At 53.6% G+C, this 117,627-nt stretch overlaps 5 protein-coding genes across 8 annotated transcripts; all 5 read left to right on the top strand.

Moving 5' to 3' along the window:
• The first annotated feature begins 49,438 nt into the window (after window positions 1-49,438).
• SDR39U1 (short chain dehydrogenase/reductase family 39U member 1) lies at window positions 49,439-54,960 on the top strand. 3 transcript variants are annotated; one of them, XM_073310126.2, is made up of 6 exons: window positions 49,439-49,512; window positions 49,934-50,040; window positions 51,637-51,719; window positions 52,491-52,612; window positions 53,490-53,566; window positions 54,026-54,960. In XM_073310126.2, the coding sequence occupies exons 1-6, from the start codon at window positions 49,497-49,499 to the stop codon at window positions 54,458-54,460; spliced, it is 840 nt and encodes a 279-aa protein (XP_073166227.2). In that variant the 5' UTR covers window positions 49,439-49,496; the 3' UTR covers window positions 54,461-54,960. The 3 variants fall into 3 exon arrangements, with proteins under 3 accessions (XP_073166227.2, XP_073166226.2, XP_073166228.2); XM_073310125.2 differs by having other exon boundaries at window positions 53,490-53,633; XM_073310127.2 differs by lacking the exon at window positions 53,490-53,566.
• A 27,411-nt stretch (window positions 54,961-82,371) lies between these two features.
• On the top strand, window positions 82,372-82,806 carry LOC140896892 (ribonuclease). Its single transcript, XM_073308978.1, has one exon. It carries the CDS (start codon window positions 82,372-82,374, stop codon window positions 82,804-82,806), a length of 435 nt encoding a protein of 144 aa, XP_073165079.1.
• Window positions 82,807-86,420: 3,614 nt separating this feature from the next.
• LOC140897219 (ribonuclease) lies at window positions 86,421-86,846 on the top strand. Its single transcript, XM_073309615.1, has one exon. The coding sequence runs from the start codon at window positions 86,421-86,423 to the stop codon at window positions 86,844-86,846; it is 426 nt and encodes a 141-aa protein (XP_073165716.1).
• Window positions 86,847-93,754: 6,908 nt separating this feature from the next.
• METTL17 (methyltransferase like 17) lies at window positions 93,755-103,822 on the top strand. Of its 2 annotated transcripts, XM_073310123.1 has the most exons (14): window positions 93,755-93,846; window positions 97,596-97,749; window positions 98,187-98,336; window positions 98,534-98,630; window positions 99,257-99,338; window positions 100,286-100,359; window positions 100,443-100,537; window positions 101,104-101,177; window positions 101,561-101,668; window positions 101,994-102,062; window positions 102,397-102,447; window positions 102,652-102,744; window positions 102,937-103,121; window positions 103,449-103,822. In XM_073310123.1, the coding sequence occupies exons 1-14, from the start codon at window positions 93,775-93,777 to the stop codon at window positions 103,534-103,536; spliced, it is 1,392 nt and encodes a 463-aa protein (XP_073166224.1). In that variant the 5' UTR covers window positions 93,755-93,774; the 3' UTR covers window positions 103,537-103,822. The 2 variants fall into 2 exon arrangements, with proteins under 2 accessions (XP_073166224.1, XP_073166225.1); XM_073310124.1 differs by lacking the exon at window positions 102,937-103,121.
• Window positions 103,823-106,409: 2,587 nt separating this feature from the next.
• Window positions 106,410-110,909, top strand: SLC39A2 (solute carrier family 39 member 2). Its single transcript, XM_073309280.2, has 4 exons — window positions 106,410-106,909; window positions 108,041-108,171; window positions 109,341-109,409; window positions 109,979-110,909. The coding sequence occupies exons 1-4, from the start codon at window positions 106,795-106,797 to the stop codon at window positions 110,621-110,623; spliced, it is 960 nt and encodes a 319-aa protein (XP_073165381.1). The 5' UTR covers window positions 106,410-106,794; the 3' UTR covers window positions 110,624-110,909.
• The last annotated feature ends 6,718 nt before the right edge of the window (window positions 110,910-117,627 follow it).

Here is a 117,627-nt window from a genome sequence, read left to right as displayed (position 1 = left end):
GGGGGTTTGGTGGGCAGGGTTTGGGGCTGGAACAGGGAGAGTGAAAGGGGCAGGGGAGAGATGGGGTTAATGGGGGCAGGGAGGAGTGAGGTGGGGGGGACAGGGGGCAGGTGGGGAGCATGGATGGGTCTGGAGGAAATGGTGGAGGCTAAGGGACAGGATCAATCCAGAGTCACACCTGAGCAAAGTGGTATCCAGGCTGGATTCTGGTCTCAGCTCCCTCAAGGCCAATCCAGAGTCACACCTGACTGCAATGGAATCGGGGCCGGTTCCGATTCCCATCTGCTGTCAATGCAGCGTCCCCCCTACACCCCTTACCTTCAGCAGCAGGAGGTCATTGGCGTGTGGCTCAGGGGTGCAGGCTGGATGGCGACTCCCCCAACGCCCTTGGATCTGTGGCAGCTCCATTCCTGCCGGTCGGCCTTGCGGGAACCGAGAATGCCGGGCAGAGACTCGTAGGGGTGCCATGTGGGAGGGGAGCACAGCCCCCCATTCCAGGCCCTCTCCCCACCCTGCTACCCGTCCCCCATCTGCCCCCCTTCCCCATGAGGGCGTGTTTGCCCCACACTAGCCCTGAACTTAGGGGTGAAGATGGGCCCAGAAGAGGACAATTAACCTGCAGAGCTGCTGCTGATGCGGGACCCAGGGACTGATAAACATTAATTGCTGGTGAAGCCCTGCTGGGGGAGGAGCTGGGACAGGATTATAAAGAGAGGAAGTTCTCAGACCCTCTGGGAGCAGGAGCTTGAGCTGTGGGAGAAGGGTCAAGCGCAGAGGTGTTGCATGGGACGAAAGCCTGAGAAAGCAGGATAGGAAGAAGCCCAGGGTAACAGCAGCAAGGAGCAGGCCTGGGCAGACCTTGGCTGCTGGTTATAGGGTCCCTGGGCTGGATCCCAGTGTGGATGGAGGGTGGGCAGGATGTAGCACTGAACGGTTGGAGGTACCATGTGGAAGGGGGGACGTAGCCGGTGGGCTGACCTGGGAAGAGAGACCACCGCAGTGATGGGAGGGGGCACCATATGAGAGAAAGCTGCAGTTCTGAGCCTGGCCAGGAGGAGGCGCTCTTGCAGTGAGTGAAACCTGTCACAGTCCCATTCTCGCCCCGGGGCTCTGCGCTGATCCAGGCAGGCGTACGCTCAGCTACAACAGTGGTTCTCACAAGGGTACACATACCTCTGGGGGTACGCAGAGGCAGAGGTGAAAGTGGGCTGGTAAGGGCTGGTACGGCATACCAGTAAGAAATGGCTGCCAGTACGGGCCTGCACACAGCCGATGTTAAAGTGCTGCCGCGGCAGCGGTTTAACGTCGCTGCCCCTTCCCCCACCCTCAGCTGCTGAGAGTGGGGGCAAAAGGGGCAGCTTCCCCGGGGCCTGGCAATTTGAAAGGGCCCAGGGCTCCCAGCTGGCACCACTGCAGCAGCGGGCAGAGCCCTGGGACTTTTAAATCACCGCCAAACCCCGGGCCACGTGGGCCAGGCAGCATGGAAGGGCTGGATGGGGGAAGCTGACCCCCAGCCCCGCCCCTTGATCCCAAGGCCCCGCCCCTTCCACCTGAGGCTCTGCCCCTTCTGGGGCCCAGCGCCAGGCCCCTGTACCAGTAAGATTTTTATGTTACTTTGACCCCTGCGCATAGGTCTTGCAGGGGGTATATCAACTCATTTAGATATTTGCCCAGTTTTATCACAGGCTACATAAAAAGCACTAGCAGAGTCAGTACAAACTAAAATTTCAAATGGACAATGACTTGTTTATACTTCTGTATAGAGTAGACACTGAAATGCAAGTACCATATTCATATTCCAATTGATTTGTTTTATAATTATATGGTAAAATGACGAGGAGTCCTTGTGGCACATTTATTTGGGCATAAACTTTCGTGGGCTAAAACCCACTTCATCAGATAGATAGTCGTTCTTTACATAGAATGGTAAAAGGAGAAAGGCAGCAATTTTTCCATAATAGAGGGCTGTGACACTTTTGTATTTTTATGTCTGATTTTGTAAGCAAGCAGTTTTGAAGTGAGGTGAAACCTGGGAGTACGCAAGACAAATCAGACTCCTGAAAGGGGTACAGTATTCGGGAAAGGTTGAAAGCCACTGAGTTACAGGATGCTCTGGGCATGGCCAATTGCCTCTGCGAATTGGTGTCTCGCCCCCGCCTTTCACCCACTTTTCCATCCGCTCCATGCCCATCCTCTCTCTGTCTTTTGGCATCACACTATACCCTATTCTCTTCTTACGCTGTGCACATCCCCGTGGTGTCTGACGCCTTCTGGCCAGGCTTTAAGGGACCTGACTGCACGTTTCTCCCCTGGGGTGTGTTTGGGAGACTGCCAGTCCCCGGTTATTCAGAGCAGGGCTCTCCCACCCCCATCATGGAGCTAGGGGACAGCCTGTGGGGGTCTCACTGAATCTCACCTTATCCACAGTGGAATGGCTTCAAACAGGAAACTGGTTAGTGGAGCAGGGGGCTGGACCCTGAGTTTCCCCCTCCCAGGTGGGTGCACTAACTACTGGGCAGCAGAGTAATTCTCGCTCGTTTAGGCCCAGTGACTGTGTAATTATTTTTACATAATGGAGCAGCGTCAACAGGAGAGACTGAACCCCTTCCATCCCCCCCAAATACCCCTTCCATCCCCCCCCCAAATAGCTCAGTGGGTCCGGCCGGAAACTTTCTATTTTCTGATGAAAAGTGAATTTATTGGAGGAAATACAGACACGTCCCCTCAATTTTGATGAGTTGAAACTTTTTTTCAATGCCCTGAAGAAAGATGGGATGGAGAAGTTTTGACCCACCCTACCTGGGAGTTTGCTGTCTGCCTGTATCTCTTTAACCAGAGTCAGTTCTTACGGCGGAGCTGGGCTTTCCAGCCAGAGGTGGGGGGTGGTCCTGCCTGCTGTCGTGTCCCCTCTGCTTCAGGTCTGGGGTGTCCCATGTAAATTAGCAAGTTCCACTAAGAAAATACTTGGATTTCCTGTCACTGATTCCTCCTGTCAAAGGAGAGTTGAGTTTAGTTAGAACAAGGCGCCAGATCTTGGGAACATCCTAGGGACCTTAAGGGTCTTTGAAACCCCTTCTCCTCCCTGGCATCGCACTATGGCATGAGAATTGCCCATAATGCAGTGGGGCCTGCTCCAGAAATGCTGGCATACCTTCCCCAAAGGACAACGGCCAACATCTGTCCTCCTACCTGCAGCATCTACGGACTGATAGATTCCAAGGCATGGGGCTTGGGCACTCAGCCCTGGGCAGTGACTCTGGTGGGCCCTGAGTGGGGGCGGGGAGGGCCTCTGGTGAGCCCTGAGCTGTCCTGTTTTTACTTAAGGAAATCTAGTCACCCTACCCAGAGCAGATCTTTCAGAAAAGCATCCAATCTCAATTTTAAAATTGCCTGTGACGGACAATCCACCCCGACACTTGATAACTTGCTCAAATGGATAATTACTCTCTCTGTTAAAAGTTTACATCTTATTTCCAGTCTGAATTTGTCTAGCTTCAGCAGAGGGCGGGGGTGGGAAGGGGCGGCTATACTGTATAATGGACACTAGGGGGCAACAGAGGGTGGGGGTGGGGAAGGGGTGGCTATGCTGTATAATGGATACTAGGGGGCAGCAGAGGGTGGGGGTGGGAAGGGGCGGCTATACTGTATCATGGGCACTAGGGGGCAGCAGAGGGTGGGGGTAGCAGAGGGTGGGGATGGGGAAGGGGCGGCTATGCTGTATCATGGGCACTAGGGGGCAGCAGAGGGTGGGGGCGGGAAAGGGGCGGCTATACTGTATCATGGGCACTAGGGGGCAGCAGAGTGTGGGGGTGGGGAAGGAGCGGCTATACTGTATAACGGGCACTAGGGGCAGCAGAGGGTGGGGATGGGGAAGGGGCGGCTATACTGTATAATGGGCACTAGGGGCAGCAGAGGGTGGGGGTGGGGAAGGGGCGGCTATACTGCAAAATGGGCACTAGGGGGCAGCAGAGGGTGGGGGTGGGAAACGGGCGGCTATACTGTATAACGAGCACTGGGGGCAGCAGAGGGTGGGGGCGGGGAAGGGGCGGCTATACTGTATAACGGGCACTAGGGGAAGCGGAGGGCGGGGGGAGGGGTGACTATATTGTATAATGGGCACTACGGGCAGCAGGGGTTCCCTGTTGGGGTAGGTCACTTGCACTGGTGGGGGCTGTGTGGGTTTATTACGCCGTGTGTCACCCCTTGTGCTGAGCTCTTTGGCCCCAGCTGAGGCTTCAGAGCTGCTCCCCCCTTCCGTCCCGGTGGGTGGGGGGCAGCCCAGCCGCGGTGCGGGCCAGCTGGGTTTGGATCCTGCGCCGAGGCGTAGGTGCTGCGTTCAGGGTTTTGTTGTGGTGCAGGGGCAGCTGGACGCAGGCCAGGCGGATCTCGGAGATCCGGTCTGTTTCCGTGTAGCCACAGTGCCAGTGGCCGTTTGGAGGCTGCTGATGGCATTCAGTGAGGCTAAAGCGCTGCTTGCTGTCGCAGTAGTTGTCTCGGTAGCGTGTCCCTCTGTGGTCGCAGATGTCTTTGACGTCAGGTGGGTGGGCGGGATGAAGGTGATTTTTTGTTTGCAGATCATATTGCGCTCTTTCATCATGTAGTTGCAATAGGTCTGGCTGTAGGTATTGGTGGTCTTGGGGTTGTCAACGTGCTTCTCCATGAACTCAGCGAAGGAACTGGCCGGCGTGACAAAGACCGTGTCTGTCTCTGGATCCACCTGCCGTGGGGATAGGGGCTGATGGATGGAGACAGCGCGGGGTGGGGATCTGTCTCCTCCATGGAACCTCCTGGGCCTGAACCCTTCCCCCTCCCAGCCCATTCTACCCCTAAAGCCCTGCTCCACTAATCACCCCCACTGTGATCACAGCCCAGGTTGTGCCGGGCGCTGCACGTATCCAGAGGGGAACACTTACACTCGACATGGGCAAAGCAGAAGGAGAAAGGTTTCTTATCCCCTTGTTACAGATGGGGAAACCGAGGCACAGAGATTCACACTGAGCTATTCAACTCCCACGGAGATGCTCGAGTCCCATGGGAATACACCAGGGTTTGACCTCGAGACTCTTCTAGGGGCGTTGAAAATCCAATCCTAAGAGACAGAACAAAACCCAGGTCCCCTAATCCCCAATGGAGAGCCTTGGCCTCAACCCCAGCCTGCCACTAAGTGTCAGTTTGACTAGTTTGGCAATTATGGCCAAGACGTTTGTGGGCTGGAAGCTCCCTTACCCTGCCCAGGTCGCACACCTCCCCCTCTGCAGGGCTCCACGGGCAGGGACTTACCCAGAGTCAGAGTGGGTGGCTGGTGGCACAAAGTCCTCTGGGATCAGCCCCCCCACCCCCAATCCATTCCATTCTGTGCCCCTGAAAGGGTCATGTAGGGCTTGGTGTGGGACTGAGCTTCCCGTCCCCCGCTGGTCTCCCCTGGCAGACACCCCCCGCCTGAGAGAGTTAGGCTTGCGGGAGGTTAGGGGTCTAGCAGACAGCAAGGTTAGCTACCCTTTTGGTGATGCCGGCTGCGGCCTCAGTATCCTCAGCGACGGCTGTGGTGGGACCCGCTGGCCTGTGGCTAAGGGGGAACCATCCCTTGCTGTTACTGCGCCTCTGTCTCAGGGGATTTCTGCTGGGACCAGCTGCTCTCAGACCTCCCCACTTCAGGGCACCCAGCTGGGTCTGGGGAGCTGCTGGTGCCCTATCTGAGCCTCCTGTCCTTAGGAAGGGCCCCTCACGTGTGACTGAGCTGCTCGGCCTGGCTCGGTGCGTTCAAACTGCTCCCCGGTGGACTGATGCCCCCCGCCCCCCGACTCACCGGCAGGAGCCCCGAGAGGCCGGAGAACTGCCATGGGGAGCAGCAGCAGCGTCTGCCTAGGGACAGGGAGGTTGCTCCTGACGCAGCTCCAGGGTGTTTATAGACCTCACTGGGGGGCAGGAAACCTCAGGGTCACATAGGCCCTCTCTGTGGGGAGCTGGTGTCAAGCAGGGGCCCTTGGGTGTCCTGGACCTGTGGTGAGTGGATCTGGTGTCTTCAAACCAACCCCCTCCCCCAACTCCTCCAACTAACATACATAAGATGCAGCTTTAATAGAAGGTTAAAATGATTTTTAATGGTTTGTGTGCCATTGCAGACTGAGGTTTCTGTATACCAAACCCTGAACCGTGTCCAACATTGAACAGTTTTAAACAGTGGTAGAGGTCATGTTAACACTTCACTCTTCGGGCCCACTTATTCAATCTAAATTAGTACAACAGACCAAAGGACAATGATCTCACTTGGAAAATTGGAAAAACTGTCATTGTTTCCTTTAATAGAGGAAGATAAGGCAACAGGGGATGGATGACTTGATTACCTGTTCTGTTCATTCCCTTTGGGGCATCTGGCATTGGCCACTGTCGGAAGGCAGGATACTGAACTAGATGGAGCTTTTGTTTGACCTAGTCTGGCCATTCTTATGTTCTTATCCATTAACCTAAAAATGGGAAAGCAGCTGGAGAGTATATTACTGGAGAGATACTTAATCAAGTGATGAAATAGCTCTCTGGACTTTTCCTGGGGTTTCTGTCTGGAATATAGAATGAAGTAGTGAACCTACCAAGTGGAAAGAGACCTGATAGTAAAATTGCCAAAGAAGGGTGGCTTAATAACTGGACAGGTATCATTATTCTCAGTGCTTGCAAAAAATCATGTGCAACATCATCCTGGAACATATTAAGAAACAGATCTCCAGCTTAGAGACGGAAGCAGGTTTTAGACCTCTGAACCATATCTCAGACCTATTTTAGAAGAAATCCTGGAGTGGGCAGATGTGACGGGTTTGGTCACAGAGACCCCCTTGGGACTGTCGTCTGATGTGCTGAATTTACCTCTGAGCCTGTTTTCCCTGCCAGCTTGGGACTCCAGAACCCTGCCTTGTTGAGCCAGACATGCTAGCCTGCTGCAACACAGACCCAGGTCTGGGCCACGCCCCCAAAGCTGCAGACTTTAACCAAAAACTGCTCAGCAGGTCAGCTATCTCCAGCACCCAGACACCCAGCTCCCAATGGGATCCAAACCCCAAAGAAATCCTTTTTACTCTGTATAAAGCTTATACAGGGTAAACTCATGAATTGTCTGCCCTCTATAACACTGATAGAGAGGTATGCAGAGCTGTTTGCTCCCTCAGGTATTAATTAGTTACTCTAAGTTAATTAATAAAGTGATTTTTATTAAGTATAAAAAGTAGGATTTAAGTTGTTTCAAGTACTAACAGGCAGAACAAAGTAAGTCGTCAAGGAGAATAAAGCAAAAACACGCAAGTCTAAACCTAATACATTAAGAAACTGATTACAGGAAAAATTTCACCATCAGAGATGTTTCAATAAGCTTGTTTCACAGACTAGACTCCTTCCTAGTCTGGGCCCGATACTTTCCCCTCATACAGTTCTTGTTAGTTCCAGCAGCCATCTTAGGTGGGCCGGTTTTGTTCAATATCTTCATAAATGATCTGGAGGATGGTGTGGATTGCACTCTCAGCAAATTTGCGGATGATACTAAACTGGGAGGAGTGGTAGATACGCTGGAGGGGAGGGATAGGATACAGAGGGACCTAGACAAATTGGAGGATTGGGCCAAAAGAAATCTGATGAGGTTCAGTAAGGATAAGTGCAGGGTCCTGCATTTAGGACGGAAGAACCCAATGCACAGCTACAGACTAGGGACCGAATGGCTAGGCAGCAGTTCTGCGGAAAAGGACCTAGGGGTGACGGTGGACGAGAAGCTGGATATGAGTCAGCAGTGTGCCCTTGTTGCCAAGAAGGCCAATGGCATTTTGGGATGTATAAGTAGGGGCATAGCCAGCAGATCGAGGGACGTGATCGTTCCCCTCTATTCGACATTGGTGAGGCCTCATCTGGAGTACTGTGTCCAGTTTTGGGCCCCACACTTCAAGAAGGATGTGGATAAATTGGAGAGAGTCCAGCGAAGGGCAACAAAAATGATTAGGGGACTGGAACACATGAGTTATGAGGAGAGGCTGAGGGAGCTGGGATTGTTTAGCCTGCAGAAGAGAAGAATGAGGGGGGATTTGATAGCTGCTTTCAACTACCTGAAAGGGGGTTCCAAAGAGGATGGCTCTAGACTGTTCTCAATGGTAGCAGATGACAGAACGAGGAGTAATGGTCTCAAGTTGCAGTGGGGGAGGTTTAGATTGGATATTAGGAAAAACTTTTTCACTAAGAGGGTGGTGAAACACTGGAATGCGTTACCTAGGGAGGTGGTAGAATCTCCTTCCTTAGAGGTTTTTAAGGTCAGGCTTGACAAAGCCCTGGCTGGGATGATTTAACTGGGAATTGGTCCTGCTTCGAGCAGGGGGTTGGACTAGATGACCTTCTGGGGTCCCTTCCAACCCTGATATTCTATGATTCTATGATTCTATGATAAGACGAGCTCCCTGTGGGGAAAGGTCTCCCCTCTGCAGCTGTGCACAGCTGGGAGTGGCTCCCTTTGAGCCAGCACACCTGCAGCAGAGCTGTGCTCTGGGTGGAGCTTGCAGGGACTCCCCCCCACCCCCGCTTCATCAGCATGGGTGGGTGCGAGTGTAGCTAACACTGAGTCATCACAGACCCAGCTCTCTGGCCAGGCTGCTCTCCTCCTCCTCTCACCTGCATGTTAGAGCAGAGAAGGGAGCAGTACCCTGCTGTGGCCTCAGCCAGAGGGCAGCCATTGGTGGATTCCCAGCAAGGGGATGTTTTAGATTTTTGTACCTTGGGTTTTATTCAGGGCAGGGCTACAAATCAGGGAGTGAAATTAACCAGCAGGGGCCGGGGATTGGGGGTGTAGCAAGAAACAAGGATCTGAGCAGGGGGCATTTGGGTAATTCCTCAGGACACAAACTAACTCCCGACTCAGCATAGCCCTGTGATGTTGTCCAGGGTACAGTCTGGACTGATGGACAGAGGTGTCCCCTCAATTCTCCAATGTGGGGTGCCTTTTACACTGCTTCACTGTGAGAGCAACCACTCCTGGTCTGTTCACACACAGCCTCCCCTCTATATGATATATACTATATATTGTATATACTATACACAGCCTCCCATCTAAATCACTCCCATCTATACTGTATGAATGCTATAGGCAGCCACACATGAGTTACACAACAGGGTAACACCTGCAAACTCCCAGTCCCAGACTTTCCCCCAGAAATATGTGTCTTGTACTGCCCAGTTCCCCCCTGGGCAATACAAACTCATAGAAAGTCTGTCATTTTATTAATAGAAAATGATATAAACAAATCCTGTTACTCCAAATGGAGCTCCCCAAACACTTCAATCCAAACACATTGTTTAGTTAAAACAAAAAAACCCACAAATTTATTATCAATAAAAATATAGACTGTAAGTGGGAAAAGATTTTTAGGGAAAGAACAAGTTAAAAATTACTTAGACACGTTAGATTTCTTCAAGTCACCAGGGCCTGATGAAATGCATCCTTGAATACTCAAGGAGCTGACTGAGGAGATATCTGAGCCATTAGCGATGATCTTTGAAAAGTCATGGAAGACAAGAGAGATTCCAGGGGACTGGAAAAGGGCAAATATAGTGCCAATCTATAAAAAAGGAAATAAGGACAACCCAGGGAATTACAGACCAGTCAGCTTAACTTCAGTACCTGGAAAGATAATGGAGCAAATAATTAAGCAATCAGTTTGCAAACATCAAGAGAATAATAAGGTGATAAGTAACCGTCAGCATGGATTTGTCAAGAACAAATCATGTCAAACCAACCTAATAGCTTTCATTCACAGGGTAACAAGCCTTGTGGATAGTGGGGAAGCGGTAGATGTGGTATATCTTGATTTTAGTAAGGCTTTTGGTACTGCCTTGCATGACCGTCTCATAAACAAACTAGGAAAATGCAACCTAGATAGAGCTACTATAAAGTGGGTGCATAACTGGTTGGAAAACAATTCCCAGAGAGTAGTTATCAGTGGTTCACAGTCAAGCTGGAAGGGCCTAACGAGTGGGGTCCCACAGGGATCAGTTCTGAGTCCGACGATGTTCAATATCTTCATCAATCATTTAGATAATGTTATAGAGAGTACACTTAAAAAGACACAAGCGGGGAGGGGTTGTAAGTGCTTTGGAGGACAGGACTAAATTAAAAATGATCTGGACAAACTGGAGAAATTGTCTGAAGTAAATAGGATGAAATTCAATAAGGACAAATGCAAAGTACTCCACTTAGGAAGGAACAATCAGTTGCACACATACAAAATGGGAAATGCCTCCTAGGAAGGAGTACTGTGGAAAGGGATCTGGGGGACCACAAGCAAAATATGAGTCAACAGTGTAATGCTATTGCAAAAAAGCAAACATCATTCTGGGATGTATTAGCAGGAGTGTTGTAAGCAAGACATGAGATGTAATTATTTTGCTCTACTCTGCGCTGATTAAGCCTCAAGTGGAGTATTGTGTCCTGTTCTAGATGGCACATTTCAGGAAAGATGCGGACAAATTGGAGAAAGTCCAGAGAAGAGCAACAAAAATTATTAAAGGTCTAGAAAATGTGAGCTATGAGGGAAGATTGAAATAATTGAGTTTGTTTAGTCTGGAGAAGAGAGGACTGAGTGGGGACATGATAATAATTTTCAAGTACATAAAAGGTTGTTACAAGGAGGAGGAAGAAGAATTGTTCTTCTTAACCTCTGAGGACAGGACAAGAAGCAATGGGCTTAAATTGCAGCAAGGGAGGTTTAGTTTGGACATTAGGAAAAACTTACTAACTGTCGGGGTGGTTAAGCACTGGAATAAATTGCCTAGGGAGGCTGTGGAATCTCCGTCATTGGAGGTTTTTAAGAGCAGGTTGGACAAAAACCTGTCAGGGATGGTCTAGGTCAGTGTTTTTCAAAGTACGGGAATGTCAGGCACTGGGTCACCTTGCTGATTCAAATTATAACAAACATTGCCACACAGCAGCTCTAAAGGGCCGCTGCAGGGACCTGGAGAGGAGAGAGGTAGGGGGTGGGCAGGAACTGGGGATGGGAGCAAGTTGGGGCTTGCAGGACTGCTGCGGGCCTCTCCCCCGCACCCGGATCTCGCTGCTGCCAGCAGGGAGAGAGGGACCCTTCCCTGGAGCTCCATGCAGAGGGAGAGAGCCTGAAGCTAACTGCTGCCGGCGGGGAGAAGGCTGGGGGGAGTCCTCTGGCCCCAGCCCTGGGGCAGCTTGCCTGCAGCCCAAACTCCTCATCCCTGGCCCCACCCCAGAGCCCATACCCCCAGCCAGAGCCCTCACCCCCCACATCCCAACCCTCTGCTCCAGCCCTGAGCCCCCTCCTGCACCCTGAACCCCTCATCAGCAGCTCCACCCTAGAGCCCTCACCCCCAGACAGAGCCCTCATCCTCACAACCCACTCTCTGCTCTACTCTGGGCCACCTCCCACACTCCTTACCATAGGCTTACTAAGGCTAGTGTCTAGTGTTAATTATGTAAAGTGGGTTAACCTGGAATGCATTGAAATATTATGAATTTATGAAAACTCTACTCAAAAGATATAGTTATGTTGGATCACGGACATCAACAGTTTTCTTCAACTGGGTCACAAGGAAAAAAGTTTGAAAACCACTGGTCTAGATAATACTTAGTCCTGCCATGGGGGCAGGGATTGGACTAGCTGACCTCTCGAGGTGATTACAGGTAATGATGCATAAAAGTCAGACTTGGTTACAAGAAAATAAAAGTGAAACACAACTAATGCCTAACTTCACAAGCTAAGTGAATTCAAAGCAAAGGCCTCCCTCACCACACATTACCACTGTCTTACTGTTTCAATTTGTTTCAGTCAGGATCTCTCCCCAGTCCAATGCTACTTCCTTTGTTCTTCAGGTGTTGTCGATGCTGTGGGTAAAGAACAAGGGAGAAATAATCTGGGTGTCTGCTCTCCCTTCTTATGGTTTATTCTTGTCTTTGAGAACCATCTGCAGCTGAGGTTCAAGAGACAGAAAGTCTGTGTGGACAGGAAGCCCGAGCTGTTTCTTTGTCAAGATGTAGATTTTTCCCCCCACACCCTCTTTCCCGCCAAAGAATGGCCACTTAACAAGGTGATGGTCCACTTGACTTTGTTGGCACTTGGCTGGGGCTTCAGCTTTCCTTTTGTCTCAAAGAAACTGGTTTGTGGCTGTTCTCCAGACTCTGAACACGTCTTAGGCCTTGTCTACACAACAGATTTTTCTCGACAAAACTCATATTGATGATTAAAAAGCACTATAATTACATCGCTATTGCATCTTCACACTACGCGCCCTCTGTCGGCAGAGCATGTCCAAACTTTGTGCTCTCGCATCGACAGAGAGCAGTGCACTCTGGGTAGCTATCCCACTGTGCTACTCGCCACCTTCGGCAGCTAGGACATGTGGAAAGGCAGAGTGTATCACAGTGCATCGTGGATGCAGGCTTGATGTCCCATGATGCATTATTTTCTGCCCCAGCACTCAATGGTTTTCTGACTGCTTTTCGTGGCATTTTTAATGGCCCCAGTTTACTGTGCACCTGACATATATGTGAAAGGATGGACCCTGCACTGCTCTCTACTCTTGTGGTCACTGTCATTAACACAGGGCAGATGGTCATGTAATACATCATGAGCGCCCAATCGGAACAGGAATCGGAGTTGCCTGACCTGCTGTGTGTCATGGAAAGAAAACCATAGATTATTTTTGGCATTCACAGAGCAGCTGCACACGGTGAACTGTCACTTTGGGGCTCTGGAAAGAAGCCCTGAGTGGTGGGATCACATCATTATGTAGGTCTGGGATGATAAGCAGTGGCTGCAGAAAGTCACCTTCCTGGAACTGTGTGCGGACCTCACCCCAGCATTGTGGCTCAAGGACACCAAAATGAGAGCTGCCCTCTTCGTGGAGAAGTGCATTGCAATCACAGTGTGGAAGCTGGCAACTCCAGACTGCTACCAGTCAGTGGTTAATTAGTTTGGAGTTGGGAAGTTGACCACTGGGGCAGCATTAATGCAAGTGAGTAGGGCCATTAATTGTATCCTGCTACGAAGGACTGTGACTCTTAGCAGTGTGCATGAAATAGTGGATGGCTTTGCAGAAATGGGATTCCCTAACTGCGGCGGGGCGATAGATGGCACATATCCCAGTTTTGGCCCCGGAGCATCTTGTGACGGAGTACATCAGTAGAAAGGGGTACTGCTCTATGGTGTTGCAGGTGGCTTTTGGATCACCAAGGTCGTTTCACTGACATCAATGTGGGGTGGTGCATGACGCATGTGTCTTCAGGAACATTGGCCTGTATAGAAAGTTGCAGGCAGGGACTTTCTTTCCAGACCAGAAGATTCCAGTGGGGGATGCTGAAATGCTCACAGTGATCCTTGGGGCCCCAGTGCACTCCTTACTCCCATGGCTCATGAAGCCTTACATGGGACACCTGGACAGCAGTAAGGAGTGCTTCAGCAATAGGCTGAATAGGTGCAGAATTACTGTTGAATGTGGAATGCATCTGATGAAGTGAGCTGTAGCTCACGAAAGCTTATGCTCAAATAAATGTGTTAGTCTCCAAGGTGCCACAAGTCCTCCTTTTCTTTTTGTTGAATGTGTGTTTGGCAGTTTAAAAGGGCACTGGCGCTGCCTTTATGGCAGGTTAGATCTAAGTGAGGAAAACATTCCAATGGTCATAGCTGACTGCTGCACTCTCCATAATCTTTGCGAGGCTAAGGGTGAAAGGTTAGCTCAGGGTGGAGTGCTGAGGCAGATTGCCTGGCTGCTGATTTTAAGGGCTATTATGGGGGACAGTTCGAATCTGGGAGGCTTTGAGGCAACATTTTGAGAATGAGAACCTGCAATATGTATTTCTAAACAGCAATCTGTCATGCTTCCTTAATCGGAATTTTGTTTGTTTGCCTGACACTTGTGGCGACTCCTGAGCGGGATTAGCAGTATGCAAATGATTAAACTGCATGTATATGCTTTACTACCAGCTGCAACCATTACATGTGGGACACAAATAAGAACTGGTTATCTTTCAGAGTGCTTGTTGCTACTAAACACCAATCAACACACACACGAGTCTTGATAGGAACGGAGGTGGCAGTGTTGGGCGTTGGAGGCTATCACAGGTGCGCAGAAGTCTAGCTATCATTTTGGAAGCTGTCAGAAGGGGTAGAGTGAACGGGATACCCTCATGTTCTAGAAAGTTAAAAGGAATGTGTGGAAGGAGTTTGGGGACAGCAGGGAAAGCAATTCTGTATCGGCTGCAAGGGGAGTGGGGGCGGGCATGCACCAGTTCTGACTGTTGTGTGATTAGAGACTTCAGCATCTCTTTTCTCCTCCATGACTTTTATTATCTGCTCATGGGTCATTTGAACTCACTCCTGACTCTCCTTTTTGTCCCACCTTTCCATTTCTCTCCACTCCCTGCATTCTCTTTTTTTCCGTCTAAGAGGATTCGAGCACCTCTTGGAACATGTCCTCCTTCCAATGCTTCCTTATCTAGCGGAGGTGCTCCTCCAGTGTGTAGGGCTTTCCCGTTAAAGCCACATTGGCCGAAGCACAAGAAACAATACATAGAAGCATACATCAACAGTATTGAATCATTAAAATAAAATACACCTCTTGTAACATACCAATCACTTTCTCACTGACCCTTGGCAAGCACACATCTCGGAGAACTCCCTAAACATGGCGTTCAAGCTGGGGCAAAGAGTATAGGTGATGTTTCAAGGGGATCAGTGCAGGCAACTAGGGACAATATTGTAAATTCTGCCACCATTTTCCATAGGCAGGGGTTATGGAAGCCGATATCTCACTCCTGACGGTAAGCAAGGATGCAAGGATGCATCTACTGCACACGTGCGGCTTCAGACCCAGGCCCTATGCTGCTCGCCTGTGTGACCCTTTGGTCCCTGCACAAGTGATTGCTGAGGGGCGAGGGAAAGTTTCCCACAATGGGGGAAGGAGCAACACAACCCGGCCACGGAACGTTTCCTAGAGAGCTCTCTGGAGGGTTCCCGTGAAATCTTGCTGTGCATTAACACACTGTGCTGCAGTACTCCTTAGCTGCACAGGGTAATTCGCAGCACCCGTAAACACAGCTGGTCTTGTACATTTCTATCCCTTCTACGCTATACAGAGTAAAGGAAAGCTGAACGTCATATAACTGGGCAGCATCAACTCCAAAAGATCACTGACCAGGGGTCTCCTCTCCTGTTTCTTGCTTGCCAGAGTGGGGCTGCTGGGACTGACTAGACACCTCCAGAGTGGCGAACAGTTCCTGACTTACCGCCGCACCGGACGACCCTGCCATGGGCTCCGCATCATCATCCAACTCCACCTCCTTGTCCACGACTTTGTACTTGGGGTTACGTCCACTGCCTCCAGCTCCGCCGAAGTATCCACAAGGCTCTTAGCGGTGGAGGTGGGATAGCCACCAAGAATGGTCACAGGTCTTCGGTGCAGCACTGGAGTGGCAATTTGCCTCCTTTGCCTTCTGGTATGCCTGCCTCAGCTCCTTTATATTCGCTCGGCACTGCACCATGTCCTGTTCGTAGCCCTTATCACACAAGCCACGAGAAATCTGCCCATAGGTATCGAAGTTCCTATGGCTGGAGCACAGCTGGGACTGCACAGCCTTCTCTCCCCATATACTCAGAAGATCCAACAGCTCTGCAGAGCTCCAAGTGGGAGAGCATTTGCCACGTAGAGCCGTCATGGTCAGCTGGGAAAATCTCATATGAGCTCTCCATGCCAAGCAAACAGGAAGTGGAATTTCAAAAATTCATGGGGCTTTAAAGGGGGAAGGGGGTGGATGCTTGCTTACCTAGTAGCAAAGCAGCAGAGTCCGAACTGCTGACCAGAGCGGTCAGGATGGGCATTGTGGGACGCCTCCTGGAGGCTATTTACATGGCCAAACCAAGCGTGGTGTCTACACTGACACTTTGTCGATAAAACTTGGGCTCAAAAATCTCTATGCCTCTCGTCGAGTTGGTTTTATTTTGTCACCAAAACAGGTGAGTTTTTTCTGCAAAAGTAGCACTGTACTGTGTACACCTCCACTGTTTCATTGGGAAAAGCTGCCTTTTGCTGCCAAAATTGTGTACACAAGGCCTTAACAACACCATACAAGTGAACCTCATAACTTTACATAGAATATCAGGGTTGGAAGGGACCCCAGGAGGTCATCTAGTCCAACCCCCTGCTCAAAGCAGGACCAATCCCCAATTTTTGCCCCAGATCCCTAAATGGCCCCCTCAAGGATTGAACTCACAACCCTGGGTTTAGCAGGCCAATGTTCAAACAACTGAGTTATCCCTCCCACAATGCTGCCACCTGTATTTTACCAGGATCATAGTGATCAGCAAATTATGATTTTTTTCAAATGATACCTCACAAGGCACACTTTGTACGAAATTTATCATAGACCTGTAAAGGGGGTGAACACAGGGATTGAAGCCCGGACAAGCACTGCCCGGGGAACCCCACCGTAATCGGGTTTAACCAGAAATGTTCACATCGAACGGCTTCCTTTTGGAAACAGCGACTTTGACTACACTACAATTTTCATTGCGCCAATGTTGATTCTGATTTCGATTTTAAGTCAAAATGTTGCTTTGAAACCCAGCCCTCTGAGACGTCCCCGACAACTTGTCACAGACAGTCGGACATTTCTGTGATGCGGAGATGCCCAGGCAGGTACATTACCCCTGTGTCCGACCCTCTCTTCAATAGTTCAGCAAAGGATGGGTGGTGCAGGTGCTTTTCTTTTTTTTCCTGAAAACACCAGCTCCTGAAGTCACACGATCAGGTGTAAATTTTTAGCACTGAGGGTAATTAACCACTGGGACAACTTGTGGCTGGTGGATTCACCATCCCTGCCGAGTTTTAAATCAAGACCAGATATTTTCCTAAAAGCTCTGCTCTGGTTCAGCCAGGAGTGAATTCAGGGCACTCTCATGACCTGTGTTATACAGGAGATCAGAGGAGATGATCACAGGGGCCCCTTCACAACTTGGTATCTATAAATAAAGTGTGAATCTCACCCTTCTTTGTTTTTTAAAAAGGAAGGTTTAGTTCTTGTGGTTGCAGAGCAGAGGTGGAAACATTAATGATTACAAACCCCTGAAGTCAGGTCAAAAGACCCCGATGTTCAGTATTTTTAGCAATCTCTGGATTTTTAAGCTAGTCTGTGATTCTGTGGGGCCGGACTCAGGATTTTTGACCGTTTGAGGCCAACAGACGTGTCCACCCCAGGTGTCGACCAGCGAATGATTTCAGATCACCTGCCTCTCAGCTCCAGCATGGGTCGGTTCCTGGCCAGTGCATCCCCACTTCTTCTTGTGCCAACACCGTCCTCAGCTTCCATAGCTTTCTGGAGTCCGTCCCCCCCAATATGACTAGAGCCCCCCAGATTACCTCCCAGGCTGTGTTAGGCCCAACAAGCCCAGCTCCTTCCATACCTCCTCCAGGGTGGGCTCTCCGTGCCCCCTCCCCCCAGGTGTCCTACCAGCCCTTCCCTGCCCTGCCCCAGTCTCAATCCCTCTGTCTGGCACACACAGTGAGGCCCCTTCTGGGAAGCTGGGGAAGGCAGCTCCCAAAGAGGGACAGGAGGAGCTTGCTGAGGTCTCAGCCCTGGTTTCACAGGCTGGGCAGGTGGAGGCCAGCGTCCCATTTCCCCAGGAGGCCTGGTGACAGGAGTGTGTGGGAGCCCCAAAGCTAGGGACAGTGGCTGGGCTTGGCCCCCACCCGGCTGGCTCAGAAGCACGTGAGGCCCAGCCTTTGGGTGTGCATGGGACAGCCTGGCGCCTGCCAGTGAGGCTGGGTCAGGTGGAATTGGGCCAGGGCCTCTGCCTGCAGAGACCCAGCCAGGGGGTAGCAAATGGAGAGACTGAGCCCTGCAGAAAGCCAGGGGTGCACATAGAGGCCTGGGGTGAGGGGGGATGTGGCAGCCGGCTGGGACCCTCAGACATTTCTGAGACACATGAGTGGGAGCTGCTTGTGTCTCACCTTCAGCATTTGGGGAGAAGGCTGCCCATGGGGTGAGGCCTGGCCCACAGCTGGGGCGACAGCATGCACGGCTGGGATGCTGCACAGCTGAAGCGACACACAGCTGTGGCAATGCACAGCTGGGGCCATGCCATGCACAGCCCGGGGCAAGGCACAGCTGGGGCAAGGCACAGCTGGGGCTATGGCATGCACAGCTGGGTGATGCACACCGACAGCCAGGCTTGTCTAGAGCTGAGCTCAGGAGCTCTGCAGCTCATGGGACTCTCCCACCCCTGTGCTGGCTTGCTGCTGAGTGTGGCCAACACCTCCAACCCAGGTGAGACATCAGCCCCTTGGCTCCCTGACGTGAGGAGAAGAGGGGGGTGGCTGGAGATGCAGACGGGGGGTGCGGGAGGTTATGCAGAGTGACTGAGCTCAGGTTCTCAGTGCGCAGATTCTGGGCCTCAGCTGAGATGCTGCAGCATAAATGGAGCTTTTGTTCCCATGGTGTGATCGCACTGAACCCACCAGCCCCCCGCCCTGGGGTGGATTGGAGCTGACGCTTCCTAGAGGAAAAACAATGAGGATTCCTTGTGGCACCTTAGAGACTAACAAATTTATTTGTGCATAAGCTTTCGTGGGCTAAAACCCACTTCATCAGATGCATGGAGCGAAAAATACAGTAGGCAGTATGTATATTACAGCACATGAAAAGATGGGAGTTGCCTTAACAAGTGCGGGGGGATCAGTGTAACGAGGTCAATTCAATCAGGGTGGATGTGGCCCATTCTCAACAGTTGACAAGACGGGGTGAGTATCAACAGAGGGAAAATTACTTTTTGTTGTGAACCAGCCACTCCCAGTCTTTATTCAGGCCAAATTTTATGGTGTCCAGTTTGCAAATTAAGTTCTGCAGTTTCTCGTTGAAGTCTGTTTTTGTTGAAGAATGGTGGCCATTTTTAAGTCTGTTATTGAGTGTCCAGGGAGATTGAAGTGCTCTCCTACTGGTTTTTGAATGTTACAATTCTTAATGTCTGATTTGTGTCCATTTATTCTTTTGCATAGAGACTGTCCGGTTTGGCCAATGTACATGGCAGAGGGGCATTGCTGGCACATGATGGCATATATCACATTGGTAGATGTGCAGGTGAATGAGCCCCTGATGGTGTGGCTGATGTGGTTAGGTCCTATGATGGTATCCCTTGAATAGATATGCAGACAGAGTTGGCAACAGGGTTTGTTGCAGGAATTGGTTCCTGGGTTAGTGTTTTTGTTGTGTGGTGTGTGGTTACTGGTGAGTATTTGCTTTAGGTTGGGGTGGGCTGTCTGTAAGTAAGGACTGGCCTGTCTCCCAAGGTCTGTGAGAGTGAGGGATTGTTCTTCAGGATAGGTTGTAGATCCTTAATGATAAGCTGGAGAGGTTTTAGTTGGGGGCTGTAGGTGACGGCTAGTGGCGTTCTGTTACTTTCTTTGTTGGGTCTGAGCTGTAGTATGTGACTTTGGGGTACCCTTCTGGCTCTGTCAATCTGTTTCAACCTCTTCTCTGCAACTGCAAGGCTAAACCTTCCTCTTTCAAGAAAGAAAGAAAGAAAGAAAGAAAAAGGTAGGTAGGTAGGTGAGATTCTCATATTATTTATAGATTCCAAGGTATGTGATCATCTCGTCTGATCTCCTGCACGATACAGGTCATGAGAGTGCCTTGAATTCACCCCGGTTGAAATTGAGCACAGCTTTTAGGAAAATATCCGGTCTTGATTTAAAACTTGGCAGGGATGGAGAATTCACCACGACCCATGTCAAACTGTTTGTGACACGTTCTCGGGGACATCTCACAGGGATGGGTTTCAAAGCAACATTTTGACTTAAAATCGAAAAACTTTGTCAAAATCAACACTGATTTGAATCCACCAGGACCCTTGTAAGTTGTCCCAGTGGTTAATTACCCTCGGTGCTAAAAATTTACACCTGATCGTGTGACTTCAGGAGCTGGCATTTTCAGAAAAAAAGCACCCGGACGCCAACTCCCTTGATGAAATATTGAAGAGATGATCAGACAAAAGGGGTAACATACCTGCCTGGGCCTCTCTGAGTCAGAAATGTCAAACTGTCTGTGACAAGCTGTCGGGGACATCTCAGGGTTTCAAAGCAACATTTTGACTTAAAATTGAAAACTTTATGAAAATCGACATTAGCTCATTGAAAATAGCAACTTCAACTAAACCACAGTTCCCAAAAGGAAGCTGTTTGATGTGCAGGTTTCTGATCATACTCAGTTACTGTGGGGTTCCCCAGGTAGTGGAGAATCAGACTTAGTCAGGGCTTGTGACAATCTGTACCCTTAGGTTCACGCCTTTTACAGGACTGTGCTAAATTTCATACAAAGTATGCCTGGCGAGGTATCATTTGTAAACTCATAATTTGCTGATCATTATGGTCCTTGTAAAATATGTGTGGCTACACTGTATGCAAAGTTGTAAGATTCCTATGTATGGTGTTACTAAGACATGTTCCAAGTCTGGGGAACAACAGCCACAAACCAGTTCCTCAGAGACAAAAGGAAAGCCCACACCTCAGTCAGGTGCCAGCAAAATCAAGTGGACCCTGACCTGGTTAAGTGGCCATTCTTTGGCCACCGCCCACTAGAGGACGACGCCCAGATGGCACAATACACAGCTGGGGCTATGCACACCTGCAGTCATGCCTGTCTAGAGCCGAACTTGGGTAGCTCGGGCCAGCTGGTGGGACCCCCCGGGGAGCAGCTCTGGACTCTGAGTCCTCCTCACACACAGTGCTGGGCGCTCCTGGGCCCTCCCATCTCTGGGGCAGGGCCCGCTGTTTGCAGTGCACATGGGAGCCATGCACATCTGGAGCTGTGCACATCTGGAGCCGTGCATGCCTGGAGCTGACTTGGAGAAAGCCCGTGCTCTGCATCTTGCCAGTCCGTGAGCACAGTGGGGTATTTCCTCTGTCCTGGTGTCTCACCCCTCTAGTGGTGAACGTGGCTAAGGCTGACTCATCTCAGATCCAGGGAATGGAGGTAGCACAGGGGCCAAAACCCTGCACTAACCTCGATGGTGTTTACACCCCAGCTGAATTTGACCCCATTGTCTCCATGCCTCTCATCCTCTGGTTCCTAGTAGAAGTTGGCTCAATGACTTTAGTGTTGGTCGAGTTAGTCCGAGGAGACAACAGCCACATCTGGGGGGACTTCAAAGCATGGTTGATATGACCCAGCGTTGTCCATCCCCAGACTTGCTGTGATAGAATGGACCCCAGTGTCCACACCCCTCATGCTACTGTAATAATCCTTGAACGCAGGATGCCTGGTAAGGTATCATCTGAAAACACAGAATTTCTCCCCAACCCCAGCAAGCAGGAGGGCACCCAGCAGCTGGGCAGAGCATGGGGCAGGATCCCCCAGCTGGACTGGGAGCAGTAGGGACACGCTTACACCATCCAGCTGCTGTCGCTGGCATGAGCTCCTCAGTGTAACAGCTGAGCTCTGTGGTCCGGGGGCTTGAAGAGGATCTCAGGTCTGGGTGGATGAGCCTCTCCCCACCCATCACCCTCTGCCCCTGTTACTGTCACCTACCGGCTGGTGTCCTCTGGGATCCAGACTGGCTCCATGAAATATCATCCGCAGGCATCTTTAATTCCCTCCTGGGCCTTGTCACCCAGACAGGGGAGCCCCAGCCGCGCAGGGGTTAAACACTTCTGTGCCAGCTGCCCCTAGCTCAGGCAGGGGGAAAAATAAGTCCCTGGGACCCAGCTGCTCCGTATTCACCTGCCTTTGCCGGCAGCGGGGCTGGGGAAATGGGGCACAGAGCCTTTCCCCTCTGGTGTGTGCAGGCCCAGATCCGGCGCCAGACTGGGCGGCTGGCTGGCTCCGGGGACTGGGGATGGGACACAGGGCTTTTCCCCTCTAGGAAGCATCAGTTCCAATGTGCCCCAGGGCGGGGGTCTGGCCGACTCAGAGAGATCAGACCATGGGAACAAAAGGTATCGGTTTATGCTGCAGTGTCTCAGTAGAGGCCTGAAATCCGGGCGCCCAGCCCTGTGCTCAGTCACCCACTGTAAACCCCTCTCTGCATCTCCAGTACCCCGCACCGTTCCCCTCATGTCAGGGAGCCAAGGGGCTGATGACTCACCTGGGCTGGAGATGTTGGCCACATTTAGCAGCAAGCCAGCGCGGGGGAGGGAGACTCCCATGGGCTGCAGAGCTCCCGGAGCTCGGCTCTAGACAGGCCTAGCGGCAGGCATGCATGGCCCCAGCTGTGCATGCCACAGCTCCAGCTGTGGGCCATGCCTTGTCCCATGCGTGGCCTTCTCCCCAGCACGTTGAGAGGGGTATAGAAACGTGGGGCTCGAAGGGACCTCAAGAAGTCATGAAGCCCAGCCCCTTGCACTGAGGCAGGACGAAGCAAACCTACATCATCCCAGACAGGTGTTTGTCCAACTTCTTCTTAAAAACCTCCAACGACGGGGATTCCACAACCTCCCTTAGGAGCCGGTTCCAGAGCTTAACTACCCCGAGAGTTAGAAAGACTTTCCTAATATCTATCCTGAATCTCCCTTGCTGCAGATTAAGCCCATTATTTCTTGTCCTGCCTTTAGGGGACATGGGGGACAATTGATCCCCATCCTCTTTAGAACAGCCCTGCACAGATTTGCAGGCTGGTATCAGGTCCCGCTCTGGCGTCTTTTCTCAAGACTAAACATGCCCAGTTTTTTTAACCTTCTCTCATAGGGCAGGTTTTCTAACCCTTTGATCATTTATGTTGCTCTCCTCTGGCCTCTCTCCAGTTTATCCACAGCTTTCTGTAGAGGAGGGCAGAAGAAACGATCCATCAGTCCCGTCTGGCTGTTATTTCTCTGGTTCTCCGAACCTCTCTGCAGCAGCAAGATAAACACCTTTCCACCTTCACAGTATTTCTTTCTCTTTCTTCAGGGCAGTGCTGTTAAACAGAGTCTGCCTCCTAATCGTGTAACCAATGCCCCAAGGTTTGCTCACTGTTTGGGAGGCAGGAGCCCTAAGTTCTGTCAGTTACACTGCGTGTTATTGCACTCCTAGGTCTGATGGACCCCAGCTGGAGCCCTGGCCCATTGACTCCAGCAGAGCTCCGGCCAATTGACTCCAGCTGGGGACCTGGCCCATGGGCTTGGGATGGGGAGGGAAATGGGGCCCAAGGCCTTTCCCCTCTAGGGGGCGCTGGCTCTGATCCAGCCACAGGCTGTGGTTGAGAATCACATATATCAGTCTCCCAGCTTTCTCACATACATCAGTCTCCCAGGCAAGGGCTTTCTCAGAAACGTTGCTATCACAAATACAGGGGTGTCTGATCTGAGTCATCCCCAGGCCCTGCTCACGCGAGTGGTGAGAGACGCTTGAGAAAGACCAAAGGGCCGAGTTCCCACCTGCAGCTGAGATGAGACAGGGTTAACCACAGCCTCCACTACCACAGAACCTGGGGAGGGGCGGGGGACAGCTGAGACTCTAGTATTAGCAGGTTTCTCTCCTCCCACAGCCCAGTTCCAGATGTGTCCACATGTGCCCAGAGGTGCCTGTTGCCAGAAGCTGCAGAGCTCCAGGTGCTGAGCATCCCCAGATGTTGCCCAGCTGTGGTGAGGATGTGACTGAGCCAGGCCCGGCCCTTTCCCCCACCTGCTCAGCAGTGCCTCCAGAGAGCTACCCAGCAGCTGAGTCTGGCCCTGAGGTTTCCTGTCCACAGCCCAAGCCGTGGCTATAAGACCCCCAGGGCTGAGTCAGACGCACTTTCCCTGATCCACTACTGACAATGCTGCTGCTGCTGCTCCTGCTGCCCACAGCCTCCCTCTTGCCACTCAGGGCTCAAACTGGTGACTGCTGGGGGGAATGGTGACCCCAACCCCATGGGGAGCTCATCAGGGCATCCCCAGTCCAGGCACAGCTGTTCCCCAGAAGGGTGAGGTCCCCTGAGGTCAGGACTCTTCCCTGGCACTCTAGGCACAGAAGCCCCACAGGACATCAAGGGCACCACATGGCCCTGGGGTGTAGTGAAGACAGGCCATCTATGCGGGGTGCAGGAGGAGTGGGGGCAGCTGGGTAAGGGGGGAGACCCCTTTATCTGGGACCAGCAGGGGGACATAAGAACAGCCATAATGGGTCAAATCAAAGGTCCAACTAGCCCAGTATTCTGTCTTCTGACAGTGGTCAATGCCAAGTGCCCCAGAGGAAATAAACACAACAGGTAATCATCAAGGGATCCATCTCCTGTTACCCATTCCCAGCTTCTGGCACACAGAGGCTAGGAGCATCATCCCTGCCTATCCTGGCTAATACCCATTGATGGACCTATCCTCCAGGAACTTATCTAGTTCTTTTTTGAATCCTGTTCTAGTCTTGGCCTTCACAAGAGCCTCTGGTAAGGAGTTCCACAGATTGACTGTGCGTGGTGTGAAGAAATACTTCCTTTTGTTTGTTTCATTATTAATTAATGAAATTAATTAATAGTGAAACAAACAAAAGGAAGTATTTCTTACTATTAATTTCATTTGGTGGCCCCTAGTTCTTGTGTTATGAGGAGTAAATAATACTTCCTTAATTACTTTCTCCACACCAGTCATGATTTTATAGATCTGTATCATATCCCCCCTTAGTTGTCTCTTTTCCAAGCTGAAAAGTCCCAGTCTTATTAATCTCTCCTCATACGGAAGCTGTTCCATACCCCTAATCATTTTTGTTGCCCTTTTCTGACCCTTTTCCAATTCCAATATATCTTTTTTGAGATGTGGCGACCACATCTGCACACAGTATTTAAGATGTAAGCGTACCATGGATTTATATAGAGGAAATATGATATTTCTCCCTTATTATCTATCCCTTTCTTAATGGTTCCCAACATTTGGTTAGCTGCGGACTGGGTGACATCACCGCAGACTTGCCCAAAGAAGCTGCGGGTGAGGGTACCCGCTGTGGCCGAGGGCACCTCTGCTCCTACAGGGCAGGGTCAATCAGCCACCATGACAAACATATTGGCCCCTAGCATGTGAGATGCCTTGCAGATCTATCCCCATACACACCCCATCTGTCTGTCATATAGACACACAGACAGGTGTGTATCTATCCATCCCCAAAGACACCCGTCTGTCTGTCTGTCTATCTATCTATCACAGAATATAACCCTGTGTCCACTATTGTAGTAATCTTTGTACACCGCACACCTTGTGAGGTATCATCTGAAAATGCATAAGTCGCTGCTCATTATTGTCCTAGTTAAATATGTGTGGCAACATTAAAGTAAAGTTATAAGGTTCCACTCTCTGGTATTACTAAAACATGTGGCCAAACTAGAGAGAAAGCCAGGTGTAAACAAGCCTGATGGGCCATCAGGTGCTAAGTGGCCATTCTTTGGCAGGAAAGTGGGCAGGGGCAAAAAAATCTCCATTTTAGCAAAGGAATAGAATGGAGTTCCCATCCACAGAGAAGGCCTGTTACCCTGTTCCCAGCTCCTCTCTCTCTCTCTCTGTCCCTCCATTGACTGCATGAGATGGGACAAAGGAAGCAGCTATTAAACAGAAGGGGTCCTGGCCTAAGAAGTTTGGCCAGTAATACTACTGAGAGCACATGGTGAGAAAATCTTTGCTTTGAATTTAACCTAGTTTGTTAAGTTAGGCACCAACTGTGTTTGATCTTTGTTCTTGTAACCATTCCTGACCTTTATGCCTCATGACTCGGACTCCCTTGAAATCTCTCTCTGGGTAGTTAATGAACTTGGTTTATTGTTTTATCTGATCCAGTGTGTTGGAACTGAAGAGCCTGGGAAACTCTACTTGGGGCAATGGGATATCTGCATATCGTTTCTACTAATAAAATGACTGACTTTATATAATTGGTACTGTCCAGGAGAGGGCTGGGCTGTAGAGGACATTTCTGGGGGGAAATCTCAGACTGGGGCTGCGTTGGGGTCACCCTGCAGCATACCCATGGCTGGGAAGAGACAAGGTCTGGCTGGCTCGCTGGCAGCATCTACACAGACACAGCTGGGAGTGACTTAAACCTGGAGGCTGTTTGTGAGCAGCCCAGACTGGAGGCTGTGAGCAGCAAGGTATTGCAAAAGGCACCCCACTTAGAGGGCAGGGGTGACACAGCTACTCATTGGTCTGGATTGCACACAGGGTATGTCACACTCCCCCAGTCCCTGGCTTCATCTCCCTCGCTGACATGCAATAAAGGGTGTATGACACAGGGCTCAACAGGTCTGATTGTGTCCAGCAGAGGGCAGCGATGACTCAGACACCAGCCTGGTCATGGCAATGCAAACCCCCCTCTCCACTAACTCTTGCTGGGGTGGGGGTTGCTCTTCCAGGGCGGATTATCAGAGGGAACATATCCTGGCCACACTCCAGACCCTACATGGCCTACCTGGAGGTGAGAATGGGCCAGGTGAACACACAGATGTGCAGAGGGCTTTGGTGAAGAAAGATTTTGTCCTAATGGCTGCTCACTGTAGCTGTATTGCAGGGTAAGCGGGGACAGGGAATGAGACCCAGCCCTGTGGGGTGGTGCCCCAGGAGGCCATAGAGCTCTCAGTTCCCAGATTTCAGGGAGGAGAGATCAGGATAGGGACTGGGACACAGGGTGGCAGGGCAGGGACCTCACCCCTTGGGGGCCCCACGGCTCCCAGCACCAGTGGGGAAAGACTGGGACACGAAATGGGAGCCAGGCATCCAGGACAGCAATAAAGGGCCCTCACCCCTAGGGTGCCCCACAACTGCCAGCTCCTGTGGGGAGAGGCTGGGACAGGGACTGACCCAGGCATCCAGGATGGCAGTGTAGGCCCCTCACCCTAGGGGGGCCCACAGCTCTGAGCTGCCAAAGCTGGGAAAGACCGGGACAGGGAAATGGACCCAAGTGTCCTCGCAGCTCCCAGCCGGGTCAGTCGCCTTCCTCCTTAATGGCACTTTATTCCCCATTTAATAGCAACATCACAGTCATCCTCGGAGCCCACAATGTCCACGAGCCGGAGGAAACCCAGCAACTCCTGCGTGTGCGACGCATCATCCCCCACCCAGAATTCACCAGGGACCCCTTCACCAACGACCTCCTGCTTCTGCAGGTACCGGGAGTCCCACCCTGGGCTTTGACGCAGACAGCTGCAATGCAAGGGTGCCCTCTAGGGATGCTGAATGTTGCCCACACTGACAGGACAGGGGCTGTATCCTGGACAGCAGCGACTCTGGAAGGGACTTCGGGGTCATAGTGGAAATCAGCCCAGCACAAGGCTGGATCTAAGCAGGCAGATGCTGTCCTTGGGTGTGTAAACCGAGAAATAGCGAGTAGGACCAGGGAGGTGTGGTCCCCTCAGGATATGGCCATGGGGAGACCATGACTGGAGCCTGTGGCCAGCTCTGGTGTCCACACCTCACACAGCACGTTGGCAAATTGGAACAAGCTCCAGGAACAGACTGAGATCTGGAGATGCGGCCTAAGAGGGAGAGCTCCAAGGAGATCGATCTCCTGAGGTTACTGTAGGGGAGAAAAGGACTCGACCACAGGCTGTAGGATTCTCCATGGGGAAGGCCTTCTGAGGGTAGGGGGCTCTTCAGCCTCGCTGTCCTAGGTAGCACTAGACCGGCTGAACAGGAGCTGATGCCAGACAAATTTGGGCTAGAAATCCGGCTCGGGTTTGTATCGGGAGGGAAATAACCATTGGAACAACTGAGCTAGAGATGTGATGGATTCTCCATCCCTTGTAGTCCTTACGCTGAGGTGGGACGTCTCTTCCCATTAGCCTCACCTTAGCTCAACCGGATCGTACGGGCTGGATGTTGGTCCAGTCCAGCGCCCTCTGCCTGCCACTAGTCCAGGTCTGGTGCTTCCTACCAGCCGACCTTTCCGGTTCAGTCCCCCGCGGAGTCACTTCCAGTCCCTGCTATCCTCTGGCCTGCTTCTACCATCTCCTGTTGCATCTCCTCCACGCTGCTGTTCCCTCTCCAGTCCTAGCTCTTCCTGCACCCTCTCGGGCCCCCCACAGCCTTCCCTGCCTGAGCTGGAGGGGCAGCTGCTCCCCTGACTAACTCCTTCCTGGGCGTCCCGGAGTGGGTCCTTAAGGGAGGTTTTCACACTGACCCCCAGCCAAGCAGCCAGGCTGATCCCAAACCCTTTCTCTCCCCCCGTCGTAGCTGGAGAAGGTGGAGGTGACGGAAGAGGTGAAGCCGCTCAACTTGCCCTCGGCTCATTCCACCCCAAAGGCGGAGGAGAAGTGCCTGGTAGCCGGATAGGGGCTCACTAGCCCGAATTCCATTGTGCCCCCTAGTACCCTACATGAGGTGCAAGAGCAGGTGCTGGCTAAGGACACGTGCATCATGTATTATCCTGGCTACAAGCACGCCAGCATGCTGTGTGCAGGGACCCCTTTCCAGAGGGGATCGGCTTACATGGTAAATATCCATCCCACCCTCGTGAGCCCGCCAGTCCCCGCCCTGGTGCCAGATGGGAGCCAAGGCCTCCTAGAGGGGAAAGGTCTCTTGTCTCATTCCCCACCCCTGAGCCAGCCAGTGCCCTGCCCTGGGGTTGGATCAGAGATAGCGCCCCCTAGAGGGGACAGGCCCCGTGTCCCATTCCTCCTTCTGGTCAGTCTCAGCGTTTTCTTTCCTATCACATGACCGCAAGTATTTTGGTGACTGATTTATCCTCTAACACTCCTCCTTTCTCTCCTGTGTTTGAAGGGGGATTCCGGGGGGCCCCTGGTGTGTAACAGGGTACCCCAGGGCATTGTCTCCTATGGACGAGTGAACGGTTCTCCACCTGCGAGCTACAGACGGCTTGCTAAATTCATCCCGTGGATTAGGTGACAGATGCGCTTGTTCCAGCAGTAATGAAGACACACACCAAGAGAGAAGCACAGTGCCCATGGACCTCACGCCTCTGTTTGAAACAGAGTTCTCCACATAGTCTTTCTTAGGGTTTTAGACTGCTGCCCATTACCATAATATCTAGGCGCTATATTATTAACGTTAAACTGGAAAGTGGCAGTGGCTGCCTTCAAGCAGGTCTCTGACATATTGTTAGGCTTGGAAGGATTCAATTTTTGTTGGCAAATGTCGGTAAACATCAATTTAGCTGCTCCCACACAAACTGATGGAAAAATACATCCATTGAAAATCATCAAAATTTACAGCTAGGGAAAGTAAGGAAAATACTGCTTGAGAACGGCTCTGTTTGATTTCAGGATATGTACTTTGTATATTTTGACATGTGATGTTGACCATTTGTGCTTTAACCATTATAAAGTGTTGACTTTGTGAATCTAAACATCTGCTCTCATGAAATAACTATTGTCGGGCAGCCCCCCATTGTCTGTCATCCCCACAATTTCCTGCAACTGTGAAAATGTAAATCAATAAAAATGGAGAAAAAATGCTTAAAATAAACATAGTTATTATCTGCTGAAACACGAAACAAATACAAATTAAATTTTGCCAAGCCTACCTGTGGACAATCACAGGCCTGGTTGAAGTCAATGGATGTGCAAAGCAGTCTTCTTTCAGCCTCAGTGGAAGGAGCAATTAAATGCTGCTTTATGTAGTGATTGCTGGAAACAATAGAAGCCACTGCCGCAGGCCTTGCGCTGCACAGCAAGGCCTGAGAAGCACTAAATCAGGGAGAATAAGAGGGGGTTTCCCAGTGACTGATTGCAAACACAACAGCTGTGGGGTTTGATTGGCTGCAGCTGTATGCATGAGAGACAGAAAGCAGAAGACAGCCAGAGGAGTCATGGTGAGCATGAGCCTGAGAGAAAGCCAACAGAGACAGAACTCCTTCAGGCATAGGAGCACAGAAAAGGCAGGAGCAAAGCAACTGTCAGCTGCTGTTTGTTCCTCCTGTGTTCAGGGAAACAGGACGTGTGGACATTCTTAGTAATTAAACAGGACTGAACAAAAGAAGGGAGCTGACTTATATCATCCCGCTCTCTCCTCATGGCAGCTAGGCAAGGCCTCAAATATTGTCCAGTTTCAGAGTAGCAGCCGTGTTAGTCTGTATCCGCAAAAAGAAAAGGAGTACTTCTGGCACCTTAGAGACTAACCAATTTATTTGAGCATAAGCTTTCGTGAGCTACAGCTCACTTCATCGGATGCATGTAGTGGAAAATACAGTGGGGAGATTTATATACACAGAGAACATGAAACAATGGGTGTTACCATACACACTGTAAGGAGAGTGATCAGGTGAGGTGAGCTGTTACCAGCAGGAGGGCGAGAGGGGTGGAAACCTTTTGTAGTGATAATCAAGGTGGGCCATTCCAGCAGTTGACAAGAACATGTGAGGAACAGTGTTGGGGCGGGTGGAAATAAACATGGGGAAATAGTTTTAATTTGTGTAATGACCCATCCACTCCCAGTCTCTATTCAAGCCTAAGTTAATTGTATCCAGTTTGCAATTTAATTCCAATTCAGCAGTCTCTCCACGGCTACAACGCTGCTGTTACTCCACCTCAGTGAGTGGAATAATGTTTGCTGCGCCCCCGCTGGAGCGCTGCAGCGCCAGGGTGGACACCCTGGTCTGTTATTGCGCTCTGATCGGCCTCAAGAAGTGTCCCACAATGCCTGTGCTAGCCACTCTGGGCATCAGTTTGAACTCTACTGCCCTGCCCTCAGGTGACCAACCATCAGACCCGCCCTTTAAATTCTCTAGGAATTTTGAAAATCCCTTTCCTGTTTGCTCAGCCAGGCGTGGAGTGCTCTCCGCGAATCCTTCCAGGTGACCATGCCTCCACATGCCAGGTGAGCCCCAGAATGGAGCAATGGAGAGGTGCTGGACCTCATCAGTGTTTGTAGGGAGGAAGCTGCGCTCCAGCCATAGGAATTACGATACCTTCGGGCAGATATCAAGGGACATGATGGAAAGGGGCCATGACCAGGACACACTGCAGTGCAGGGCTGAAGTGAAGGAGCTGTGGAATGCCTACCGCAAAGCCTGCGAGGCAAACCACCACTCCAGTGCTGCTCCTGGGACCTGCCGTTTCTACAAAGAGCTGGACGCGATACTTGGGGGCGACCCCACCTCCACTCCAGGGACCACCCATGGACACTTCAGAGCCCAGCGCAACAAGGCAGGAGGAGGAGGAGCAGCAGCAGCAAAGCGGGAGCGAGGGTGCTGAGGAGGAGGAAGACACCCTGGAATCCCTAGATGTATGCAGCCAGGAGGAAGGTAGCCAGTCACGGCGGGCAGTGCTTGGGGAAGGACAAACACCAGAGGAGGTTCCCGGTAAGCGGCTTTTATTTTGGGAAGGAAGTTATTTGGTGCGGGCTCTTGGAGCTATTGTGTAGACTGTGCTTGCCCTTAAGTACGGGGGAATCATTGCTCTATCTGGTGTGAATAGTGCTGCCTCTGTTAAGGGTTGCATTTTGCCTTTAGAGGTGCAACCTTGAGATCTCAGCCGTCCATGTTATCACCAGCCGAAAGACTCCAAAGAATCAGGAAGAGGCCAGGTAGAAGCAAGGAAGACATCTTTCATGAAGTAATGCAGCATTCAAGTAATGAAAATCAAGAAGTGCAGGAGTGGTGGGAGAGTGAAAGGAGGCTTCACCAGCAGAATGCGGATCACCAGCACCAAAACATGGAGCGGCTGCTAAGCATCATGGAGCACCAAGTGGACTCGATACAGGCGCTCGTAGCAATGCAAGCGGAGCGCTGCCGCGCCCGCCCCACCCTGCAGGCCTTGTCCCAAAACTCTTTCCCTTGTGCCCCCATGTCACCTCCAACCCACTTTCCCCAACATCTGGGTTCTTATCGACACCAGCTGCCTCCAACACCTGTAGCTTCACCACCCAGCCCTGAAAACTACGACCCTTACTCACTGCACTCAACCCCCATCACCATGCAGTATGGCCATCCTGAAGTGCAGCACTCATTGCACAGCTCTCCAGACAGGACATATGCAAATCTGTGGTTGTACCATTCCCCACCCCACCTCCTTGCCCTTTGTGTTTCCCAAGCAGTTGTGATTCTTTTCACTAAATGCATTTTCTTTTCATTAAATGGATTTTTTTGCTTTGAAAACATTCTTTATTATTGCATAAAGTAAAAGATACCTTAGCCCAGGAAAGAAACAGGGACTGCAAGTCAGTGTATCATATGTAGCAAACACAGATTCCTACTAACATTGGAACCACTGTACTTCACTCCCGTGCAGGGCACCAGACATTACTGGTGGCTTTCAGCCTCAGATTGCTCCCTCAAGGCATCCCTAATCCTTACAGCCCTGCGCTGGGCCCCTCTAATAGCCCTGCTCTCTGACTGTTCAAATTCAGCCTCCAGGTGTTGAACCTCCGAGTTCCATGCCTGAGTGAATCTTTCACCCTTCCCTTCACAAATGTTATGGAGGGTACAGCACACGGATATAACTGTGGGGATGCTGTTATCGGCCAGGTCCAGCTTCCCATACAGAGAGCGCCAGCGGCCCTTTAAATGGCCAAAAGCACATTCCACTGTCATTCTGCACCAGCTCAGCCTGTTGTTGAACCGCTGCTTGCTGCTGTCAAGGCTCCCTATGTAGGGTTTCATGAGCAATGGCATTAAAGGGTAAGTGGGGTCTCCAAGGATCACAATGGGCATTTCGACTTCCCCTACAGTGATCTTCTGGTCTGGGAAAAAAGTCCCGGCTTGCAGCTTCCTGAACAGGGCAGTGTTCGGAAAGATGTGTGCATTATGCACCTTTCCGGGCCAGCCTGCGTTAATATCAATGAAACACCCACGGTGATATACAAGCGCCTGGAGAACCATCAAGAAATACCCCTTCCGATTAACATACTCGGAGGCTAGGTGGGCTGGTGCCAGAATTGGAATATGTGTGCCATCTATCGCCCCTCTGCAGTTAGGGAAACCCATTTGTGCAAAGCCAGCCAAAATGTCATGCACGTTACCCAGAGTCACAGTTCTTCTAAGCAGGATGCGATTAATGGCCCTGCAAACTTGCATCAACACAATTCCAACGGTCGACTTTCCCCACTCCAAACTGGTTAACGACTGATCGGTAGTTGTCTGGAGTTGCGAGCTTCCAGATTGCAATAGCCACCCATTTCTCCACCGGCAGGGCAGCTCTCAATCTTGTGTCCTTGCACTGCAGGGTGGGGGTGAGCTCCTCACACAGTCCAATGAAAGTGACTTTTCTCATCCGAAAGTTCTGCAGCCACTGCTCGTCATCCCAGACTTGCATGACGATGTGATCCCACCACTCAGTGCTTGTTTCCCAAGCCCAAAAGCGGCGTTCCACGGTGGTGAGCATGTCTGTGAATGCCACAAGCAATCGCGTGTCGCATGCATTACTCGAATCGATATCATCATTGGAGCCCTCACTGTCACTTTGGATCATGAGAAATACTCAATTGCCAAACGTGATGTGCTGGCGAGACTCATCAGCATGCTCCTCAGCAGTTTGGGCTCCATTCCTGCAGACCGAAAGGGAAGACAGAGCGCGCAGTACAAAAAACATTGAAATATGGCCCCAAATGTGGACGGAAGCAAAGTGAATGCTGGGATGCAAACCGATGCATCATGGGGTGTTGGGACAGGACCCAGAATACCCCGCACTCCCCGCCCCCTTCCCACAAGCCACAGCACCAGCATGGGAAGAGGTGCTCTGTGGGACAGCTGCCCATAATGCACAGCTCCCAATACTGCTGCAAGTGCTGCAAATGTGGCCATGCCAGTGCGCTGTCAGCTGTCAGTGTGAACACACTGCAGCACTTTCCCTACTGCGCTTTACGAAGGCGGGTTTAACTCACATCTCTGTACATCCGTAAGTGTAGCCATGCCCTTAGTAACAACATACAGAGGAATCTTATAACTTTGCATACAATGTAGCCACACATATATAACTAGGAACATAATGATCAGCAAATTATGAGTTTTCAAATGATACCTTGCCAGGCATACTTTGTATGAAATTTATCATAGTCATGTAAAAGGGGTGAACCCAGGGGTATAGACTGTCATGGCCTTGACTAAACCTGATTCTCCACTGCCCAGGAAACCCCACAGTAAGCAGGTCTGATCAGAAACCTGCACATCAAACAGCTTCCTTTTGGGAACTGTGGTTTAGTCAAAGCTGCTATTTTCAATGAGCTAATGTCGATTTTGATATTGGGCCTGAAGCAACAGCCAGCAACCATTGATTTTATTTTTTGCAAGTGCACATGGGTGCAAGTGCCCCCCCTTTGGACTGACACCCCACCCTTGCAGCTGTATACCCCTTTCCCCTTGCTGCCCTTTGCCCCAGCCCCTCAGCAGCTTCAGTTTGTTTGCCTGCCCCACCCTTTTCCCTCTGCAGTTTGTTTGCCTGTTTGCCCCCGCCGCAGCCTCTGAAACTAGCCCCTTGGTTTCCCTGCCCTACCTCCAGCCTCGTTATTCCCCCCCACCCCGCTGCAAATCCCCTGCCCTGAGTAGCCCCTTGCTTCATGCACCCATGCCCCCCTCCCATGTGGTTGTGCCCCTCCCCTGTTTCAGTTGAAACCCTGTTTCTTCCCCCAATGCTATTATAGCCACTCTCCCCTAGTGCAGCTAGAGGAGCCGGTATTCCATCCTGTGTCGGTGACTGAACCGCCTGCAAGTCTTTGAAACCCACCCCCCCATCCAGCCCTCCCCTCCCAGCGCCCTCCTCCCCTGCCTGCAGCCTAGCAGGGAGGAGAGGTCGCCCTGTTTCTCCCTCCCTACCACCCCTCTGGTGTTTGTCCTCCATCCGCGCTCGTTATGGTGGGGGACAAGGAGGGGGGAACCCTCAGGCAGTCCCCACTGCCCCTCCTCACCTGCCCCCCCATCGTCGCCTGTGGCTCCCACCTCGACTGCCGCTGCCAAACCACCTGCTACCACCCCCACTTGGGCACTGGCAACGGCGGGCAACGAGGTGAACTCCACTGCTGCCATGTCCCTCGCCCCCTCCGACTCGGTTTGTGTGGGGTGGGGCCCAGCCGGTGGGAAAGGCCAGGGAAAAAAGAAGGGTAAAGGCCCCGCCAAAAAGGCAAGGCCCTTCATGGTAGGAGCTGCCCCCTCTGCCGCGGCCCTGCTACTAGCTGAGGCATCCCTCCCTGTTGCTCCCTCCACCAGCTCTGTGGGTGCCCCTCTCCCGGCCCCCAGGGCATACGCCCAGGTAGAGCGGCTCCCCCACCCGCTGCTAAGTCATCTCCTCTGGCCACCACCTCCCCTTCCATCTCTGGCAGCCGGGGTCCCTTCCCCACCTTGACCAGGAAGCACGGCGTCCGTTGCTTCCCAGTGCCTGCCATGCCCCACGTGGAGACCTACGTGCAGGTATTAGTGAGGGTGGTGGGGCCCACCGCCATCGTGGCGGCCTCCAAAATGTACGAGAAGGATGTCTTCTTCCTGGCATCAGAGGCTGCCTCCCAGGAGGTGGTGGAGAAGGGCCTGACAGTGGGGGGCATGTTCGTCCCCCTGGAGCCGCTGGAGGAGCTGGGCCTGAGCAGCTGGAGGTCCTGACCTCTGTCCCTCCATTCCTCACTAATGCCATCCTGTTACCTTGCCTCTCTACCCTGGGGAAACCCATCTCCATTATCAGCCCTCTCCTGCTAGGCTGCAAAGACCCTACCCTCTGTCACATCCTCTTGTTCCACGGGCAGGTGCAGCTTCAACCGCCGCTGGCGGCGCGTGACGGAGAGGTGCTCGAGGGGTCCTTCCTGATCCCATGCGCTGCGAGAGGAGCTGCGGGAGTTTGTCGAAGATGTCCGTGGGTCCTGCAACAAGGTGCAGCTCGCTCTCCAGCGATGGGGGGATTTTCATTAAACCCTCCAGGCTGTGAGGTCCCTCTTGTGGGAGGGTAAAGGGACTGGGAGGCAGGCCGCTTTGGCCTACCAGTGGGCCCATGGCTTCCGTGACTCTTTGATCACTTACGGGGTAGGTCACAGTTTGCTGCGGGGCCCAACGGGGGCCATGTGTGTTCCTGCCAGTGAGGATCCCGCCCTGCCCTCGCCATGGCACCCATCATCTTCGCAACATTGAACACCTGGGGCTCTAGGATGGGTCTCCGTAGGTGCCAGGTGCTCTCCTTCCTTCGGGACAGGGTACTCTGATTTTCCTGCAGGAGACCCATACGAATCTAGCCGCCCAAGACAGCTGGCAGCTGGAGTGGGGGGACAGGGTCTATTTTAGTCACCACACAGTTTGTACAGCTGGAGTGGTGACCCTGTTCTCCCACGACCTTCGGCCCGAGGTGCTGGGGGTCGCCGAGGCTGTGCCGGGCTACCTGCTGCACCTCCGGGTCTGTATGGAGGCGCTCATGGTCAACCTCATCAACGTTTATGCCCTGACATCGGGCCCAGAGCAGCTGCGATTCTATCAGCAGGCGTCCGCCTTTCTCAGCTCTTTGGATCCTCACGAGTGGCTGCTCCTGGGCGGGGATTTTAACACCACCCTCAAGGAGCGGGACAGCTCGGGGACCAAGCAGTGTCTGGCTGCCGTGGACATCCTCCAGGAGATAGTCGAACATCACTCCCTGGTGGACGTCTGGCATGACCACCACCCGGATGACATCTCGATGTTCACCTTTGTCCGGGTGGAGGCCCATCGGTTGCGCCACTCCCGGTTGGACCGCATTTACTTATCACGCTGTCACCGTTCATGGGCCCACTGCTCCAGCATCCGGCCAGCCCCGTTCTCAGATCACCACCTTGCTACCGTGACGGCCTCTCTCTGCACAGAGAGGCCAAGGCCGGTCTATTGGCACTTTAATAACAGCTTGTTGGAGGATGTGGGCTTTGTGGCATCCTTCCTGGAGTTCTGGCTGGCTTCACGAGGGCAGAGGCGTGCCTTTCCCTTGGCGCAGAGGTGGTGGGACCTGGGGAAGGTGCGTGCCCAGCTTTTCTGCTGCGACGACACCTGGGGCGCCGGCTGATGGAGGGATGCAAAATGGAGCAGTTGGAATGGGAGGCCTTAGAGCTGGAGAGGCATCTGGCCGCCAGCCCCGAGGATCCTTCCCTCTGCGGAGCGTGCTGGGAGAAGCGGGAAGAGCTCTGGGCCCTCAAGGACAATTGGGCCTGGGGTGCCTTTGTTCGATCCCTCATCCACCTCCTTCGGGAGATGGATCGCGGCTCCCACTTCTTCTACGCCGTGGAGAAAAGTGAGGGGGCCAAGAAGCACATGACCTGCCTCCTGGCAGAGGATGGCACCCCCCTCACGATTCTGGCAGAGATGTGCGGGAGGGCCAGGGCGTTCTATGCGGGCCTTTTCTCCCCGGAGCCGACCGATCCTGACGCTTGCAGAGTGCTCTGGGATGGACTCCCGATGGTCAGCATGGGTGACCGGGACTGGCTAGAGCTGCCTCTCATTCTGACCAAATTCTTGGAAGCCCTCCATCGCATGCCCACCAATAAATCCCTGGGCATGGACAGGCTGACCGTGGAGTTCTACTGCGTGTTCTGGGACGTCCTCAGCCCGGACCTTGTCACTGTCTGGGCCGAGTCCTTGGAAAGCGGGGTTCTCCCCCTGTCGTGCAGGCGAGCTGTGCTCGCCTTGCTTCCAAAGAAAGGGGACCCCCGCAACCTTCGGAATTGGTGTCCCATCTCGCTCCTCAGCACAGACTACAAAATTGTAGCAAAGGTGATCTCACTGTGGCTGGGGTCCATGCTGGCGGACGTGGTCCACCCCAACCAGACCTACACCGTCCCAGGCTGTACCATCTTTGACAATCTGTATCTGGTCTGGGATCTCTTGGAGCTTGGGTGTAGTGATAGTCTGTCGTTCACCCTTCTGTTCTTGGATCAGGAGAAGGCATTCGACAGGGTGGACCACGGGTATCTCCTGGGCACTCTGTGAGTGTTCTGCTTCAGACTGCAGTTTGTGGGCTTTCTCCAGATGCTGTACGCCTCTGCGGAGTGTCTAGTCAGGCTCAACAGGACCCTGACCCAGCTGGTCAGCTTCCGGTGGGGAGTACGGCAGGGGTGCCCCCTCTCGGGCCAGCTGTATGGTCTGGCAATCGAGCCCTTCCTCTGTCTCTTCCATAGGAGGTTGACGGGGTTGGTGCTGCGAGAGCCAGAGCTGCAGCTGGTCCTGTTGGCGTACGCCAACGACATGCTCCTTGTGGTCCAGGACCCGGGTGACTTGGTGTGGGTGGAGGCTTGCCAGACCATGTAATCCGTAGCCTCCTCTGCCCGGGTCAACTGGGTCAAGAGCTCGGCCTGGTGGTCGTGGATGGGTGGCAGGCGAGCTCCTTCCCACCCTTGATTCAGACCATTCAATGGAGCACGGGTCAGCTGCTCTATCTTGGCATTTACCTTTCTGCCACGCATCCATCTCCACTGGAGAACTGGCAAGGTGTAGAGGAGAGGGTGGCAGAGTGGCTCTGGAGATGGACAGGACTACTCCGGTGCCTCTCCCTCCGAGCTACCTCTCCCTCTGAGGGAGGGCACTGGTGCTCAATCAGCTAGTCCTGTCCATGCTCTGGCACTGTCTCAACACCCTGGTCCCAGCCCCAGGCTTCCTGGCCAACATCCGGACATTGGTTCTGAAGTTCTTCTGGCCAGGACTGCACTGGGTCTCTGCAGGGGTCCTCCACCTGCCCTTGGAGGAGGGAGGACAGGGCCTGAAGTGCCTGCGCACTCAGGTCCACATCTTCCGCGTCCAGGCCCTGCAGACTGCTCCTTTATGGCGCAGGTAGTCCGGCGTGGAGCCTGCCTGCGCCGCTTCCGAGGGCTCCTATATGACCAGCAGCTCTTTTATCTCCATCCGAGGGGGTCTTCCACAAGACCTCTCCGGGCTGCCGGTCTTCTACCAGGACCTCCTACGGACCTGGAAATTGATTTTGGCCACAAGATCCATGACAGCTGCTGAGGGGGTGGATCTCCTTGCGGAGCCACTGCTACACAACCCCCAGCTCTGTGTGCAGGTGGCAGAGTCTCCCTTAGTGCGCTAAAGGTTGGTCCTGGGAGAAGTCACCAGAGACGCAGACCTCCTGGACTCTGACCAGGGAGACTGGCTGGATCCCCTGACACTTGCTCAGCGCATGGGGCTCTCCAGACCTCGTACTCCCAGGCGTGTACTTTAGGAGGTGAGGGCTGGTTTACCACCCACTGCTCGGGTTTTCCTCTACTGTGTCCTGTGAGAGGGTATGACCCGCCCACCTGATACCCCAGGTCCTCCAGACCTTTTCATTGGGCCCCTGTCCCGTGGACCTGCCCGGCCATCCCACCCCTTTACCGCGAGCCGGCTGCACGACTTGCAGCCAGTTTGGTTCCAGACCGCTCCAAGGAAACATCTTTACACGCTCATGTTCCACACGCTTCATGTCCTCACCCTTGCTTCCCACCCTGGCACGAAGTGACGGGACATCTTGACACCTCTGGAGGGTGAGGAGCCCCGGTGGACCAGCCTATACTCCACTCCGGTCCTGAGGCCTGCCAAGGACATCAGCTGGCGGCTCCTTCACGGAGCCGTGAGCACGGGCGTGTACTTGGCACAGTTTACCCCTATCCCAGACACCTGCCGCTTTTGCAGTGTGAGGGAGACCCTGGCGCATGTGTACCTGGATTGCACCAGGTTGCATCCCCTATTTTGGCTCCTCTTGGATCTGTTCTTACATTTTTGGTTGCACTTTTCCCCTCACCTGTTCATATACGCACTCCCTATCCATGGCCCCACAAAGTCGCGGGACTTCCTTGTCAGCCTCCTCCTGGCCCTGGCCAAAATGGTCATCTACAAAACCAGGGAGAGGAGGTTGGCCAATGGAGTCTCCTGTGACTGTGGGGCCTATTTCCACTCCTCAGTCCATTCTCGCATCCGGGCAGAGTTCCTCTGGGTGCCATCCGCTGGCTCCCTTGACACCTTTGAGGAGCAGTGGGCGCTGTCCGAGGTTCTCTGCTCGGTGTCCCCATCAGGTTCCCTTTGTTTAGCCCTGTGACCTCACTCTCATTTCTGTTTTATCTTTAGTTGTCCCCCACACTTATTTGGAATCCTGGACCTGTGGATCCTCCCCTTAGGCTGGGGGAAGGTCCTTTAGTAGTGGGCAGACAGAAGCCCACTCACCTCCTGGATCCCAACAGGACTACTTTTCTATAGCCATCTGGCCTTGCCCAATCACAATTGAAGTGGCCCCTGTGATCATCTCCTCTGATCTCCTGTATAACACAGGTCATGGGAGTGCCCTGAATTCACTCCTGGTTGAACCAAAGCAGAGCTTTCAGGGAAATACCTGGTCTTGATTTAAAACTTGGCAGGGATGGTGAATCCATCAGGACCCTTGATAAGTTGTCCCAGTGGTTAATTACCCTCGGTGCTAAAAATTTACACCTGATGGTGTGACTTCAGGAGCTGGTGTTTTCAGAAAAAAAAAAAGCACTTGTACCCTGTACCACCCCTCCTTTGCTGAACTATTGAAGAGAGGGTTGGACACAGGGGTAATGTACCTGCCTGGGCACCTCCGCATCACAGAAATGTCCGACTGTCTGTGACAAGTTGTCGGGGACGTCTCAGAGGGCTGGGTTTCAAAGCAACATTTTGACTTAAAATGGAAAAACATTCTCAAAATCAACATTGGCGCATTGAAAATTGTAGTTTAGTCAAAGTTGCTGCTTCCAAAAGGAAGCCATTCGATGTGAACATTTCTGATCAGACCTGATTACTGTGGGGTTCCCTGGGCAGTGCTTGTCCGGGCTTGTGACAGTCTGTAACCCTATGTTCACCCCTTTTACAGGTCTACGATAAATTTTGTAAAATGTGTGCTTTGTTAAGGAAGTATGGGATGGATGAATGCACTATAAGGTGGGTAGAAAGCTGGCTAGATTGTCGGGCTCAACGGGTAGTGATCAATGGCTCCATGTCTAGTTGGCAGCCGGTATCAAGTGGAGTGCCCCAAGGGTCGGTCCTGGGACCGGTTTTGTTCAAAATCTTCATAAATGATCTGGAGGATGGTGTGGATTGCACTCTCAGCAAATTTGCGGATGATACTAAACTGGGAGGAGTGGTAGATACGCTGGAGGGGAGGGATAGGATACAGAAGAACCTAGACAAATTGGAGGATTGGGCCAAAAGAAATCTGATGAGGTTCAATAAGGATAAGTGCAGGGTCCTGCACTTAGGACGGAAGAACCCAATGCACAGCTACAGACTAGGGACCGAATGGCTAGGCAGCAGTTCTGCGGAAAAGGACCTAGGGGTGACAGTGGACGAGAAGCTGGATATGAGTCAGCAGTGTGCCCTTGTTGCCAAGAAGGCCAATGGCATTTTGGGATGTATAAGTAGGGGCATAGCGAGCAGATCGAGGGATGTGATCGTTCCCCTCTATTCGACATTGGTGAGGCCTCATCTGGAGTACTGTGTCCAGTTTTGGGCCCCACACTTCAAGAAGGATGTGGATAAACTGGAGAGAGTCCAGCGAAGGGCAACAAAAATGATTAGGGGACTGGAACACATGAGTTATGAGGAGAGGCTGAGGGAGCTGGGATTGTTTAGCCTGCAGAAGAGAAGAATGAGGGGGGATTTGATAGCTGCTTTCAACTACCTGAAAGGGGGTTCCAAAGAGGATGGCTCTAGACTGTTCTCAATGGTAGCAGATGACAGAACGAGGAGTAATGGTCTCAAGTTGCAGTGGGGGAGGTTTAGATTGGATATTAGGAAAAACTTTTTCACTAAGAGGGTGGTGAAACACTGGAATGCGTTACCTAGGGAGGTGGTAGAATCTCCTTCCTTAGAGGTTTTTAAGGTCAGGCTTGACAAAGCCCTGCCTGGGATGATTTAACTGGGAATTGGTCCTGCTTCGAGCAGGGGGTTGGACTAGATGACCTCCAGGGGTCCCTTCCAACCCTGATATTCTATGATTCTATGATTCTATGATTTGAAAAAAATCATAATTTGCTGATCATTATGGTCCTGGTAAAATAGAGGTGGCACTGTTGTATGTAAAGTTATAAGATTCATCTGTATGGTGTTAAGGCCTTGTGTACACAGTTTTGTCAGCAAAAGGCAGCTTTTCCCAACAAAACAGTGGAGGTGTACACACTACAATGCTACTTTTGCAGACAAAACTCTCTTGTTTTGGTGACAAAATAAAACCACCTTGACGAGAGACGTAGAGATTTTTGAGCCAAAGTTTTATCAACAAAGTGTCAGTATAGACACCACGCTTGGTTTGGCCATGTAAATAGCCTCCAGGAGGTGTCCCACAATGTCCATCCTGACCGCTCTGGTGAGCAGTTCAGACTCCGCTGCCTTGCCGCCAGGTAAGCAAGCATCCACCCCCTTCCCCCTTTAAAGCCCCATGAATTTTTGACATTCCACTTCCCTTTTTCTCAGCATGGAGAGCTCATATGACATTTTCCCAGCTGACCATGGTGGCTCTGCATGGCAAACACTCTCCCTCTTGGACCACTGTGGAGCTATTGGATCTTCTGAGTATATGGGGAGAGAAGGCTGTGCAGTCCCAGCGGTGCTCCAGCCGTAGGAACTTCGATACCTATGGGCAGATGTCAAGGTTCCTCCCCCACTCTGAACTCTAGGGTACAGATGTGGGGACCAGCATGAAAACCTCCTAAGCTTACTTTTACCAGCTTAGGTTAAAACTTCCCCAAGGTACAAATTAATTTTATCCTTTGCCCTTGGAATATCCACTGCCACCACCAAACCCTAACTGGGTTTACTGGGAAAGGTAGTTTGGACACATCTTTCCCCCCAAAATCCTCCCAACCCTTGCACCCCACTTCCTGGGAAAGGTTTGGTAAAAATCCTCACCAATTTGCATAGGTGACCACAGACCCAAATCCTTTGATCTGAGAACAATGAAAAAGCATTCAGTTTTCTTACAAGAAGACTTTTAATAGAAGTAGAAGTAAATAGAAGTAAAGGAATCACCTCTGTAAAATCAGGATGGTAGATACCTTACAGGGTAATTAGATTCAAAACATAGAGAATCCCTCTAGGCAAAACCTTAAGTTACAAAAAAGACACACAGACAGGAATTGTCATTCTATTCAGCACAGTTCTTTTCTCAGCCATTTAAAGAAATCATAATCTAACACATATCTAGCTAGATTACTTACTAAAAGTTCTAAGACTCCATTCCTGTTCTATCCCCGGCAAAAGCAGCATACCGACAGACACAGACCCTTTGTTTCTCTCCCTCCTCCCAGCTTTTGAAAGTATCTTGTCTCCTCATTGGTCATTTTGGTCAGGTGCCAGCGAGGTTACCTTTAGCTTCTTAACCCTTTACAGGTGAGAGGATTTTTCCTCTGGCCAGGAGGGTTCAGGGGGTTTTATTTTTAAGGGGTTTACCTTTCCCTTTATATTTAAGACAGCAGATTTCTCGTGGCTTGTGTGATAAGGGCTACGAACAGGACATGGTGCAGCGCTGAGCGAAGATAAAGGAGCTGAGGCAGGCATACCAGAAGGCAAGGGTCACTGCACCAAAGAATCATAGAATATCAGGGTTGGAAGGGACCTCAGGAGGACATCTAGTCCAACCCCCTGCTCAAAGCAGGACCGATCCCCAATTAAATCATCCCAGCCAGGGCTTTGTCAAGCCTGACCTTAAAAACTTCTAAGGAAGGAGATTCCACCACCTCCCTAGGTAACGCATTCCAGTGTTTCACCACCCTCCTAGTGAAAAAGTTTTTCCTTATATCCAACCTAAATCTCCCCCACTGCAACTTGAGACCATTGCTCCTTGTTCTGTCATCTGCTACCACTGAGAACAGTCTAGAGCCATCCTCTTTGGAACCCCCTTTCAACTACCTGAAAGGAGCTATCAAATCCCCCCTCATTCTTCTCTTCCATAGACTAAACATCCCCAGTTCCCTCAGCCTCTCCTCATAAGTCATGTGTTCCAGTCCCCTAATCATTTTTGTTGCCCTCCGCTGGACTCTTTCCAATTTTTCCACATCCTTCTTGTAATGTGGGGCCCAAAACTGGACACAGTACTCCAGATGAGGCCTCACCAGTGTCGAATAGAGGGGAACGATCACGTCCCTTGATCTGCTGGCTATGCCCCTACTTATACATCCCAAAATGCCATTGGCCTTCTTGGCAACAAGGGCACACTGTTGACTCATATCCAGCTTCTCGTCCACTGTAACCCCTAGGTCCTTTTCTGCAGAACTGCTGCCTAGCCATTCGGTCCCTAGTCTGTAGCTGTGCATTGGATTCTTCCGTCCCAAGTGCAGGACTCTGCACTTGTCCTTGTTGAACCTCATCAGATTTATTTTGGCCCAATCCTCCAATTTGTCTAGGTCCCTCTGTATCCTATCCCTACCCTCCAGCATATCTACCACTCCTCCCAGTTTACTGTCATCTGCAAACTTGCTGAGGGTGTAATCCACACCATCCTCCAGATCATTAAGGAAGATATTGAACAAAACCGGCAGCAGGACCGACCCTTGGGGCACTCTACTTGATATCGGCTGCCAACTAGACATGGAGCCATTGATCACTACCTGTTGAGCCTGACAATCTAGCCAGCTTTCTCTCCACCTTATAGTCCATTCATCCAGCCCATACTTCTTTAACTTGCTGGCAAGAATACTGTGGGAGACAGTGCCAAAAGCTTTGCTAAAGTCAAGGAATAACACGTCCACTGCTTTCCCTTCATGCACAGAGCCAGTTATCTTGTCATAGAAGGCAATTAGATTAGTCAGGCATGACTTACCCTTGGTGAATGCATGCTGACTGTTCCTGATCACTTTCCTCTCCTCTAAGTGCTTCAGAATTGATTCCTTGAGGACCTGCTCCATGATTTTTCCAGGGACTGAGTGAGGCTGACTGGCCTGTAGTTCCCAGGATCCTCATTCTTCCCTTTTTTAAAGGTGGGCACTACATTAGCCTTTTTCCAGTCATCCGGGACTTCCCCCGATCGCCATGAGTTTTCAAAGATAATGGCCAATGGCTCTGCAATCACATCCACCAACTCCTTTAGCACTCTCGGATGCAGCGCATCCGGCCCCATGGACTTGTGCTTGTCCAGCTTTTCTAAATAGTCCCAAACCACTTCTTTCTCCACAGAGGGCTGGTCACCTCCTCCCCATGCTGTGCTGCCCAGTGCAGTAGTCTGGGACCTGACCTTGTTCGTGAAGACAGAGGCAAAAAAAGCATTGAATACATTAGCTTTTTCCACATCCTCTGTCACTAGGTTGCCTCCCTCATTCAATAAGGGGCCCACACTTTCCTTGACTTTCTTCTTCTTGACTTTCTTGACTTTCTTCTTCTTGCTAAAATACCTGAAGAAACCCTTCTTGTTACTCTTAACATCTCTTGCTAGCTGCAACTCCAGGTGTGATTTGGCCGTCCTGATTTCACTCCTGCATCCCCGAGCAATTTTTTTATACTCTTCCCTGGTCATTTGTCCAATCTTCCACTTCTTGTAAGCTTCTTTTTTGCGTTCAAGATCAGCAAGGATTTCACTGTTAAGCCAAGCTGGTTGCTTGCCATATTTACTATTCTTTCTACACATCAGGATGGTTTGTCCCTGTAACCTCAATAGGGATTCTTTAAAATACAGCCAGCTCTCCTGGACTCCTTTCCCCCTCATGTTATTCTCCCAGGGGATCCTGCCCATCAGTTCCTGGAAGGAGTCAAAGTCTGCTTTTCTGAAGTCCAGGGTCCATATTCTGCTGTTCTCCTTTCTTCCCTGTGTCAGGATCCTGAACTCGACTATCTCATGGTCACTGCCTCCCAGGTTCCCATCCACTTTAGTTTCCCCTACTAATTGGACTTGTTACATTCAGAGATGGGAGCAGGATGAATCAGTGAGTGCCCAGCTCTGACAAAAGTGCCGGGTATGGGTGGGGCTGGCTTGCTGCATCTTGAATTCCCCCCTGCCTGCTTTCATTGTAATGTTCCCTCCTCTTCTCTCTGTAGGGTTACTCTGGGGGCCCACTGGAGTGCAAGGGGGTCGCCCAGGGCATCGTCTCACATGGGAAACCCAGTGGCCTCCCACCTGCCGTATACATGCGGATCTCTGCATTCATCCCTTGGCTCAGGAAGAAGATGGGCAGGGAGTAGCTGCACAGAGACCAACGGGCTGCCAGCTGCTCTGCCATTCCGCTGCCTTCGCTACTTCTGGGAAGGGGATGCTGCTGCACTCATCTGATCTGGGGGCACCCCCGAGCCAGCCAGTCCTCGCCTCACCCTGGGGTCGGATGGGAGCCGACACCCCCTAGAGGGGACAAGGCCCATGCCCCATTCCTCACCTCTGCCCCCTGAGACAGCCAGTCCCCCCTGGGGCTGGATCAGAGCTGGCGCTCCCTAGAGGGGAAACACTCCATGTCCCCATTCCTCACCCCCCTGAGTCAGCCAGTCCCTACCCTGGGGCCGGATGGGAGCCAGCGACCCCTAGAGGGGAAAGGACCCTTGTCCCATTCTCTTCTCTTTTGTTCTTTGGCATGAAAACCTTTCTCTGTAATGTGCTTGATGAAAACCAGCAACGTTCTCTCCTCTGCGAGTCCAAGCCACGGTTTGCAATGCAATAAATAGCTTTAAGCAGCAGCTGGTGCTGGTGTCTGGACTCCTGAGTCTTTCTCTGAGTGGAACAGCTGTCCTTCGGCGGCCCCCCTATGCGTCCCCAGTGTCTCAGGAGGCCCCTTACAGCCGGGACACAACCCTCTTCTCCCCTCTCCTTCACTTGGTCCATGATGCCTTGCAGCTGGAATTCACGGGACTCCCTAGACTGGATCCAAGGCAGTGGCTATCTACCCAGAGTCCTGTTTCTGACAGTAGCCAGCATCAGAGGATGGTGGTAGGACCCCACAGTAGAGAGTGATGGGGTGTGACACCAGGACTGTGGTGTTTGCAGAGAGGGAGACAACATTTACAGTGGCCGTTTGGGGAGAAGGGTTCAGCTGGGGAGAGGCAAGAGAGAACTAACTTAGATGGTTAGAGAGAGTTCAGGGTGGAGACTTTCAAAGACCCCCTAGGGTGGAGCAGCTATCTCAGGCCAGTCTGCAACATGGGAAAATGGATATTATTACAACAGCACCAAGATTGGGGTACACCATTGTGCTAGGCACTGCCCAGACCCCGACCGAGATCAGGGTCCTGTTCTGCCAGGTGCTGCACAGACCCCGACGGAGATCAGGGCCCCTTCGTACCGGGCACTGCACAGACCACAACCAAGATCAGGCGCTGCCAGGCGCTGAGAGGAGAAATTGTCTTGTTGAAGGTTACACAGAAAGTCAGTGGCAGAGCTGAGAAGAGAAACCAAATGTCCTGACCCCCGTCTGGTGCCCCTTGCCACAGGGCCGTGCTGCCTCTCGCTTTTTGCCCATGGTTGTGAGCTGCCAGAGTTTTGTTGGAAGAAGGTGGGGGGGGGGAAACTCCCATAATTCCCTCAGCTGTATCCCAGAACTGGTGCCATTTCCAAACTGAATGGGGGAGCACTGTTCTACTCTGTCTTCTAACTAGTACAAGTGGGTCTCTTCTGTTCTATTCCCTCTCTCATACCCATGCCCATCCCTGTGGTATCTGGGCTTCCCAAAGTCCCTTCAATACCAGTCCGTGTCCATCCCACCTGATTCTGGATCTGTGAGGGGCTCCCCACCCTTTGGAGGTGCTTTCTGTCCATGGACCTCCAGCTGGGCTAGACAAACCCATCACAGCTGAGCCAGCACCCTTAGCTCCACTCCAGATGTGCACAGCTGCAAGGGGCACAAGATCCCAGTTAGGTTCAGCACCAGCTGTGCAGCAGGTGACCTAGCTGGGCGTCTTCTTGCCCCATGTGCTGTGGGTTTCCAGGAACTGGTGACTGCAGAAGTCACCCTGCTGCAGCAGCTGGGGCTGGAGACGGGATCTGGGGTTAGATGGACCTCGGGGTCTGAGCTGGTCTGACAATCCCTATGTTCCTGTTTAGATGAGCCAACTGAGTCCCTGGCACAGGATCCAGGGTAAGACTCTCAACCTGGTCAACGCCATTTGGTCCCCTCTGAACACAGCCAATAGAGTCAATGTCTCCAGGGCTCCCTCTGTCCTGTGCAGCCTGGACCTATGCAGGCTTTGGGGGAGGGATAGCTCAGTGGTTTCAGCATTGGCCTTCCACACCCAGGGTCGTGAGTTCAATCCTTCAGGGAGCTATTTAGGGATTGGGGCAAAAATTGGGGATTGGTCCTGCTTTGAGCAGGGGGTTGGACTAGACTGTCTGTGCTCTACAGACCCATAGTGTCCTACCTGTCCCTCCATCTCTGCACTGAGCCTGGTGTCTGAAGGCAGATACTAACAAGGCCATGTCACTGGCTGACTATTAGCCACACTGCCCACTAGATGTGCGGATGGAGAAGGGGGGGTCGGTGCAAGCTCCATCCATGGCTCAGCTCTGTCCCAGACGTGCACAGCTCCAGGCAGGGCTGAGCTGGGCCAGTGCCCAGATGTTCTGCTGCCCCAGCTGTGGAGGGCACCTGGCTGCCGTGGGACAGGCAACGTATGTCTGTGAGCCTGCGGCTCCTGAAGGTGCCAACTGGAAACCGGAGCCCTCCTAGTGAAAGACTGGGATGGGGAATGAGACCCAGGGATCCGGGACAGCATCACTAGGGGACCCTGCACCTCCCAGCCCCCAGACGGAGGGATCTGGGACTGAGGTCTGTGGCACGACAGTCACTGTTGTCACAGGGTGACAAAGTAGGACATTTCTGTCATATTTTAATGACTCCCAGACATGCCTCCGTTTCCCTGTGCACTTTGCATTGCTGCCCAGTGGGGCACCCACCTGGCTCCTGGAGGACTGCAGGAGCCAGAGGTGTGGGTGTCCCTTGGCTGTCTGGAGGGGATGGCTGGGTCATTAAAGAACTGATTGAAACTGCCCCAAATCACCAGAGGATCAGGAAAGAAAAGGAGACCCCCCGCAAAGACTGAGCCATTGACACCTGTCCACAGGAAGCCCTGGAGCATGTGAACTCAGCCGGAGAAGAAGGGAAAAGGTATCAGGGGATGGGAAAGGGCCTGTTCTCTGGAGGGAGTCAGCAGCCCCCCATGGGGACTAAGGACAAAGAGCCAGAAATGAAGTTCAGCCCCCTTTGGCTGGGCCGTGGCACTGGCAGGGCCGGGATGAGCCATGGCTTCACCTCTGCCTCTCCAGGCTGACCTAGGGACATCCAGGTGATGAAGCTATAAGGAAAGTGCAACCCTGCCTCCATCCCACCATCCTGATCCCCGTCCAAAGCCCCCACCCCATTCCCTGATCCCTAGATCCTCCCATTACCTATTCCTCCCAGATCCCTCCCTGACCCCGCCCCCATGAACCCCTCTCTCTCCTGCTCCCTTCACTCTCCTTGTACCTGCCCCACCCCCATCTCCCCAGACCTCCTCCCTACCCCCCACCCCAGCTTCCTCTCCCTCCCACCCCTGCCCCCGGGCCCCGCCCTCTGCACGGGCCCCGGGGCTCTGAGCCTGGCCACTGGCCGCGAAGGGGTTAACCAGGGGCTTTGTCAATGTCCCGGGAATGGGGCGCGGGCCCTTTAAATCCCAGCCCCTCTCCTTTCCCCGCTTCCTTCCCGGCCCAGGAAGCTGCGCATGCGTGTCCGGGCCTGGAGAGCCGTGGGCCAGAGAGTCCCTCCACGCGCATGCGCGCCCATCTGTGGCCATGCGCGTGCTAGTGGGTGAGTGGAGCGCGCTGCAGGGGCCGAGTATGGGGTGGTTGGGTGGCAGGGGACAGCAATTAAGCGAGGCGTTAATTGCAGGGCTAATGCGGTTGCGCGTGTTCCCCAGCGCCTGGGCTTGGATGTGCGTCCGGTTTGGGAGCTGAGCTCCACCTAGCCGCGGGGAGATGGGGCTGGCACTAAATCTCCCCTCCCCCCCCGTAAGGCTTCCTCATGCACCAGGGCGCTGGGGTGAAATGGGGCTGCAGTCAGGAGTGAGGGGCACCGGCAGAGCTCGGGAGGCAGGGCTGGGCTAGCAGGTGGCTGCGGGTCGGGAGTGGGGGCACTGGCAGAGCTGGTGGGGAGCCCAGGGTTGGGCTGGCAGGGGGCTGTAGGTCGGGAGTGAGGGGCACCAATCCTTGAAAGTGTCTATTTAAATCAGGAGGTGGGACCGGCTTTGTGGGCGGAGCCTTGACCCAGCTGTTGAGGAGCCGAGGGCACGAGGTGACCCATGTCTCTCGCCATCTGGGGCCAGACCGGATCAGCTGGGTAGGTGATTGGGGAAGGGGGGTGACTCCAGGATAATTGGGCTCATAGGAGCAGCCACAGAGGTGCAGGGGGTTAGGAGCCCAGTGGCCCACGTTTAGGTTCGCTCCCCGTCCTGGGAATTAGTACTCAGCCCTAAGACTCCAGGCTGGTCCTAGTGGCATTGCTCCAGCTGTTCCTCCCTGGGGGCTGCCAACTGATGTGCCTAGACTAATTCTGCCCCTGCTTTCCCTGCCAATTTAGGACTCCAGAACCCTGCCTGGTTTTGCCAGACGCGTATGTCGGTTACAAACACAGACACAGGTCTCAACCATGTCCTACAAACTGCAGGCTTAACTGAAAGCAGCTTAAGAAATGTTCTTGTCTCTAACAATCTCTAACAGATGCCCAACTCCCAATAGGGTTCAACGCCCAAATAGATTATGAGTTTACCCTGTATAAGCTTTATACAGGGTAAACTCATAAATTGTTTGCCCTCTATAATATTGATAGAGAGAGATGCACAGCTGTTCCCCCTTCCCCCCCCCCCAGGTATTAATACATGCTCTGGGTTAATTAATAAATAAAAAGTGATTTTATTAAATACAAGAAGTAGGATTTAAGTGATTCTAAGTATTAACAGACAGAACAAAGTGAATTACCAAGCAAAATAAAATAAAACACACAAGCCTATGCCCAATACAGTAAGAAGCTGAATAAAGATAAAATCTCACCCTTATGTTCCAATAAGCCTCTCTTACAGACTAGTCTCCTTCTAGGCTGGGTCCAGCAATCACTCACACCCCTTGTAGTCACTGTCCTTTGTCCCAGTTTCTTTCAGGTATCCTTGGGGGTGGAGAGGCTATCTCTTGAGCCGGCTGAACACCAAATGGAGGGTTCTCCAAGAGGTTTAAATAGACTTTCTCTTCTGGGTGGACACCCCTCCCTGCCCCTGTGTACGATCCAGCTACAAAAAGGAGTTTTGAAGTCACATGGGCAAGTCACATGTTCATGCGTGACTGAGTTCCTTACCGTCCAAGCCAGATTCCTGGGAAAAGCTCAGATGTGGATTGGTGCCTCCAAGTTCATTGTTTGCTTAAGTGTTTCTTGATTGAGTACTTCCTGAGAATAGTCTTTTCTCAGGAAGCTGACCAACTGCTTCACTGAGGCTGCTTAAAATTAAACAAGTAGATAGCCAATATTCATAACGTTGAATACAAAAATCATACATGCATACAAATAGGATAAATATATTCAGTAGATCATAACCTTTACAGAGATATGTTACATGGCATATGTAGCATAAAACATATTCCAGTTAGGTCTTATATACATTCAGAAGCGTATTCCCATAAAGCATTATGGGGTGTAACGTCACACTCGTATTGTGCTGGGTTATATCAGAGCCATCTACCCTCACGGTCCAGGGCATAGCCTTCAGGGATCAGGAAGGAGCTGGCTTAGTGCAGCAGAGCAGGGTGAGATTAACCAGGGGCATATGTGAGTGAGGGGCTGGTCCAGGGTATGAGGGGAGACTGGACTGGCTTGGTTTAGGGGCTCAGTAGGGGCGAGTGGGGAGTCTGAGCTGTGTTGAATACCATTTCTCTCCTGTCTCCCCAGGATGAATTGGCCCGCTCCGGCCTGCCCCCTTGTGATGCTGCGGTGAACTTGGCTGGTGAGAATGTTCTCAACCCCCTTCGCAGGTGTGTCCGGAGCTTTGGGCGTGCTGGGGGAGAATAATCCCTGTAACAACCCATATAGCGTCCCTTCCGTGAAGGACAGAAATGGGGATGACTCGGTCTCTCCCTGTTCTCCCGTACTACCCATAATGCAGTGGAGGTGGGGCAGGACGGAAGGGTTGTATTTTGCAAGTTGGGGATGAATTGGGGTTGAAACATAATTGTCACTAGGAACCTTCCTTCTCAGAGGTCTTGTTTCCAGGGGGAAGCATTAGGAGAGTGCACTAGTGGGGTATAAAGAGTGTTGCCCAATGTCTGGCCTGTCTTGTGACAATGATGCCAGCAGCCCCATCACACCTACCCTAGGCACCCACCCAACTGTCTCCCACATAGTGGAACCAGCACCTTCCAATCACCCAACTGTCATCCCCCAAAACTCCCAGTTCCCCCCACTCTCCCTGAGACAGGGAGCCTTTTTCACCTACTTCTGGGTAGTGTGTGTGGGAGAGGGTCCTGCCTCCCATTGCTCTGGGGCATGGTGATTTGTGTCGCTCCCCTGTACTACCTGGGGGAGGGCAGGGGAATGGGTGGCTCTCCTTTAGGTACTGCAGAGGGGGCTTGGTCAGAATGTGAAACTTCTGCTAGGAAACTTTCTCCTCCCGGGTCATTATTTCTGGGGGAAGGTTTAGTGGGGTGCACGGTACGGTATAAATAGCTGCTTGTTGGGCTGGGATTGGCAGAGGAGAATGGGGGGGGTGATTGGGCATCACCCCTTTGTGCTCTCTCCACCTGCAGGTGGGATGATCCCTTCCGCAGGGTTGTGGTCACCAGCCGGGTGGCGACCACCAAGACCTTGGCTAAGGCCATCGCCGAGGCCGAGAGGCCGCCCCATGCCTGGGTCCTCGTCACTGGCGTAGGTATTTATTGTGCATGGCCAGAGTGCAACTCTCACCATCCTGTCCCATGGTATCCCCCCACCAGGTGGAAATAGTCCCTGGGAAGTGACCAGGAAGAGTGTGGCCTCTGGAGGTTACTGGGCTGCTGAGGGGACAGGAGAAATAGTCCCTAGGTGCAGCACAACCACCCATAACAGCATTGTGTCCGTCTGCTACAGAGAGGAAATAGTCCCTGTGGTGCGTCATTGTTGCACAGCTTTCGCCACTGAGAGAAAATAGTCCCCATTCATGAGAGGACACATCACAGCACCTTGTGGAACAATTGTGCTTCCACCATTGCACAGAGGAAAATAGGCCCCGAGGAAAAATAGGCCCTGGGTAGAGCACACATTGCACATCCTTCCGCACCTGAGCGGATATACCGTCCCCCCTCTAGTGCAAGACAAAGTGCGGCCCTGTGTGGCACTGGTGTTCTTCCACCACTAGGGAGGAGGGAAAATTGGCCTGGGGTGCAGCACAGTCTATCATGACACATTGTGATCCTTCTGCTGCAGAGGAGGGGGAAATAGTCCCTCCTCTTGTCCTTGAGGTACAAAGCACAACTCTGGTGACACTGATGTTCTTCCACCATTGGGAAGAGATGGAAAAATAGTCCCCTGGCCAAATAAAACCTCCTGTGGAACTGTCCTTCCACCACCGAGAGAAGAAAATTTGCTTTGTAAGAGAAGGAGCCCAGCCCCCATGACATCAATGCGCTTCTGCCATTGGAGCAGGAGGGAAAATAGTCATGTTCCTCCCCGTCGCCAGGTGCAATTGCTGCAGGAGAGGGAGGGATATCAATGAGGGGTAGGGCTATGTGCACTGGCAGCACTACAGTTCCCTGCCCATTGCCTGGCAGGGTATTACCGCCCCAGCCCCACGGCTGAGTACACTGAGGAGAGTCCCGGCGGTGACTTCGACTTCTTCTCGCGCCTGGTGAGCGCCTGGGAGGCAGCGGCTAAAATCCCCGGGGACGGCACGCGCCAGGCGGTGGTGAGATCTGGTGCGTCGGGGCATGGGGCCTTTCCCCTCAAGGGGGCACCAGATGCTATCTGACCTCATGGCGGAGACTGGCTGGCTCGGGGGGGGGCAGGGCATGGGGCCTGTCCCCTCTAGGGATCACTGGCTTCCATCTGACCTCAGGGCAGGCACTAGCTGGCTCATGGAGGTGGGGAATGAGACACGGGCCCTTTCTCCTCTAGGGGATGTTGGCTCCCATCCGGCCCCAGGGTGGGTACTGGCTGGCTCAGGGGGGTGGGGAATGGAGCACGGGGTTTTTCCCCTTGGGGGCACTGGCCCCAAGGCTGGCTTGGGCTGGGAGACTGTGGCTGGCTTGGGGAGGGAGGCGTGGCTGGCTGTCTCCAGGGTCTCTCTCTGACTTTCCTCTTCCTGCAGGTGTGGTGCTGGGGAAGGGCGGAGGCGCCGTCTCCCAGATGCTCTGGCCTTTCCGGCTGGGCCTGGGGGGCCCCGTGGGCTCCGGCCTCCAGCCCTTCCCATGGATCCACGTCCGGGACGTGGCTGGTGTTGTGTGCCACGCTCTGGAAACGGAGGGTGTCCACGGGGTTCTCAACGGGGTCTCCCCAGCTTCACCCAGCACCTCCAATGCCGATTTCGCCCGGGAGCTGGGCTCAGCCCTGGGGCGCCCGGCCCTGCTGCCCCTGCCCAGCTGGGCGGTGCGGGGCGTCTTTGGCGCTGAGCGGGCCGTCATGCTGCTGGAAGGCCAGCGGGTGGCGCCAAAACGCACTCTGGAGAGTGGCTACTGCTTCGTGTACCCCGACCTGCCCTCTGCCCTGCGGGACATTGTGTCCTGAGCGGCTGAGGGGGAGTTGATCCCAGTGCCCTGAGGACCCTCCTCTTCTGGGGAATCACCCCAGTGGGAGCCTCACCCCCCCCCCGAGACCCCTAATCTCTGGCTCCCACAGCCCAGCTCTGAGCTTCCCAGCTGTCTTAGCCTGAACTTTGTGGGGTCCATCATGAGCCATCCCCAGTATCCCTCCAATACTCCCCAGCCTCTTGCTGGGGGTCACCCCATTCTTAGCCTCCCCAGCCCCCTTCTCTGAGTGGGAATGCTCCCTTCTGAGCCCCTCCAGAAATCACCCCTCCCCAGCCCTTCGGGGGGGGGCACCCCCCTCTGACTTTCCTGCCCTGCCCCCATCTGTGCTGCACTGACAGTGTGTTCAGGTGGTTTTCAAGCTCCTGGTCCTTTATGGAGCTGAGGTTCTGCAGCAATGGCTGCTGGGAATTGCAGTTTTTGGCTGCACTGCAGCCTCCCCTCCCTCCCACCCTGTATACAACCTTGTCCAGTTTGCAATAAACTGCTGGTGAGTCAATCGCTGTTGTTTGCAGGGAGTGGGGGCGGGGGGAGGGAGGTCACTAGGTCGATGGTGGTGCTTAGGGCTGAGGGGGGGATTCAGAGGCTGCACTGTCCTCATACAGTCAGTGCTGACCCCAGTTGCGTGCAGTGGGAGAGACCAGGCAGTGAATGGGACCCAGCTGTCCAGGAGGATAGTGCAGGGTGCTCATCCTTAGGGGGGGCTGATAGGTCGTAGGGCGGAGAGAGGGAAGGGGAGCCAGGAGTCTGGGAGGGCAATGCAGGGCCTTTGCCGCTAGGGGGGTCTCATGGCTCTTAGGGGAGGAATGAGGAAGGTGCCTCGGAACAACCATGGGGCTCATGTACAAGGGAGAGGGCTGAGTCAAGTGGAGATGAGGGCTGGCTGGGCTCTGGGGACCAGACAGTAGCTTCCTGGCCGGGGGTGTGGGTCTGGGTACCCCAGTGTGGGGCTCTTTTGGTTATTCCTATGTGGGCATAACAGCCTCCATGCAAGTGGTTGTACCGCTATAACTGTAGAGGTGAAATTGCATCTCTGACCCAAATAGTTATGCTGCCACCGACTCTGGCTGTGGTTCTGGCCTTGTTTTCATGCCTCAGAAAACAATGGAGAAGGCGTGCCAGAATGCTGCCCGTGTAAAATACAAGTGTTGATCTGTTCCTTTGGAACACCTCGGCCGACACCTCTTTGAACTGTCCCCTGGCGTCTCTCACTGTCCCTTGTGTGTTTCAGTTTGCTTTTGCTGATGGAAATTTCTGCTGGCATTATTGTTTTGTGGAAAATGTATATTCCACAAATCCCCATTTTCCAACAGGAAACCATGGTTCAACTTTTTTCCTCACTGCCCTAATGTAACAGTAAGCCATGGGGTAAATAATGAAAGGCTTAGTTCCTGCAGACAGGCTGCATTCTCCTCTAGATCTCTGTGCAATCATTCCCCCTGGCAAATGAGTGCTCCACTGTGCATCAAGGGGACTGTGCATATGTAGTCCTGAGTTTATCCCCCACCCCAGAGGCTGTAATTAAACATAGTGAGTATCTCTCTTTGACTTGAGAAGAGAGCCAAAGCTCAAGGCCTAGCCAGTTGTATCCATTAGGGGTATTTTCTGGGATGCACTCTAGTTTATTTCCAAAGATAATCCATCAAGTCCTCTTTCCCTGAACACAGCTGCAGTTAGTGCTTCCGTTTGCTGCTCCAAATCAGCCTTTCCAGCTGGCGCCTCTGTTACTGTCTGCTTGGCCTTCTTTCTGCCCCTTCTCCCTCGTGCACAGACAAAACCTGTATCACCAAGCAAAGCCCTAGCCCCTGCCTGGGAAATCTATTGAGCTGCTTCTGCTCTAGCTTTTCTATGTGCCTGTGTTTTGGATTCTACTGCTGTTGTGTCAGCCACTCAACTGCAATGGCTTCTTTACATTGATCCTGCATGAAAGGTAATGCCCCACCCATCGCTACAAGGTTTAACGATGGGACGATCGAGGTGCTAGAGGAGTACTCAAGGAAGACAAGGCTATTGCAGAGAAGCTAAATGAATTTTTTGCATCATTCTTTACTGTAGAGGATGTGAGGGAGATTCCCACACCTGAGCCATTCTTTTTAGGTGACAAATCTGAGGAACTGTCCCAGATTGAGATATCATTAGTGGATGTTTTGGAATAAATTGATAAACAGAAGTAAGTCACCAGGACCAGATGGGATTCACCCAAGAGTTCTGAAGGAATTCAGATATGAAATCTTAGAACTACTAACTGTGGTATGTAACGAATCACTTAAATCAGCCATACCTGATGACTGGAGGATAGCTAATGCAACACCGATTTTTTTTATTTTTTTTTTTAAGTCTCCAGAGGCAATCCTGGCAATTACAGGCCAGTAAGGCTGACTTCAGTACCAGACAAATTGTTTGAAACTATAGTAAACCACAGAATTATTACACAGACTGATGAATATAATTTGTTGGGGAAGAATCAACAAGGGTTTTAGTAAAGGGAAATCATGTCTCACCAATCTACTAGAATTCTTTGGAGGGGGTCAACAAGCATGTGGACAAGGGAGATCCAATGGATATAGTGTACTTGGACTTTCAGAAAGCCTTTGACAAGGTGCCTCACCAAAAGCTCTTAAACAAAGTAAGCAGTCATGGGGTAAGACGGAAGGTCCTCTCATGGATTGGTAACTGGTTAAAAGATAGGAAACAAAGGGTAGGAATAAATGGCCCGTTCTCAGAATGGAGACAGGTAAATAGTGGTGTCCCCCAGGGGTCTGTATTGGGACCAATCCTAGTTAACATAATCATAAATGATCTGGGAAAGGGTAAAGAGTGAGGTGGCAAAGTGTTAAGATGATACAAAATTACAAGGGTAGTAAAGTCCAAAGCAGACTGTGAAGAATTGCAAAGGGATCTCACAAAACTGGGTGACTGGGAGGAAAATGGCAGATGCAAAGTAATGCACGTTGGAAAACATAATCCCAACTATACATATAAAATGATGGGTTCTAAATTAGCTGTTACCACTCGTATAGTTCTCTGTAAACATCCACTCAATGTGCAGCGGGAGTCAAGAAAGCTAACAGAATGTTGGGAATCATTAAGAAAGGGATAGGTAAGACACAAAGTATCATAATCATAGAAGTATAGGACTGGAAGGGACCTTGGGAGGTCTTTTATTCTAGTCCCTGCACTCAAGGCAGAACTAAGTATTAAGTATAATCTCAATATAAATCCATGATATGCCCACACTTTGACTGCTGCATGCAGTTCTAGTCACCCCATCTCCACAAATGGATGGGAAATTAAAAATGTGCAGAGAAGGGCAACAAAAATGATCAGGGGTATGGAACAGCTTCTGTTTGAGGAGAGATTTTACAAGGTTGTAACTGTTCAGTTTAGGATGACTAAGGGTGGAGATATGATAGAAGTCTATAAAATTGGGAATGGCGTGGAGAAAGTGAATAAGGAAGTGCTATTTACCCCTTCCCATAACACAAGTGTAATATGAAGAGAGAGCCTGAACCATGGGGCCTGGTACAAGGCCTAAGGCCTGAACTAAAGTCAGGCCCTGTTACAAAGCAGAGGCCTTCTTGCGGGGTCACTGTCCGGAACAGGAACATGGCTGGTGTTGTGAAAACACACGCATTGCTAGGTACTAAGTATTCATGTAAACACATTCCAGGAAGGTGGTACCAGAACACCCCGATAGCTAGTTTTGGTGGAAACACACGCCCCAAAGATGATATAGGGACACACTGACCCTTCTTAAAGATAAGGTCAGGCTGACAGGGTGATGGATAGAGATGTTTTGATCAAGTTAATTGTAACTTGTAACAACAGGTACAAGGAAAAGGGGGTAACTAACCACATCAGAGGGTCAATACATAGCTTGTTTGTATCAGTGCATAAAGAGGGGTCACAGAGGGGGTGTCTGTCCAGCGGAGGAGGGAATGGAAATTCCCACTGCTCACTGAGCTGGTCCACTGTAACATGCATGCATGTATTAGTGTACTACAGGACACAGATACCGTGCTTTTTCGGCAATAAACCTGTCTGGATGCCTTTGCCACTGCACTGAGTCTGTGGTCTCCTTGGGCAGTTCAATTGGAGGCTGCTCTATGGGCTACCTGTCCAGAGACTGTGCAGCATGCAGAGAGAACAGACACGCAGCCAACAACTGACACCAACAAGAACTAGGGGTCACCCAATGAAATTAATATGCAGTAGGTTTAAAACAAACAAAAGAGAGTATTTCTTCACACAAGGCACAGTCAACCTGTGGAACTCTTTGCCAGAGGATGTTGGAAAGGCTGAGTGTATAACAGGGTTCAAAAAGAATTAAGTTTATGGAGGATAGGTCCATCAATGGCTATTAGCCAAGATGGTCAGGGATGCAGACCCATGCTCTGGGTGCCCCTAGCCTCTGACAGCCAGAAGCTGGGACTGGATGTCAGGGGATCACTCAATAATTGACCTGTTCTGTGCATTCCCTCTGGGGGACCTGGCATTGGCCACTGTCGGAAGACAAAAAGAAAAGGAGTACTTGTGGTACCTTAGAGACTAACAAATTTATTTGAGCATAAGCTTTCATGAGCTACAGCTCACTTCATCGGATGCATTCAGTGAAAATACAGTGGGGAGATTTATATACATAGAGAACATGAAACAATGGGTGTTACCATACACACTGTGATCACTTAAGAGTGATCACTTAAAGTGAGCTATTACCAGCAGGAGGGCAGGGGGTGAGGGAGACCTTTTGTAGTGATAATCAAGGTGGGCCATTTCCACTCCCAGTTTGCAAATTAATTCCAATTCAGCAGTCTCTTGTTGGAGTCTGTTTTTGAAGATTTTTGTTGAAGTATTGCCACTTTTAGGTCTGTTACTCTGAAACCTGACTTTTAGGTCTGTAATCCTTTATGTAGAGACGACCCATCACTCTCACAGATCTTGGGAGGCAGGCCAGTCCTTGCTTACAGACAGCCCCCCAACCTGAAGCAAATACTCACCAGCAACCACACACCACACAACAGAACCACTAACCCAGGAACCTATCCTTGCAACAAAGCCAGTTACCAACTGTGTCCACATATCTATTCAGGGGACACCATCATAGGGCCTAATCACATCAGCCACACTATCAGAGGCTCGTTCACCTGCACAGCTACCAATGTGATATATGCCATCATGTGCCAGCAATGCCCCTCTGCCATGTACATTGGTCAAACTGGACAGTCTCTACATAAAAGAATCAATGGACACGAATCAGACGTCAAGAATTATAACATTCAAAAACCAGTCGGAGAACACTTCAATCTCTCTGGTTACTCGATTACAGACCTAAAAGTGGCAATTCTTCAACAAAAAAACTTCAAAAACAGACTCCAAGGAGAGAGTGCTGAATTGGAATTAATTTGCAAACTGGATACAATTAACTTAGGCTTGAATAGAGACTGGGAGTGGATGGGTCATTACACAAGGTAAAACTATTTCCCCATGTTTATCCCCCCCCCCACCCCCCACTGTTCCTCAGACGTTCTTGTCAACTGCTGGAAATGGCCCACTTTGATTATCACTACAAAAGGTCCCTTCCCGCCACCCGACCTGCTCTCCTGCTGGTAATAGCTCACCTTAAGTGATCACTCTTGTTACAGTGTGTATGGTAACACCCATTTTTTCATGTTCTGTGTGTATATAAATCTCCCCACTGTATTTTCCACTGAATGCATCCAATGAAAGCTTATGCTCAAATAAATTTGTTAGTCTCTAAGGTGCCACAAGTCCTCCTTTTCTTTTTGCAAATACAGACTAACACGGCTGCTACTCTGAAACCTGTCGGAAGACAGAATACTGGGCTAGATACACCTTTGGTGGGACCCCATGTGACCATTATGTTCTTACCCCCGTCCCCATCAAGGAGCTAGTTTCAAATGAATGGGGTACTAGGAAGCCACATTTCCCTGGTGCCTCTGATAGTCTGGACCTGAAAACGATGGGACATTGTCTTTTTACTTAAACTGAAAATAACTGAACTCTTGCCCCACCCCCCCGCAAAGGTCGCTGTTGTGAACACCTGAGGACAGCATTTGGGGTGCTGGGAGATAAAGTGATGGGGAAAGATCATGCTTTGGAAAGCCACATGGCAACAGCTGTGCAACATCTGAAGCTCAGCACAATTGGGCTTGGTATTTCCAATCTTTGGTGCCTGAGTTACTGGAAGTGTTTCCCCTCTAGGGGATGCTGGCTTTGATCCGGCCCCAGGGCAGGGGCTGGCTGGCTGAGAGGGGCAGGGAGTGGGACAAGGGGCTTTTCCCCTCAAGGGGGTGCAGGCTCCCATCACCTCCTGAGCTCCCTTCCAACCCTGATATTCTATGATTCTATGACTGGGTGCAGCCCATCCATCTGCCCGACCCCTGGCCAGAAGCGCCCGTTGGCACCAGGTGCAATGTGTCTGGGTGGGGCCGGATGCAAGTTAATCCCCCTAAGTGCTTGGACGTGCTGCGGGAAGTGGCTCTGGAGGTGATGGCTGACGACGCGTGTGAACACAATTTGACCAAACCATATGACGCTGAGTCCATGATCTGCGCGGGGGATCCCAGAGGCAGGAGAGCCGCCCTGAAGGTAAAGATCCTGCCGGCCGGGGGGCGGCTGCTTTGGTATATTCTCTGGGAGCGGGGAGCGCTAAATTCAGATCTCCAGTGCTGAGGGCATGGAGGGAAGGTGTCGTTGGGCTGGGGATGGGGTTGGGAGGACTGTGAGTGTGACAGCGACGAGAGACGCACACAAGGCATTACTCCTCTGAGGCATGTTTCATTTCACAGGGTGATTTGGGGGGGCCCCTGGTGTGCGATGGGGTGCCCCAGGGCATTGTCTCATGGGGGCCGAGCAATGGGGCCTCTCCTCAAGTGTATGCAAGAGTCTCCCGGTTCGTCTCCTGGATATGGACAGTGATAAAACAGCTGAAGCCCTTAGATGCTCCTGGAATCTCGTCTCGGGCCTGAGCTGCCCAACTCCCACTGGTCCTGAGGCTGAGCTCGGGGGTCCTCTCACCAGGGATGGTGGGTGGAAAATGTAACTCTCTGGACCTGGGAGCCTTTCACAGCTGCTTCGCCCTGCTGCAGATGTCACCATGTCCAGGGCCGTCCTTATGCAAAGCATGCACCAAATTTCCTGGTGCCCTGTGCAGCTGCATGCTGCTCCAGCCCCTTCTCCAGCTCTTCCCCAGGGCCTCCGCCCTGCCTCTTCCCGCCCTGCCCCGCCCCACCCCTTCCCCACACCAGCCCCGCCTCTTCCCGCCTCTGCTCTGCCCCAGCCCCAGCCCCGCTCCCACTCCCCTGAGCTCTGCAGCCGGGCTGGGCCTGCACTAATCGGCGGCAGAAGTGCAGCGACCTGGCCTCAGCTGCACCATCGGTGAGTGCTGGGGGGTGGTTCCCCCTTGCCCCCCAAGCCAGCCCCGTCCCTCCCCCCTGTGGAGGCCTGGGGCCAGCCCCCACCACTCCCCCTCCTGCGGAGGCCTGGGGTCTGCCCTCCTGCTCACTTCTCCACGGAGGTCTGAGGCCCGACACCCCCCCCCACAGGGGTGGGGCTGCGTAGGGCCCCAGAATTACTAGGGATGGCCCTGACCATGTCCCTTGGTTCATCCTCTGCTGGGACTGAACTGGATCGCTCAGCATCAAACGCACATTCCTCTTCCTAACAGACCAGACTGATTAGTTCAAAGACTGGAGGCCGGAGGGGGCGGGGGTCAGGTTGGAATGTTCCACCCCAATCATTTTTCAACAGAAAATGCCCTAGCCACAAAACTGAAACTTTTCTCAGGGAAATATCCATTTTTTTGCCATTTCCCAGCCTGGTTTTCCACCAGGAAAGACTCAGCGAAATAGCTTGTTTTGGCTTCAGTCAACTTGAAACAAAACATTTTGGGGCAGCCAAATTGGACTGATTCATTTGGTGTCTGCTCAGCAGTGATCTGTGTCCCTGGCACATCTGCGGTGCCCTCCCTGTTAAAAATTTGCACCTTATTCCCAGTCCTAATTTGTCTAGCTTCAATTTCCAACCATTGGTTATGTTAGACCTTTCTCTGGTAGATAGAAGAGCCCATTGTTAAATATTTGTACCTCATGTAAATACTGACAGACTGTGACCAGGTCACTCCTGAAGCTAAATCAGTTGAGCTCCTGGAGTCTAGCAGTATAATGCATCTTTGAAGAGCTGGACTCCTGGCTGGATTACATCTCCCATAATGCACAAGTAATGATGGAGGGCACGTGACCAGGCTGCATCATAGGAAATGTAGTCCAGCTGGGAAGCCCAACCTGTAGAGGTGAATGGGGGCCCATTCTGTGTCCCCCAGGCACTGCAGTAGCTCAAGAGGACGCAGCCGAACATAGAGCCAACCTGAAATAAAATGTGCCAGCTGTCCTGGACAGGAATACTTCAGAACATTCCCTTTCAGACTCCAGTATTCCCCCAACTAGGGAGGAAGAGGAGAAATATTGACATATCTCATGGCAGGGAGTGTGCAAAGCAATGGCCAGGTGGTTTGGAGGAACTGTCGGGGACGTCTCAGGGGTCTGGGTTTTGACTCAATTTAAGATGGAAAATCTTGGTAAAAGTCGACACTGGCTCATTGAAAATAGCCACTGTGACTAAACCACTGTTTCCAGCTGTTTGATGTGCCTGTTTCTGATCAGACCTGGGTATCATGGGGGCCTGCCGGGTAGTGGAGAATCAGGCCCTGTCAGGGCTGTACTGAGCCGGGAGCTTGCTTGTTTGCTAAGAAATTACCCAGTGATGTGCTGGAACCAAATGCTGGAACCAAAGGCTAAAGAGGATCTTAGGGATAATGGTAGCATGACAAATGGGAATGAGGATATGGAGATAGATATTACCATATCTGAGGTAGAAGCGAAACTCAAACGGCTTAATGGGACTAAATCGGGGGGCCCAGATAATCTTCATCCAAGAATATTAAAGGAATTGGCACATGAAATTGCAAGCCCATTAGCGAGAATTTTTAATGAATCTGTAAACTCAGGGGTTGTACCGTATGACTGGAGATTTGCTAACATAGTTCCTATTTTTAAGAAAGGGAAAAAAAATGATCTGGGTAACTACAGGCCTGTTAGTTTGACATCTGTAGTATGCAAAGTCTTGGAAAAAATTTTGAAGGAGAAAGTAGTTAAGGACATTGAAATCAATGGTAAATGGGACAAAATACAACATGGTTTTACAAAAGGTAGATTGTGCCAAACCAACCTGATCTCCTTCTTTGAGAAAGTAACAGATTTTTTAGACAAAGGAAACACAGTGGATCTAATTTACCTAGATTTCAGTAAGGCATTTGATACCGTGCCACATGGGGAATTATTAGTTAAACTGGAAAAGATGGGGATCAATATGAAAATTGAAAGGTGGATAAGGAATTGGTTAAAGGGGAGACTACAGCAGGTCATACTGAAAGGTGAACTGTCAGGCTGGAGGGAGGTTACCAGTGGAATTCCTCGGGGATCAGTTTTGGGACCAATCTTATTTAATCTTTTTATTACTGACCTCAGCACAAAAAGTGGGAGTGTGCTAATAAAGTTTGCAGATGATACAAAGCTGGGAGGTATTGCCAATTTAGAGAAGGACAGGGATATCCTACAGGAGGATCTGGATGACCTTGTAAACTGGAGTAATAGTAATAGGATGAAATTTAATAGTGAGACATGTAAGGTCATGCATTTAGGGATTAATAACAAGAATTTTAGTTATAAGCTGGGGACGCATCAATTAGAAGTAACGGAGGAGGAAAAGGACCTTGGAGTATTGGTTGATCATAGGATGACTATGAGCCGCCAATGTGATATCGCCATGAAAAAAGCTAATGCGGTCTTGGGATGCATCAGGCGAGGTGTTTCCAGTAGAGATAAGGAGATTTTAGTACTGTTATACAAGGCACTGGTGAGACCTCACCTGGAATACTGTGTGCAGTTCTGGTCTCCCACATTTAAGAAGGATGAATTCAAACTAGAACGGGTACAGAGAAGGGCTACTAGGATGATCCAAGGAATGGAAAACCTGTCTTATGAAAAGAGACTCAAGGAGCTTGGCTTGTTTAGCCTAACGAAAAGAAAGTTGAGGGGAGATATGATTGCTCTCTATAAATATATCAGAGGGATAAATACCGGAGAAGGAGAGGAATTATTTAAGCTCAGTACCAATATGGACACAAGAACAAATGGATATAAACTGGTCATTGGGAAGTTTAGACTTGAAATTAGATGAAGGTTTCTAACCATCAGAGGAGTGAAGTTTTGGAATAGCCTTCCAAGGGAAGCAGTGGGGGCAAAAGATCTATCTGGCTTTAAGATTAAACTCGATAAGTTTATGGAGGAGATGGTATGATGGGATAACATGATTTTGGCAATTAATTGATCTTTAAATATTCATGGTAAATAGGCCCAATGGCCTGTGATGGGATGTTAGATGGGGTGGGATCTGAGTCCCTACAGAAAATTCTTTCCTGGGTATCTGTCTGGTGAATCTTGCCCATATGCTCAGGGTTTAGCTGATCGCCATATTTGGGGTCAGGAAGGAATTTTCCTCCAGGGCAGATTGGAAGAGGCCCTGGAGGTTTTTCGCCTTCCTCTGTAGCATGGGGCATGGGTCACTTGCTGGAGGATTCTCTGCTCCTTGAAGTCTTTAAAGCATGATTTGAGGACTTCAATAGCTCAGACATAGGTGAGAGGTTTTTTGCAGGAGTGGGTGGGTGAGATTCTGTGGCCTGTGTTGTGCAGGAGGTTGGACTAGATGATCATAATGGTCCCTTCTGACCTTAATATCTATGAATCTATGCTCAGATCCTTGTTCATTTCTGCCCATCCACTCCCCACATCTGCCCCAGTTGGTTAATTTCATTCGCTGCTTTCTAGACCTACAATGAGTAAAACCAAAGGTACAAAAATCTAGTGTCGCCTCGCTGGGAATCAAAGGGTCTCCCTGAGCCTGGAAGTCCAGAGCTGTCTCTCAAGCCACTCGGCATAACAAGGCTCTGGTTAGGGCCAGGACAGGGGGAGTGGGGGAAATTAACCCCCACCCCCAAAGGTCTGGAATAGCCCCCCGCCCGCTGCCCAAGGTGTCAGGGAACACAGCGAGAATTACAAGGAAAAGAGCTTTTTAAAAAAGAAAATCCTTTGACAAGCTACAGAGGGGCATAGAGAATGGGATTTCCAACTGGGGGGGGCAGCCTGCAACCTGGCCCTAGGGTGGGGGGCTGGCTGGCTCAGGGGGTGGGGAATGGGACATGGGGCCTTTCTCCTCTAGTGGGTGCTGGCTCCCACCTGCCCCCAGGGTGGGGACTGGCTGGCTTGTGGGGGGGAGGGCTGAGAATCAGACACACTTTCCCCCCATGGGGGGGGTGTCTGTGTGCAGTGGAGCTGTCATAGATGGGGGGATCTGGTCTCTCTGACCCACATTGCTCCCTCAGCTCACCCCCCCCCCCACAGAGGGTGGGGGACACCTGAGGAGGCCCAAGGGGCTGGGTTCTCATCAAACCCCAGCCCCCACCACAACACTGCCAAGCCAGGGCGAGGGAGATGTTTCAGAAAAAAAACCCCAGCTTCTGGAGTCCTGTGATTTTCAGTTAACAAGGCCGGTTCTAGCCCTTGGGGTGGCCCAGAAATGCCTGAAACCGTGACCCTGAAAGGTTCGGAAAAACCAAAACCAAAGAAACTGAAGGCAAATAAAAAAGACCCGAAAACTGATGTGTCATAAAAACTCTTTTGCTTTTAAAGAAAATCTCCAGTGGTTTTTTTTCACGTGACTCATGATTTTTTAAGAAGTGGGGTTGGCCCTGCTAAAGTTCTCTGTGGTATTATTCATTAGGTGTATTACGGTAATGTTGGAGTGTGGGGGCGGGGCAGTTATAGACCAGCCCCATATTGTGCTAGGGCCTGTACATTATTTATCAGGAGTATTACGGTAGCACAGAGGGCAGGGGCGGGGTCAGGGGACTCTGTAGGAGGCACCGTGCTGTAGGGAACAGAGAGGGGCTCAGTAGGGGGCGCCATGCTGCAGGCGGGGCTGAGCAGGCAGCGCTGGGCTGCAGAGGGCCGGGGGGCTCAGTAGGGGGCACTGTATTGCAGAGGGCATACAGAAGGCTTGGTAGGCGGCACCGTGCTTCAGGGGGGCACTGAATCGCAGGGGGCTTAGTAGGGGGCGCCTTGCCACTGGGGACAGGGGGCTCAGTAGGGAACCGTGGATCTGCAAGATGTTCTGCCCACCCACCCCAGGGCAGCCAGCCACAAAGCCAGAAAGAGAACCCAGGCGTCCTGAGACCCAGTGCCCCTGCTCCGAGTCCACCCGCTCCTGCCGATGCCAGTGGCGCAGAGCCGGCCTTGCACAGCACCTGGGCAAACCAAGGCAATGAAATGGCTCCAGTGAAAAACTCCGTGAAGGTTACACGTGTACTGACAGTTGGTGGCTCGAAAGCGCTACCAGTTCCCCCCTGCACGTGACTGTGGTGTCGCCCGGTGGGGATGTACTTATACATCCCAAAATGCCATTGGCCTTCTTGGCAACAAGGGCACACTGCTGACTCATATCCAGCTTCTTGTCCACTGTCACCCCTAGGTCCTTTTCCGCAGAACTGCTGCCTAGCCATTCGGTCCCTAGTCTGTAGCGGTGCATTGGGTTCTTCCGTCCTAAGTGCAGGACCCTACACTTATCCTTATTGAACCTCATCAGATTTCTTTTGGCCCAATCCTCCAATTTGTCTAGGTCCCTCTGTATCCTATCCCTGCCTCCAGCGTATCTACCACTCCTCCGAGTTTAGTATCATCCGCAAATTTGCTGAGAGTGCAATCCACACCATCCTCCAGATCATTTATGAAGATATTGAACAAAACCGGCCCCAGGACCAACCCTTGGGGCACTCCACTTGACACCAGCTGCCAACTAGACATGGAGCCATTGATCACTACCCGTTGAGCCCGACAATCTAGCCAACTTTCTACCCACCTTATAGTGCATTCATCCAGCCCATACTTCTTTAACTTGCTGACAAGAATACTGTGGGAGACCATGTCAAAAGCTTTGCTAAAGTCAAGAAACAATACATCCACTGCTTTCCCTTCATCCACAGAACCAGTAATCTCATCATAGAAGGCGATTAGATTAGTCAGGCATGACTTGCCCTTGGTGAATCCATGCTGACTGTTTCTGATCACTTTCCTCTCATCTAAGTGCTTCAGGATTGATTCCTTGAGCTCCATGATTTTTCCGGGGACTGAGGTGAGGCTGACTGGCCTGTAGTTCCCAGGATCCTCCTTCTTCCCTTTTTTAAAGATGGGCACTACATTAGCCTTTTTCCAGTCATCTGGGACCTCCCCCAATCGCCATGAGTTTTCAAAGATTATGGCCAATGGCTCTGCAATCACAGCCGCCAATTCCTTTAGCACTCTCGGATGCAGTGCATCCGGCCCCATGGACTTGTGCACGTCCAGCTTTTCTAAATAGTCCCGAACCACTTCTTTCTCCACAGAGGGCTGGCCACCTACTCCCCATGCTGTGCTGCCCAGCGCAGCAGTCTGGGAGCTGACCTTGTTCGTGAAGACAGAGGCAAAAAAAGCATTGAGTACATTAGCTTTTTCCACATCCTCTGTCACTAGGTTGCCCCCCTCATTCAGTAAGGGGCCCACACTTTCCTTGGCTTGCATCCCTGTCCTGAGCTGAGCTAACAGCTTACCAGCTGAGACAACCGAGCAGAGAAACAAGAGCCAGGCGGAGACCAGAGCGGGATGGGCCCTCCCAGGAGCCATTAGGAAACAGGATGGGACGGCAGCTCTGCAGAGTGGGGAGTCGGGTTGGGACCCCCAGGCTGGAGAGATCCAGGGCAATCTGCACCGAGCTCGCTGCCACTGTGACAGGAAACACCTGCAAGGAAACCCAGGCCCACAAACCAACGTGGATCCACCCGTCCAGCCCCTCCCTGCCAGTGAGGGGCAGGGGGTGGGGTGGGGCTGGCATCAGACGTTGCTGGGCAGACGGGTTGTGGATGTGTCAAAACAGCATCCGCCCGGTGCCTGGGCTTAACTCTGCGTGTGGAGGCATGAACCGCAACATGCCCACGCCCAGTGCCACTTCTGCCCAGCAGTGGCGGATCGTGCCTGTCAGCTTCCCAGTGGAGGAGAAGCCAGCAGTGGGGAGCTGGGGCGGGGGGGGGGCGTTTCCTTAGTGCAGCTGGCTCAGGGACACTGCAAGAACCAGACCTGGGCCAGAGGTGGTCAGAAAGTGCAAGAGGGCAAACGCCTCCATCAGGAATCTGAGCCCTTCACGGATGTCCAGTTCCTCAGTAGCAAAGGCCAGATGGTAGCGCGTGAAATCCCAGATGTTAATGCATTAAAACCCAAGATGTTAGCATGTTAAATCCTCATATGTTACGGCATTAAAGTCCCAGATGTTAGTGCATGAAACCGCAGATGTTTGCACTTTATAGCCCAGAGATTAGTGCATTAAAGCCCCAGATGTTAGCCCATTAACCGGCAGATTTTAGCGCTCAGGGCCAATGTCCTGAGGGCAATAGAAGAGCTTGAACAGAATAGAAACAAACTCTGGGAGAACTTCAGAGTGGAAGCCTTTTGTAGCACCCAACAAAAGATTTAATGAGTCCTACAACCCCCCAGACAATGCTTGGTCTGCTGGGGCACCAGGTCTGCTAACCGGCTAGTCCCACAGACGGTCTGGGCGTTGGCCCCACTGGAAAGTTGGAACTTTGAGAAGTTGTAGAGATTGCTCTTGCAGGGGAGGAGATTGTAGAGATTGTAGAGTTGTAGAGATTGCTCTTGCAGGGGAGGAGCTCTGACAGGCAGATCTTTACTTATTGCTCGGTCCTCCTGCATGGCTTCTGTGTCGGCCGTAGGGCCGGGTAGGAATCCACCTTCCATCCCGTGAAAACTTTTGTGATTTTGAAATTCGCCCCTCCCCCAGCTTGGCATCAGGATGAAACCAAAAACTCTTCTGAAATTGTTGGGAGAAAGAGCCAGACCTGCCCCATCCCAGCTGGGGCACTCCCCTGGGAAGTGTGAAACACTGATTCAAATCACTGCTCTGCCTAATCTGGGACAGCAGGTCTGCCCTGTCCCGGCTGGGCCCCTTTCGCGCCGGGCTAGCGTGTGGTGGGGCTCTGGCAATCTCGCCTGTCGGAGCCATTCAGTGTGGTATAGCTCAGTGTTTCTCAACCTTTTTGATACCAGGGACAGGCCTGCTGCCTTCCTCAGCTGAGACAGGGCAATCTCAGGGAACGGCGCTGGTCCACGGACCCATCCTTCAGAGGCGCTGGTCTGGATAAATATTCACAGAGCCCTGTAGTGGTTTGGTCCCCGACCTGGGAAGTGGGAGAGCTCGGAGGAGAAGCGAGAGGTCAGACCATAGTGTGGGGGATCGGATGGATCTATATCAGGGGGATCCACGGATTTAGAGTTCAGGGGATGTTGGTGTTGGAGACCATCTCCCAAAGGCATCCGCCATGTCTACAGCGCTCCTGGGTCCGGGAGCAGAGGTAAATCTGGAGTCTGCTGACGAAGAGCAAGAGGCTGTTAGCCAAGAAACAGGGGTTTCCCTGAAACGCAAGCTGGTGAGCTCTGTCTCCCGGATTGTCTGCCGCTGTTTCTGCCAAGTACGGCCCCGGCCCGGCGCAGAGGTGTGGCCTCCGGGGGATGGGGGCCAGGTTTGAAAAGGAGCAGGCCCGCTAGGCAGGGAAGCTGTGGCAAGCCTGGCTTTGGAACAGTTTGCAGTTGGCAGGTCTGAGTCACTCCCGCACCGCAGCAGCAGCAAGAGAAGGGGTTTTTTTTCCATCAGAGAAGCCTGAACAAAGTCAGCAAATTGGTGCTTTGAATTCCTGCCCTTGTCAAGGCTTGTTTTCCCCTCCTCCAGCTAGAAGCTGGCACCATCACCTGGAGAACAGCAGGAGAGAGCCCTTAGGTTGGCATGGGAAAGGGATGCTTAAGAATCATAGAATCATAGAATATCAGGGTTGGAAGGGACCCCAGAAGGTCATCTAGTCCAACCCCCTGCTCGAAGCAGGACCAATTCCCAGTTAAATCATCCCAGCCAGGGCTTTGTCAAGCCTGACCTTAAAAACCTCTAAGGAAGGAGATTCTACCACCTCCCTAGGTAACGCCTAGGACAAAGTCCCTGACTGAGATCCCGTCCAATTGGGACAGCAGGGGGCTGCGGGTTGGGAGTGAGGGGCACCGGCAGGGCTGGGGGTGGGGGGGCAGGGCTGGGCTAGCAGGGGCTGGGAGTGAGGGGTCGGGAGTGAGGGGCCCCCGGCAGGGCTGGGGGTAGGGGAGCGCAGGCCTGGGAGAGAACGGAGGCTGCCCATCTTTAGGGGTCCCAGCGCTAGAGCTAGTCAGGAAATTGCCCTGGCAATGATTTTCCAGTGGAAAATGCAGCGGCCACAAAATGGCATTTTTTCCTGGAGAGTTTCCCAGTAAAGGTCCCCTGCCACAGGGCTGCTGCGTTAAAGCTGTGACCGAAGGATTCTAACCGCCCCGGCCGTTGTCGTTCCTATTTGGAAAAAACCCGGCTGGGGGAAAGGCCCGACGCTCTGCCGGGTGTTAATTGTGGTGCCCGCCCTCACTGGCTCCTGAAGCAGTCCAGGGGCCCATGCAAACTGCTCCCCCGCCCCAGCACTGTCTGGAGACTCCAGAGACACAGGGGCTGCAGTGTCTCCATGGGCCACACAGCGTGCGCCCAGCCCAGGTGTGAAACACTCACAGCTAACACTAGGGGGCAGCACTAGTAACTCCACGGCCGGGTCGGGGTGTGGGGATGAGACCTGGCTACGTCTGATCCCCTATAGCTAAACCCATGATGAGCCAAACGTGGGGATGGCTTGGCTGGCACTGAGATGCAGCCAGCTCTGGGGTGGGGCAGCTGGGTAACTGCCGCACATAACACTGCACAGGGATGACTCACCCAGAGCTGAACTGCAACCCACTCCCAGGCCTTGCTGCTGTCAGTGAGCATTATGTGGGGTGGCCACATCTCTAGGGGAGGAGCTGTCTCCTGCCAGGGTTCCAGCCCCAGCGCTTAGTGGGGTCCCCCAGTCACCAAAGGGATACTGATCCTTCCCGCCCTGCATCGCTTGGGAGGAGGCAGCCTGGCCCCTTAGGATGCCGGCTTCGATTGCTCTCTGCCCCTGGATCCAGCTGGTCCACCAAAGACCCACTTCCTCCAGCACTGTAGGGGTCAGGGACACACTGAGGGGTTAGGAGATGGTATCAGCACAGGGATGGTAACAACAACCACACACACCCTGTGCCTTACCCACAATCCCCTGCCTGGACAGAACCCAGGAGTCCTGGCTCCCAGCCCCCTGCTATTCTAACCATTAGACCCCATTCCCCTCCCAGAGCTCCCTAGAGAACCCAGGAGTCCTGGCTCCCAGACCCCTGCTCTAACCGGTAGCCCCTACTCCCCTCCCAGAGCCAGGAGCACTTTGAACACCTTCTGAGTAGCCTGTTGGACTCTGATTACATTTCTCCCGAGACAGGCTGGGACAACAGGCCCGTGTTTCATTTTCAGCTCCCTGCCCAGGCTGGGGTTTGAATTTAAGCTGTCTGGGTCTGGCTGATGTAAGCATAGAGTCAGGATGAGCTCCACCCTGACACCTGGTGGTGAGGCATGGCAAGTTGTGGAAAAGAACTTCAGGGGCTGATATCATTTGCATAGGCACACCCACCCCGCCTAGAATGAGGCCATAGCTGCCCAAATGGTCACTTTGGCTGTTGTGGGATCCCCAGTGTCTCTGTTATTGGGGCAGGAAGAATAAATTGTTATTACCCTGATTATGGGAACTGTGCTTGGAACTGTACTTGGCCTTTTGTTATGCTGGAGGGACTCACCATCAACCAAGTAGCACTCGCTAGGCAAGGGACATGGGTTCCAAAACTGTGAATTGAAAGAGGCTTGAGACAGGTATTAGTATGAGGTGGTGTGGGTCTTTTTGTAAGGGTCTGAAGCACTAATTGCACCTCTGTCTCTCTCCCTTGTGGAATGTCAGAGCTAATTTTGGGTCTTGTCATAAATATAAAGGGAAGGGTAAACCCCTTTGAAATCCCTCCTGGCCAGGGGAAAGCTCCTCTCACCTGTAAAGGGTTAAGAAGCTAAAGGTAACCTCGCTGGCACCTGACCAAAATGACCAATGAGGAGACAAGATACTTTCAAAAGCTGGGAGGAGGGAGAGAAACAAAGGGTCTGTCTCTGTCTGTTGCTGGGTCTTGGCCGGGGATAGACCAGGAATGGAGCCTTAGAACTTTTAGTAAGTAATCTAGCTAGGTATGTGTTAGATTATGATTTCTTTAAATGGCTGAGAAAAGAATTGTGCTGAATAGAATAACTATTTCTGTCTGTGTATCTTTTTTGTAACTTAAGGTTTTGCCTAGAGGGGTTCTCTATGTTTTTGAATCTAATTACTCTGTAAGATATCTACCATCCTGATTTTACAGGGGGGATTTCTTTATTTCTATTTACTTCTATTTTTTATTAAAAGTCTTGTAAAAAACTGAATGCTTTTTCATTGTTCTCAGATCCAAGGGTTTGGGTCTGTGGTCACCTATGCAAATTGGTGAGGCTTTTTATCCAACATTTCCCAGGAAAGGGGGGGTGCAAGTGTTGGGAGGATTGTTCATTGTTCTTAAGATCCAAGGGTCTGGGTCTGTAGTCACCTAGGCAAATTGGTGAGGCTTTTTACCAAACCTTGTCCAGGAAGTGGGGTGCAAGGTTTTGGGAAGTATTCTGGGGGGAAGGACGCGTCCAAACAGCTCTTCCCCAGTAACCAGTATTAGTTTGGTGGTGGTAGCGGCCAGTCCAAGGATAACGGGTGTAATATTTTGTACCTTGGGGAAGTTTTGACCTAAGCTGGTAAAGATAAGCTTAGGAGGTTTTTCATGCAGGTCCCCACATCTGTACCCTAGAGTTCAGAGTGGGGGAGGAACCTTGACACAGGTATTAGTACGTGGTGGTGTGGGTCTCTTTGTAAGGGTCTGAAGCACTAATTGCACCTCTGTCTCTCTCCCTTGTGGAATGTCAGAGCTAATTTTGGGTCTATTAAGAGTCGTGTTACAGGTACTGTGCTGTGTTCACTTTGGCCTTATGGTGCACCAGCACTAAGGCTCCCACTACTATGAGGTGAAATCACTGAGCACTGTGTCAAGTAGTGGGGACCCAGAAGATCTAGAGCGCAGTGGTGCTGTTCGTGGATAGGCTGGCGGAGTGTTCGTGAGACGGTGGAGTGAAGTGTTCGTGAGACGGCGAGGTGAGCTGTGCAGAGCGGAGCTGTTCGTGAGACCGCGGAGTGGAGCGTTCGTGAGACGGTGAGCTGTGCAGAGCGGAGCCGGTCGTGGTGGAGCGGCACCGTTCATGAAATGGTGGAGGGGAGCAGAGCCCTGTGGGGCAGTCAGCTTCAGGACACGTAAGGTGCCCCTTACCTCTTTCCCCCACACACAGGCACATTTTAGCCAGACTGGGGAGTAACACTCTGCAGATGAACTTTTGAACTCTGGGGCTGGACTTTTTAAACTTTGGGTGATTTGTGGATTGCTGGACTCAAGAGACGGGTTCTGGAACTCAAGAACCTGAGGGAAAGGATGTGGCCCAATTTGCTGGGGTGGGTCTTTGCTCATGGTTTGGTTAATGAACCCTAGTTGTGGTGTTTCCCCAATTTAATGCTGATGTCGTTTACCTACTGTTATTAAAGATTCTCTGCTACACCGAGACTGTGCTTGCGAGAGGGGAAGTATTGCCTCTTTGAGGCGCCCAGGGGGTGTGTAAGATTTTCCCAGGTCACTGGGTGGGGGCTCGAGCCAGTGCTGCATTTGCTTTGATGAGAGGGAACCCCTGTGTACTGAACCCGGCCCTTGCTGCTATCAACTCGGCCTGGCAGAAGGGTTACGCTTAGATTCCGTGGCCAAAACCTGCCTGCTGGAGCCCCCTGAGCCTGGTCAGTTACAGCTGAGAGAGTGGGGCCACTTGGGGCACAGCTGGGGCCACTTGGGGCACGGCCGAAGCCCCGGTTTGATCTCTAGGTCTGTGTAGAGGAAGCTCCTTTCGCGTGTGAGGAGAAAGCACCAAGGGGCTGGCTGGAGAACTGAACATCTGGGTGCTGACAAGTGGCACAATACCTGCTCCTCACAACTATGGGTGTCACTGAGCCATTGTGCATGTTCCCTTGCTGTGTGAAAAGGTCTCGAGAAGGTTTTTAAAGCAGGAGTGTCCAGCTCCTGGGCTGGGTTCCATGCTCCCTGACGTCAGTGCGAGCTTTGCCAGGAGATCACCGGCACAATACAGCCTGGTTGTAGTAACTCAACTTTCACGGATGTCCCCGTTCCATCACGGTGAAATAGTTAATGCTGACGCTGAAGGGTTGCTTCTTGGCTGTAATGCTGACACTGCAAGGAGATCAAGAGAGAACTGCAGGGTTCATCCCTCGGAGTCATTGTTTCAGGCCCTTTGCAAACTCAGGCAGGCGTGGCTGAATCAGATACACGCCATTCAGGTTTGGAAAGTTTTCTCTGCAGCCATGAGGGCTAGAAAGAAGCTGACTTTCTGTTTTCAAACGACAGCAGAGATGCCGCACGCTCGGAATAAATCATGTGGGTCACATAAATGCCTCATGGAGGATGCATGTCTGACATCCCTGCTTTAAATCAAGCATGATTCAGGATGCTCAATTTCAGAGGCACTGCTGGGTCTTCTGTACCACAGATCAGAACATTTTGTGGGGAAAACAAAGTTGTTTTATAGGAGATAAAAAATACTGGTTTCAGAGAGTAAAACTGAGCAGAAAATGGAAATTCTGGCCAATGAAAAATTTCCAAGATTTGGACGTTTTGATGCCTTCTGTTTCAGCACAAAACTCCATCATTTTGAAATTGTTCATGACATTAACTTTAAAGAAATAATTTGTGAGTCCATCGAAACATTTCCTGTCAACAAATTAGCAGTGTTTCTTTCTGATTCCAAGCTTTTACTTTTCCCTTTTAAAACTTTTTTTTATGAAAAGCAAAGTTAGTTTGGGACTGAACAGTCATTTCGAAACAAAAAACTGAAACATTCTGTACCAAAAATGTCACTTTTCTAAATAGAGAGACAAAGTGGGTGAGGTAATATGTTTAACTGGACCAACTTCTAAAAGATATTACCTGCCCACCTCATCTTTCTAGCAGCCTGGGACTGTAACAACACAGCACACAACTTTCTAAACACTTTTTTTCTATATTTTTCTAAATTAAATGTTGAAACTGACCCAGTTTTGTGAAATTTTTGTGTTTCAACAAAATGGGCATTTTTCCATCAGAAAAAAAAAATCCCCCAAATTTTCCAATCAGCTCTATCAGAGAGACTGAAGAAAAATTACACCCTCTCCTGATAAATCAGGTGTCATTAAAGAGGTGTGCGCACACACACACACGCACAAATTAAACAAAATACACCTACCACATATTCTGTTTTCCTTTTGCTGGTTTCTTTTCCATCTCATCATTTTCAGGCCGCAGAGACCAGCTGCCCTAAGCAGCAATCCCTCGAAAGCAGGGCTGAAATTATTCCAGGGGAAATGTTAAAAACAAATGTCCTGGCTGGCAGCAGTAGCAGGCTGTTGGCCTGTGTGTGGAGTGGACACTAGAGGGGGCTGTGCAACACTTGTTAGAAATGGCTTATGCAGAATCAAGCATGACGTGCAGAGGTTTTTGCTTATGAGACAAGACATCAGGCGTGGTTTAGTCACACGGCCTGGATGTTCCTGGGGTTTGGATTAGCCCTCCTGCCGGGGGTTAAGGGACACAGAGAGAGAGACACACACAGAGAGAGAGAGACACACACACACACACAGCAGGGCCCATCCCCTCCAGCAGGGGGCACAGGGACACACACACACAGAGCAGAGCCCGTCCCCTCCAGCAGGGGGACACACACCCACACACACAGACAGCAGGGCGCATCCCCTCCAGCAGGGGGCACAGGGACACACACACAAACAGACACACACATAAGCGCACAGCAGGGCCCGTCTCCTCCAGCAGGGGGCTCAGACACACACACACACACACACGCACGGCAGGGCCCGTCCCCTCCAGCAGGGGGCTCAGACACACACACGCATGCACACACACACAGATTGCCGTGTAACCTTGATCCTGTCCCCAAGGCCGTGGCTGGGGCAGGCCTTGTTGACCTCCTGCAGCCACTGTAATGCCTGCCAGCACTTGCGGAACGGCCGTGTGAGGAACCCGTGGGCCAGGCCACGCGCCGCCGCTGCTGGCAGCCAGGCAGGACCCGTCCGTGGTCTGGCTCTTTCCAGCGCCCCGGTCGGGGCAGTTGAACACAAGCGAACTGTGGCTGTCCTGACGGCAGGCACGAGACGGGGATACCAAGCCCAGCCAGGCTGAAAATGCTCACAACACCTTGGGCAGCCTGTCTGGGGAGGGGCAGCTGGTCACATTCGCCCCCTCCCTTGCCATGACAGACACTTACGGCCAGGTCCCCAGCTGGTGTGAACCAGAGCTGTTTAATTGGGGTCCAAGGGTCAGGCCCCCATCAGGACTGATTGGCACAAAGCAGAGAAAGGGAAATACACATGCCCCCTGTAGCCTGGTTAGCACTCGCCCCATGGATTTAGCATCAACGGGATACAGGTGTTTACTGCTGGGAGTGCATTTGCGGTGATGATGCTGAGCGTCCTCTTGCGCCCCAAGACAACTGCTTATGTGCATGGTCTCATTGTGCGAGGTGCTGCACAAGTGCACTGGGCGAGACAGAGCTCACAATCCCACAGCCAGCACCGGCACAGAGATAGAGCTGGGGGTGCCCAGAGCCTGCGCATTTCAGTAGGGATAAGATCTTGGAGGATCTTAGTGACGTTGTGCCTCAGTTTCCCATTTGTAATAAGTGAATGACAGCACGTGCGTCCCTACCTCACCAGGGGTGTGACACGGATGCCTGCAGTAAAGACAGTGCGATGCTCGGATGCTATGGAGGGGGTGCTGTATGAGACAGGGAGGCTGAGCGTCTTACGCATTCCCGTGACGCCAGGTGCCAGGGCTTGAAGAAAAGCATCAAATAGCATCAATTGATTCTCAATCGAATTGGGAGGGTCACCATCTCTGGTGAGCGGTCATGGGAGCATTTCTTTTCCAACTTTTGTCGATTTCAGATGTCACAGTTGTGGGAAATAATAGGACGCTATGATTGTTTAATGCCCATAGACGGTGAGATGCAAAAAGTTAACGCTCAATAAACCATCACAACCCCGCTTCTCAACGTCACGTATCCAAACATACAAAGTCGACGTCCTTCGATCCAATGCAAAGAAGTTCTCCGGCTGCGTGACTTTGCCAACCTGTGCCTGTCGAGTATCAGGGACGGAAAGAGTTTTTCACATGTGTGTGCGGTGAAATTGACATTTACCGATATTTACAGATTAAATTCTGATCTTTCCAGGGCGTCAGATGAGATGGTCACAAGGGCCCCATCTGGCTTGGAATCTGGGAAGTCTTTTGAAGCGTGTGACCCAGGACTGCACAGCATGGGGCTCTAGCTCTGTCTAGCAGCCAGAGTTTCTTACGTTGGCCTAGCCTTTAGCTTTAGATCCGCAAATTCAATCCACCCCCCACCCTGCGGCATCACCTTTCCTGCAGACAAATTATCAAAATGACTTGCCAAGGCCACACAGAGATGGGAAACAAACCCAGGTGCCCTGAGACATGGGATTATCTGCCCCTGTGACCCCCTCTGGAAAGAGCCCGCTAGTGGTAAATGCCAAGGAGGTAATTTAATCCCTGCTGGTGTTGTGGAGACCAGCAAAGGACCATGAGTGATTTTTGCCCTCTGGGGTGCACAACTTGGAAGCGGATGCAGTTGGGCAGGGACTGTGTATGCTGCTGGGACGGGCTAGGCAGCTGTTGATCCCTGGAGGGCTTGTTCTAGCCCAGCCCCAGGTCATGGGCACTGGCTGCTGCAAAGGGAGACGGGTCCTTCCCACGCCAGGGGCTGGTTCTCAACCGGCCCCAGGGCAGAAAAGCCAGTTGGCTGCAGGGAGACTTTCCTCTCTGGGGCCTGTCCAGGGCAGGTTCAGGGAGCCAGGAATGGGAGACAGTTTTCTGCCTTTGTAACCCACTGGCCCCCCTGCCCTCCCAGAGTGGGGGCTAGACCCTGACTCCCAGCTCCTCCCCTCACCCATGAGGCTCTATTCCCCTGTGAGAGTCAGCATAGAACCCAGGAGTCCTGGACCTCAACCTCCCCTGCTCAGACCCACTAGAACCCCCCTCCCCTCCCGTCCCCTCCAAGAACTGGGGAGAGAACCCAGGAGTCCTGAATCCCAGCCCTCCTTCTCTAACCAGTCAGGACCCACTCCCCTCCCCAGAGCTGGGGTAGAACCCAGGTGTCCGGGCAGCTGCTCCAGTAGCCTGCTCCATGCGCCTGTAGGCCAGCAGCCAGTGACCCCTGGGCTGTTTACTGTGTGGGGTCTCCAGGCAAACCCCAAGCTCTATCTTTGTGGACATTCCTGCTCCCAGGGCCGGTTGGGGTTTCCCCGCGGCTTTCCCTTCCCTGCGCCCTTGTGCAACGGGGTCATGGGGACCAACAATAGCTGCTGATGAGCCACAAGCAAACACTGGGTTTGTCCTCCTGGCAACTGCTTATCACAGCTCCGGGAACTAGCCCTGGGGATCATTGCTCTGCACCATGTGACACCTGGAGGGCCCACCCTGGGGTCAGAGCGGCCTGTGGCTGCGGCCCCTCATGCCCATTCCCCTTGGCAGCTTCCTGGCACTTGGCAGCCCAGGATTGCTCTCCCTGTGCCGCAGATGGGGAAACTGAGGCACAAAACTCCAGAACGGGTGTGGCCACAGCCAGGTGAATGTCAGCGAGCCAGCCTCTCGGTCCTCCGCACTCCAGCCACTGCACCCCAGTCTCTTCTGGGGTAGAACGCAGCAGTCCTGACCTCTAGTGCCCACTGCTTAATCTTTTAAATCCTCCCCCCTCCCAGAGTCAGAGACCGAACCAAGGAGTCCTGGCTCCCAGCCCCCTTCCACTAACACACTAGACACCACTTCCCTCCCAGAGACAGAACCCAGCAGTCCTGGCTCCCAGCCCCCCCATCTCTAACCACTAGACCCTACTGCCCACCCACCCAGAGCCAGGAGAGAACCCAGGAGTCCTGGCTCCCAGACTCCGCCCCCTGCTCTAACCACCAGGCCCCATTCCCCTCCCAGAGGCCCGGGAGGGAACCCAGGTGTTCTGGTGCCCCCCACCAAGTCTTCTTCCTTTGATTTGAATGGGACCTGAGCATGCAGCTGTCTTAGGCCCCATGTCTGCACGTGAGGGCTGATGTGCTTAGGAGAGGGGAGTAAGGGGGTATGGGTGAAGGGGGGGAGTGGGGAACAGGGGTGCTGTGTGGGGTCTGTGCTATCTGTTCCCAGGCATTCCTAGATAACAGCCAGCAGGGAGCTGGCGCCTTTTCATCAGGAGATCCCTTGGCAAACAACCCGCAAGGGGGATGGGGTGGGGGGAGGATAACTAAAATATAGGACAGGGAGCCAGGACGCCTGGGTTCTCTCCCTAGCTCTGGGAGGGGAGTGGGGTCTATCGGTTAGAGTGGGGGCAGGACTCCTGGGTTCCCTCCCCAGCTTTGGGAAGGAAGTGGGGTCTAGTGAGGTAGCATAGGGTGGGGGGATTGGGAATCTATTCCTCAGCTGGGGACCGGAGGGGGGGCGGCGTAGTGGGTTAGAACGGGGTGGGGGGGTCAGGACTCCTGGGTTCCAGCCCCAGTTATGGGGTAGTGCTGGGTTGAGGGGCACTGTAGGGTGCAGAGTGTCTCAAGCTACTGGCCAAAGCCCCATTGCTCCAGAAATCCCTACCCCACCCAGAATCCCTGGGCCCCTCAGTGGGAGGAGCTTCCCCCATCCCCTCCTCCCCTACCCCCCAGCTGCCCAGCCAGGCTGTATATAACAGGGACAGAGGGGAAGGAGCCTCAGGGATGCTCAGCTCTGCTGGCAGCTGGATCCATCTCTGACGGGAGCTGCAGGACTCAGGTGAGCTGAGAACAGATCTTAGCAAGGGGGGAAATGCAGATTGACTCAGGCGTGGGGGAGCAGAATCCAGCCCTGACCCCATTGCAGACAGGGTTAAGGTGTGCAGATTCCTCCGTCTATCGCCGGCTCTCGGAGGGCAGAGAGAGGCTGTCTACACATGAAATGCTGCACCTTTACCACTGGACTGCCTGGGTGTAAACACTACCTATGCCCCCAGAGAGGCTTGGCCACCCTTGTCTGCTATCCACCGACCCGAGGGGCCCGACGTAGCCCTGCCTGCAGCGGGGGTCAGGTTGGCACAACTACGGCACTGGGGGAGGGGTGGATTTCCCCTGACAGATGGAGCTATGCTGAAGTATGTCCACAGCGTACACCAGCCTGGTGTGTAGGGGGTTGGTGGTGGGGGGCTGGGATCCAGGAGTCCTGGGTTCCCAGCACTGCCACTAACTTCCAAAGTCTGTTCTTGGTGACCTAAATCTGGAGTTTCAGAGTAGCAGCCGTGTTAGTCTGTATTCGCAAAAAGAACAGGAGGACTTGTGGCACCTTAGAGACCAATTTATTTGAGCATAAGCTACAGCTCACTTCATCGACGAAAGCTCATGCTCAAATAAATTGGTTAGTCTCTAAGGTGCCACAAGTCCTCCTTTTCTTTTTGTAAATCTGGAGTGAAGCCACAGGAACTTCTCCAGCTGCACACTGGGGCAGGGGTGCCCCTCGTGCCCATGATACAGTATAGCCGCCCCTTCCCCGCCCCCACCCTCTGCTGCCCCTCGTGCCCATGATACAGTATAGCCGCCCCTTCCCCGCCCCCACCCTCTGCTGCCCCTCGTGCCCATGATACAGTATAGCCGCCCTTCCCCGCCCCCACCCTCTGCTGCCCCTCGTGCCCATGATACAGTATAGCCGCCCCTTCCCCGCCCCCACCCTCTGCTGCCCCTCGTGCCCATTATACAGTATAGCCGCCCCTTCCCCACCCCCACCCTCTGCTGCCCCTCGTGCCCATTATACAGTATAGCCGCCCCTTCCCCGCCCCCACCCTCTGCTGCCCCCTAGTGCCCATGATACAGTATAGCCGCCCCTTCCCCACCCCCACCCTCTGCTGCCCCCTAGTGCCCATTATACAATATAGCCGCCCCTTCCCACCCCCACCCTCTGCTGCCCCCTAGTGCCCATGATACAGTATAGCCGCCCCTTCCCCACCCCCACCCTCTGCTGCCCCCTAGTGCCCATTATACAATATAGCCGCCCCTTCCCACCCCCACCCTCTGCTGCCCCTAGTGTCCATTATACAGTATAGCCGCCCCTTCCCACCCCCACCCTCTGCTGCCCCCTAGTGCCCATGATACAGTATAGCCGCCCCTTCCCAGCCCCCACCCTCTGCTGCCCCAGTGCCCATTATACAGTATAGCCGCCCCTTCCCACCCCCACCCTCTGCTGCCCCTCGTGCCCATTATACAGTATAGCCGCCCCTTCCCCACCCCCACCCTCTGCTGCCCCCTCGTGCCCATTATACAGTATAGCCGCCCCTTCCCCACCCCCGCCCTCTGCTGCCCCCACTGGCTGCGATTTGCCGCTTCAGGCCAATGGGGGCTGCAGGAAATGGCGCGGGCCAAGGGACGTGCTGGCTGCCCTTCCCACAGCCCCCATTGGCCTGGAGCGGCGAACCACGGGCAGTGGGAGCCGCGATCGGCCGAACCTGCGGACGCGGCAGGTAAACAAACCGGTCCGGCGCACCGGGGCTTTCCCTGAACAAGCAGCGGACCGGCTTTGAGAACCACTGCGTGAGAGGACACAGCTCCGCCATGCCTTACAGTGTCTTGTTCTTGCAGGCCTGCCCTGCTGCCGCAATGTGTCTCTTTTGGGATGGACTCAACCTGCTCTTATTCCTGGTGCTGGCCTGGTGCCTGGCCCCGCCTGCCCACTGCCAGGGCCTGCGCTACGAGAAGTTCCTGCGGCAGCACCATGACCACCCGCGGACCAATGCCGGGCGGGATTACTGCGGAGCCATGATGCAGCGCCGGGGCATGACCCGGCCCTGCAAAAACATCAACACCTTCATCCATGCCCCCAAGGCCCAGATCCAGGCTGTCTGCGGCTCCGGGGGCATCGAGTACTGGGGCATGCGGCGCAGCCGGGCTCAGTTCCCCGTCACCACCTGCTCGCTGAAGGGTCCCCCGTGGGGCCGGTGCAGCTACCTGGGCCACGCCAACCACAGATTCCTCGTCATCACCTGCGACCCGGCAGGCTGGCCCATGCACTTCGACGAGAGCCACATCATGTGATGGGGCCGGGCACCACCGCCCTGCTCCGTGTCGGCACAGAACTGAGTTTTCGGCCATGCATTGTGTAGAATGGGCCAGACCCCGGCTAGTGTGAATGGGCCGCAGCTCCATGGAGTCAATGGGGCCAACCACCCAGCTGGTGTGAATGGGCCAGATCTCCATTGAGGTCAATGGAGCTAGCCCCCCAGCTGGTGTGAATGGGCCAGATCTCCATTGAGGTCAATGGAGCTAGCCCCCCAGCTGGTGTGAATGGGCCAGATCTCCATTGAGGTCAATGGAGCTAGCCCCCCAGCTGGTGTGAATGGGCCAGATCTCCATTGAAGTCAATGGGGCCAACTCCCAGCTGGTGTGAATGGGCCATAGCTCCACTGGGGTCAATGGGGCCAACCCCAGAGCTGGTGTAAATCAGCACCACTCCATTAACACTGGCACCATGGGAGCAGCGCTTCCAAGCCATGCAGCTCCCGTCCGGTGAGATTTGCTCCAGAAACAAGCCCAGGACTGCATGGGTCAGGCAGGCTGCCTGGTCATTCACCCCGCTGTGTGTCTCTGGGTGGCCTGGACACCAGACACGCTGCAAAAGGCGGGGTGTGCGGGGAGCTGTCGGTGTGTGTGTGGGAGCTGGGTTGGGGGGTGGGGATGAGTGCAATGCAGACGAGTGCAATGCAGCGGGGAAGGCACATCCGGCTACACTCAAATGTCCTGTCCTTGCTCTGCTCCTAACTCAATAAAGGCTCCCTTCTGCAAAGCGGCTGTGCTTGTGTTTCCCCAGTGCCATTTCTCTTCCTTCTCCTTGGCCTAGAAACCCCCCCGGTTCCTCAGGGCTACATCCGCACCTGCTGTACACCAGGGTCGCCCCACCGGGGCCCTGGAGCCAGATCCCCCAGTGTAATTCAACGTAGCTTCAGTGGAGTCAAGCCTTCTACGATGCTGATTGGGCCCTGGGGCAGGGGACTGGCTGGCTCAGTGGGCACGGGGAGTGGAGCACGGGGTCTTTTCCTTCTAGGGGGCGCTGGCTCCCATCTTCCCCCAGGGCAGGGGACTGGCTGGCTCAGGGGGGTGAGGAATGGGGCACAGGGCTTTTCCCCTCTAGGGGGAGCTGGCTCCACTCCAGCCCCAGACCTGGCTCAGGGGGGCAGGGTATGGATTATGTCTCCTTTCATAGTCTCCACCTTCCCAGCTGACACCACTCCTGTCGGTCTCTGGCCGGTACCTTTTTCATGGATTTGCCAGCCACAAGGCTCCCTGCTCCCCAGGCGGCCTGACCTGGCCAGGGCCCTGCCCCCAGCCATTCCTGAGCCTGCCCACTCCTCCCTCTTAACTGGGCCCCCGGTGCAGCTGCCAGAGGGTGGGACTTGGGGCTGCTCCAACGGGCAACGTGGCAGCTGGTTCTGGCGCCTGGAGAAGGACAATGGGCCGGTGACCTGTGCGTTCAATGGGGAGCTGAAACAATGGGGCCGGCCTTGGGCGACTCCACTAAATCGTTCTCCGGGGGGTCACCTGCCCCATGGCAGCCTTGCCAAGCCGGATCAGCCCTTGGGCTGGGCGGGGTGGCATCCTGTCTCCACACTGCTGGTCCTCAGAAAGGAAACCCACTTACTGCTGTGCCTACCTCGGCCAAGCCCTCCCAGCAGGTCAGATTCTGCCCCAAGACACCAGACTTCCCTTGGTGGGAAGCGATCAGGGCTCCTGACAGTCTCCAGCTCTGGCCCAATGGGACATCCTGAGGAATTGGCCCTTCAGCAGTAAGAAGCTCTCCAGCCGTACAGGCCCAAGGGTAAGGCCCTGGACTGGAAGTGGAGACACCTGAGTACAGCTGTGCTCCCTGTGTGATTTATTGGGCAGATTTTTCCCACCCCCATTGGCTTTACAGTCAAAATCGATGGGGAAAAAGGGTCCAAATCCCTCCATGGCTTGGAAAGTCTCAGTGTATTTTTTTTTAAATAAAAGCTTGGTGCCTCAGTTTCTCCATCTGGAAAATGATGCCAGCCTACTACAGCTCCCGCCTGCAGGGCCCCCATGATGCCCAGGAGCTGTGCAGACCCCGACTGAGCTCAGGGCCCCCTTTGTGCCGGCTGCTGCCCAGGCCCCGACTGAGCTCAGGGCCCCATAGTGCTGGGTTCTGTTATGCACTCGCAGTAACAGACAGGCCTCGTCTCAATTTGCTCACAGTGCAAGGCTAGGGTTTTCAGAGAAGTTTGAGGCTGCTAAGCAGCCTATGCAGAGAAACAGTGGGAGAAAGGAAGATGATTATCTGCCCGTGTGGGGAAACTGAGGCATGGGGAGGCCAAGGGACTTGACCAAGGGCTGGGACCATGACCCAGGTCTCCCACCTCCAGGCCAATGCCTTAGCAGCCTCCTTTGCCGTCAAGAGGTTTGAAGCCTGGTAGATGGAGCCCACCATGCCTTCCCCTAGGGATAACCTAGCAAGACCCCGTGTTCCCACCCCAGCCAACCCTGCTTCTGGCTTCGGAGGTTGCCAGGCTCCCTAGTGCTGGAAGGAGCTGGCTCAAACAACTAGCCGGTGCCCAGTGCTCACTGGCTTCGTGCCCCCACCCAAAATCTCTGGCCTGGGCATATGAAACTGGCTCGAGGGAGCCCTCTCTGGCCAGCCAGGCTGTATATAAGGGGCATGTGCCAGGCTGAAGACTCAGACGCTCAGCTCTAGACCCTGTGCTCCAGCAGGAGAGAAAGTAAGTCCCCACCAGGTAAGTCAGAGATTGGATTAAACCCAGGGTGGGGAGCAGGGCCGGAGGGGGAGGGGGAGTGGGCGAGGGTGCCCAGCTCAGCCAAAAGAGAGGCTGAGAAGGTGATCAGGTTAGTGAGGGATCTGGCTAATGGGAGCAGAGCTCCGGCCCTTCCCCAGTCCCCTGAGACCAGCCCAGAGGGACAGACAGCCACAGCTTTCAGAAAGATGCTCACCTTGGCAGGTACACACACACTCAGGCAAGACACAGAGTGGGGCAATCAGACGTCCCGATATTAGGGGCTTTGTCTTATATAGACAAATATACCATCACCCCCCCTGCCCCGAAAAAAAGTTTCCCAACTTTTCACACTTGCTAACACAGACAGGCAGAAACACTGAGCGCGGTGAAAGCCAAAGACCTCGGCACATGACACAAATGAAGAGCCAGCCAGCCAGAACCCAGAGAGAGACAGATGCAAATTGATCCAGAGAGGCCAGGCAGGGAGGGGCTTGAAGCCAGGACTCCTGGGTTCTACCACTTGTTCTAGGAGGGGAGTGGGGTCTAAGGTTATAGCAGGGAGGGCTGGGAGCCAGGAGTGGGGTCTAGTTGTTGGAAGGGAGGGCGGGAGGCTGGGCATCAGGACTCCTGGGTTCTATTTCTAGCTCCTGCAGGGCGTGTGTGACTCCAGACAGTCACTTAGTTTGAGATTTTCCAACTGCTTAAGCAATTTGCACAGCCAATGCCCACTGAGGGAAGCCTTAGAAACCTCAGGCTTGGTGTCTCTGTGCTTCAGTTTCCCACCCGTACTGCAGCAACACGGCTATGCCCCATGCTCACGGGGTCAGCCCAGGGGGGCCTCTCCCTTGTGCCGTGGCGGGGGGCACATACTGAGCCGAACGGCCCTGCATGATGTTGCAGGTGGCGATGGGCTCTCTGAAGGGCACCGGCCCCGTCTTTCTGGCGTTGCTGGTGGCCTGTCTGCTCCTGTGCGCCTCAACCCAGGGCCCGCGCTACCAGAAGTTCCTGTGGCAGCACCATGACAACCCCCGGACTGATGTCGGGCGGGATTACTGCGGGGCCATGATGCAGCGCCGGGGCATGGCCCAGCCCTGCAAAGACATCAACACCTTCATCCACGCTTCCCGGGCCCAGCTCCGGAGCGTGTGCAGGGACGGGGGCACGCTCTACCAGGGCATGCGTCGCAGCAAGAGGCCGCTGGCCGTCACCACTTGCGAGCTGAAGCGGACGCAGGGTGCCCGGTGCATCTACCGCAGCCATGCGGCCTCCAGGTACATTGTCGTTGGCTGCAACCATGGCATGTGGCCAGTGCAATATAACGAGAAAGCGTGAGCCACGCCAGAGCCCTGGGAAGCCCTGGACGCAGCTGCCCCAGGCCTGGAGGCAGGAGGGGCCGTAGGCTGCATTGAGTTGAGTTTGCCCTTCAGAGCTGGGAATAAAACACATTTACTGGAACAGAAGTGGCTGCGAGTGTGTGAGAGGGTCTGGAGAGGGCGCTGTGGGGTAGGGAGTGGGGAGCAGGGCTCAGCAGGGGGAGCTCTCCCTTAGCAGTTAGTGCTGGCCCCACCAGGGGCACTGTGGGGCAAGGAGCTAGGTGGGGCTCAGTAGGGAGCGCTCTCCCCTAGCAGTCAGTGCTGGCCCCATTGCTGCTGTAAGGGGCACTGTGGGGCAGGGAGTGGGGTGAGGGGGTTCAGTAGGGGACGCTCTCCCCAGCAGTCAGTGCTGACCCCAGTGCTCCGGTGTAATGCTAGGGGGTGCTATGGTGCAAGAAGTGGGGCAGGGGGCTCAGTAGAGGGTACTCTCCCCTGGCAGTCAGTGCTGGCCCTAATGCCTGAGTGGCACTTGGGGGCACTGTGCTGCAGGGACCAGGGCACGGGGGCTCAGTTGGGGGGGTGCTCTCCCCTGGGAGTCAGTGCTGCCCCAATGCCCCTGTGAGGCTAAGGCGGGATTTGATAGCTGCTTTCAACTACCTGAAGGGGGCTTCCAAAGAGGATGGCTCTAGACTGTTCTCAGTGGTAGCAGATGACAGAAGAAGGAGTAATGGTCTCAAGTTGCAGTGGGGGAGGTTTAGGCTGGATATTAGGAAAAATGTTTTCACTAGGGGGTGGTGAAGCACTGGAATGGGTTACCTAGGGAGGTGGTGAAATCTCCTTCCTTAGCGGTTTTCAAGGTCAGGCTTGACAAAGCCCTGGCTGGGATGATTTAGTTGGGGATTGGTCCTGCTTTGAGTAGGGGAATGGACTGGATGACCTCCTTAGGTCCCTTCCAATCCTGATGTTCTATGATTCTATGATTGCCAGGGGGTTTTGTGCTGTGGGGAGTGGGGAACGGGCTTAGCTGGGGGTGCTGTGTTGCATGGAGTGGGCTCAGTAGGAGGTGCTCTCCCCTGGCAGTCAGTGCTGACTCCAATGCCCCAGTGTGGTGCTAGGGGGCGCTGTGCTGCAGGGAGCGGGGCAGGGGTCAGCAGGGGGTGCTCTCCCCTGGCAGGCAAGGCTGGCCCCATTGCAGCACTATGGGGTGCTGTGCTGCAGGAAGCCGGATGGGGGCTCAGTAGGAGGTGCTCTCCCTGGGCAGTCAGTGTGGTCCCCATAGCAGTGCTATGGGACACTGTGCTGTGGTGAGCGGGGCAGGGAGCCAGTAGCCCAGCGCAAGGATGGCCAGAGACTCCCCTATAGCCCAGCGAGTGGGGCGGGGGAGGTTGGGAGAGAATGAAAGTTTCTGAATCTACCAGCACCTGGCCTCCCTCGCTCCATGGCTAGGACACGGGCTCTGTAAACCCAAGGACCCAGCTGGCACCTGGGCCACATATTTGTTTCACAGATGTCAGAGGATGCGATCTTCTAGCCCTTAAAAGCAAGGCAAGCAATTACTTGGGGCCACAGGGATTTTTCAAAGGTGAATTAGCTCTGCCCTTCGAGACACACAGCCCCGGGAAATTTCCTCTTCCTCTTTACAGTAAATGATGAGAGATTCCCATTCCCAGAAATGCACACTTCTACTGGGAGTGGATCAGGCACCATGACCCCTCCCGTGTGCAGGCTCCCCTCACACTCTTGCCTTGCTTGATGCAACCCCTGGGCCCAGCTAAACTGATATCCCCACTGTGACGGGTTTGGTCACAAAGACCCACTTGGGACTGTCACCTGACGTGCTGGAATTACCTCTGAGCCCATTTCCCTGTCAGTTTGGGACTCCAGAACCCTGCCTTGTTGAGCCACACATGCTTGCCTGCTGCAACACAGACCCAGATCTGGTCCACACCCCCAAAGCTGCAGACTTTAACCAAAAACTGCTCAGCAGGTCACCTATCACCAGCACCCAGACACCTAGCTCCCAATGGGATCCAAACCCCAAATAAATCCGTTTTCTTCTATATAAAACTTATACAGGGTAAACTTGTAAATTGTCTGCCCTCTATAACATGGATAGAGAGATATGCACAGCTGTTTGCTCCCCCAGGTATTAATAACTTACTCTGGGTTCAATAATAAAGAAAAGTATTTTATGAAGAATAAAAAGGAGGATTTAAGTGGTTCCAAGTAATAACAGACAGAACAAAGTAAGTCACCAAGCAAAATAAAGCAAAAACATGCAAGTCTAAGCCTAATACATTAAAAAACTGTTTATAGGTAAATCTCACCCTCAGAGATGTTCCAATAAGCTTCTTTCACAGACTAGACTCCTTCCTAGTCTGGGTCCAATACTTTCCCCTGGTAAAAAGAAAAGGAGTACTTGTGGCACCTTAGAGACTAACCAATTTATTTGAGCATGAGCTTTCGTGAGCTACAGCTCACTTCATCAGATGTTTACCGTGGAAACTGCAGCAGTTTCCACGGTAAACATCTGATGAAGTGAGCTGTAGCTCACGAAAGCTCATGCTCAAATAAATTGGTTAGTCTCTAAGGTGCCACAAGTACTCCTTTTCTTTTTGCAAATACAGACTAACACGGCTGTTCCTCTGAAATCTTTCCCCTGGTACAATCCTTGTTAGTTCCAGCAGGCATCTTAGGTGAAAAGCAGGGGCTTTCTCATGACTGTTCTGTTTCTTCTGTTCCACCCCCTTTTATAGCTTTGGCACAAAGCGGGAATCTTTTGTCTTTCTGGGTCCCCACCCCTCCTTCTAAATGGAAAAGGATCAGGTTTAAGATGGATTACAGTTCAGGTGACATGATCACATGTCATTGTAAGACCTCCTGGTGGACAGCTACACAGGAAGGCTTGCAGGTAAACAGACCCATTCGCAGTTTATTGATTCTGAAGCACCCTTAATGGCTTCCACTTAATATGTTTACATCAGTAATACAAGTTTATGTTTTATTCTCCTAACTCCAGACATAGAAATAATACATGCAAACAAACAGGATGAACACACTCAGGAGATTATAAATTTTGTAATGATACTTTACAAGAGACCTTTTGCATAAAGCATATTCAAGTTACATTATATTCACACTCATAAGCATATTTCCATAAAACATTATGGAGTGAAGTGTCACACCCACCCTCTATGTGCCATGCCCAGTCAGACCCCTGGGCCTTGCTACTCCACCCCCACCTCAGAACCAATGACCTTGAGTCAGAAATATAAACCAAGAGCCCCAATTTGTCCAGCTCCAATTCCATCACTGGAAGTGTTTAAGAACAGGTTGGACAAACACCTGTCAGGGCTGGTCTAGGTTAACTAGGTCCTGCCTCAGCACAGGGGACTGGACTCGATAACTGCTCATGGTCCCTTCCAGCCTGACATTTCTATTGTTCTTAATCCCTAAAATTACCTCTACAGATTTGCAGGCTTCCCCTTCATTTCCTGTCTGGAAATGTTTAGGATTGCTGTGCACTGTTAGCAGGGGTGAGTTCCAGCTCAGCAGCAGCAGCATTTCCCCTCTGCAGCTACTTAGTAAAACTCTTCAGGTGGGGGGAAAAGAAAGGAAATTTTTAAATCAGCAGGTCTAGAGAACTTGCATCTAAGAGTTTTAAAAGAACTGGCTGAGGAGAATTAATGAAGATTTTTGATCACTCGTGAAGACTGAGGAAGTTCCAGAAGACTAGAAGAAAACTAATTGTGTCCCAATGTTTAAAAAGGGTAAACGGAATGACCTTGGTAATCAGCCAGACATTGATCCTGGGCAAGACCAGGGAGCAGCTGATATGGGACTTGATTAATAAATAACTAATGAAGAGTACTATGATTAATGCAAATCAACATGGGTTTACGGAAACTAGATCCTGCCAAACTAATCTGATATTTGTGTAATGAGCTTACACGTTTGGTTGATAAAGGTAAAAGTGCTGATGTAACACACTGCGAATTCTGCAAGGTGTTTGACCTGGCATGACATTCTGATTAAAAATATCCAGTGGCTGGACGTTGAAGCTAGAGAAATTCAGACTGGCAGTCAGTCTTGCATCCCAATCAGAGAAAAGCCCAAGCCCTGAAAAGTCTCTTGTACCGTACTTGGTAGCAGTTCGCCTCCTTGCCCACAGGGGTCATGCCCCCTCTCTCGCTAGCTATGATCTAAGGAAACAAAAGCCAGAGGGACTTTCCCGAGCTGAGCTCCATCAACACAAAGCAACACGGTCTAGTTGCAAGCAAGTTTCAGGTTGAGTGCCTCAATGCCATCTACGGGATTTAGGTGCATGTCTGCACTAAAATTAATGGAAGATCTACCTCAGAGTCCCAAAGTCTCCTAGGGGATTTGGATGCTGAAGTCCCACTAATTTTAAATGGGGTTTGGGGCAGCTGACTGCCTTAGGCTGGGGAAATCTCAACCCTCTAAGGTTCTGCCGTTTCCTTGTCAGGTTCTTTACAAGAGTTTCCAGGCTGGTCTGAATTTGCACCAGCTGAGACTTTGGCCCCTCACCTCTCTGTACTTGGCCATGAAGCTTAGGTAAGAGTCACCACAGGACCCACAACATTGCTCCACGGAAAGCACCCTGTGACATTCCCACCTCTCTATGCAATGAAGCCCAGAAATATCCCCCACCCATTTTAGGGGGGTCCCACTATAAAGCAATTTATCTGGGGATTTTTCTAAGGGGCCTAAAGGAATTAGGTGCCCAGTTCGAGTCTCGCTCCCTTTGGAAATTCCAGCACTGGCGGCCGGATGCTCAGCGGGTGTAAAGCTGATATCAGGCTCCGCCGTGGAGCTATGGTGACCTATGTACGCTGAGGGTGTTGGCCCTGTGTCTGTTTCACTCTGAAGGCCCCATAGATGCTCCCTGGTGTCACCCTCTTGGGTTCCCGCATACATGGTCTGGGGAGCCAGGGGTCCCCCTTCCTCCAACCTTCATGGTCACAGGTGGCACAGCAGGGGGGCCCAGAAGCACTGCAGGGTGCATAGGCTACCCCTCCCCCCACCACCGCCCCCAGCCAGGCATCGCTTGGATTTTACAGCTCAAAGCAGATAGGGAAGGACAATAAAATGGGGAAGGGTGGGCTCAGAGCTAATCCCCGCAAATGCAGGGCAGGGGGTGCTGCAGAGACAAATCTCCCAATTAACTCCCTCCAATCCAGGCTGCAAATCAGTTCAAACTGCTTAGATCAAGACCAAAATCTGTCCATTTAAACCATTAAATCACTCAAAGAGAATCTCCAGTTAAACTGCAGCACCCCTCTTCATCTGCTAGGGGCCAAGGGAAGCAGTTTCCCCCCACCCCTGACTTTTCATAGGTCTACAGTCCCCCTCCAGCTGCTGCAGAATACAATACAACCCCAGACAGTGGCCTCTGTACTGATGGAATTTTGCCCCCACCTCCAAGTTTTTCTAAATCCCTGGATTCATGCCCCTCCCCATTTGCAAAGAATATTTGCAGGTAAAGTGGTTTGGCCCCCTCATACCCAGTTTGAAAGCAGATTTCCAGTGCGTTAAATTGCCTCAGGCTCCCGCTTTTGCAGATAAAATTTCCCTGTAAATTATTTTAGGCAGCAACTCCCCCCGCCCCAGCCGTTCCTTCAGTTTGCAAAAAAAAAAGTTTGCCAAGAAGATCCCAGGGAAATTGCCTCCGCCCCTCTCCCTTTGCAAAAAGAGTTTTCACTTACATTGGCTCCCCTCCCATGCTACTCCCCACTTTGCAAAGAAAAAGAAAAGGAGTACTTGTGGCACCTTAGAGACTAATCAATTTATTTGAGCATGAGCTTTCGTGAGCTACAGCTCACTTCATCGGATGCATACTGTGGAAAGTTTAGAAGATCTTATTATATACACACAAAGCATGAAAAAATACCTCCTCCCACCCCACTCTCCTGCTGGTAATAGCTTATCCAAAGTGACAACTCTCCTTACATTGTGTGTAATAATCAGGGTGAGCCATTTCCAGCACAAATGAACACATACACATTGTAAGGAGAGCGATCACTTTAGATAAGCTATTACCAGCAGGAGAGTGGGGTGGGAGGAGGTATTTTTTCATGCTTTGTGTGTATATAATAAGATCTTCTAAACTTTCCACAGTATGCATCCGATGAAGTGAGCTGTAGCTCACGAAAGCTTATGCTCAAATAAATTGGTTAGTCTCTAAGGTGCCACAAGTCCTCCTTTTCTTTTTGCGAATACAGACTAACACGGCTGTTACTCTGAAACCTTTGCAAAGAAAATGTCCAGTTAAATTGGCTCCCCCATAATTTGCAGGGACAAGCCGGTTAATGGCTGCAAAGGCAGGAGTTGATGGCTACAAGCAAGGCCCCGAAAAAAATCAAACGCAGCGCCTCGCTGAAGCTCCCCACCTTAATCTGGATTAACCCACCCAGGTGGGTACCCTAATCCAAATTAACCCTCCCAGACAGCTACCCTAATCTGGATTAACCCTCCCAGACAGCTACCCTAATCCGGATTAACCCGCCCAGGCAGTTCCCTTTTGCACAGGGCTGGATTCCGAACCAGCCCCTCCCCAAGAGAGAAGCGAGCGGGTCCGCGGCGCTCCGAACGGCGAGAGAATATGCAAAAAGGCATGGAACGGTAGGGGAGGGAAGGAAGAGGGCGGGACGAGCAGACATTGGACCAATCAGCCCCATGAGAGGCGCAGGTAGTGCAGTGCTGCACCCTCGTCTCGAGCCCAAGACACTGGCCGCCCCGACCCACCGCGTAGGCCCCGCCCATCCATAGCGGGCTGGCCCAATCGTCACTCCTTCCGCGGCATTCGACCTCCTCATTTGCATAGCAGCCCGCGATTGGTCCCCAGGCGCGGCCCGGCTCTCTCGCCTCCCAATTGGCTAGCCGCTCCGGCGGCCGTGCGTTGGAGGCGGGGCCGTGGGTGTTCCAAGATGGCGGCCCACGCGGCGGCCGGGCGGGTGCGGAGGCTTTGGGGACTTTGCGGCGGCCCCTCCCCGCTCAGGGTGAGTGACCCCCCCCGCCCCCGCCCGGGTTCTGGTGAAGAGCCCTGAGGGGATTTGCGTAAAGGGCGCGTGCAGCGTCTCTCTGGGGCGGCTTCGGCACCAACGGCGGGTGGGGAGAGCAGAGCACGTGACCCGTTCAGTGCCCCCCCCAGTCCCCTGGCCATAAGCCCCGCCCCATGGCCTCTAAGGAGATCCGACCCTTCTCCAACTAACCGCCTCGCCCTACAACTCCTGGGCCATATGGCCCCAAATGGACCACCCCTCCCCCCCAGGCCATATAACTGTCTGGGCCTAGGACCCTGTCAGGACTGCCTCCCAGAGCCAACCCCCTGCCGCAGGCCATATAGCCTTGTATAGACCAGCCCCTCAGGCCTTATGCTCTCCCCCAACCATATAATCCTGTACAGACCAGACCTCCCCCGCACGCCATATAACCCCATATGGACCAGACTCCCCTCAGCCATGTAACGCTGTCCAGACCAAATTCCTTAGAACCATATAACTCCTGATGACGACCAGAATGTGGGGGTTAAAGGATGGGATGGATCGCCTTGCTCTGACGCACCTGGCATTGGCCACTGTCGGAGGACAGGATACAGGGCTAGAGGGACCATTGGTTTGACCCAGTATAGCCGTTCTTATGTTCTCATAACAATATAGCCATGTAGGGACCAGCCCCGCCCCCATATAGCCCCCCAGTAGGGTTGCCAACAGTCTCTTACTACAAGGCCCCCCCCCCCCTTATTTTGTACAACAAGATTGGAAGTTTCTTAGTTCTGCAAAAAGTAGAAAGAGATACCCCATGTGAATGTAGGTGAGTCCTGCTTAGTAGGATTATTATTAATAATAATGATAAAAATAATATTGGGAGAAGGGGTGGGGTTACTAAGAAAACAGTTCCATATTTTTGAAATACAATGTTGGTAATTGTACCCCCGCCACCATAAAACCTTGTATGGACCAGGTGCCCAGGCCATATAACCTCCCCCGGGCAAATAACCCCATACGGACCAGATTCTCCCCAGTTATATTACACCATATAAGAACATAAGAATGGCCCCCTACTGGGTCAGACCAAAGGTCCATCTAGTCCACTATCCTGTCTTCCAACAGTGGCCAGTGCCAGGTGCCCCAGGGGGAATGAACAGACCAGGTAATCTTCAAGTGATCCATCCCTTGTCATCCATTCCCAGCTTCTGGCAAAACTGATGCTAGGAACGCCATCCCTGCCCATCCTGGCTAATAGCCACGGATGGACCTATTCTCCATGAATTTATAGACCTCAATCATATCCACCCTTAGTCGTCTCTTTTCCAAGCTGAAAAGTCCCAGTTTTATTAATCTTTCCTCGTATGGAAGCCTTTCCATACCTCTAATAATTTTTGTTGTCCTTTTCTGAATCTTTCCCAATTCCAATATATCTGTTTTGAGATGGGGTGACCACGTCTGCACGCAGTATTCAAGATGTGGAGGTACCATGGATTTATATAGAGGCAACATGATATTTTCTGTCTTATTATCTGTCCCTTTCTTAATGATTCCCAACATTCTGTTAGCTTTTTTGACTGCTGCTGCACATTGAGTGGATCTTTTCAGAGAACTATCCACAGTGGACAAGATTCTTCTTCTTCTTTGGGCTGTACTAACCCGCTATGGACCAGCTCCCACTCCCCAAACCATGTAATACCTTACAAAAAATGGAAGCAAAAGTACAGTATCAATATATTAAGCAAAACCAAGGGCACATCGGTGATGTTGTAATTGTATTCAGATAGGCATGACATTAAGTGAGTGTGTACTACTAATAATATCCTGAGAAGTATATAAGGAATGCATGTCATGTATCAGGGGGTAGCCGTGTTAGTCTGTATCCACAAAAACAACAAGGAGTCCGGTGACACCTTAAATACTAACAGGGGCATAAGCTTTATTTGGGCATAAGCTTTCGTGGGTAAAAAACCCACTTCTTCAGATGCAATAAGGAATGCATGGCATGCAAAGTAAAAGTGGCCTTAAGTGATATGGAGCAAGGAAACTTGCTGTCTTGAATTGACTCATGCTGGCCCTGGTCTTGCTTGGAGTAGCAGATGGATTTGCTCGGGTCTCGGTTCACTTTGGGGGAGCAGGCAGGGCCGTCCCTACCCATACGCAAAGTACGCAACTGCTTAGGGCACCAATGCTGCTCCAGACTCTGCCCCACCTCTTCCCCATGGCCTCCACCCCAGCCCCACCCCCACTCCCACTCCACCCCTTCCCCAAGGCCCCCATCGCTGCTTCGCCCCCACCCTGCCCCTTCCCGCCCCCATTCCCCTGAGGACTGCAGTAGGGGCGGGCCTGCACTCACCGGCGGCAGGAAGTGCAGTAACCCGGCCCTAGCTGCGCCGCTGGTGAGTGCTGGGGGCGATTCCTCCCTGCCCCCTAAGCCAGCCCTGCCCCCCCAGCAGAGGCCTGGGGCCAGCCCCCCCCCGCCCCGAGGCCTGCCCCCCTCACCCTCCCTGCGGGGGGCAGGGGCTGCATAGGGCACTAGAATAGTGATGGCCCTGGGAGCAGGCTCCACATTGGGACGTTAGTAAAGTGGGAACTGCCCATGCTGGTGATAACAAGTATTGTGGGATGGCTGTTGAGGGCCGCTCCTGGAATAGAGCCAAGGAACATTATTTTTCTTGGCCTGCGCTTTGGTTCATGTCAAAATGTCCAGTGGTGACAGATCAAAAGATTTTGCTGTTTTGGAGCAGTTTGTCATGGTGTGATGAAAAGAAAAGCCCAGGTGAAATTACAGCAGGATGCTTTGCAGGCAGAGCAAGTGTACAGTGTGGGTTCGGGGCTGGACCTTAGGAGGTGGGCAGGCAGCCCCTGCCTCGTACTTTGAGCTTGGGGTTAATGGTGGTGGAAATGATTAGAGTGACTGTGGACTTGGGAACATGTTGCTGAGCAGAGACCTTAAAAAGGAAGGCACAGGAGGACGGGGACATGGTGCCAGTGAAACGTAAGCTAATGGAGGAAAGGCAAACAAGGGGTGCAGCGTCGGCCTGGCCTGACGTGAGTAATGGGACATGGATGATGTTGGACTTTGGCCCCATTTGGAGGCAGGATTAGGGAGGTCAGGTGGTCTGGGAGCAGAATCTTGGTGCTGGCTAAGATAAGGGGAATGCCCAGGGAGCCGTTTACAGCGGATAAGATATGCCTGGGTCGTAACCTGAGATGGAGTGTAAGTCGTCCATGGACAGCGCGTGCTGGACAGGGATTGGTTCCTCCAGAGTGCCCAAGCCAATCCCCAAACACGATGCAATGCGGCCAGTGCAGCGTGATGGGCCAGTGGGGCTAACACACGAGGGAGCTCTGCTCCCCTTTTCCACCCCTACCACGTAACTCCGTGTGTCCCATCTTGCCCCATGCCATATGACCAGGTAATGACCAGCTTTCCTCCTTCAGCTTCCCACTCTAAATGTGACTGTATCGCTCTGTAAAACCATATACACCCATTTCTGACATTGCCACCAACCCAGACCCATTGGAGCCTGGGGCCATGGTCCTGCTCGGGCTATATAACCCCATATGGATTATCCTACCTACTATTACTATCCTCTAATCATATAGAGCCTGCTGCTGTGCATCCTGCTGGGCAATATCCCCCATATGGCCCTGCTACCCTCACTGCCCACTGGCTAAGCCATACAGCCCCATGTGGACCTTCCCATGCAGGCCATATAGGCCTGCCCTGCTCTCCTGATGGCTCTCTCCCCGCTCAGGCCTTCGCCACCATCATCCCAAGGGTTTCCCAGGTGGACAACTCCTCTGACTTTCTGGGCAACGTCCCCCACCGCCGGCACCCAGGGGTGCTGCATCTCAGGAGTGTCCGGCTCCCGGCCGAACTGGTGAAGGCTGCCCAGCTGCTGGTGGAGCGTAAGTAACCACTGAGTGCGAGGGGGCTCGGTGCTGCAAGAAGCAGGGTGAGGGGCTCAGTAGGGGTACTCTCGCCTTGCACTACTGTTACTCAGGTGCCCTGCCCCAGAGCTGGCTGCATCTCAGCTCAGGGCGAGCCATCCCCATGTGGTGTTGTGCAGCTGTTACCCAGCTGCTCTGTCCCAGAGCTGGCTGCATCTCTGTGCCAGGCAAGTCATCCCCACGTGGTGTTATGTGCAGCTGTTTCCCACCTGCCAGACCCTGGAGCTGGGTACATCTCAGCACTGGGTGAGCCATCCCCATGTGGTGGTATGTGCGGCTGTTACCCAGCTGCTCTGCGCCAGAGCTGGGCTGCACCTCAGGACCAGTGATCCCTGTTCTGTTCAGCATGACGGGCTTCTCACTGGGCCCATCGTATCTCATTCATCCCCCACCAGAGTCCACCGTGCATGGGCTGAAGGACCAGGTTGTGTCCCTGACCAACTACCTCTGGAGCCGGAAGCGCCCCCTGGAGGCCAGCGAGCTGCAGAGGAGAGGGCAGCAGCTGGAGCAGCAGCTGAGGGAGACGGTCCAGCCCCGCACAGTAGGTGAGCGCAAACTGGGGGACAGGATGGGGAGAAACCAGCAGGGTGAAGAGGCTCTCCCCATGCAGTCAGTGCTGGCCCCAGTGCCCCACAGTGCTGCGGGGTGCAGGTCCGGCGGGGGGCGCTCTCCTCACTCAGTGTTGGTCTCTGCTTGGTTTCCCCCAGCCTTCTCTATGCTTAACCCTGTCTCTCTCTGTCAGATGCATCCAGCCCCCTGACTGACGCTGAGGCGGAGAAGCTGCAGAGGAGGGTGCTGAACAGGCTTCGAAAAACCACCTATCACTGGGAGGCACTGAGGTGACACCCTCTCGGGGTTGTGATGGGTCTCCTGCAGTGCTGAGATGCAGCCAGCTCTTGTGTAGGGCAGCTGGGGAACAGCTGCACAGTGACGCCAAACAAGGACGGCTCACCCGATACTGCGATGCGGCCAGCTCTGGGGTGGGGTGGAGCATCTGTTTACCAGCCCAACATTTTGGCAGGCAATGAAGGAGGTCACACAGGAATGCCTCAGCCAGTGCTGAGATGCAGCAAGTTCTGAGGTGGGGAAGCTGGGAACAGATGCACAGCAATGCCACACAGGGACATCTCGCCCACTTCTGAGATGCAGCCAGTTCAGGGGTGGAGCATCTGTTTACCAGCCCCAAATTTTGGCAGGCAGTGAAGGAGGTCACACGAGAATGCCTTTCCCAGCACTGAGATGCAGCCAGTTCTGGGGTGGAGCAGCTGGGTAATAGCCTCATGGCAACGCCACACAGGGATGACTCACCAGAGCTAAGGTGCAGCCAGTTCTGGGGTGGGGCACGACATCTGTTTACCAGCCCCAGTTTCTGGCAGGCAGTAAAGGAGGTCAGCACTCGCTCTGGGGTATGTGTGGGGGGTCAGCGCCCCCAACCGACATGCGCTGTGTGTTCTTCCCGTTCCAGGTATACAGACGAGCTGAGTCTTGTGTACATGGTAGCTCGGCTGGATGGGGGGTTTGCGGCTGTGTCCAGAGCCTTCCATGAGGTGAGAGACTGTGCTAAGCACTAGAGCCCACTCCCCTCCCAGAGCTGGGGACAGAACCCAGGAATCCTGGCTCCCAGCCCCAATTGCTCTAACCACGAGAATCCACTCCCTTCCCAGAGCTGGGGATAGAACCCAGGAGCTAAGTTTCCTCTAAGCTCTGTGGCCGTGCAGCTGCCTATTAAGCCCTGTGCAGGGGCCCAGGGCAGCGGTGGGGAGAGGTGCCTCTCCCCCAGTGTGGACCTGCCGGGGGAGAGGTGACCCTCCCCTCCAACCCCAGCATGGAGCTGCCCCAGACTTGCCACGGCCGGGGGAGAGGAACCTCTCCCTTGGCCTGACCTAGCCCAGCCCCACTGGGGCTGCCCCAGCCGGGGAAAGGTGCCTCTGCTGTGGCGAGAGGGGGCTGGGGGGAGTCCTCTCTCTCCCCGGGGCAGCCTGCACCCCAAACCTCTCATTCCCGGCCCTACTCCAGAGCCCACACCCCAACTTTCTTCCCCAGCCCTGAACCCCCTCCCGGACCCCAAACCCCTCATCCCCAGCCCCATCCCAGAGCCAGCAACACCAGCCAGAGCCCTCACCCCCAACCCTCTTCCCCAGCCCTGAGCCCCCTCCCACACTTCGAACCCCTTGGCTCCACCCCTACCACATGAATTTTGTTATGTGCACCAGTATGAAGGTGAAGTGTCACACGTCAGATCCATATTGGTGCACATAATAAAATTCATTCCGCACATGGGCGTAAAAAAATAGTCCTGGCTCCCAGCCCTAACCACTAGCCCTCACTCCCCCCATAGCTGGGGCTAGACCCCCGCAGTCCTGGCTCCCAGCCCCCCTCCCCCGCTCTAACCACTAGCCCCTGCTCTCTGAAGGGAGGTAGTCCCGCTCTCTGCCTGTGGTCTACGCGGAGCTGTGCTGGGGCTGATGTGGTTTCTCTTTGCTCTGCTCCCTAGATCCAGAAGCGGTCTCCAGCCTTTGCCCCTCGCACCCTGCTGGATTTTGGCTCTGGGACAGGCTCCGTCAGCTGGTGAGCCTCTGCCCTGCAGGGGGGATATTTCCTGTGGTGCTGGGAGCACTGCTGGTGTCTCATGCTCCCCCCTCTCTGTGCAGGGCTGCACATGGTGCCTGGGGCCAGACCCTGTGTGAATACTTGTGTGTCGACAGCTCCGCCCCTATGCTGGCCCTCGCTGAGCGGCTGCTGCAAGGTGAGGCCTCCAGGGGCACTGCTGAGTGCCCAGCCAGGGCTGGTAGGGCCCCAGTTCTAACTGCTAGACCCCTCTGCCACCCCAGAGCTGGGGAAGAACCCAAGAGTCCTGGCTCCCAAGCCCTCCAACCACTAGACCCCCCCTCTCCTCCCAGATCCAGGGATAGAACCCAGGAGTCCTGGCTGCCAGCACCCCCCCCCCCGCCCCACGCCACGCCACTCCACTAGACCCCACTTTCCTCCCAGAGTCAGGGATAGAACCCAGGAGTCCTGGCTGCCAGCACCTCCCCCCCCGCCCCACGCCACGCCACTCCACTAGACCCCACTTTCCTCCCAGAGTCAGGGATAGAACCCAGGAGTCCTGGCTGCCAGCACCCCCCTCCCCTCCCACGCCACGCCACTCCACTAGTCCCCTCTGCCACCCCAGAGCTGGGAAGAGAACCTGGGAGTCCGGGCTGCCAGGCCTTTCTTCCATCACTTTCTCATTCCATTGCCCCCTGTCCTGTCTTCTCTCCCTCTCGGTGACCCCCACCTTGATGTCTCTCTGTCCGTCCCTCCCTGCTCCAGGTGGCTCTGAGTCCCCCCGGGCCCCACTCTTTCCAGGCGTCTATTTCCGGCAGTTCCTCCCCGTCTCGCCCAAGGTAAAGGGCCCTGCCTGTAGGGGTGGCAGAGAGGGGCTGATAAAGAGGCAGTTGGGTCTAGGGGGGAGCACTGGGGGGTCCAGTGCTATGCAGGGAAGCCTGGGGGTGGAGGTGTACGTGTTGTTAGATTCTGGTTTGCCAGGGCTGCCTGCCTGGTGCCATCCCACATTGCTTTGCTGTTCTGTTGGGGAGGCAGCATCAGAATGCGGCTGGCTCTGGGGTGGGGGACAGGAGCAGCATGAGGAAGAAGGGGCGGGTCAGAGAGGCTGGGAGCTGGGGCGTTCTCCAGTGCCGGGGGGAGGTCTCCGGGGATCTGCCCCACCCCAGCCAGGGTCTGATCTCCCCCTCTCGCCCACATCCTGTGTCTCCCCCTGCACTTGCAGGTGAAGTTTGACCTGGTGGTCTCAGCCTTCTCCCTGAATGAGCTGCCCAGCCTGGCCGAGCGCAGGGAGACCATACAGACGCTGTGGAGGAAGACGGACGGCTTCCTGGTGAGTGACCCCCCTGCCCTTCTGGCCCCCCGCCCAGAGTCCCCCTCCCCTCCCTCAGATTGGCCCCCCTGGCATCCCCCTCCCATCCCCGGATCGGCCCCTCTGCCCCCTCACCCAGAGTCCCCCTCCCCTCCCCTGGATCGGCCTCTTGGTCCTCAGGTCGACCCCTCTCCCCCTCCCTCCCAGAGTCTCCCTCCCTTCCCCGGATTGGCCCCTCGGCCCCCCCCAACCCGGCTCCCCCCCCGGCCTCCCAGTTTGGCCCCCCCACGCCCAGTCTCTTCCCCTCCCTCCAAGATCAGACCCTCTAACTCCCAATCCCTTCCAGGTGCTGGTGGAGAACGGGACCAAAGAGGGGCACCAGATGCTCATGGAGGCGCGAGAGATCATCCTGGGGGTGAGGGGACTCTGCTCCTTCCCTGGGGCTGTGGCGGGTACCCCCTGCAATCCCCCTCCCCACCCCCAGCAGCTTTGGCAGGCTCCCAGCCACCTGGGGGAAGGGAGAATGGGGAGACAGTGGGACCCAGGTGTCTGGGACAGTAACACAAAGCGCTGGGAGGCCCCCAGGAGGAAGGACTGGGAGGCGGCAGTTCAGAGCTCTGCCCCCCAGGGATCCCAGGGGGAGGGTCTGGGATGGAACGGGACCCAGGCGTCCGGGCCGGCACTGCAGAGGGAACAGGGGGTGCAGCTGGTTCCCTTTGGGCTCTAACTCCTCTCCTCTTGGCCAACAGGGGGGCGACAAGGTGGTGCATGACCCACGGGAGGCTCACATCTTCGCCCCAGTGAGTATCGGCGGGGTGGGGGGAGCAGGCCGAGGCCTGCAGGGTGGCCAGAGGGAGTTGGGTGGGCAGCCTGAGGCCAGTTTGGGGGATGGGTCGAGGTTCGGTGGGTGGGGTATGGAGAGGGCAGGCCGAGGCCAGCCAGGTGCCCAGTCAGTGGGCTGTGGGGGGACGTGGGATGCTCTAACGCCAGTCTCTGTCTCCTAGTGCCCGCATCACCTGCCCTGCCCACGGCTGAACCCCAAGCAGCCCCTGCCCTGCAACTACCTCCAGGCCTACCACCCCCTGCCCTTCCGCTGGGTGAGTGCCCCTCCCGCCAGGCAGCGGGGTGTATGGGGAGCTGTGGTGGGATTGGCCCCAGGGTGGGGACTGCCTGGCTGCAAGGGTGGGGAACGGGCCAGAGCCAGCCGCAGGGCGGAGGGGTTGGGGGAGGCGGATGCAGGGGGCTCTGCAGGGGACCCCGGCTCACCCCCTGCCCACGTGCCGTTGCAGAACCCAGCACTGAAGGAGGAGTTGTTCTCCTTCCTGATCCTGCGCCGGGGGCCAGGGGCGGGTGAGGAGCCCTGGCCCCGCATCACCCAGGCCGTCCTGGGCCGGGCCCAGCATGTCCATTGCCATCTGTGCTGTGCCGACGGGAGCCTGCAGCACGCCGTGATCACCGCGCGCCGGCACGGCAGGTACCGCTCTGCCAAGGGCCCGGGATGGCCTGGCTGGCTCAGGGGGGCAGGGAATGGGGGCACGGGCCTTTCTCCTCTAGGGGGCGCTCGCTCCCATCTGGCCCCAGGGCAGGGACTGGCTGGCTCAGGGGGTGGGGAATGGGATACAGGGCATTTCCCTTCTAGGGGGCGCTGGCTCCCATCTGGCCCCAGGGCAGGGACTGGCTGGCTCAGGGGGTGGGGAATGGGATACAGGGCATTTCCCCTCTAGGGGGCGCTGGCTCCCATCCAGAGCCGGAACTTGCTGGCTCGGGGGTCCGGACTCATCACCATGCCCTCTTCCCACAGGGATCTGTATCGCTGCGCCCGGCTGAGCCATTGGGGGGATCGGCTACCCGTGACGACGCCCCATGGAGAGGCTGTTCCGGGGGAGTAACCCTCCAGCCCATTCCCGGGGGCAGATGCTGAGCCCCCGAGGTCTCGCTGCGATCCGTCGCCCAACCCTCCTGGGCATTGACATGGGGACAGCGGCAGGGAGCACCCTAGTGGATTGGCACTGGGTTGGGGGGGTCTTCTGATGGCCCCCATCGCCTGTGGCACTGGAGGTGCAGGTGCTGCCTCCATTGAGCAGCGGGGACCCAGTAGGACTCCTGGGTTCTCTTCTGCAGCTGGTGGCTCCCCAGCTCCCAGGTTGGGTCCAATAAAGAGAGCCTGAAACAGTCCACCAGCTTTGGCGTCAGTTACCGTGCAGGGTTAGACTGGCAGCAGCCTGGGAGTCAGGACTCCTGGGTTCTCTCCCCAGCTATGGGAGGGGAAGGGAGGGGAGTATAGTGGTTAGAGCAGGGGGGCTGGGAGCCAGGACTCCTGGTTCTGTTCTCTCACTGTGTCCCTTCCCCTTGTGGGTCTCGGTTTCCTCCTGTGGGCAGCCAGCCCTCCCTCTCGCCTGGCAGTGAGCATGCCCCGCATACTGGGCACAGTGTGTGCTGGGCTCGAGGAGTTACCACTTGCTGCCATTGCCATAGCTTGGGTCAGGGAACGGGCTCAGCTGGTTCCATGGAGCCCCTGGGCGTGACCCAGCTGTGTGCATAGGCTTGGCATGCAACCACGGGGCTGAAAGGGGGGACCTGAGCTCTGTGTGGGCCCAGCTCCCTGCAGGACAGCGCTGCCTGCCGCCCCCCACCCTGTTCCGTGTAGAGCCCCCACCTGGCAGACCCCACCCTGCTCCCTGCAGGACCCCCCCCATGGGATAGTGCCCTTTGTGGGCCCCCATCCTGCTCCCTATGGGACAGTCTCTCTTGCGGGGCCCCCACTCGCACCATGCAGACTCCCCACCCTGCCCCCTGCAGGACAGTGCCCCCTGCGGGGCCCCCCATCCTGCTCCCTGTGGGGCTCCCACTCTGCAGCACTGCACCCCCTGCAGACCTCCATCTTGCTCCCTGCGGGGCCTGAGCCCTCTCCCTATGGGACAGCCTCCCCTGAAGACCCCCCCCCTTTTTTTTTTTTGCGTGCTGGGCGCTGGGCCCCCGAGGACAGCCTGTTGGATCCAGCACCTGTTCCTGCTCCTTGTGGGACAACCTCCCCTGCGGGCCCCCCACCCTGTTCTCTGCGGGGTCCCAAACCTGCTCCCTACAGGACAGCGCCCCCCATCCTGCTCCCTAGGGGGCTCCCAAACTGCAGCACTGCACTCCTTACAGACCTGCTCCCTGTGGGACAGCCTCCCCTGCGGAGTCCCCACCCTGCTCCCTGCAGCCCAGCGCCCCCTAGCACCATACTGGGGCTGTGATGCCAGGACTGCCTGCTAGGGGAGAGCATCCCCTACTGAGTCCCCCACCCCAGTCCTTGCACCTCAGTGCCCCCTACCTAGTGCCATACTGGGAGCGTGGGACCAGCGCTGGCTGCCAGGGGACGCTGACGGTTACGCAGCGTCAGGGCTGTGGCCCATGGGCTGCTGCTGGTGGTGCTGGGAAATGCTCCGTTCAGAGTAAACAGCGGGTGAAGGGCCAGGGTGTGTTTCAGGAGCCAAGCTGCAGCCAGGTGCTGACACCATCACAGGAGCTCAGGAAGTGCTGTCTGGGACCCAGGCGCAGGGCGTGGGGACCAGCTGGCTTAGTGGGGTGGGGAATGGAAGATGGGGCTGGGACACCGTCTGTTGTCTGTCCCCAGTGCGGGGGTCAGGGGCTGGGAACAGGGCATGGGGCCTCTTCCTTCTAGGAGATTGTTATCTGGCCCAGTTTGTGACCAAACTTCCCAGCATTGCCTGGCCAGTAATGAAGCTCGAGGTGTCCTGCGGCAGTGGGGGCAGTATGGTGATATTAATCTGGGATGTGTGTGACTCGGTTTCCCCACTCACTGTGCAGGCTGTGTGTGAAGGGCTGAATTTCTCCTGGAGGGAGCGGGGAGAGAAGGGTCACACAGGCAGCAATGCACTACCTAGAACTGTCCCCATGTCACTGGAGAACAAAGGACTGGCCGGTAACTCAGCAACGGAGACCCCATGGAACTCGCTGGGTAGCTACCGGCCACGGGGCCGGGAGGTGGGAGCCAGCTGGGATCCGAGGCTCTGGCTGCTCAGGGCCGGGGCAGCGAGGGGGAGGCTGGGTTTGGGAGAGGCAGGGCAGCCAGTGCCCCTCCCAGTTAACACTGACTTTAGGCCCCTTCAGCCCAGGTTGCGGGTGAGTAGAGGCGGATGTCTTGGTTTGCCAGGCTGGCCTTTGCCATTGCAGATACCTGCTGGTGGCATCTCTCCCGAGGGCCTGCTGGGCAGCCAGGGGGAGAAATGGATGCTGTATCCGGCGGGCTGTCCTCGGGGGCCCAGCACTCGGCACACCAGAAGAGGGCACTGCTGCAGAGACGGCTGGCCACCCCTGTGAATCCAGGCCGGGCAGCTGGTAGAGGTGGAGGGCTGACCAGGCCCCGGGAGGCTGTATGTTTGAGGTCTCTCCATCCTCACCCCGCTTGGGGCCCGGGAGATGCTGATCCAGCACCGTCCAGCTTGGCACCAAACCCCTCAACAGTTGGAAAATCCCCCCGGGCCAGGGCCTGCTGGGTATTAGAGAGGGATAGGTGTTCAATACAAGCATATCTAAGCTACTAGGAATGCAGCCGGTGACCAGGGAAGTGGTGGGGAAAAGTGCTCTTGGGAAATGTTTACCCAATAAATTATTTAATGATGGTGTAATTAAGATTGAAGGACGTGCGGGGGTGGGGGGTGGGGTGGCTCCCTGCTCCTGGGAGGTTATTATTCACTGCGGGGCTGGGAGGCTCTGGGGAAGGTGGCAGGAGCTGAGCAGGAGAGGGAGCGAGGAGCATCAGAGATGCAGTGAAAGGAAGGGGGACAGGGGAAGGCAGAGGGGCAGATGGAGTGAGGTAGACGGGAAGGGAGGAGGATGCCCAGGGAACCGGGGACGGCCTGACCCATCCCCGTGCAGCACAGCATCTCCCATTGATTCCTGGGACTTGGAAGGGTCCCCGGCCAGGCCTGGGTTCGGCTGAGGGCCTGGCTTTGGCTGTGGCTGCCTAGGATTAGGGTTAGGGTCATCTGTGGTGGGGGTCTCCCTATCGTGGGACCGGTTAGGCGAGGGAGGACAGGAGAGGGCTGGGGCTAGCAGGGCATTGTGAAGGAGGGGCTGTAGGGTGTGAGCCCAGGGTAACACCCAGCTGTATTGCACGACCCGGCCCTCCTGGTGCCTGCGGGATGGAGCCACTCCTGGTGGTGAAGATCGGCTGCCTGGTGGCTCTGCTGTTCATCACCCTCGTCTGCGGCCTCATCCCGGCCCAGGTCAAGTGGTTCCAGATCAAAGCGGCCAAAGGTGAAGAGGGGCTGGGGCTGGGACAGCGGCTTTGCATCCACATGACGGGGGTGGAGCGCGCTGGGTATCCCCATATGCACCCCTTTGCTCCTCTATCGTCTATCTCCATAGACACCGCTCTGCTCCTCTGTCATCTACCTCCACAGACACCCCTCTGCTCCCCTATCATCTACCTCCACAGACACCCCTCTGCTCCCCCTATCATCTATCCCCATAGACACCCCTCTGCTCCCCCTATCATCTATCCCCATAGACACCCCTCTGCTCCCCCTATCATCTACCTCCACAGACACCCCTCTGCTCCCCTATCATCTATCCCCATAGACACCCCTCTGCTCCCCCTATCATCTACCTCCACAGACACCCCTCTGCTCCCCCTATCATCTATCCCCATAGACACCCCTCTGCTCATTATATCTATCGATCTATCTATCTATCTCTTGCTGCTCCTCGCTCTCATTCTCTATCCGTGTATCTGTCTGTCTGGTGCTTCCCCTCCCCTATCCCCTGCAGGCTTCTGGCTCCCAGAGCAGGGGAAACCCCCTTAGTAAATAAGACAATGGGGCAGCTGCAGGCATGAATGATACCTCCACCCTGCCCCATCCCCATCACTGCCTCTCTGTGGGGTGAAAGAAACAGCCACACTCAGGGGGCTCTGGCCCCCCTGAGGGAAACCGAGGTTGTGTCTGTCCAACTATGTCCCACTTTCTTAGCCATTGCTTTGCCCTTTTTCTTCTTATCTGTGCCCAGTTCTTCCTCCCTGGGGAACTGTGCTGCTTTCACTCCACCCTCTTGCCAGTTCATTAATCACCCTTGTTCTGTCAGCAGATCTTAAAGCACTTCGCTAAGGAGGTCAGTCTCATTAGCCCCATTGTACAGATGGGGAAACTGAGGTGCAGGGATGCCAAGTGATTTACCAAGCTCACCCAACAGGCCAGTGGCTGAGCCAGAATTGGAACCTGGGTATTCCCGGTGCCAGTCCAGGGCTCTGTGCCTGCTCTCCCTGCCTCTGGCTTTCTCCTGTCCCAGGCTGTGCAGTTCCCCAGTTCGAGACCCACCTCCCAGGCTGGGATCCCCTTGCTCCGCCCTGCCCCGTGGTCTTGGCCTCACCTCAGCCCTCTCCTCCCACAGGGTGGCACCGGCGCATCCTGAGCTACATTGGCTGCTTCGCAGCAGGGGTCTTTCTGGGGGCCTGCCTCATGCACACGGCAGCCGACGCGCTGACAGACATCCAGGGGGAGCTGGGCAAGCGGTTGCAGCAGGTGAGACGGCACAGGGATGCACGGGTTCCCCTTGCTCCAGCAGGGTGGTGCACACACAGCAGGGCCCGTCCCCTCCAGCAGGGGGCGCAGGGACGGACACACACACACACACACACATACACACACACACACACACACAGCAGGGCCCGTCCCCTCCAGCAGGGGGCGCAGGGACACACACACAGACACACACACACACACAGCAGGGCCCATCCCCTCCAGCAGGGGGCGCAGGGACGGACACACACACACACACACACACACACGGATCAGGGCCCATCCCCTCCAGCAGGGGGCGCAGGGACGGACACACACACACACACACAGCAGGGCCCGTCCCCTCCAGCAGGGGGTGCAGGGACGGACACACACACACATAGGGAGCAGGGCCCATCCCCTCCCGCAGGAGGTGTGGGGACACACACACACACAGCAGGGCCCATCCCCTCCAGCAGGGGGCGCAGGGACACACACACACACACACACACACGGATCAGGGTCCATCCCCTCCAGCAGGGGGCGCAGGGACACACACACAGACACACACACACAGAGCAGTGCCTGTCCCCTCCAGCAGGGGGCGCAGGGACACACACACACACACACACACACACACACACAGCAGGGCCCGTCCCCTCCAGCAGGGGGTGCAGGGACGGACACACACACACATAGGGAGCAGGGCCCGTCCCCTCCCGCAGGAGGTGTGGGGACACACACACACGGAGCAGGGCCCATCCCCTCCAGCAGGGGGCGCAGGGACACACACACACAGAGCAGGGCCTGTCCCCTCCAGCAGGGGGCGCAGGGACACACACACACACACACACACACACAGCAGGGTCCATCCCCTCCAGCAGGGGGCGCAGGGACACACACACACATGGATCAGGGCCCATCCCCTCCAGCAGGGGGTGCGGGGACACACACAGACACACACACACACGGATCAGGGCCCGTCCCCTCCAGCAGGGGGCGCAGGGACGGACACACACAACACAGACGCAGCAGGGCCCGTCCCCTCCCGCAGGAGGTGTGGGGACACACACACACGGAGCAGGGCCTGTCCCTTTCAGCAGGGGGCGCAGGGACAGCCCTCCAGGTGAATATGGGGTCAGTGCACCGCCTGCCCCCCAGCGCGGTATCTAACTTCCCTTGTTTCCCCACAGGCTGTTGCTGGGCAGAACTGGACGGGGACACAGAACAACTCATCTAGGGCCAGTGCCTGTGGGGCTGAGGTAAGTGCCCCTGACACCTCTTGGCTGGAAGTGCCCCCACTGAGGAGAGGCAGGAAGAGGGCAACTGTGGGGAAAGATCTGTGAGAGCAGAGCCAAGGCAGGGGGAGCGACTGGCCCTTGTCAAATCTCCTCTCCCAGATACAGGGAGAGAAGCCAGGAGTCCTGACTCCCAGTCTCCCCTGCTCTAACCCACTAGACCCTACTCCCCTCCCAGAGCCGGGAACAGAACCCAGGAGCCCTGACTCCCAGCCCCCCTCTGCTCTAACTGTTTGTCCCCACTCTCTTTGCAGAGCCAGGGAGAGAACCCAGGAGTCCTGGCTCCCAGCCCCTTCCCCCTCTAACCCACCAGACCCCACTCCCCTCCCAGAGCCAGGGACAGAACCCAGGAGTCCTGGCGCCCAGCTCCCTGCTCTAACGACTAGATCCCACTCTCCTAAATAGCCCTCCCTTTGGGACGTGCTCTGTAGGCTACGTGTAGAGGTGGGGAAGGCCGGGCTGGGTGCCTGCATGCGAGTCCCTCTGAAACAAACCATGTCTCTCCCTCCATCTCCCCATCCCTCTCCCCACAGCTGGATTACCCCTTCGCGGAGCTCGTCATCTCCCTCGGCTTCTTCCTCGTCTTCCTCACCGAGAGCCTGGTGCTGCACTGCTGCCACTCGGCTCCACCGTCCCATGGGGCCCCGGACAAGGACCCTGCCTGCTCAGCCCCCAGTGTCCCCTCCGTCCCGCACTCCCATGGGGTCCCGGTGCCTGGTGGCCCCTCACCTGGCTCCTTCCGGGCCCTGGTGCTCTTCATCACTCTGTCGCTGCACTCACTCTTCGAGGGGCTGGCGGTGGGGGTGCAGCAGGGTGAGGCGGGGGCCCTCCAGCTCTGCCTGGCCGTGCTGGCCCACAAGGGCGTGATCGCCTTCAGCCTGGGGCTGCAGCTGGTGCAAAGTGGCACCCGGCCCCGCTGGAGGCTGCTCTACCTGGGCATCTTTGCCCTCATGTCCCCCTCCGGCATGGCCGTGGGCATTGGGCTCTCGCTCTCGGGCGGAGCAGCCAGTGGACTGACCATGGCCCTGCTGGAGGGGCTGGCGGCTGGCACTTTCCTGTACATCACCTTCCTGGAGATCCTGCCCCACGAGCTGAGCTCCAGTGAGCCGCCCCTGGCCAAGTTCTCCTTCATCGCACTGGGCTTCACTGTCATGGCCACCATCGCTGTCTGGGCCTGAGGGGGAGGCAGGACTGGGTGGGGGACCCAGGTTTGGTGTCCCCATGCCCTGCAGAGACGGACCCCAAATGGTCTTTCCCCTCTAGGGGGCGTAGGGTGACCAGATAGCAAGTGTAAAAAATCCGGGCGGAGGGGGGGTAATAGGTGCCTATATAAGAAAAAGCCCCCAAAATTGAGACATCTGTTCACCCTAAGGGGGCGTTGGCTCCCATCCGGCCCCTGGGCAGGGGACTGGCTGGATTGGGGGCTGGGGAATGGGACATGGGGCCTTTCCCCTCTAGGGGGTGCCGGCTCCTATCTGGCCCCAGGGTGGGGTCTGGCTGGCTCATGGGGTGGGGAATAGGTCATGGGGCCTTTCCCCTCTAGGGGGTGCCGGCTCTCATCTGGCCCCAGGACAGGGACTGGGATATCTAGTGGCTGTCCACTGGCTTGTGTGACACAAGCTGGGAGGTTCTCAGTGTGTTTCCAGGTGGCTCAGGTGGCTCCCTCCCCAGCTGTTGAGCCAGCCAGCTCCTTTGTGTCCTAGGAGCAAAGTAATCTCCCCACCACACCGTACTGGGGTCTGTCCCTGTCTCCTGGTGTCTGGGCCTCTGAACAGGCTGATGAGCCTGCCCTAGCCCAGGCTAAAGCAGGGGCCTTTAGCTCAGCCAGTACAGGCTCATGGGCTTAGCATGAGGGGTGATGAGTTTAATTCCCCGCTGCTGGTTACCCGTCCTGCGGCATGGTGTTACAGAGCTGAACTCCCTCCCACTCTCGAGGGCTACAGCCCATGGGCAGCGCTGCACCAACCCCTCAGCTCACCCCTTCCTCCAGGGCTTAGGTTGCCAAAGCTGCCTAGGGGTGTTGGGTGCCTGCTTCCCCTGCCTAGCAATTGCTGTCCAAATCCCTTAGGCAACTTGGAGAGGGCCAGCCACGGGACTCCTAGCAGCGTGGGCCTCTTGGATGCAGCTGATGCCACGTAGGGTTGCCAGCCCTCACTTAAGTAAAGATCATGTCACAGGATGAAACCTCCAGGAATCTCGGCAACCCTAGTGCCAAGGCCAGGGTGGCTGTGAGATGAAGCCACAATCTCTGCGCAGCTTGTGAACGGTGGGTTCCTTGGCCCTTGCAGAGACTCCTGGGAAATAGCTGGAAGCCCAATTACAATTGGAAACAAGGCTCCATTTTTTGTAACTGAGAGGGTGATTAACCCACGGAACAAACTCCCTGGGGCCTTTTGGGAAGACACTTTAGCCAAACGTCCGTTCCTGGGCTCAGTGCTGGGGGAACTGGGTGGAATTTAGCAGCCTGTGGTAGACAGGAGGTGGGACCGCAGCTTGGTGGCCCTCCAAACGCACGGCTCATGGGTGCCTGTTTTTTAGACCATTTGTTCAATGGATGTTGCCGCTGCGATAAATAATGGCTTGTGTTTTGTGTGTCTTTGCTTGTGGTTCCTTTGGGCCCCTTTCAATGGGACAGCATCCATGGACCAATGGGACCATCCTCCACTGACTGGATTTTGGGGATGCAGCTGAGACCCGGCACTGCTAAGTGCTAAGTGCCCAGGGAAAGCCTGAGGTGGGTTTTGAAGCCAATCCAACAGAGCATATATTACAGAAAGGCCCACTGTTTTCAAAAGGAATGGGTTTTTTTGGGAGCCTGGCATGCACCCCCTTTAAGAGCTCTGGCTTTTATAAAGGGCCGAGCCCCCGCGCTTGCAAAACCAGACCTCTTTAACGTGGCTCAGTGTGGACACCCAGCAACTGCAGTGCCCCAAATCACTAGTCACAAAAATCATCCCGTGCCCTGGTTCAGCGAGGAATGATCTGCAAGGCAGGCCAGTGCCACGCTGGTTGTGAACAGCATCGTACCACGTACAGCCTGCAGCTGGGTAAGGTGTTCCGTCCGTGTACTGGAAATAGGTTCTGATAGTTTGCATCCAGCGGAGGTGACCAATCAGTCTCCTGCCAGAGTGGAGATGTTTGCCCATCGCTCTGAAGAACTCTCCCACCCATATAGCGCTGTCCACATGGATGCTTTAGTCCATGAAACTTATATTGGTCGGGGGTGTGTGTGTGTGTTTTTCATACCCCTGACCGACAAAAGTGTTGCCAGCAAAAGTGCTAATGTAGACATAGCCTGTTAGGGGCTGATACGAGCTCACTGCTTAACAGCCGCGTTTTCTAGGCGCTCTAAAATCCACACCCTGAGTCACATTGTTTTAAAATTTGACATGTCTCCTTAGTGTCTGAGCTAGGGTAAGTGGGGCAAATTTGGAGTCACTTGGTCCAGGGGTTTCTGAGAGACAACGCCTGTAAACTGAGGACCTGAGAGTGAAACACTGCAGTTGGTTCTGGTTTGGTTTCAGACAGGCATTGAGCCCATGTCTCTCTCCTCGGCCAAGGATGCTGGTTGTACGAGGCAAATTGGTCCTCCTGGGCTGGCCCGCAGTGACAAAGGATGATTCCCTGGGAGACAGCTCTGCAATATCTGCCGATCCCAGCACCCCTCAGCTGGGCTGTGTCTCTCACTGGGCACAGAGCAGGGGCTGGGCTGTTGGTGGGAGAGGGGCAGGGAGGCGCTTGCTGCCCAAAGCTCTCGTCAGGACAGGATGGCAGACGAGCTCTGGAGGGAGACAGTGAGGCAGGCACCAGGCGACAAGGCCATTCCTGGAGCGGATGGGCTGAGGATCGCAAGCTCATATCTCAGATCAATTTCCTGCCATAGGAAGGTACGTAGCATGCTGGCTCATCAGCCCCTCTAACCTGGTATTCTCTTCCCTGCCCCCCATCACACCCCGGGGTCAATCAGGCCTGGTCTCCCCGCCTTTCCTCCCACATCAGACCCCTGGGTCATCCAGCCCACTGACCCCAGCTAGTCCGGGAACCCCCAGCTCTCTGTTGCACCAGGACAGACCCAGGGTCCGGACACTGCAGCCACCCAGCGGGCCCATGTCCCGGCTGGTTACACAATGTGTCCATGGAGCCACTTTCACACCCGCTGCCGTGCAGGAGCAGTTGGGGCTGCCAGTCAGGACTGAGGGGCACCAGCAGACCTGTGGGTGGGGCAGCTCATGGCTGGTATTATTCCAGCCTCAGGCTCCATCCCGGCAGCTCTTCCAGTGCCACTGAATCCTTGAGGAGGAGTGAGGGAGAGACTGGTCCTTGTCACACCTCCCATCCCAGAGCTGAGAAAGAACCCAGGAGTCCTGGATTCCAGCCCCCTCTGCTCTAACCACTAGACACTAGTGGGTTAGAGCAGGTGGGGCGGGGTGGGGGGTGGGAGAACAGAACCAGGACTCCTGGGTTCTACCCATAGCTGTGGGAGGGGAATGGGATTTCGTAGGTTAGAGTTGGGGGATTGGGAATCAAGAATCCCAGGTGTAGCAGAAAGAAAGTCTGAAACATGAGACCTTGTACCAAAGGCCCTGTATGAGGCCTGAGGCCTGAACTAAAGTAGTGGGTCAAGCCCTGCTAATATCAAGCAAAGTTAGCAAGAGACAGGCTGAGAGCAGAAGTCAGGCTGTGCCTGTGTAACACCAACAGACCTTGGTCGTCAGCAGGCGGGATTGAGCCTGGGTCCTGTAGGAGCTTAGTGCATGAGCCTTTACTGCATGAGCTAAAAGCCAACTGCTGTTAGCTAAGGCTGTAGGGCAGATTCATTAACGCTGTCGAAGTGGTCTCAGTGTCACCAGATGGGACAGAACGCCACAGCCAGGAGGTGTGTGAGTTACACAGGCTCACAGAACCTGGCAAGAACAGGGCTGGGATTGCAGAAACACACACATTCCTGAGAAGTGCTAGGCAAAGGACACTCACGCAAACGCACTCCAGAAGGGTGGTAGCAGAACACCCTGGTACCAAGTATGGGGTACAAACACTCATCCAAGAATACACTGACCCCCTCTTAGTGATACGGGCAGGATGGGAGCGTAATGAATAAAAATGTTTTGATTGAACCACCATGTACAAGGTAAAGGGTGGTAACTAACCATGTCAAAGGGGCAGTAACTAACTATGTCAGAGGGGCAATATATAACTTGTTTGTATCGGTGAATAATGAGGGGTCTTACATGCAGTGTCTTTGGCCAGCCTAGGGGACAGTGAAAAGTCCCACCGCTCACTGAGCAGCGTCTGTTGTCACAGGCTACATGTCTTAGTATCCTCATAGAGTCTGCCGGGTGCTATTACCGTGCTTCGTCGACAATAAAGCTGGCCGGGTGCCTTCGCTCCTTGGCAAAGTTTTGTGGGTTTTGTGGGCAGTTTGATCAGAACCTGCTGTACGGTCACAGCCAGTGCAGCATGCAGAAAAAACACACACGTGGAGCCAACAACTGACCCCGCCTGCTGTAAAAACTATAACTTTTAACCTTTAAAACAAAGAGAGAGCAGAGAGGCAGGGGAAAAGTGTGAAGAGCAATCTAGGAAGGTAGGGAGACCTGAGCCAAGAGAGATTATCAAGGTATCTTAAAGTACCGGCAGCAGCAGCCAGTTTAGCAAACTGAGAAAGGATATAAAAGAAAACTGGTAGGTAAAAATATTTGAGAAAGAAGGGTCTATTTTTATCTCTGAGCAAGGAGTGTGTGGCTTCGTGGGTTAAAGCAGTTGTGAACCCGCACCCCTGGTTTTTATCCTGGCTTTGAGAGGATAGTGGGGGTCATTACCTGAATTTGTTCCCCCAGTGTTTGTTGCTTTTGTCTGCATGCCAAATGGATTGCAGGAGTGCCCTTACATACTGCAGTTAACTGTTTTTTGGGCACCTCCAGGCATTAATGCATCAATTCTAGGTGTTAACCTGCTCAATTTTGGGTTTTCACTTTGAAATTCTTTATTCACTCCCCCAAGATTGAGTCTTAGCTTCTGTCTCCTAATGTGCTCTGTGAACTGTTCCATTTTTTCCTTCATCTGAGTTACCAATCCAGTGAATGTACTGTTTGCTACTTCTCCCTCCTGGGCACTTATTTGTCCCATTCTGACAGGCACCAGTCTAGGTCCCAGTTTAAGTTTTACCAGAACCTGGATTTATCTTACAGTGGTGGTTGCACTACATTGGCCCGTTTCATTTTTTTTAACTTTGCTAGGGTTACCGTTTTCCATTTCTGTCCCCACTCTTCAGGCATAGGGTAGCTACCACAAGCCTGTTGTTGACCGCAAATATTTCTAACAGGAGGGCACGTCTTTTTTGCAGAGTTTTTCAGCTCTTTCCAATGTTTTATTCTGTTCCTGTTCTTGCTGTAAGGTAAACTCTCGTAGGTGGTTACCTTACTTTACCATCCGTACATTTACGCTCCATCTGTCCCTTAAGTTTTTACATTTCCTTTTATGACTGATGGACAGATTTTATTTTTCAATTGTTTTTAGTTTCTTATGGTGGGCCTGGGAATGTTAGACTCCTGAATCATGATTGAGGAGTGGGGTTTTATGAGTGAGCCTTGGTGGTACCCAATAATGAATACATATGGATAATGTGTGTGACAGTGCCCCCCATAAGGCTTTATGGAAATATACTTCTGAATGTATATATGACATAACTAGAATGTGCTTTATGCTACATATGTCATGTAACATATCTCTGTAAAGGTTATGATCTACTGAATCTATTAATCCTATTTGTATGCATATATCATTTCTGTATTCAAAGTTATGAACATTGGCTGCATACTTGTTTGATTCTGAGTAGGTTTTAGTGAAGTGGTTGGTCAGCTTCCTGAGAAAAGACTATTCTCAGTAAGTGCTCAATCAAGAAGCTCTTAAGCCAACAATGAACTTGGAGACGCCAATCCACATCTGGGCTTTCCCAGGAATGTGGCTTGGCTGGTAAGAAACTCAGTTATGCACAGACATGTGACTTGCCCGGGTGACTCCAAAACTCCATTTTGTAGATGGACTTTGCATAGGCGAGAGGAGGGGGTCTCCACCCACAAGAGAAAGTCTATTTAAACCCCTGGGAGACCCCTCCATTTGGTCTTCAGCTGGCTAAAGAAAGAGCCTCTCCATCCCCAAGGATACCTGAAAGAAACTGGAACAAAGGACAGTAACTACAGGGGGTGTGAGTGATTGCTGGACCCAGACTAGAAGGAGGCTAGTCTGTAAAAGGAAGCTTACTGGATGACGATTTTATCTGTATTCAGTTTTATTACTGTACTAGACGTAGACTTGCATGTTCTATTTTATTTTGCTTGGTAATTCACTTTGTTCTGTCTGTTACTACCTGGAGCCACTTAAATACTACTTCCTGTATTTAATAAAATCACTTTTTACTTATAAATTAACCCAGAGTATGTATTAATTCCCGGGGGTGTGGGGTGGAGGGAGAGGGGGCTAACAGCTGTGCATATCTCTCTATCAGTGTCATAGAGGGCGAACGATTTATGAGTTTACCCTGTATAAGCTTTATACAGGGTAAAACGGATTTATTTGGGGTTTGGACCCCATTGAGAGTTGGGCATCTGAGTGTCAAGGACAGGAACACTGCCTAAGTTGCTTTCAATTAGGTCTACAGCTGTTAGGGGACATGGTTCAGATCTGGGTCTGGGTTTGCAGCAAGCTAGCGGGTCTGGCTTAAACCAGGCAAGGCACTGAAGTCCTAAGCTGCCAGGGCAGGAAAGCAGGAGCAGAAGTAGTCTTGGCACATCAGTTGGCAACCCCAAGGGGGTTTCTGTGATCCAACCCATCACTGTATGGATATGGCATATATATGTACACATAAATATGTATATAAATACAGCTTCCATATCAGGAGAGTTTAATAAGACTGGGACTTCTGAGCTTGGAAAAGAGACTACTGAGGGTGGTTAAGATTGAGGTCTATAAAATCATGATTGGCATGGGAAAAGTAAATAAGAAAGTGTTATTTACTCCTTCTCATAACACACAAACTAGGGGTCACCAAATGAAATTAATAGGCAGCAGGTTTAAAACAAACAAAAGGAAGTATTTCTTAACAGAACACACAGTCAACCTGTGGAACTCTTTGCCAGAGGATGTTGTGAAGGCCAAGACTATAACAGCGTTCAAAAAAAGAACT

The sequence above is a fragment of the Lepidochelys kempii genome, chromosome 13 (genome assembly GCF_965140285.1).
Source record: "Lepidochelys kempii isolate rLepKem1 chromosome 13, rLepKem1.hap1, whole genome shotgun sequence".
Lineage (NCBI taxonomy): Eukaryota > Metazoa > Chordata > Testudines > Cheloniidae > Lepidochelys > Lepidochelys kempii.
This window is presented reverse-complemented; position numbering and strand designations above follow the sequence as displayed.

What these genes read in the sequence shown, in the direction of transcription:
- LOC140897219 (XM_073309615.1), top strand. Translation starts at nt 86,421, where the DNA reads ATGGGCTCTCTGAAGGGCACCGGCCCCGTCTTTCTGGCGTTGCTGGTG.
- LOC140896892 (XM_073308978.1), top strand. Translation starts at nt 82,372, where the DNA reads ATGTGTCTCTTTTGGGATGGACTCAACCTGCTCTTATTCCTGGTGCTG.
- SLC39A2 (XM_073309280.2), top strand. Translation starts at nt 106,795, where the DNA reads ATGGAGCCACTCCTGGTGGTGAAGATCGGCTGCCTGGTGGCTCTGCTG. An exon ending in TGGGCAAGCGGTTGCAGCAG is followed by an intron (nt 108,172 to 109,340) that starts GTGAGACGGCAC and finishes GTTTCCCCACAG; the next exon opens with GCTGTTGCTGGGCAGAACTG. An exon ending in CCAGTGCCTGTGGGGCTGAG is followed by an intron (nt 109,410 to 109,978) that starts GTAAGTGCCCCT and finishes CTCTCCCCACAG; the next exon opens with CTGGATTACCCCTTCGCGGA.
- SDR39U1 (XM_073310125.2), top strand. An exon ending in GTTCTCAACCCCCTTCGCAG is followed by an intron (nt 51,720 to 52,490) that starts GTGTGTCCGGAG and finishes CTCCACCTGCAG; the next exon opens with GTGGGATGATCCCTTCCGCA. An exon ending in GGTCCTCGTCACTGGCGTAG is followed by an intron (nt 52,613 to 53,489) that starts GTATTTATTGTG and finishes ATTGCCTGGCAG; the next exon opens with GGTATTACCGCCCCAGCCCC.
- METTL17 (XM_073310123.1), top strand. Translation starts at nt 93,775, where the DNA reads ATGGCGGCCCACGCGGCGGCCGGGCGGGTGCGGAGGCTTTGGGGACTT. An exon ending in GGAAGACGGACGGCTTCCTG is followed by an intron (nt 101,669 to 101,993) that starts GTGAGTGACCCC and finishes AATCCCTTCCAG; the next exon opens with GTGCTGGTGGAGAACGGGAC. An exon ending in ACCCCCTGCCCTTCCGCTGG is followed by an intron (nt 102,745 to 102,936) that starts GTGAGTGCCCCT and finishes GTGCCGTTGCAG; the next exon opens with AACCCAGCACTGAAGGAGGA.